The sequence below is a fragment of the Mesoplodon bidens genome, assembly GCF_964165515.1.
Source record: "Mesoplodon bidens genome assembly, chromosome: 9".
NCBI classification, from domain to species: Eukaryota; Metazoa; Chordata; class Mammalia; order Artiodactyla; family Ziphiidae; genus Mesoplodon; species Mesoplodon bidens.
This window is the reverse complement of record NC_138166.1, coordinates 100,266,491-100,385,751: the sequence shown is the minus strand read 5'-3', so window position 1 is coordinate 100,385,751 and position 119,261 is coordinate 100,266,491. Positions and strand designations below refer to the sequence as shown.

Sequence of the window (119,261 nt, the reverse complement as noted above, 5' to 3'; positions counted from 1 at the left end):
AAAATAAAAAAATACAAAAGGGATTAGGAGATAAGGAAGCTAGAGTGAGAGGGTCTAACAAGCATCTGATCAAAATTTCAGAAGGAAATATTAGGAAGAATGTGAGAAAGGAACTATAAGGAATTATAAGGCATAATTCAGAGAGTATCCCAGGTTTTAAAAACAAGAGTGTGTGGAACTTCCCTGTGGTCCAGTGGTCAAGACTTCGCCTTCCAATGCATGGGGGTGCTGGTTTGATCCTTGGTCAGGGAGCTAAGATCCCATATGCCTCGCGGCCAAAAAAAACAAAACATAAAACAGAAGCAATATTGTAACAAATTCAATAAAGACTTTAAAAAATGGTCCACATCAAAATATAAATAAAATAAATACATAAAAAGAAACAGAAGGGTGTGAACTCAGAATTCTTTAGAGTAATTCTTCAGGCGGAAACCTGGAATTCCCTCCTGATACCCCTCTCCGTGGAGCCCACGTTTGGTCTATCACCAAACCCTTTTACTTCCCAGGCGCTCCTCTTATCTGCCTGCTTTGCTCCATCTTCACCGCCCCCATTTCTGCCACGTTCATTGACAACTGTCTTTGTCTCCTACCGAGGGCGTCCCGCACCTGGACATGTCCCCTCTCATCCACTCTCTACATACTTGCCAGGGTGAGTTTTCAAAAATGCTGTTTTGTGATTTTTAAACTTCTAAAAACGAATTTTACACTTTAAGCAACAAATTACCCAGACGGTATGAAATTGTAAAAATACGAAGGGCAGGCAGTTTCCTCTTTCCCCTTTACCTCAGCCAGACAGTTCCTCTCCTCAGAGGCAACCATTGCTACAAGTTTTTTGTTTTTCCTTCTAGAAATATCCCATGCATTTATGAACATATATAGACACCATGGTTCATAATGAGCCATAATGTGGCCAGTGTGACTGAGGTGCTGGAATTTTCAAACAAGAGACCGATGTTTCCCACATTGCTTCATTCACTGAATATTGAAAATATTTGGGCTCACTTTTCTCAATGGACTCTGTGCAAGTGTCATGGACACAGTTGTTAAAATTGTTCGGTATTTAAGTGCAAATACTATGAAACATCAGCAGTTTAGGGGGCTATTGAAAGAAGTAGGAGACCATGAATTTAAGAAGCTTTTCGTTGCCAACACTTATTGGTTGAGTCATGCAAGGGTTTTACTAAGGTTTACTGCACTGTTAATGCCAAGATTTTCTTTCTTTTTTTTTTTTTTTACTCCAAGATTTTCTTTTTTTAAAAAAAATTTATTTATTTATTTAAGGCTGTGTTGGGACTTCGTTTCTGTGCGAGGGCTTTCTCTAGCTGAGGCGAGCGGGGGCCACTCTTCATCGCGGTGCGCGGCCTCTCACTGTCGTGGCCTCTCTTGTTGCGGAGCACAGGCTCCAGAGCGCAGGCTCAGTAGTTGTGGCGCACGGACCCAGTTGCTCCGCGGCATGTGGGATCTTCCCGGACCGGGGCACGAACCCGTGTCCCCTGCATCGGCAGGCGGACTCTCAACCACTGCGCCACCAGGGAAGCCCCCTCCAAGATTTTCTTGAAACAAAAAAGAATGTTAACCAAATATTCAGCAAAGATTTTAAATGTCAGTGTAAGTTTTCTCACCAATATCACACTACGTATGATCAAGGTACTTCTGAAGCTCCAAAGAAAGGAAAAGTTCATTTGTGACCTGTCCAGACAAATGTAAGAATTTCAAATTAAATCTTTTACTAATAGAGATCAATAATTATGACTTTGCATACTTTTCTCACATGAATCAGTATGTAAAGGATTTTAATTACAGTAGACAGCATGATATAAAGTGGCTGCAAAATTTACAAGAAAAATTTGAAGAATAGTGTGTTGATTTGATACATTTATAGTTGCTTTTGAATTTATGCAATATTCTTTTGAATTTATGTCAATTATACTGAGTTGATACAAAAAGTAGTGAATGTACCTAACTCAGACAGGTGTAGTTTTGAAACTGATATGCTTTTGCTTCAAGGTCGAATTGATTCTCTGAAAAAAACATATACTAGTTTGTCCCTGTGGTAGCAAATATTAAAGGAAAATGTTTTGGGTACTCAGTTCGGTTATTGGAAAACTTTGCTAGAATGACTCGGATATGTGAATCTCCACTTTCAACTGTGATGCCCGGGAAGATCATTAACCACTAAGTAGCTAAGTGTTGTCACCGCTCCCCTGGGTTGGGACGTGTCACCTGGTGCTGAGCTCATGAATGTGCGTTAAGTAGCCCCTTCACCTGTGACAAAGCGAAAGAGAGGCATGGACATATATACACTACCAAACGTAAGGTAGATAGATAGTGGGAAGCAGCCACAGAGCACAGGGAGATCAGCTCGGTGCTCTGTGACCGCCTGGAGGGGTGGGATGGGGAGGGTGGGAGGGAGGGAGATGCATGAGGGAAGGGATGTGGGAACAGATGTATATGTATGACTGATTCACTTTGTTATAAAGCAGAAACTAATTTAAAAAATTAAAAAAAAAAAAGTAGCCCCTTCACATGTCCCCACCCGTGACTGCCCTGCAGTGGGTTGCCCGCCCCTCACGTTCCTTTCTCCCAAAGGGAACTTTGTCTCGCTGTGTGACCTACACTGTATTTGCACCCAGCGCCCAGCCTCCTTCCTTGCCGGCTGCCACCACGCTGCACCAGCCTCCCTGGCTCCCCCAGGCCTCATACAGACCCTACCAAAGGCAGGAGGACTTCTATCCCAGCTTGTCCTCAGCTCAAAGTTTTCTCTGGTCACCCACCCCCAGGACGTCCCCGGCACAAGGCCCTGGGCTGGGAAATGTGTTCTGCATGCGTATTGTCTCTCCAGCCCCCACCCCAGAAGCTCCTGGAGAACAAAGACCCCAGCGCTCATCTCTGCTTAACGATTGTCACTCACAGATGGGACTGAAATGTTGACGGTGGGATTTCAGCTGCCAGAACCGGCTAATTGAAGCCAAGGATCCTTCTGGCGCCCCCAGAGCACATTTCAAAGGAAGCTTTCAGCTCCACGTGGAGAATCCTGGCAGGGGTACATAGGGAAGGGAAGAAAACCTTGGGCCAAACACTGGGTCATCTGTCACTTTCCACTTTCCACTTTGCTCGTTTAATCCTCAAAACAACCCCTAAAGGTAGGGTCTCTGACCCCCCCATACCACCACCACAGAGAAGGGAGAAGAAGTTCCAGGCATCTGGGCAGGTAACTGAGGTCCTCTCTGTGGGAGACCAGCCCTGGTGACGGACACACCAAGTCCCAGAGCTTGTTCTTATTTGCTCAGGACCAGCAGGAGTTGGACCCCTGTCTTCCCTGACCCCCCATCAGCCTTATGAATCCCACCTCACCCTTCACCCACGTGAGACGCTGCAGTCTGTCGCCACCATGGGTGGGACGTGATCCTTCACGACTGTACGTTTGCTGGTGTTGGAGGTGGTCAGACACCAGAGTCACCTCTAAAGGAGACGCCTTCCCTCTCAGAGCGGCTTTAGGGCGCGGGAAGCAGGGGGAGGGATAAATGACTCCTCAAGGTCTCATGTGGTTTTGAGGATGTCTGTGTTTCTGGCAAGAATTTCCTGAAATCAGTGTCTCGGGGACGCTAGGGACTGGTCGCCCGGGAAGGGCCTAAGGAAAGGGCAGCCCTACCTGGGGGGGCAGGGCAGTCCCACATCCCACTGAGAAGAGGCCTGGTCAGCCAAGCCGAACCGAGAAGGCCAACAGCTGGGGCTCCTCTGCTGGGGCAGCGGGAGGAGAGGGGAAGGGAGGGTGGGATGGGGAGGGAAGTCCCGGGAGGGCTGGCAGCCCTGGCGGGTGGGGAGGAGCCTCAGCTGCTGGGAGCTGGAGGGGGCCCAGGAGGTGGGAGGGGGAGGAGATGGGGGCCGACCCGAGAGAGACGCCGGAGGGGGTGCCGGGAAGAGGCTGACAGCCTGGCCAGGAGTGGGCCTCGGCCGTGGCCTCGGGAGGGGAAGCGTAGGAGAGACCCCAAGGCGCAAGAAAGGAGGTGAGGAGGGGAGAATGGCAGGACAGCTGGACGGGAGGATGGGGCGGGCAAAGGGCGCAGCTCCGAAGGGTAAGATTGGGCAACTTGTCTGTGAGCCCTCTCTTCAAGGCAAGACCCTGGTAGCTTTTCACTGCGGGGGTCTCAGTTTCCACATCTGCGGCTTTCTGGTCCCAAGAAGACTGTACAGGCAGAGTTCCCGGGGAGGGTCCAGCCCTCAGGAGACCCCAGTCATGGATTGGGGGGGGGGGCGGGATCAGAGGGCTGGGAGAGGGCTGGTGGCAAAGGCTCTAGAAAAAACAGCCAGGGAGGGAGGGTCTGCTCTGGAAATAAAGCCCTGGTGGGTCCGAGGAGAGGCCCCCATTTCTGGGGTGGGGGGCTCGGAGGGCCAAGCGCACCGGGCCATTTCAGCACAGGGAGGGTTAAGCATCCTCCCACTTCCCACCGGCTCTTGGCCCCTCCCTCGTGTTTACATCCTCTCCAAAATATTCAGCCTCCAGCTGGCCTCCATTCTGGGTCTGCCCCTCCCCACCTCCAGTTGCGGGCCGCATGCTGAGGGTCAGGGCCCAGGACTCCACAGAGCCAGCAGTCTGGGGACTGGGGTCAGAGACAATGGGAGAGAAGATGGGCCAGAAAAGCGGGGGAGGGCTGGAGGGGCCAACAGTGCTGCTCCCCAAGCTGCTGGCCTGAGGACTACAGCCAACTCAGCACCTACCCAGGACAGGGCCAAAGCTGCCCTGAGCTGGACCTGGGAACAGTGGGGTCAGGGGAGGGGGAGGGGAAGGGCTAGGGGAATACCAGGGCAATCTCAGCAAAGCGCCACTCCCTGTCCCTCCACCTTTGCCCAGAGCTCTACCAGATGTGGTCCCCAAGCCACAGGGCCCGGGAGTTAGTGGCTCCGTGGGCTGGCACATGAGCTGAGGATCCACACATACCCTTCGCAGGGTCAGGGTGACTAAGGTGAAGCAATGTGGCAGCTGTTGCTCCCGCTGGCCCTGTGGCCGGGTGCCATGGGCTTGGGCAGGGCGGAGCTCACGGCGGCCCAGCACTGGGGCCTGCAGGTGGCCCTGGAGGAGTTCCACAAGCATCCGCCTGTGCAGTGGGCCTTCCGGGAGACCAGTGTGGACAGTGCCATGGACATGGTGAGCGACACCCCAGGGAGGGGAGGGGGATGGTCGGCACGTTCCCAGGGTTCCCAGGGAGGAGGTACAAGGGCGCTTGGGCCCCGGCGGCACCCAGCTCTCCAGAGAAGGGCCAGCCAGCCCAGCCATCTCCTGGGATGCGCTGTCTCATGGCGGGGAGGAGGGACAGGTCACGTCCAGGAAGGGCGCTGCGTGCTCAGCTGGCTGGCTTTCCTCTGTCTGTGGGTAGCCCTTCCCGGCCGGGACCTTTGTGAGGCTGGAGTTTAAGCTCCAGCAGACGAACTGCAGGAAGAAGGACTGGAAGAAAGCTGAGTGCACGGTCAAGCCCAGCGGGGTGAGTGAAGGCACACCCGTGTGACGGGGCATGTGCTCCGTGCGGGGGTGTGCGACTGGGGTTTAGTAGGAGATCCAGCGAGAAGCCTCAGGCTGGAGACCCCAGGGCGGAGCAGCCTCCCTGGCAGATGACTTGCCTGTCTCGGCTGGTGGTTGTGATGGTTGCAGGTGGGCTGGGGGCCTGGACAGGCAGGAGGAGGGACGGCTGGGCTACCCCGAGGACACATGCTCTTCAGAGTGGGTCCACCTTCCATGCCATCCAAGTTCCTCTCTCAGGTTTCGCATCACCGGTGGAAGAAGGCCATGGTATGGGCTTCGGGTGGTCCCTACCCTAGGCCTGGTGAATTCCCCATTTCCTGTGTTTTCAAGTGGAGATGGCCCAGCCCGGGCTGATTCATAACAGGGCTTGACTGTCATCAGCCACCTTGGGGTCAAAGTCACTGCCATGGGGGCGATCCTGGGGCCGGGAGCGCAACCATCTGGTGTCCAGTCTCAGCTCTGCCAACCACCAGCCCTGTTACTTCCCAGGTTCTTTGAAGGCCTCAGTTTCCTCCATCTGTTAAGGGAGGGACTGGATTATACTAGTGGTTTTCTAGACTTTTATACCAGGACCATTGTGTTCAATTCAAATCTTACAAGAAAATACAAATAAATGTAACAGATGACGGCACAGCGGCTCAGGTGGAAGTCAGGTGGGGAGAACCCACCTGGACGAGGAGTCCCACCTACACACACGCGCACACGCACACACTCACACACTCAGGGTTCCGTTTGAAAACTGCAGGGTGGTTTGACTTCCGGAATTTCCCGGTCTGAGGGTGGGCTGAGCCTGGAACCACCTGGCCTGCCAGGGGAACCCCCGTTGTACACTGCCCCCCAGTTCCCACTCTCACCCTCGGGGCCGCAGGCCTCCCCTCACTCACCCCTTTCCTCTCTGAGCTCTATGCCCCCCTCCCCAGAGAAAGCGGAAATGCCTGGCCTGCATCAAGCTGGACTCTGAAGATAAAGTCCTGGGCCGGATGGTCCACTGCCCCATAGAGACACAGGTTCAACGGGTAAGAGTGGGCGGAGGAGGGACCAGAGGTTGGGGAGGGAGCTGGTGGACAGAAACTGGGCCTGCGGGAGAGGTTGGAGGCGGAAGCCTGCATGGAGGGGCGAGGAGGGCTCTGGGCCTGGGCCTCCTCTGGGCCTGGGGAATGGGGGCGTGGAGGGGGCACGGCCTGAGCAGCTCGGCTGCAGCAGGAGCTACAGGAGCGCCAGGAGGCCCAGTGCAGCAGAGTGGAGCGCGCCGGTGAGGACCCTCACGGCCACTACTTCCCAGGGCAGTTCGCCTTCTTGAAAGCCTTGCCCCCCAGCTGAGGCCTGACTGGTAGGTGGCCGGCCAGGAGGGAGGACGAGGCGGAGGACAGCCAGGTGGGGCAGGGATGGAGAGGAGGCTGGAGCTGCGGCTGGCCTGCCGGAGGCAGGAGGAGAGAGGCTGGGAGCCTGAAGACAGCTGGGACGGGGCCCAAACAGCCTCCGTCATACCCAGTCTTAGTTTCTCTTCCCTTCCCTCTAGAATTTCACCCGGCTTCCTGGAAGCAGCGTGAGGGAAGTAACAAGTGAAAGCCCGCCCTCCCTTCTCTCCGCCCAGGTTGGACTGTCCCACTGTCCCTAATAAAAGTGCTCTAGAGCTGCGTTCTCTCCTCCCCTCGCATTCCCTCCCTCCCTCCTGAGAACAGCAGGAGGAAAAGGCCCCAGTGCTCCGGCCTCACAGGGAGAAAGCAGAGCCGGGAGGGGGAGCAGGACGCCTCCCGTCAGGACGACACCCAGAAAGCTGCGCTCCTCCTTCCCCAGGAGAGGCCAGAGGCAGCGGGGACCCAGGCTTGTTGTCAGGGGCCCACGCGCAACGACAGGCAGCGATGCAAAGGAACACACGCGTATTCAATGAGGAGTGTACGGGTGGGCATGGCAGTGGAGGCTTCAGGGAGACCCGGGACCGGGGGGCACAGCAGAGGGTCACGTGGACAGGCCAACCTGGAAGATGCGGCTTCCACGCTCCGAGCTCTGCCGCGTCCTCTCCCAGGACGGGCTGGGCAGGAGGCTCGCCATCCCTGCCTCTCACCGTTAGCCTTAGGACCAAGCAACTTTATTCCACTAAGCCTCAGGCTCAGGCAGCCAGGAGTGGCAGCAGCTATGGACACGAGGAGGCCGTGCCTCCTCCCAGGAGCACAGCGTAGGTACAGGACAGCCTCACACGGTGCCAGCTGCCTGAGGAGGGTCCAAGGGCGGTGTGTCCCTGATGGATGGGTGGGGAATTTTCCTTGAGGGAGGTGTGAGAGGGAGGGGAGGTGTGAGAGGGAGGGGGGCTGCTCTTAGGCAAGGAGGCCTGTGTGCAGGGCCCATGTGCAGGGCCAGTGGCCAGCATGATGAAGCCATGAAGACAAGCAGGGAGGCCACAGCGTGCCAACCCCAAGGGCCACGGCCACAGGGTGCATTCAAAAGACAAAGGAGGTGGCGCGGGCGGGGCTGAGCGCCTGCTCGGCCTGGGCCAGGCTGTCCCTGGCCTGGCAGTCCAGGTCGTGACACTCCTGCAGCGTGTCCTGGAACTGGCGGCAGGCCTCCTCCAGGATGGAGCTGCTGCGCGTGGGCCAGGACTCCCAGTAGCCGGGCTCCACCCAGGGCTGGGCCTCCACGGCTCGTGGGCCGGAGCCGGAGCTGGGGCGCAAGGAGCTGTCCAGGTCCCGGCACAGCTGGTAGAAGTCACTGCCACGCCCGCTCACGCGCTCGCCGTCGATGACCTTCAGGCCGGGCAGCAGCTCTCGGACTGAGGCCCAGTAGGAGGGGCTGGCGCACAGCGGGTTGCTGAGCCGGGCCAAGGGGTCGCGGAGCCGCAGGCGCTCGAGGCCCCGCAGCGCCACCAGACACTGCAGCTGCCCAGGGCCGGCCAGCAGGTTGCCCGCGGCGTTGAGACTCTGCAGGTTCTCGCAGGCGGCCAGGGGCTCCAGCCCCGTCAGCCGGTTGTTGGCCACGTTGAGCACGGTCAGCTGGCGCAGGGAGGCCAGCGGGCCCAGCTGGGTGAGCGCGTTGCCCGAAAGGTCCAGCCACTCGAGGCCCAAGCACTCCCCCAGGCAGCCCAGGTCCACCAGCCCCAGGCCCTGCAGCTTCAGCAGCAGGATGGACTCCAGGGCAAACTCGCCTGAGCGCGCCTTGAGCAGCTGAGGGGTGACGCGCACCCCGTCGGCCTCCCCCGACTTCTCACCCCGAGACTCCATGAGACGAAGTGGGTCCAAGTGGCCGGGGCCCCGGCAGCTCCGTCACGGTGATGCAGGTGCCACTAGCGGTCAGGGGGCTGCTCACCGCAAAGGACACCCCGTCCACTCGGCCTGGGCTGGATGCCTGTCTCCGACACCCCCGCTCAAGGGCCAGCAGGTCCCTGAGGAGAAACAGTCAAAGAGTAAGCGGGTCTCTGAGCACCTCAGTGACCGCCCAACCTCCACCGCCAGGGCCAGAGACCTAGACAGCCCGGCGGGACCTGAGGACGGGAGTCCAGGGCGCAGGAGGGTGAAAAGCCCCTCCGAGGGAGGTGGGCCAGGCACAGGCCCTTGCCTAAGGAGGTCCTGGCTCGGCCCTGGTGGTTATGGCCATGCTGGGGGGGACTCAGGCCCGCCGTTACCCATTCTTTCCGTCTCCCGAATCTGCTCCGGAGACACGATCTCACTACTTTCCTTTCTTGGTAACTGCTCACGATTGTCTGTATTAATTCTGAGGGGTTTCCTTCTAACCATTTACACTTATTTTTGAAGAGATAACAGGTCACCATCATCGCCAATCTCTTTTGTTTCCTTCCTGGGAGAGCCATGCATTGGCAAACACAAATGAGAGCACCTGGGCCTTCTTGACAATTTTTTTAAAAATCAGCAATGAATTCAAAGTGGTTTCCACGTTCCATGGGCCAACTTGTGACCTCTGGTGGCAGTTGTGGGGCCTGAGGGCTCAGCCTTCAGTCCTTGATGAGGAAACTGAGGTGAGGGAGGGCGGGGACAGCAGAGGCACGGGGAGTAAGTGGCAACACTCCCAGGCCCCTCCCCTTTGCTCCCCCGACCCTTGCCTGTCAAGACCAGCTCTTCACTGTGGCACCAACTGAACAGCGCCCATCGTTGCCAGCCAGACAGCATGGTTCCAGCTGCAAACACGGGCCAAGGCGGGGTGGGGAGGGGAGGCCGGGCAGTCAAGGAAGCCGTCCTGGAAGGAGGGCAGGGTGGCACCTATGTTGTATCCAGAAAAGGGGAGGGAGGGTACTTTCTAGTCGCCAGTGGCCATGGGGTGGCAGAAACCCAGGTGTCAGTGCAAGACAAGAGCACGAGGCAGGAGGCCAGGGGGAGGGACGCCGGCGATGCCGAGCCAGCGCAGAAGGGTCAGGGTCTAAGAAGAGAGGAAAACAAGCAGACCTCTGCTCCGAGTGGCAGCTCCCCAACCCCACAGACTCTGGCCGGGCCCAGGCCAGGCGGGGTGAGGCCTGCAGAGAAACAAGGAGCCGTTCACTCCTGCTGTGTACAAAACCTGGGGCTCCAGAGCCTCCGCCAGGCCCCGAGGCTGCGTTTCCATAGCAACACCACTCCTCAGGCCCCCTCCAAGGAAATCAGACCCAGAGCCCCTCCCACCCGCCCCAGGGAGCTGGGGAGGCTGCTAACACATTCGACCCCCAGCCCACCTCTGAGAAGGGGGCCCTACATCCTTCCCCAGCTCCCTCTTCACTTCTACCAACGTTTCTGCCCAAAAGGCATGGAGGCACCCGCTAAGAAAACTGGTCACTCTACGGAAGCATCTGCTGGGTTTGTAAGCAGCGAGCGATGCAGTCACCGCCACGTTGGTTAAACCTGCTCTGGTCCACAGGGCACCGGGCACCAGAGATGGGCCATCAAAGCACTAGCCAGAGACCAGGACCCCGCCCGAGGGCAAGGAGCGATGCGATGAGAGGAGGGAGGAGATCGTGTGCCCGGAACCTGGCCATGTGACCGGAGGCCGGGCTCCTGTCTCGCACTTGGGGTGTCCTGTGGCATCGGCCTCAGGAGGCAGCGGCGAGTCCAGGATGACGGGGTCCAGGCACCGTCTGAGAGCGAGGCACAACGGGCCAGCCTCGGGGGGACACCACCTCTTCAAGTATCTGCGGGCCTCTCTCCAGGGGTACGCACATCCTCCCAGCCACTATTTTGGGGGTGAAAGCGGTCAGGAAGCCCTGGTGTACAGTCAGGGGCTGAAGTCGGGACAACACCCACATGCCCTGAGGCTGAACGGAGGGTACTGATGAGCAGCTGGGGGTGGGGAAGACAACACGCCAGGCTCCAGGGAAGAGCCACCAGCCCCGTGTTCAAATGCCCCGCCGCCGCCGCCGGGGGGACGGGCTGGGGGGGAAGCGATGCCCTGAGGAACCCCGTCAGCGATGGGGATGGAGGTGGTGCGCAAAGGGAGGGAAAGAACAAGGGGGCGGGCAGAGAACGGTGTGTGCGTGCCCACGTCCTGCGGAAGAGGACGGGGGAGCGGGAAGATCGCACTGGGACTGGACATCAGGCCTCCTGTGCCCCCAAGGTCCCATCTGGCAGGAGCCACGTGCCCCGCCAGCACTTGGCCCTGTGCCCTCGGCCCTGGGTGCCACGCCCTTGTCTGCAGTTAGATGAACAGCACCGCAGTCCCAACCTGATTCTCCAGCGTGTCCATGACCTCTGCTCGGCTCCTGGGCCCCATCTTACCTCAGATCTGCACACTTCAACCAGGCAGGGGCCCACACGCCTGTGCAAACCCAGCCAATGCAGAGGCCAGCAGCGGAGAGCAGGCTCCGCGTGATGCGAGAATGGCTCGTCCACGTGCAACAGCGTTAACGTTCCTCTAAAAAACCAGAATCACCCTGGTCCTCTTAAGGAAATGAGCGAACAGAGGCTGCTGGCCCAACATGTGTCTGTGAAAAGGACTCGGTCACACGGACAAGGCTATGACTGAAACAGGTGACTCCGGATCTCCGGGGCGGGGGGGCCCACCTTCCCTTGTTCAGAGCCAGCAGTTCTGAGTCTCAGTTTACCTATGTAGGGAATGGGCCAGAAGAGGATGCTGTGAGTCGCCAGGGCAGGGCAGAGCTAAGTCTAGGGAAGAAATGGTTCAACTCGGAGCAGCCTCGGGTGGACAGTCACCTGGCCGCTTCGGTGAACTGGGGCCCCTTCCTCCGCCCCATTCCCTTCCGACCACAACCTGGCGCAGGGTGCTTGGACCCGGCACTGCCGCCATCTGGGGCCGGGGTAAGTCTCTGCTGCGGAGGCTCCTCTGTGCGTCGCTGTCTTCCACCCACGAGAGGACAGGAGCAATCCCCCCACAAGCTGTGACAACCAAGACATCTCTAGGCGTTGCCCAATGGCCCCTGGGGGACAAAACTGCCCCCAGTTGAGAACCACCGCTCCAGAGCCCGAGCCCCCAAGCTCGGCTCGGGACCGCCACGCTTCTCAGCTCCTCCCTTCCACTGCCCTCGTCTTCCTCACACGCCCCCACCCTGCTGCAGCACCGGTCCAGGCCTCCCCTCTCCGAGAACAAGGAGAGCCGCTGAGGGGAGGCCACACAGCAAGGGGACAGTGCCTCTCCCAGGAGGAGCTCGAGGGGTGGCAGCACTGACCAATGCATGGCCCCCAGGACAGCTTTCGTTAGGGCACGTGACACCCCTGCCCCCACCTGACCTACTACACCCGAATCTGCGAGAGAGGGACAGGACGCCTCCGGTTTAAGATGCTCTCAGGCAATTCTCATTGAAGTCTGAGACCCACGTGCAATTTAAGGCAGGGAGGCAGGGAGAGGTCCAGGGCCGGGCCCTGATCTCACCACCCAAATGCACCGGATGCAGAGTCCAGACGTTAAGGGGTCGCAGCCCTAGTCTCAGCCTCTCCCCCAGGGGCGCTGGCCTCTCCTCACAGGGAGCCTGTGCAGACATGCCCTCCAGCAGCCGGGGAAGAAGACACGGCCTGAGCAGCGCGGAGGTGAGACTTCACTTCCTATCATGGTGCTCCAACCACTGAACACAAGCTGTATAAAGCCTTATTCAAGAAAACGCCATGTTACACTGAAAATACAGCATACTAACTAGCACAGAGGGTATGATCTCAAAGTAAAAAAGGAAGTATGTCAAAGTATTCACAGAGGCTGAGTGAAAGGATTACGGTGAATTTTCCTGCTTCCTTACATTCTCAGTAACTTCCGAACGTCCTACAGTGAATTAGTCGCAGTGACACAGGGGAAGCGAGGGGACAGGCTCCCGGGCTCAACCGCACGGCCAGGGCCAAAGTGCAAGTTAGGCCTTGGTGCCTCTATGCCCCCCCTCCCCTCTCAAAGTCCCTCTCCCAGCGGCCCAGCACCTCGGCAGAGCTGGACTTGGGTCTCCTGAGTGTGCCGGGCCTCGCCCTTCCTTCTTTTCCCACTGATCCCACCAGAGCCTGGGCCCCATGCCCTCAGGTCCTGCACTCGACCCTAAAGGAACTCAGGCCGGTCTGTCACTGGGATACATGCCCTTTCTTGCTTCCTGAGACTGCTTTCACTGTAGAAAGAAGAAACCCCAAGGCTTCCAGTAGTCTGGAAACAAACTACAGGTGACAACGGCCACGTGATGACTGGGCGTCCCAGCTCTCCTCGATCACACGCCCACAGGAGCTGGGCGGTGCCCTCCAGCAGGGCTCTTGGGAACCCCGGGATCCACGGCAAAGTACAGACCCTAAGAAGACCCGTGTGTGTGTGGGCCCCTCCCTCTTAAAGTGGCTACTCTATCATATTAGGGTTTCTTTCCTGTCCCGGAAGAGCGTCCATGGCTTACCCAGGCCCTAGGTGGCCGAGGATATCCCGCACGGCGCCTGGCTGCTCTGAGAACGCAGACCTTGAGGGCCTGCCGCCCCGACACACACGGACAAGCCGCGTGTAGGGCCCCTTGCCCACCGACACTTTAAAGGAGCACCGCGGTCCATACGCTGCGTGGTACAATTCAGAGTCACCGATGACCAGAGCCCACCCTCCCGCCCACCTACCGCCAGCAGTGACTCCAGCAGTGGGTAGATAGAAGATGACATCTCCGCAAAAACGAAAATGACAATCTGTCAAGAACTGAGAAACTGTCCTCATTCCTTTCAAACAAGTTTTGGAGCCTGGCTGTCCCTGCCTAATGTCCTAGGATGCGACACTGTGCCCCCTCCCGTCATCTATGCAGACTTCCCACAGGCAGCTTTTCAGGGCATCGGACCCTGCAGTCAGACGCACCGGTCTGCCCGCCTCGGCCAGGTCTCTGCTGGGGAAGACAAGGGGCGCGGGTGTAGCTCGGGAAATGCTCCAGGTTGGTCTTCAAGAAGAGAAGACGCTCAGCCGTCTCCACTGGGAGAGGGCAGTCATGCTCCATGATGGCGGGGCCGCCCAGGGAGGCAAAGACACTTGCAGAGAAGGCGCCCGTCAGGGGGTAGGATAGATAGATGGTGGCCAGTCTCGCCAGGTCGGGCTGGACGTCCCGCCACTTTTGCCAGTAAGCAGGGAGTCCTCCTGGGCACCCACTGTCTCGTTCTCACACAGGTACTTCTTGTGGATGATGCTGGCCAGGTGGCTCTCCGTGGAGAGGGAAGCGCCGCTCCGCTCCGAGACCAGCAGCGCTCCCTGCTCTCCACCTGCTCCGGGAGGCTCCGCTCCCTCTGGCCTAGCAGCAAGGACCCAGAGGTCCCGCTTCTCTGCTCGGGTGCTTGCCGGCCCTTCCCTTCGGCCCCAGGGCTCCCGGCTCCTGTGCGGCTCAGGGGCGTCCACACGCACAGCAGTGGGGCCCTGCAGGGAAGGGGAGGGCGGCAGGAGTACTCAGACACCACGAGCTCCTTTACCTCGTACACGAGAACTTGCTTCCAACGGTTGATGTCGGCCCCCTCGGGGAGGGTGGCCTCTATCCTGCCCTTGAAGCGGGGTCCAGCAGGGTCGCCAGCACGAACTGCTCACGGTGGAAGAGCTCAGGGAGCTGGTGGTCTGTGGAGAGCTGCAGGGCCAGGCCCTCGGCCAGCCGCACGGCCGCGCCCATCTCCCAGCTGCTCCGCTCCTCAAAGCACCCGCGAACCTGCGCCGGGAAGACGTGCAGGTAGCGCGGCTGGGGCAGCACCAGGCTTAAGGCGGCCTGCGCGGTGCTCACCTCCCGGACCACCATCCAGAAGGGCTGCGGGAGCTTGACCAGACTGTCCGTCAGGCTCCGCAACACGGCCGACAGGGCCGCCCCTGACTTCCCCAGCTGCTGTTTCTCCAGCCACTCCAGCAAGGGGTAGGCGGACACCCAGGGATGCGAGAGCCCCAGGAAGGGCTGGTGAGCTGGGAGGCCGCAATGCCGCTGCAGCTGGGAGGAGCCGCCGGGCTTCCGCAGAGCCTTGGAAGTGGCTGCAGATGGCCCTAGCCGTGCCCAGCATGATCTGGACACTATGATGGTGACATAGAAGTTTCCCACCAGGGAGTCGAGGCAGTGAGCGAAGCAAGGGGCGTGGGTGTAGCCCCCCATCCTCACGGCCTGCTCCAGGCTCGGGCAGCCGCCCGACACCAGGAAGCCCAGGTGCAGAGAGCTGTGGCCAAGCCACACGCTGAGCTGCCCCTGCAGCTCCTGTGGCCAGTCTCTGCAGCCCTGTCCAGGGGCAGGCGTCGGACCCAGGCATGGCCTGCCTCCTCAGGCTGCCTGACGCCACCTGCCGGCCACCCAGCTGCGTCACCCCACAGTGGGCGGTGACAGCCACGTAGTCCACGTCCGCGACCCGGGCTGCCACAGAAAGTGAGGTGGACGCGGCTGCTCTTGGCCCACTGCATCCCGACGCACCTGCTCGCCCATCGCCCCGTGCAGCAGGGGCAGGGCTTCACGGGAGAAGGCGGCTGGAGATGGCAGGCGGTAGCGATGGTCCACCTGGGCCATAAACCTCCTGAAGAGCGGGGCGAAGACAAAGGAGAGGGGCCGCGCCAGGCTGCAGAGCAACTCGGCAGTGCTCTGGTTCCAGGCCCGTGCTCGGAGCTGGCTGGGGGCACATACGCCACCTCAGTCCTCCCCAGCTGCCGTCGGTGGGAGTAGGCAGGGGAGGCCGAGCCTGTATCAGCTGCTCGGGCCCGCCTATCCGTCACCATCTTCCAGAGGTGAGGCTTCCGGTGGCAGCATGGTGATGGCCGCTCCTCGGGGCACGGCTGGTGGCCCCCGTGGGCAGGCCCTTCTGCTTCTTTTCGGGCACCCCTCCCCGCTCCTCCCCAGGGCCGGCTGCAGCTGGCTTCCTCCCCACCTCCTGCCCGTGCTTAGGTGCCAAGTGACGGACCAGAGCTGAAGGTTGGGACCACCCCTTAATTTTGCCGATGCTCGGTGGCACAGAGTGCACGTGACACGGCAGACATTCCTGCGGTTGATGGTAAAGAAGCATCTCACGTCAGGCACGGGTCTCTGACCCAGGGTGTCCAGGGGGCCCGGGGAGTGCCCGGGACCCCAGCCTTTGGCCTCGGCCTGCGCGGTCCTCATGAGCTTCTTCAGGCAGAGTGGCTTCTGGAGGCTCAGCAGGGGCGGCTGCTCACCCTCACCAGGAAGCAAGTGCCTTCTCTTCCGTGTCTTGAGGTGACGCACCTCTCCGGCCAGATGGGCTATGAGGATGTCGGCTGGCCTCGCCTCTTCATCCTCGCCAGGCTGGCCCGCCTCCAGCCTGTCCGGGCTGGCCACTTGGACCAGCAGCAAGTCAGAGGGGACCTGACTGGAGCTGCGCACCGGGTCCCTCGACTTCCTTCCTGCCAGCTCCCCCTCCTCTCGCTGTCCATGGGCCTTCCACTTGGACACCTTCTTCTCAGGCTGCACGGGGGACTCCTGCCCCAGCACGATTGGAGGCCACAGGGTCCGGAGTCTCCCTCTGGCTTATTCTGCCCAGCACCGGGGTGGCAATTCTCACAGGGGCAGCCAGGCCAAGACCAGGCGTCTCCAGGGAGCAGGCTGCTCTCTTCTCCCCGCAGCCCCGCAGCCCCAGGAGGCCTTCCTCCTGCTCCTCCAGGAAAGCCTGGTCAGGTGCAGGGACCCACAAGCTGCTGCGGAGGCGCAGGGTAGTCTCTTCCCCTGCAGGGATAGGTCCCTCCCACTCCTCTTTTTTTTAAAAATAAATTTATTTATTTATTTTTGGCTGTGTTGAGTCTTCGTTTCTGTGCGAGGGCTTTCTCCAGTTGCGGCGAGCGGGGGCCACTCTTCATCGCGGTGCGCGGGCCTCTCACTGTCACGGCCTCTCCCGTTGCGGAGCACAGGCTCCAGACGCACAGGCTCAGTAGTTGTGGCACACGGGCTTAGTTGCTCCGCGGCATGTGGGATCCTCCCAGACCAGGGCTCGAACCCGTGTCCCCTGCATTGGCAGGCAGACTCCGAACCACTGCGCCACCAGGGAAGCCCCCCCTCCCACTCCTCTTTTGGGAGCCGGGGCTTCTGATTTTCCCGGGGCCACTGCGGCCTCCTCCCCTACGCGTACAAACTCAAGTTTGACCTCAGTCTCTGGCAGGTGCTCCGTGGCGCCCCAGCCAAGTTCAGAAGGGGTGTTGATAGCTCCGGTGTTGAACCTGGAGCCAGGAGAAGCCAGCATGGCAGGCGGGCTCTGATCACGGAGGAGTCAGCACACACAGGGGGCTCTTGCCCCCTGGATCCTGAGAGTGTATGTTTCTTGTGGGGCTTTTTGACTTTTCCGACTTCTGACGTGCTTGGGAGCTTGGGGCAATGAGAAGACAGGCCCAGGCTGTCCTCTGGCAAGATGACAGAAGACACGGCAAGATCTAAGGTAAGATGAAGAGAATGGCTCTCAGCCAGCTGCCTACTCACTTCGAGGCCCGCTGACGGGACAGTGAGGCCGGAGGGGAGAGCAGAGAGCAGAGGACGTAAGGCGTAGTAACCACGTGAAATCAATCCCAGACGCCGACCTCCCGGGTGAAGCCTGATATTCACTCCTCCAGACCCAACGGAGCAGCCCTTGACCGGAGCCCCCAGCCCTCTGCACAGGAGTGGTTTCTGTGTCCATCTTCTTTGCCACGTTAACTCACATCTTTTTTCCTTCAATGCTTATCCAGAGCCTAGTAGGCACTGGCAGTCTTCCTGTGCGATGGATACAGTATAAGGTAGGCCAGGCCCCTGTGTGCACGTGGCCCCCAGGCTGGCAGGGGGCAGATGAGAATAAAATGCTCCCACACACACGGCAGGGGAGATGAGAGCCAAGGTGCAGGGCGTGCAGGGGCGCTGCAGGGCTGGGGGACCCCGGCGGGAAGGACCTCACCAAGACGTCAGGCAGGCTTCCCGGGAAGAGCTGCGGACGCTGGGGCTGTCAGCACAGGCCACGGGGGTGTGGAGGCTGGTCTCTGTGTCCTGGGCACCTGGGCCATGCCTGGCACCCGCAGGGCCTCATAAACAGGCAACGTTGCTCGGTACCGGGGAGCGACGCGGCCCGAGGCTTCCTGAGCCTCTGTCAGAGGACGTGGTACGGGGCAGCTCCTGATGCCAGCGACGCAGGCCCCCCGCGCCCCCTCCCCTCGAAGCCCACTCCTCTCTGGCTCCGGCCCCTGCTGCTCCCTGGCAGTGCCCCCGCCAAGGCCCCAGGGACCCCTGGTGCCCCACCTCAGCGCGAGTCTCCGCACTACAGCACCTGCCCACGCCCCCCACCTCGAATGCTGCTGCCCACAGCTACGGGACAGCACATCTCCTTGGCTTTCCTGTCACCTGCGACTCCTTTTCAGTCTCTGTTCCAGTCCCTCTTCCTCTGCCCGCCCCTTAATGGTGTTTCCCGGGCTTCCTCGTCTCCAGGCCTCGTCTCTCCTCCCACACCCTCTCCCGGACCAGGGCCACCTTCACCGGCTGAGCACCGCCAGCCCCTCTCGGCTCACCACTCCCTCGCAGGCTTCCCCTCACCTGCTCGGCCTACAGTCAACTCGAGCTCAGTAAACAAGACTCCTGTTCACCCAGATGCTCAGACCGCAAACCTCAGCACAACCCTCGACTCCTTTCCCCACCCCCGTTCATTTTCCTGCAGATAAGGTCAAATTCAGGGCTCTCAAAAGAAAAGACACATGAAGAAGTCAGAGAAGAAACATGCAGAAAGAAGAAAAGAAAATGAGAGGGAAGGAAAAGCCCAGTGAGCTAGGCTGTGTCTCCTTGGGAAAGAGAAGATTCAGAGTAAGATGGCATAGATCCTGCCCCAAACAGCTGAGAGTGAGGAGTGTGCGTCTCTTCAGACCAGAGTGAGATGCAGCTTAAATGAGGAGGTTTAAACCAGAACATTCTGACACTGAGTGATGTTAAACATTCAGAAGGATCACCAGGGATGGCAGGACGGCCTTTACTGGGGACGAGCCCGCCGGGCGGCTCAAGCGAGACTCGGCTGTGACCCAGGGTGGACAATGAGACACCGAGGAGCCCCTTCCAGCCACAGGGGCCTCAGAAGAACCGAGAGGCAACCACCAAAGCCCATCACTTGACAACCCAGTCAGCCACCAACGAACCAGGGGTCTGAAGCTCAAGGGAGGTGACGTGGTGGAGGGGCTGGATCAAGGTGTAAATGAAGTACAAGACACTGTCGTGGTCCAGGGGAAGGGCTCTAGATGTCAGAGCCAGAGGGGACTAACCTTCGCTCTTATTTTGATTGAAGAAACAGAAACCCAGAGCAGCAACGTGATGCTCAGTGGCAGAGCGGAGGACCAGAGCAGTCCATAGGCTTCACTGCTCCCGAGAACACAGAACAGGGTACTGAAACCAGGCCTGTGTCCCACCTGCTCTCACTGATGAGGGCAGAGAAAAAGAAAATACCTGTGAGTTAGGCTGCAGCCTGGGCTACACCCCAAAGCCTTCGCCTGAGGACGCACTAATTGAACCCAGGGCACCAACCCTGTGCTGTTCCCTGACCAGCCCTGTCCCACCAGTCCATCTGTATTCTGCAGACACCCCTGAGCCACTTGACCATTTAACAATAATTCGTCAAATATCTACCATGAGCCAACACCGTGCCTTAAACATACAAACACAGGATAGTCACTGCTCGGCTGGCACATGGGGCTCAGGACGAGAAGACAACTTGGAAATGGCTACCGACACCAGGGCAAGGCAAGCAGGGTAAGTGCTGTGGAGCCAGGCCACGGGCTGACCGAGAGGCAAATCGAGTCTATGACACGGGAGTTTAGACTCTGTCTTGGCAGGGTCACTTACCCCACACTACTGCTTGAGGAACCTCATCCCCTGACAGTCCCCGGGGCAGGTCCGGTATCTTGGGCAATGACTGGCACCCCTTGCTCTTCACTGAAGCACACCAGGATGACAGCGGGGTGAACGCTGTGGAGAGCCAGCCTGGAGTCTACACGAATCTAAAATGTAAAATTTAAAAAGAAAATCACCCACAGGCTCCAGGGCTTTTGATTATTAGTAAGAAGTTGTTTGTGACACTTCTCATAACAGCTGATACACGCACCTGATACAGCGACAAGGTGGAGACTCAGGGGCCGCATCGGGTGGGACCACACGAGGCAGGTGCAGCCCTGGGAAGCAGGCGGGGAGGAGGGCAGGAGCAGGTAACGGAGGCGGGACTGGAGGGGAAGGGACACTCTGGAGAGCCATGCAGGGGGCAGATGATACTTGGGTTGCAGTGTGGAGGAGGAGGGGATACAGAGGGACATCCCAGTCCCTGCTAAATACAGTTCAGTTACAGATATAGTGATTTTGAGGTTCTTCTGGAACAAATCTTCAGGAGTAGATGTGACAGGTACAGGGTCAGGGGATAGAAGTCTGAGCTAAAGATACAGATCCGTGTAAAAGTCTCCGTAGAAACTGAGGGGAAACACCGGTGGGAGAAGAGAGTGGAGGGTGGTTGCCCAGGCAACACTGACACTGTGGGGAGGGTAGAGGATGAGCAGACTCCAAAGATGCCTGACAGGCAGAGGACAGAGACACAGAAAAACCTAAGTGATGTTAGGGAAGCCAAGGGAAGACTTTCCAGAAAGGACAGACAGGGTCCCTTCAGCAGATGAAGCAAGTGGAGCCCCGGGGCTATGCAATGAGAAAGCAGGGGACACAGGCACTTGCAATGTCAAAGGGTCACGCTTTGGGGTGGGAGGGAAAAGGCTTGGCTCTCTCTCAAACGAGAGAAAAGGTACAGTGGGAAAAAAGGGAGGACGGATGGCAGGAGTTCCTGAGGGAGAGGGACTCAAGGCACAGGTGGGTGGGTTTATCCTTGCAGATGAGAAAGAAGCCTTTTTTTTTTTTTCCCCTGACACAGCAAAGAAGGACGGCTATGGTGGCAGGCAGGTCCGTGAGTGTGGGCAGGGGGAGGGCCCAAGGCAGTTACGCCCAAGAGCCTATAGATTCCTGAGGGGTTAGCAACCGGCTGGCTGAGCCTGAGACAGGAAGTGCCTCAGCACTTACACGTGTGCTGGCTCCATGGATTAGAGATTTCCTCCTCACTACACTCACCAGGCCTTTTCCCACACGCATGCCCAGAAGCGCAGTGGTCACTTTTCGGTTTCTCCTGGGCCTGCGTCACCCTGGGGCCTCATGCAGAGCTCAGTCCACCCTGGGCATGCGATACCTATGCCAGACCTTTCTCCGAGTTTTCCCTCTGCCCAGTGCCACCAGCCCCCTCTTCTCTCAGCCCCTGCACTGGGGGAAGAGGAGGTGGTGCCTGTCTGTCCATCAGACCCCAGGAGACTTCAAAGCACTTGGTGAGCTTGCAAGTCCTCGGCTTCTCATTCCCCAACCCGCACACCTATGAGGAGATGGAAGATGAAGAAAAGCATGGGACCAGAGGAATGTGTGGAAGGAAAAGAGTACAGCAAACCACTACACGTTTTGGGGTTTTGTCCCACATGCAAATTTGGCTACTTTTAAACCCTAAGGGAGAGATTTTAAATAACCAAGCTTCGTTTAGATTTCACAATATGCAAAAGTGACATAAAATGAGATGTTTTAAACTACACACCAGCAGAACCCTTTGCTCTTTTCTGCGAGGCTGCTCTCCACAATGGATTGAGACCATGAATTCCAGAGCCGGTCTATGGGGTTTAAATTCTGGCTGCTACCCACCAGCTGTGTTCGTCTGCTACGTGTCTCGGTTTTCGAGCCTATACAACAGGGATAAAAGCATCCACCTCGCTGGCTTGTGAAAGATTAACGGAGTTAATGTACGCATATAGCAGTGTTTAAGGGCACTTCTTGGCACAGAGTGAGTGAAGGATACGAACCGCTGTCCAGTTCTGGCCTCACCGGGTGTTTCACGTGCGGGGCACTGGGAAGGGGAGGGAAGCTGGGAGGGGGACACCTGGGCCGCCCGATGGGCAGGGCAGGTCAGGGAAAGCCGCCTCGCCCCCAAGTCTACGTCTGTGACCACAACGCCCCCTCCCCGGCTTACCTACGGCCAAAGGTCTGGCTGGCTAGTGGGGCTAGCGAAGCTGTGAAGCCGGCGCAGCTCCCACGCCGGCCGACCGCGCCCCCGCGGCGGGTAGTAAGGACACGCCATCCGCCGTCCCGCTTGCTCCCACCCCCGCGCCGCAGCGGGACCTACCATGAGGCGCCAAGGGCCCTACAGAGCTTGGTGGCCGGTCCAGGTTCCGGAGCGACCTCCGGGAGCGACAGTCAGCGGGTCCTCCGCGCCCACGCCTCTCCAGCGGTTGGTATGTTCCTCCAGCAGGCAGGGAGCGCCGAGTGCGCAGGCGCAGTGCGCAGTGCGCAGCAGCCGGAAGCAGTGGTGTTACACCGCCTCCTCCGCCGGAAGTTGTGCGCTTTTCTCACCGGACCGGGACTAGTTCATGCACGTTTAACAGCGCTGGGTTTTTTTTTGTTTTTTGGGGGTGCGTGGGTGTGGGACTTTGTTTCTTTGTGTTTAATAGTGCTAGTTTAGCTGTGTGGCCTGGGAGGAAGCACTCGCAGGCGCTCCGGGCCGACGGTGGCCTAGTCTTCCTAGAAAGCCCCTTCTATCCCCGGCTCTGCGCTGCAGCAGTCTGACCGCCCGAGTGCAGCCCGGGGCTTGTGCGCACGTGCGGACGGAAGGGACCACGGTAATGCTAATGATCCGTGTGTCGAAGTCTCTTCCCGCCTTGAGGGCTCACCCAACATTTCATGACACCCACCCAGGGTATCTCCTGGGGCAAATTCCCGGTGACACCGCGAAGGCCTCGCCGACAACCCAGGGGTCGCCCTTGTGCGCCTCCACCGAGGTGCTCTGCCAACTCCCCAAACTGAATTGTCCCGGGGCCAAAAAGGCCGCGTTTCCCGGGCTGAGCGGAGAATGCCTCTCCTCACCTGGTCCCACCTGGACACCAAAGTACCCAACTCTTGTTTCATAGGCTACCTTGAGCTGCTTTCCACCGCCAGAGTCAGACAAATCCAAGGGCCTGGGCTTGGGCACCAGCGGGCCTTGGGCAGTCCTCCCTGCTCACCTTCCCAGGGCTGATCTCAGTTCTCTCCATCTTCCAGCACCCGCGCTCTGGGCCCATCAACTCCAGGCTGGTGCAGTCTTCCAGCTTGAGCTAAAACTAGGGCCCCTGCAATGAGAGTATATATCTTTGCCCTTTATCAAAGTTATTTTTAATCTTATTTGATTCTCTCCATGCCTCAGAGATGGAGGTATTGGTTTCTCCATTATACAGATGAGGAAACGAGACTCAAGTCACACGGAGAGTTAAAGTAAGAGATGGAGGGAGCCACAGATGATTTCACAGTTGTACTGTCGCATGAGGGTCCATATAAAATGGGCTCAGCTGGTCCCTTTGCAGTGTTAACCCAGAGGCACTCTAGAACCAAGGATGACTTGATTGCAAAACTGGGAGATACAAATAATAAACTGAAAAAACTGTTGTGAAGTGTGGGTTCAAATTATTTGCCCACTTTTAAAAGCTGGGTTTTATTGTTGAATTTTTTATATTCTCTATATACTTATATTTTGTTCAGTCCTTTATATATATTCAGGATACAAGTCCTTTGACAAATAGGTGCATTGCAAATATTTTTTCTTAATTTGTGATTAGCTTTTCATTTTTTAAACGATGGTTTCAAAGAGCAGTAGAAAAGATGGGGCTGTCTGATCTCACCACCATCCCCTCCAAACACACCGTCTTCTTCCCTCTCTCTTCCTGGCACTAGATTCTCTAGGATTAGGGGGACTTGTAGCTAAAATACATAAAGAAATTCTATAAACCAATAGGAAAAGTACCCCCCCAAAAAAAAATAATAGAAAAGCAATCAAACAATATGAACAGGCACATTAGAGAACTGGAAACCCAAATGGTCAACAAACAGATGAAAAGAGAGTCAGGCTCACCAGTGATTATTAGGGAAATGCAAGTTAAAACAAGATACCATTTCACACATATTATCTGACTGAAAAAATAAAAAAGGCTGAATAACAGATGAAGTCCAGGAGTTCATATAATGTTAGTAGGAGTGTAAACAATCACTTTGGAAGGCCATTGGGCAATATCTTGTGATGTTGAAAGTAAACATCACCCAGAACTGCGCTCTTTACATGGAGACATACATCCTAAAGACGTTCCAGCACATTTGCACAGACATATATAGGGATGCTGTTTATAACAGGAAGACCTGGAGTAATGCAAGTATCAACAAGGGAGTAGAAACGTAACATGTATATCACCCTGGGCTAGATCCATCTGTCATAACACTGCATCAGTCAGCTACATCACCATAATCCTGCATAATAAACACCTGAAAACCCTGACTTGGAACAACAAGCATTTATTTTTTTGCTCATTTGACTCTGCTTCTGCTGAGGTTTGGCCAGACTTGGCTCCAGGTCATTTTGTGATTAGTCTGCTCCCCATGTTTCTTCTCTGGGTAGGCTGCCCAGGGCACGCATTTCTCATGGTGAAGGCAGAAGTGCAAGCCATCTGCTCTATGGGCGCCTGGAGCTGGAGAAACCCTGGGAGCACGTACATACAAGTCCCATCAGTCATTGGTTGAGGAGTGTGCTGATGGCAATAATTTCCTGACAGCACTTCCAGCCTTCGGCACAGGACATGAAGACAGTGCTGGCAGTTGGAAGTTGGCTGGTATGCATGGAAGTATTCAGAGCATGGGGAGATGCAGGGGACGTTGACTATGGCTACTAATATATGTATCTACTCTAGTCTATTACCAGTTTTGATCTTTGCTAATATAATAGGTACTGCTGGGGTTACATTGTTGTTTCAATTTGCTTTCCTTGATTATAAATGATGGGAAGCATCTTTTCATGCTCAAAAGTCATTTCTACCACTTCTTTTGTGATCTGTCTGCTTGACTCCTTTTCTATGTACCTACTCTGTCCTTTCTATCTTGTTGATGACCTCTGTGTCTGTCATGAGTTGTAAATCGTTTCCCGTTTGTCATTTATCTTTTTTATTTAATTTTTTTCTTTTTGCCTTGCAGAAAATCTAAATTTTAATTTAAGTTTATCAAACTTCATCTTCATCACTGCAGGATTTCTTGTTTCCCCTTCTTAGTTAGATCTTCCCCATTACAAGATAATTTCTTTTCTTTTTCTTTCTTTTTTTAAGCAAAGGAGGAACAGGTTCAGAGCAGTTATTGAACTGGGACCCAAAGTCGCAGTTAGCAAGTTGGAGGGTCTGGATTGAAGATTTTACCCGACTCCAAAGCGCATGTATCCTATTCAGTTTATATGATTAAAAATTCAGGGGTCCAATCTGTCACGGTATCTTCGACTCAAACAACAAACAAACAAAATGCAAACTTTAACATACTTGTTAATCACATTAGTGTACATGGTCGCCTTGCTCTCACCGTAATTTTCACCCTTTCGTCCACCCTCACCACCATAAATCATTCAGCGTCTAAGGGTTAGCAGTTATGCTAACAGTTGATCAGGAGAACAGGCTGGCTTCTAAATAAAAATAAACAGTTAAAATCTGCGGTGTGGGACTAACTCCGAACACCTCAAGAAAAAAAATGAGCTCTTTGGGATGGTAATCCCTCATTCACGTCTGGGCGGGAGGGAAGCTCCCCACACGCTGGTCCCGAGGATTCCCAGCGGGCGCGTCCCTCCGTCCCTCCGAGCAGCCCGCGGGTTGGCGCAGACCGCGCAGGCGCGAGCCCCAAGATAATTTCTTTTTAATTCCCCTGTGTTTTCTTCTGGTACATTTATAGTTTCATTTACATTTGTTAAATCTCTGATCCAGCTGGCATTTATTTTGTTGCCGGGAGGGAGAGAGTCCCGACACTGTTCACTGCCTTTATTCATCTTTTCCTCACGGATTTGCTTTGCCATTTTTATCAATTTGAATTTATTTCTGGACTCGTTTTCTTCCATTGATGTGTCTATTCATGTCCCAGCACCACTGTCTTCATTTCTGTAGCCTTTCATATTGTGACTTTATAATACTTTTAAATATCTGGGAGGGCTAATGTCCCTGTAAATACTCTGCTTTTTTCAGAAATTTCCTGTTTCTTTCTTTCTTTCTTTTTCTTCCTTTCTTCTTCTTCTTCTTTTTTTTTTTTTTTTTGGCCGTGCAGTGAGGTTTGCGGGATCTTCGTTCCCCAACCAGGGATCGAACCTAGGCCCTCGGCAGTGAAAGCTTGGAGTCCTAACCACTGGACCGCCAGGGAAGTCCACCTGGTTCTTTCTTACATGTTTATTTTCCCTGAGAAGTTTAGAATTCAGCAGATCTAATCTAGTACCCATTCTCTCTTCTCCCCTCACTCCCCCAAAGCATGTTTTCATCAAGAGATCACTACATTTATGGATTACATTAAGGACATTTGACATGAAGCGTAGAAATACAGATGCATACACAGGCCCCATATATTTTTCATGGCACTTATTTCCCAGGTCCTATCGCACGTCAAAGTACTCAGGGGGCTTGCCACTTCCTTTTCCACAGGGTGGATCAGTGTGGTGTCCATGGTGGCAACAAGAAAGGGTGAAGGAAGCTGAGATCCTGGCAGAATGAAGGGTGCCACAGAAGTAAAGAGTTACTATGTAAAAGTCGTGTGATTTATTGATGGCATTTTTTTTGACAAGGCAGGCACTTTAATCCATTCCCTCAGCTCACAGTGAAAACCTCTACGAAGCAGGCACTAGTGCTCTTATAAAACTGAAGCTCAGAAAGACTAACTTTCACTCAACTAATAAGCAGAAGGAGCTGGACTTTGAACCCAGGGAGCCCAGGGCTCGATTCTCTATCTCAACCTCGAATCTGAGCTGAGGCTGTTCAGTCAACAGCTCCTGGAAGGCCGGGCAGAAAGAAAAAAGAGAAAAATATGTTTGCCAAATCAATTGCTGCAGACCAAGGGCACGGCCGTTGCACCTAGGATCACGACGGATCAAGGCTGCAGCCTCTGCAGTAACCCTTCCGGCCTCCCGTATTCCTGCTTATGAGACGGAGAGTGGGTGGGCACAGAGAATCATCTCCCTAATGTCTGCGGGGCTTTGTCAGGGGAAGAAAGGCTGACCTTTGCAGCAGGGGGGAAGCCATGCTACAATCCCGGCCCTTAATCCTGAGGTTAGGAAGCTGAGGTGGGGCTTCTGCGGGTTTCTGAGAATATCTGTCCCAGCCCCTTTCCGGGCAGATGCTTGCAGGGTGAGCCAAAGTTCTACTGGGCTTGCGCTATGCTTCCCCCGCCCCCCCCCCGCCGAGCCCCCCCCCCCACCATCTGGCCTCTGCTGGACCACATGGTGCTGGGATTAGAGTCCGCTCAGGCACTCAATAATCCTCTAAAGCTTTGGTGTTTCCTTCTCCCCAGGGCATGGTCTCCAGGTCAGAAGCTCCAGGTCCTGCTGGGAATGGCTCACAGGGAAACCTGGTGCTCAGGATACCAGCTTCCCTCAAGGTTCCCCAACCTCCTGTCTGGGTTGATAAACTGATTAAATTTTTATCAATCACTTGAGGGGTTGAGATTCTAGAGTAGTGATTCCCAACGTAGGGGTGGGGGAGAGGGACTTGGACCCCCAGAGAACATTTCAAAATGGCTGGAGACATGTGTGACTGTCAGAGCCAAGGGCAGGGAGAGTGGTTCTGCTGGCATCCACTGGGCAGAGGTCGGGGTGCTGCTCAACATCCTACAGTGCACAGGACAGCCCCGCCCCCAATGGTGCCCAACAGAGAACTACCCAGCCCGAACTGTCAGCAGTGCCGAGGTAGGGAACCCCTGTCCTAACAGACGTGGCTTTGGTCCCAGCATTCTATGGGTTTGTTTGCTCCGAGTGATTCTTACGCAGGTTCGTTACATGGGGTGTGGCCTGAATGAGCACAGACTTTGGTCACCTGCCCTCACTCTTCTGGTTCCAAGTCAAGCAAAACGGTGGTGGCTGCCAAGTGACTTTATTCCTGGAAACCCCAAGGTTTATAAACAGACGTCACGTCCAGCACATGGCCAACCCCCCTTTATTTCTCTGCTTCTCGTATTTCCAATGTTATCAACGAACCAACTTCTGTACAAAGCAACCCAAAGGTCCTCATCAAGGGCGTTGCTTTAGGTGCTTTATCAGGGAGGGGTGACCTGCGGTCTGCAGTAACAGCCATCTTCTGTATGTAACTTTTCCTCTCCATTGAGAATCTGGGCTGATGGGTGTCCCTATTATAGACTGGAATGTACCAGATCTCAGGATGTTGAGGTGGGAAAAGGTCATGGAAGATTGTTGGGAAGCCTGGCCTCAGAGCAGCATCCAGTTGGCAAGGCCCCTTAGTTCTTCGCCCTTTGGATTCCCCGAGCAATACCTGGCCCCTTGCTGTTGTCATTACACATCCTTCAAGGAGGTTTCATCCAGGCTCTGGTACCACCTGGAAAACCATCCCTGTTCCCAATAAGGGCCACCCTCTAAGGCCACAACCTCTCACATCAGTGCAGTGCGTTGCCCTCCCAGTGGCGGCACCACCTGGTCTGGAGGTCTCCGTCCCTTGGGCGGCACTGCCCTCTGTCGGCCACCTTCTGTACGTGCAGCTGAGCTAACCTCACCTGCCTCGTCTTCAGTCTTGTCCGGTCAGTCCCAGGATGGTCTCCCAGGCTGCTTCCCGCTCTGCCACTAGGGGTGGTGCAGGGGTATCCCACCCCCAGCCACTGCCCATCTTCAGGGATCTTTTGCTACTTGTAGTTGCTCTGAGCATCTATGTCAGAGGCTGACATTTACTGATGTGCCTCCCACTTGGCAGGGGAAGTGGGGGTGGGAGGTACTTCTTGCCTGAAACAAACAATGAGTCCGTCCACACCAGGCACTAGGAGACTTGACCAGCCTGGCCTGGCTTCTGGCCGCCTAAGGCCGTAACCCTGGGACGACCTGGCCCCATCGAGTTCCTGTCTGACCAAGCTCTGGGCTGTCAGAATTTACTGTTTGTTCTAGCCAATACCTGACCATAGGCCTCTGACGCCTAGCCCCTCCACCCTTTCCGAGCGCATTTACGACTGTGAATCTTTCCTCTGTCCCTCTGGGATGTAGATGTATCTCCTGCAATCCAGGAGCGGCTCCCAAGGACCCTTCCTCTGATATGAAATCAGGAAGGCTAGGGTCTCTATCCCCCAGTCTCTGTGGCCTACTCACACTTATGCCAACCCATCCTTTGTGACTTCTCACTCTCCTGGCTCTACTTGGCCCCGCTCACCCCTCCCCTCCACTCTCATTCTCCTGTTAAAGTGCCCAGTCACCCTGCAGGGGCACGGACCCCACGGAGCTCACATTTCCCTACTGTCAGTCGTTTCGGAAGAAAACCTGATTTCCCCTCTGTAACTAATGTCTGGCTGTGTTCATTTCTGACAAAACCTGCTCACCCTGCAGTCCCCCTCGGGGTGGGGTGAGAGCTTTGAGAGGAGCACCATCCACGCAAAGCGGGTGGGCACAGATCCTCGGAGGGCGTCCCAAGCTCCGCCTCCCTGAACGGCTGCACAGGCAGAAAGGGAGGATGGGAGATAGTGTGCTGGGAGGGGGTCTGCCAGCCCTGAGCTGCAGCAGCTGCCCAGAGAGCAGGGGGCGCGCCCCAGGACCCGGGGAACAGAGGCCGCCACCAGTGGTTCCATGAGAACTCAGGGACAGACATACACCACGTGTCTTCAGGCCACATCTTCCTCCTGAAGACCCAACCCACGTATCCGACCACTAGCTGGGTGTCTCCATGGGGATGCCCCGGACACAACCAGCTTACCAGGACACACAGGAAACCCCAGGTCATCACGTGCCCTCTGTGACCTGTCACTGAGAGGTTCCAGCCACCAGGTACTGGGCACCGCATCTGCCCACTGCTCACCACAGGGTCCACCCCGCCTCACCCTCCCCCGACGACCAAGGCACTGGCCCCCTTCAGCTCCTAACTAGACCTTCCATGCGCCCACTCGTCCCCATTCTCACCACCACTCTCATCTGAGGCCCATTATGCACCCTGTAGAGATCATCCTGGAAACCAAGTTGGGTCACATCACTCCCCTGCTTCAATCCTTCTGTGGCTCCGCATTCTCTCTGGATGCACTCCTCAGGGCTCAGGGTCTCTCCTCCAAGCACCTTCCACCCCCAGCTTCCTGCAGCTCCTCCCAGGAGCTCTCCCCTCCGCTCACTCCATCCCCCTGCCCCAGGCAGGAAGCTGATCCCCGCCCAGGCCAGGCACCAGCCTGTAGGAAGGATGCAGGCCACGCTCTGGAATGTTGGGGGCCGGCTTTATTGCAGAGCCCCGGGGGCCACGCACTCTGTAATCTGGGGCACAGATGGGTGGTGGGCAAAGTTCCACTTGAACGAGTCCTCCGTCTTCCTCCTCCTGCCTGGCCTGGTTCTGGGCAAAATCCAGGACAGCGGTCTTCTCGCTCAGGTCTCAGGATAATGCAGTCTCAGGGTCCACATCCCAGAGCTGCAGCTCCAAGCAGCTGCCAGTCCCCTTTCCTGGGCCCCAAATCCACCCACCGAGGAAATGGGAATCGGGTGGGCAGGGGAGTGGAAGCCAGCAAACTTGGCCTCGGCCAAGACTTCGCCACCAAACGGGAATTTCCTCACCGCTCATTAATCACGAGACACGGGTCAGGCTTCTAGCCGCCAATCGAGACTCAACAGCCCCACTCCGGGGGTGCCCCAGAGGTCAGCACAGGAAGGGAGTTGGAAAGGGGGTGGGTGGGATGTTAAAGGGAGGCCCCGATCTGAGCAACAGGCCAAGCCCAGAACCAAGAAATCCAGGTGAGACATAGCACGTTCTGCCACCGCTCCCAAAACGATGCCAACTAAACAGAATGCAATCAACTCAACAGGCAATAAATACAAGCGACTGGCTTCTGCCCCAGGGAGGCAACACGGCACAGCAGACGGGGGGACTCCAATTAGCTCTGGGGCTGCGGGCAAGTGTCTGAGGTCTCCACCCCCACTCTCCTAGGAGAAGTGAGGCACGGCTGGGGCCCCAGGTTCCCTGCGCTCCGAGGCCTGCAGGCTCTCCAGGCGTCACCAGGCCGGGGGCTCCCCCGCCCTGCAGCGTCTCAGCGGAGCCCAGCCCACACCTGGCCCTCCTCGCCCTCCCTCGCTCCAGATGACCTACGTGCTGCTGTGAGGGGCTCTGAAATCCACCCTCACCGCTGCCAGAGTCTAGGCCTGGCCTCAGCAGGAGCTGCCTTCAGTTTCTTCAGCTCCTGCAGTGCTCAGGCTGAGCCTCTGGGAAGGGAGGGAGGTGATCCAGGTGTGGAGGAAGGGGGAAGAGGGTATTCTGAGGAGATACCACTTCCTGAGCAAGCCAGTGTAAGTGACTTCGTGACTAGAAAGGGTGCGACACATACATGTTTCGATCCTGATCCAAATTACTGTGATGCTTTGGATCGTAATGTTTTGTGGGACTGGTTTTCCATTTCGCCAACAACTCCAGAAATTTCACATCGAAACATGTCAAAAATTAAAGGAGAACTCCAAGAAAGGCCTTTGCCACACCTGACCGAGCCCCTCCGTCTCACAGGTGAGCAGGCCCACACGGGCAGACGCTTCCTGGGTCACACAGGAGGACAGTGGCAGGGCCCTGCCTCTGCCCCAGGGCTTCCTCCCTGGCCTGGCCCACCCGAGGCTCGGAGCATCCTGGGCTGAACGGCCTTCTCCCGTTGTCAGCTCCACCCTTGTCAGCTCCTGGCCTGGACCTACTCGGGAGCGGGCAGTGGGAACTTGAGGGCTGGACATCTGCTCCAGCCTGGCTCTGAGCTCGGGGCTTCCTGAGGCCCAGACTGGCTGGGGAGGGCGGTACTTTCCAGAACCAGGCAGGTCTTGGGGGAGGGAGCACGGAGGGACTGGGACACAGTTGTAGGGGTGACAAAAGGGTCATCAGGGACAGTGGAGCCAAGGTCATCCAGAGAGCTGGGGCACCTGAAAAGCACATCACAGAACAAGTCACGGCCTCGCTGTGGAGGCCCTTCTCCCCCAGCCCCGCCCTGGAGAGCCTGTGCCCGTCACCCAGCTCACCTCAGACAGCCCCCTACCCAGTCGGCGTCTCACCACTCCCTGCCCCCGCCCTCCCCTCACTCAGAACAGATTCTGCAGCCGGCCGCCTCCTCTGGGGCCTGCAAACCCACAAACAAGGCTGGGCCCACATGCTCCCCCCAGGACCCCAGGTCTTCCGTCCATCCCTGCCGCCCAGCGCAGCACTGCGCAGGAAGGGATCAGGTGCTCAGTATTTTTTTTTTTTCATAATAAATGAATGCCTGAATCCACATGCAACGTCTTACAACCCTGCCTGACCTCGTCCTCCCCCAGCCCCGGGCCCTGCCCCACCCCTGCCCGCCGCCCAGCAGTACCTGGGGCCGAGGAGGCGGCAGTGGTCACTCCCACAGGAAGTGCACATACCAGATGGTCTCATTCTTCAGCTGGGGCCCGAACAGGGGGTTCAGCTGAGCCAGGATGGCGATGAGCCAGCTGCCGGGGACAGCACCGTGAGGGTGAGCCCAGACACAGGGAACTCTGCCCTGCACACCTCACCCCACGCCTTTGGTCACATGACTGACCCAGCAGCAGGGTCTGGGTCCTGGAGGGAAGGGTCTCACGGAGCCATCCACGCTGCGGCCGGCACGGGGGCTCAGTCTGGGGCGTGTGGGTTTGGGTTTCGGTTTGGTTTGATCTGATGTTTTGTAGATTTATAAGATCCCTGTGCTGGGGCTGGACCCTGGGATTAGGGAAGAGGTAAGACGGTCTCCAGGGGCACAAAGGGAAGCCATACCAGCTTAACTGAGCATGAGAGAGGCCTCCCTCAAAACCAGAGCTTGGAATTATTCCTCAGTTTGGCAGCCAGGGTGATTTACCATGGAGCAACCTAACATAGGAGGACTGGGGAGGGATGGCAGAGTGCCTTTCTTGTAAAAGGGGAGGGGCGACCACGAATGGCAGTTTTAGAAAGAGAACATCTAGACACGACGGACCTGGAAATTGATTCCCTCACACTGTCCAGGCACTCGCATCTCTTGGAATGTTTTCTATATCCCAGGGACCTTTTCCAAGTTTGAAGACTACTGCTCATCCAGTGGTTCTAAACTGGCTGCATCACAATCACCCAGGGGCATGCATTAAAAATATGGATTCCCAAGTGCAGATCATGAGAATTGTGATCTAGTGGGTCCAGGGTGGAGCCCTAAAAGCTGTGTTTTTACAATCTCTCCAGGCGATTCTGATGTCCCATCAGGTACAAAAGGCACTGAGCTGGCCCAGCTCACTCATTTTGTAGATGAGAAAACTGTAGCCTATGAACATGACAGAGCTTGTCCAGGTGCTACATTCAGAACCAGAACCCAGAGTTCATGACTTCCAGCCCATCGCTCTCTTTGCCTCTCCAACTGCCTCCTCTTCTGTGCTTTACAGCCTCAGCCTTTCAAGAGCTGAATGTGCCAGTACCAGGACAGAGGGGAGAGCAGGGCAGGGAAAGGAAGAAAGGAGGGAGCACAAAGGCCCCAGCTGACGTTGAGCTGGGAGAGCAGTACTTACAAGAGGTAACAGCAGACAGCGGTGGCCACCAGCATGGTGATGGTCACTCTGCAATGGAAGAGGACGTCAGGTCAGGACGGATGGAAGCACGCCCTCAGGAGGCCTGGCCGAGGCCAGAGAAAGAGCTCCTGGTGCCAGCCCCTTTCCCGTCTGATGCCACCTGAACACAGGGAGGCTGAGTTCTACTCAGGGTAAGAATTGCTAGATGGAAAATAAAAACGCCAAGTGTCACCTCTTGGGGAGGCCAACCTTGATCACATCCAAGTTACATTATGAATCTTTCCCTTCACCTATCTGCCTTCTCAGTCACCCACTGTTTCTCCATCTTAATGCAAACATGTTGGGAAAAGACACTGCGCAGAGCTGCATTTGCAGCCACCCACCATGGAGTGGCCTCTGGAATCCAAAGTTCATCGGGCAAAGGGAAGGAAGACAGAAGACCAGAAGACAGGGCAAGAGGCAAGGAGACCGTGAGCCATCTCTGAGGCCCAATGAGCAGTTATAATGAGAACAGCAACTGGCTACCTTGGATCTACTCAAACGCTGGAGACAGAGACTTTAAATGCAGGAGGAAAACTTCAGAAGGAAGAACTCACCAAGGTTTGCAGGAGAGGCGCAGCATGCAGGATCTTAGTCCCCCAAGCAGGGATCGAACCCGTGCCCCCTGCAATGGAAGCCTGGAGTACTAACCACTGGACCACCAGGGAAGTCCATAGCCCTGCAGATCTTTAAGAACAGAGGCAACACCCAAATGCAGCCTCCAGCCAAAGCTAAATCTAACCCAGACCAGGCCCTAGGACCTCTGATCTAAAGTACTTGAAGTTGGTGCCAGAGCAATTAGCATTTGATCCATTCTTTCAACATGACCAAGCACCGTGGGCCAGTCCTGTACTGGGCAATGGGGTCTACAGTAGTGAACAAGACAATCTTCCACCTCGAGGAACTTGTAATCAAGGGGAGAGAGCGCTTTACAGCTGAAGATGATACGAAGCAGAAACTGGTAAATGGTGCAAGAGGTAGAGAAGCCTGTTAGGGAACCTTCAAAAAATAATGATACTGGCTAAAAATTATTCAATACAATATGTGCCATGCACTAAGAGTCTTATATACATTATTTCGTGTAATCCTCAAAGCAGCCTTAAAAGGCAGGTATCATCATCACCCCCAATTACCTAAGAAGAAATGAGGCTTGAAGGTGTGACAGACGCTCAAGGTCACAGCTGGGCAGGAGTGGACAAACTGCATCAGTGTCTAGCCATAGCCTTTACCTTTACAGGCTGGAGGGGGTGACCCGTTAACTGTCTCCACCTTTCTAAAGCACGACCATCTCTGCCCTTTGGCCCCGACAGCCTGCCTGTTCCCTGCTGAACGCGGCCCAGCACAGACCGGGAAGGAGGAGTGGGGCGCCGTGCGCGCGCCTGGACAGTGCTCGCTGCACCGCCGGCCACCGCCGCCGCCCGCGCAGCCGCCGGGGGAGGGGGCGGGCGCGGCCGCGAAGGTGTCCACAGGGAGGCCGGGCCGCGCGCGATCCCTTACCCGCGGTTGGGTCCTTTCGGCACGAACCAGGGCCCGGCGATGCCGATGAGGCCCCAGAACGTGGTGAAGATGATGACCGGGAGGGCGAAGGAGTGCGCCGTCATGGCCCGGCGCGGGATGCCCAAGCCAGGATGCGAGTCAGAATTGCAGATGCTCCGGTGCGCGTTGGTCCGGCCGGGGCAGTGAGCGCCGAGCATGCGCAAAAGGACCCGGCCGCCTAAGAGAGCCCTTTCAGCGAGGCCGACCCGCGCAGGCGCTCCAGCGCGTCACTCGGGGTGGGGGCGTGGGCGGGCTTTGCTCTGACCCAGAGATAAATTAGCTTTGCGCAGCTCCTCCAGTTTGCTACTTTTGTCTACGGGATTAACAGGACAGAGGCATGTGTCGAAATAAACTCTGCTTTATTCAAATAGCAAAAGGCTGAGAATCAGACATGTTTTTTTTTTTCTTCTTTTTTTTTGCGGTATGAGGGCGTCTCACTGTTGTGGCCTCTCCCGTTGCGGAGCACCGGCTCCGGACGCGCAGGCTCACCGGCCATGGCTCACGGGCCTAGCCGCTCCGCGGCATGTGGGATCTTCTCGGACCGGGGCACGAACCCGTGTCCCCTGCATCGGCAGGCAGACTCTCAACCACTGCGCCACCAGAGAAGCCCCAGACATGGTTTTTTAAACCATGTTTTGAACATCTTTGAAACCAGAGGAGGAGAGAACATCCCTGGGCCAATCACCTGGGGTGACCTCGGCTGACAGACACTTGGATGAGAGAAATGGCCCATCTTCACACTGTCCTGCTAAATGCTTAGCGCCCTAGTAACTGAACATGGGCTTCGAGGGAAGCAAAGGGTCTGGAGTAGATTACACTCCAATGTGTCTGGCTAGAACAGGGGGTCAGGGGTCCCTCCTTCCCGCCTGGTCTCTATGGTTACTGAACTCAAACTGTCAGTTAAAATGCTGGTCACTCAGAATGTCAGCCCTGTGGGCAGCAGTCTATGGAGATCACAGGTAGGGAACGAGGGTGGAGGCACGGCTAGGACTCTGGCCAAAGGCAGAGAGCTTGCTCCTTCCATCCCCAATGCCCTTCAGCTTGTTTTTTTGTGAGGCAAAAATAGGAAGGCTATCCAACAACAGGGTCTCCAGGCCCTGGGGTCTGAAATGCTGCAAGTCTCTTGAAACAAAACAAGATGTCAGCTTGGGCAAGGGGTCTCACCACAATTCAGCCTGGGGTCCTGCACAAAAATGGTTAGCGTCCTCTCTGCCATTAGTGAACAGAGGGGACCCAGGGCATGCCTGTGCCCCTCGAGAAAGTGGATAGTGCAAATCCCTGTGATAAATAGCATTTTCAGTCGCCCCCCCAACAAGGGGCCCAAGTTTCTCACGAGCTGGCATCAGAGGCTTCCTCAGAGCACAGATGTGGAGAGGCAGGGGCGTCCCTAGCTGGCCTCCACCTCCACGCCTAGACTCGCACAGGGAATTGTGCGTGTGGCACTGAGGCATGGCGCTGCTCACAGGACTAGCCTCTTGCTCTGAGGATTCTTAAAGGATGGAAGGTGCCATGGGGAGGATGCCTGCGAGAAAGTCACCTCAATTTGAATCGCTACGGATAGGGTGGGGACTATAACCCCCACTTTAAAGGGCCCTCCTCTCTTCCATCCCACCAACTCACACCCGCGGCGCCTGGCCTAGTGCAGATTCCTGAACTCCCCACGGTGACCTATGCGAATGGGGGAGGGAGGCCTGGGCTCCATCTTGGCCACATGGACAGTAACACCGCCAGGGTTCAAGCTCCAAGGGCCCGTGGTACACCTCAGCCCCCAGAACACGGGGCTGTCAGGGAGACAGTGCCACAGGTGAAAAGACAGAAAGCGAAAACGGAATTCCTGGCTCGAAGCTGAAGAAACGAGGAAAGCGATGGCGCTAAGGCTAAGTGCTAAGGGTGGGGTGCTGGGAAGGGAGAGTCAGAGACACTGGGAACCAGGGGTTCTGCCAGACAGTGAGACACTCGGTACCAGCATCTCAGGGGCTCTCGGCACCTTCTAGGAGTGGGAAGTGGACAGATGGCTGCTTGAGGGTCAGGCCGGAGCACTACTTCCTGCCCGTCTAAAACAAGAGAAAGGCAGCGGCAAAGAAGCCCGTCCCTCTAACCTCCCCTCGTTTCCCACCTGTGGTTAGGAAGGCGGGACCCAGACACTACATCATCCTCAGCCAGATGAGCAGCCTAGGAGCCTGCCCAAAGCAGCTGCCCTGGAAGGAAAAGTGCTTTACTTCAGGGTGGAAGAGGAGATGGGGTGATGGGGAAAGGGCAACGGGAACCAAACAGTGTGGGACACCCTTCTGTGCCGCCAGGGTGGTGGTTCTCATGCTTGAGTGAGACCACGAAGTTCCTGGGGGGCCCTGCTGGAAACAATCCCGGGGATCTGATCAGGTGGGTCTGGGGTGAAACAGATTTAAACAGACAACCCTAGTGATCCCCAAGCTGGTCCCCAGAGCAACTCTGGGAAGAGTGGACTGGACCATTATGCTGAGGGCATGTCGAGAGAGCACCTCTTCCCATAATAAGGACTCTGGTGGCAAGGGACAAGGACAAGGGCTGAAGGCAGCCTGAGGGTCGTCTTTCAGAGCTGGAGGCGCTGTCATCCATCAGTCCTGTGGCAGCTGGGGTACCAGCAGGCACTTGGATTCTCTCCTGCCACTTCATGGAGAGGGACACCAAGGCACAGAAAAGAGGAAGGGATTAATCATGGTTGAACCACTGCCTGCAGCAGAGTTGGGACAGGATCCCAAGCCCCCCAAGTGCAAACTTGTCCTGTCCGCTCTGCTCTGTAGAAGACCCAGGCTCAGCACAGCACAAGGGCTGCGACTGGTGGAAAACGCCAGGCCCCCTCCAGGGAAACACTCCTCCCCTGTCTGGGAGCTGCAGGAGGATAACCTTTCTTGATTGCTCTGTGCCAAGGGGTTCTGCTTGCCTCATCCTAAAGGAAGGCCCTGGGAGGAGATAGAGAAAGTCTCTGATGCGAGTCTCCCATTTGACGTTGAGGCTCCCCTGCTTCTGCCATGGAGCCCGGGGATAGATCCCAGAGCCAGGCCAGCTGTTCCTAGACCTGCTCATCCCATGTCCCTCACCATGTGTCTACCCCACGCCACTCAGGCTGTGGGCAGCCCGCTGGGACGCTCCCCAGCTACCCAGGGGCTGGAGTGCTCCTTTAAGCCCCTTACCCCCAACCGTCTCTCCCACTTCAGAAAAGTCCTCCTGCCACCAAAACATGGGGCAAAATCTTTCATGATGGAATTATCTCCTGAAGCACCTTAAAATGAGCTTGAGATGCGAACCCTTCTGCATACTTAAGTGCTGTGAGGTCGGGCCCAGCCTAGGGGGAGCCTCGGTAAGCAGGCTGTGCGCCTCCTGATCCCCCTGATCCCCCGCCTCCCTGGGATGTGGGCTGAATTATCTTGTCACTGCCGCTTCCCAGTGCTTAGAGAGTCCCCACCAAGCGAAGACTCTAGGGCAGCCTAGAATCCCAGGGCCTGTCACCATGATCACGAGGGCCAGGGCATCAGGGGGTCTCCAAGGCAACCCCTCAGAGTCCTGCTCTTACAGGAGCGCTTTATCAGGACAGCCCAGGGCCTCTTGGCTGGGGTGGGGACACAGGAGTCCGTGGCGCGGCTCTAGGACGCAGTCCGTCAGGACCTCCACGGGTTCCCTGTAGGACGGGATGGGTGGCTTCTGGGTCACGGCCTCCTCCACGCAGAGCGCTCCCAACTTCTCCTTCCTGAGTCCCGCCCCTCGTGCGGGAGGAAATGGAGGGTACAGTCAGACAGAGGAAACAGATCAGGTGATAATCCCCTCCCCACAACCAACTGCACCCCAAGGTATGTTCGGTGAAGAACCCCTGGCAGAACAGACTGGAGACGGACAGGGACTGCTCTCTGTAGGCCTGAAGGAGTCCCACTCTGCTGACTCTCACCCTGGGGCAGCGGAGCTCATGGGGTGGGGTGGGGGGCAATTTTGCTCCCAGGGGACATTTGGCAGAGTCGGAGACCTTTTTGATCGCTACAACGGGGAGCGTGCTACTGGTACCCAGTGTGTGTGTAGTGGGAAAGGCCAGGGGTGGCCAGGCGCAGGACAGGCACCCACAGCGAAGAACTACCTGGCCCCAAACGTCAGCAGTGCTGAGGCTGAGAAACTGCCTGGGAAAGAAGGCTTTATCATATACAGTCTGGCCGTGTTCTCTGTTTGCTTCAGACGTACTAGTCCCATCGCCCTGTGATTACAACTTGCAGAAGCGCACAGTTGATGGTGTCTTCTTCCACCCTCACAGGTCGGGCGCTGAGAGCAACGCACTCACCAAATGCGCGGGTGAAGGACTCCCGCGTTGGAATCACCCTCGTTCCTTCTCTCCACTTCTACTGCCCCCGCCCTGCACCCACCCCCCAGCTGCAGGTCCAGGGCCACCATGCTTCCTACAGAGCGTCTGTCGACCCTGAGGCCAGTCCACTGCTGATGATCACAGACCCTGGGGTAAGATGAAAGCAGAAGCAAGAGGACAGAGACCCGCTATAGGAAGACGCCAAGAGAGAAAAACCAGGGCTCTGTCACTGTTCAGTGACACAGGGGCAGCCTGGAGAAGCTCTGGTTTTCTGTGGTGTTCAGTGACGACTTGAAAAGAGGAACATTTCTTACTTAAGATTTCCAGTAACTTGGCCTCCGGGATAATGTCACTTCCCCCTCAAGCCCAGTCCCCACCTGGCCTTCCAGGCTAGGCGGGAGGCTTTCCGCATGGACCCCTCTTCCCTGCCTGACACCCCCAGCCTTCTCCTCCACACAGCACCGTCCTCACAGCCCCTGTGACCTGCACCGACCTCTTCCCTCTGCAAACAGGGTCCGCACAGCCCCACGGGAATGTGGCGTCTCTGCCCTCGCTGGTCCAGTCCCCGAGTGGTTTCTGGTGGTCGTCTGAACCTTTAAAGAGCCATGGGCACTACTCGCCAGACGCTGTTCTAAGCCCTTCACATCTGTTAATTCGCCTTACAGGTGAAAAACCACAGCACAGAGAGATTAAGTTGCCCAAGGTCACGTGCTAGACAGCGGCAGGACGAGAATTTGAACCTTGGCAGCCTTGCTCTGGAAATTCCTGCTCTTAGCTCTATGCCCTGTGCCCTGCAGCGTGGGCGTCCTGCCTTCTAGCTGGATCATAATCTCCTGGAGGGTAGGTGTCCCGTCTTGAGCACCCACTGGTCTAGCAAATGGTTGGGCACGTAACACCCTAGAGCAAGCCCACTGTGACAGCTGACCAGAGCAGACTCTACCAGGCTGTGAGCTCAGCATGGGGCTGGGAAGCTAAGATTCTCTTCCTTTGCTTCCCCATGTCCGGGAACTCTGCCACGCATACTTACTTGTGTGGGAGCGGGGTGGCACTTGGGCACAGGTGTAGACGTGGCTGAAACGCCGACCTGAGGAGGTCAGGTACCAGTGCTGGATGGCGGGCTGGGGGTTGTACTCTGTGACCGCCACACCATTCACCGCTGTCATCATGAGCATGTTGATCACCTCGTTGGAGAGCTTGGTCCTCTCATCGGTCCTGATCCGGTTCATGGCACTGAATCCGCGCTCACAGCAGGAGGTGGAGACGGGCACACAGACCACCACTGCCACGAGCCTGCTGAGCAAGGGGAAGCGGCAGCCCTGGGCCAGGGCGTTCCTGCACAGCATGGAGAATGGCATGTTCTTGGCGATGGCTTTCAGGCCCAGCCACTCCTCCAGCAGTGCTTCCTCGCTGTATCCTGGGGGCAGTGAGAGTTCAAAATATCTGGCCAGGGCAAGAATATCATCATTCCCAAAGCCGGCCAGTTCCACCCCACTTGGCCAGGCCACGGCGTCAAACACCTCCATGTTCTTGAGCTGCGGGGGGCGGTCCACGTCAAACCTCTGCTGGAGGTATTGAGTCCCAGTCAGGATCATCCTCTCCCTGTCCGCCTGTTCTGTCCCAAGAACCCAGCAATGCCGTGGAGCCGCCCCCATCCTGAAGCGGCATTGAACTCTTCCTTTTGACGCGTGCCTGGCCGAGTGGGTGGAAGGCTGGCAGGGTCTCCAGTGCTACTTAGGCCCGTCCAGCGTGGAGTTCACTTCCGTAATCAGCAGAACACTGCTGGAGGAGTGGCTCTGGGACAAAGGCCTGTAGACGCTCAGGAAGTCCAAGAGGAAGTGGCAGAACTTGACGAAATGGAAGCCCTTCATCAGCTTCAGCATGCCTCTGGCCCTGTGCCCGACCTGGCCACCTGCTTCCGCCACGCTCTGGAGGTGCCTGGCCAGGGCGGGCCAGCTCACGATGAGCGCGTGCAGCGTGCGCCTCTTGCTGGCCACCCACCTGACAGCGTTCAGGTCCTTCAGGCGGATGATTTCCTGCTCCAGGGGGGCCGCGCCTTCCTGCAGCTCATTCAGCCTTTTGTTCGAGGACTGATAGAACTTGAAGACAGTTCGGATGTGCCGGTCACACTTCTTGACCAGGTCGATGCCTCCACAGGCGTCAACCACGGCCAGGTGCAGCCGGTGGGCCACACAATGCACCGGCAGCAGCTGGGGGATGATCTCCTGCAGCTTCTCCACCAGACCTCCTCTGCAGCTCAGCATGGTTGAGCCGTCGGTTCCCAGGCCCACCACCCAGCCAGGCTTCCGGAAGGGGATGTCCAGTTCGTCCAGGGCAGAGATGATGGTCTCAAAGTATCCATCCACCGTCTCGCTGTAGAGTGGGGCCAGAGTGATGTAGGACTCCTTCACCTCCATCCCCTTAAAGTAGCGGATGTAAATACCCACACAGGACTGGTCGGAGGTGTCTGTGGCGCTGTCCAGCAACACGCTCACACACGGGGAGTTCCGGACGTCCTCAAGGATCTCCTTCTTCAGAGTCTCAGAGATGTATTTGATGAACTGAGTGCAGGCGGTGCGATTTCGGTACTTGCCCAAAATCATGGTCCCAGTGCTTTGGAGGAGTTGCAGGATCTTCTCAAAGTCGTTCAGGGGCCTCGAGTGGTACGCGATGGAATAGGCGGCATTGAAAAAGTGCTCCATGTCGGCCATCAGGTCACTGGAGATCTCGGGGACGAGGGCGGCCTGCGGGGTGTCTTCCTTGACTTCCAGGGTGTTGACACAGAGCTTGTGTGCTTTGCTGACTTCATGGTACTTTAAAGTCTCCACTTTAAAAGGACCCGTGTAACCTCGGACTAACCGGGATGATCTATCGTGGAGACTAGGTCTTTCTTTGCAAGCTGAGCAGAAGAGCTTGGTCTCTTTGGGGTCAATTACTAACCATGGGAACTGCCCAAACCATGACCTCTGAATTGAGCGGGGTCTGTAAGTCCTCTTGATTTTCCTCCATCCATCTGCTTCTACTTCACGAAGTCTGGGATTGCAGGAGGAGGTGCACGTCTCCATGGCAGGAGCTGGGAGCAGTGCAGATTCTACAGCCGAGGCCTGTGTGTGTGCCTCTCTAACGGCCACCGTCGTCTTCTTCCCTTTGGAGCAAATCAAACTGTTCGGTTTTGCTGCCCAAAACTCTGCAGCCTCCTCTCAGCTAAGACACCCCAATGCAATAAGTACCCCTTATGCAAAGCAGAGAAGATGAATGTGACCCACCTTTCTAGAAGTCAGTAGTGGCTTCTATTTAAACCCTTTCCCATTAGTTTCTCTGAAAGCCAGTCTGTCTCGCCAAGGGTTGTCTGCTAATCCCCGTGGCTTCTTCAGCCAGCCTCCCCATCCCTATCCACATAGCTACCCTGAGATCATGTGACATCAGGTGCTAGTAAGCTTAATTAGCACCTTGGCCACAGATGCTATTGGATGGTTTTTATCCTCTTTCGAGGCACCACAAAGAAATGAGGCTAAACATCCAAAAGTCTTCTCATGAGCCTTGGAAACAAGGGAGGCACAGAAGTGTACACAGTAGCTACTAGCCAGTAAGTTACTGACAGAGTTCCACGAACTGCTAACTCTCACAGACCAACAGTCCTGTCACTCAACACCAGAGGAGCGGGGAGAAGGCAGCAGAGGCTCCAGCCGTGGGTCACGGGGCTCCTCACGGCCAGCGTCCACTACGCGCCTCCCCCGTCAGCTCTACCAGTCTCCCCATTTCACTTCTGCTCATCAAAGCTCCTTGTTTTTCCCAAACGGTCCCAGTTTCTCAGATCCTTCTACACTGTGAAGGCACAGTTAGTTTCTTATTCACGTTTTTCTACCAATACAGGGCCTGGTGCACAACAGCTCCAGCACGAGGATGGCGGAACGAGCACTGTGTGACTTGCCACAGCTGCCTGGGCCCCCGGACATACCCTTCAGAACCCAGCAGGTCAAGACCCACCTGGAGGACGGCCTTTCCCCCACTTCGGCCCGTCTGGGTCCTTGATCCAGGGTGCAGCTCTCCGCTCCAGTTTTGAGATCCAGTCTGGTTTGGCAGCAGCAGGCCCTGTTGCAGGGATGAAGAGTCACAGCGACATCACAGCTCTGCACTGTCCAGTCAAGCAGCCCATCTGAGAGGTCCAGGGAGGCCTCCGGGTGCATTTCCTCATAAAACCTTTCCAACCAGGGGCGCGATGAAAGCATACCCATCTAGGGTGCCAATTTAGTCTTAAAACCCAAAGAGGCGCCGAATTAGGGTGTATCCCTTAGCTCCATGGCTCATCTATGGGAGCATGAGTCAGCTAAATGAACCTAGAGGGGAAAGGGTGAAAACAGGAAGAAATACAGAGGACAAAACAGAAGGAGAGAGGACAGGGATGATAAAGAAAGCCACACGAGGAGTGGGAGAGGGCCACCACCAACTGTCCCATGCATGTGCCCCTCAGCAACACCCACAGCTGGCCTTGGTGCAGGTGGCTAACGACACGGGGCACCTGAAAAGCCCCTTAACGCTGTCTGCCACCTGCAGTGGAACCTGAAATCCGACTAGAAGAGATTCGTGTCTTTGGGTTAAGCACTGCCCTTTACTGAAAATATGAATAGTCTTCAGGGCTATGCGAAGAAATTGCTTTCTTGATTTAAAGTAAAATCCATTCATCTCTACTTACATGCTTTGTATGTATCTATGTGAATGGGTGCATAACCTTTCTTTGGAAAGACATATACAAGCCACTGGTAACTGTGGGCACTTCTGTGGAGGAGCTGAAGGACAAGGTAAAAGGGAGATTATTTTCACTATTCATCTTTGGATCATTCAAATATATTTATACGTTCATGTGTGTGTATGTATCCACATATTTACTACTAATAAAAACATAATACATTATCAATCTGTGGTAGATTGAACACTTATTCATCTTCAAACATCTCTAAAATGAGGGCAAAGGGATAATAATAAAAAGAAGCGTAAGCCCAAGAGAAACATTGTACTAGAAATGTTAACACATTTTTACAAGAAGGAAAGGAGATAAAAGAGAAGAACTAACAGAGCTGGACACCAAATGCCAGCAGAGCGGGTAATAAGGAGAAAGAAGTGAACCTGACCCCAGAATCCCCAAAAGAGCCAGGACCTGGAGGCACCAGGTGCAGCAGAAGGCGGTGGGTAAGGAGAGACCGGTTCAAGGCCAGGTCCGCTCACCTATTCCAGGAAGCCAGAAAATACCACCACCCTCCCCCAAGGAGGAGAGAGAGGTTGGTCTACAGAAAAACTTAACCAGAAAGGTTCTGGGCCCTGGGATGGTGGGGTGAGTGAAAGATGAAGGAGAAGAGCTGCCATGCAAACAGATGAAGACAGTCTACAGACCAGAAGCTGTGTTACCCAGCTCCAAGAACACCAGCTTGGTGTACAGCCAAGCAGGAGACTGGAAGTTTTCTTTGGAGAAATGGAATTGCCCCTCCCCAACCCTCCTCCCCAAAAGACCTACGGATCCAGACTTTGCCGGGCTCTTCAATGAAACATCCAGGTTCACAGGATGTAACCTACCCCTTGAGTCCCAGGCATGCACACAGAGCTTCCAGCCAGTTTTTAAGGCTTTACTCTTAAATGTGAATGAACCTAAAGATATTTATTTAAGACAAACTGCTAACAAGTAGGAAAAAGGATTGAAGGAACTAGAGATACTGCAGGAAGCAAAACAAAATTTCAACCCCCTCCCCTCAAAACTAGAACATTCCCACAGAGAAAAGTCATGATAGTTATCCATGAAAAGAGCAATAAGAGCTCTTAGTTTAAAATATGACAGAAAAAAATGTTTTAAATTAAATAGGATTGTTAGAAAATAAAATGGAGGAAATCTCCAGGAAAGTAGAACAGAAAAGACAGAAGCAGGAAATAGGAGAAAAAGAAAAAAATAAAACAAAACCAGAGGCTTAATTTAAGAAGTCTAACATCTAACTAATAGGACTTTTTGGAAGAAAGAAAAGAGAAAATATAAAGGAAGAAATAATACAAGAATGTTTCCCCAAAATGGAAACTGTGAATTTCCACGTGGAAGGGAAGCACCAGATATCCAGAACAAAAGATGAAAAAAACATCCGTATCATTAAGCACTGAATACTTCAAAACACTGGAATAGGTCTTAAAACTTTTCAGAGTGGAAAAACAGGCTGCGTTCAAAGATTTAGGAATAAAAATGTATTTAGACTTCCCAACAGCCCCTGTAAAACCTAAAAGCAATGCTTTCAAAATGCTGAGGAAAGTCATTTCCAACCTGGAATTCTATACCCAAACCAAATTATCAATTATCAATTCTGAGAGCAGAATAAGGGCATTTTCAGATATACAGAGTCTTTAAAAAACTTCCTCCTATGAACCGTTTCTTAGGAAGTTACTGAAGGATGTGCTCCAACAAAATGAAGATATAAACCTAAAAGAACCAATAGATCCAGGAAATAGGAGAGAGACGAAGGAAAGTCTAAGCCCACAGCTGTGCAGCAGGCCTAAAGTAGAACTAGTTTAGATAGAGCAGAGGAATGGAAGACCCAGTGAACAGAAGTTTCCAGAAAAAAAAGTGAAACCGATAGGTCACAGGATGTTTGATCATGTGGAAAAGACTCTTCAAAGGAGTTATATAATAAATACCATGGAGAGTTTGAGAAGAATTGGTTGATAGTACAGAAAACTAGCAAAGTAAAAAAATAAGAAAAAATTTCAATTCCTGGGGGGAAAAAATCCTACAACGAAGGAAACATCATCATAATATGTCACTTTGATTAGAAGTAAATAATACATAATCATAATTAGGCAAATAATTTACATTGAATTAACCAAAAAAGTATGATATACCTGTTCTGACAGGATGGAGGGAAGAGAAGTGGGGGCCTGGGGTGATGTAAGAGGGCCATATCTTCATCCTCCACAGTAGGAATCAATAGATAATATCTAAAATCAATAAATCAGGAATAGCAATAAACATATGCAACAGGATATTAAAATGTGATTCTGTCTGCCTGTTTTGGCTGAAGGCCCCCCAAAATAGGAGCCAACTCTCCCCCATTCCAAAGCTAGACCACCGAAGCCAACTTGGAAAGAGTGGCTGACACACTGGGCTGTAACCCAAGCACTTGCCACTAAGAGGGAGTCAAAGCACTGGGAGTGAGGAGGTCAGGAAGCTGGATATTAGAGATGCTTTGCAAAGAGCTGTCAAGTGTACTGTGAGCCATCCACACCACCATGGGGAGGGGTGGGGTGGACTGGGCTACTTTCCTCTGACCTTAAGCCTAATGGGAATGACATCCTGACCTGTATTTCCTGGAGCTGTGGGGCTGCTCAGGAATCCAGGCCTGGAAAATACTAAAGGCATAAACTGACCGATGGTTCCTTGGTGGTGGCCATGTTGGGAAGAGCCTACATTCACAGGGCTTGTCAGAGCAAAGGATATATAAGTGTTTTCCATGGTCCAGATGTGAGCCCTGGAGGGAAAGAGAAGAGGCCCAGAGCCACTTAAAGGGACCGCCCCTGTCTGCCTATTGGTGATGCTCCCCTAAGGAGCCCCTATGGGGCAGACTGCCAAAGCAGACACTACCCACTGTAGTGAGAGATCTCCAGTAACGGGGGTTTGGGGGAGTGCAGAACCCACAGACACACTTGGAGAATCAGCTTTCAATTATCCCAGCTACATGTAACTGGTATCAGATTACATGGATGTAATTCTTGTACCTCTCCTCCCCACCTACACACCACCATTCCCAGCCAGGATGGAGGAGAAATCCTGGGACAAGCTGGGAGGTAGGAGGAGAACTTCTTTCTTCCTATCACAAGATTCCAGATTCTAGACCTAAAGCAGGTTGAGGTGGGAGAGGCAAGAAACTTCCGCTTTAAATGAAGTCCAGATTTTTAACCACGACACAAGGACTGGACTTCTGTTTCCTAATTTTTTTTTTTTTTGGTCAATTTTTGATATCATTTAAAACCTATAGAAAAGTTTTAATAATAAAACAAGGAACTCCAATCATTTGCATTTTGTTCCACTTTTGCTTTATCATGCCCATGTGCCCTCTCTCCCTCCCTCCTTTTCCTCTCTATATATGTATAATATATAAATACATATATATGTATATGTGCAGGCTGCACACTGGAGTTACCTGGGAAGCTTTAAAATATATAAGGAATATATATATATATATATATATATATATATATATATATATATATATATAATATTTTTGGACCATTTGAGGCTAAATTGTTTTCATTCCTCCCTTTATCCCTAAATACTTCTGTGTGTATTACTCAAGAAAAAAGACATTCTCTTAACCGGGTTTGCAAAATTCTAACACGAGCTCCATGACCCCAACCCTTGCCTAATCCCTGCCCCTTGGAGTGTGACTGAAATGTGTGAACTGATATCACACCCATAATTACATTACATAGCAAAAGAGATGTTGTCTGGGTGATTACTTAATGTAATCACACTAGCCGCTTAAAAGCAGAGGAAGTCAGAGAATCAAAACACCAAAAAAATTCAATGTATTATTGCTGGCCTAAGGATGGAGAAGGCCATGTGGAAAGGACCTGGGAGCAGGCCCTAGGAGCTGAGAATGGTCGGCAGCCAGAAAGAAAATGGGGACCTCAGTCCTACAACCACAAGGAACTTGATTCTGCCAACAACTCAACAACCCAGTGATTCAATCCAGAGCCTCCTGATAAGAGGCCAGTCTGGCACACTTAATTTCAGCCATGTTAGACCCTAAGCAAAGAACCCAGCTAAGCCCACCTGGACTTCTGAACTTCAGAACTGTGAGATAATAAATGGGTGTTTTTTAGCCACTAAATTTGTGATAATTTGTTATGTGGCAACTGAAAACTAATATGTCTTATATAGTCAAAGTATAATGATCAAAATCAGAAGATTTAACATTGATATAACACTATAATTTAATCCACCATACTGTTTTCCACAGTGACTTACCATTTTATATTCCCACCAACAGGGCATAAAGGTTCTATCCTCAGCAATAGTTGCTGTTTTCTATTTTTTTGATAGTAGGCATCCTTATGGGTGTGAGGTGGTATCTTACTGTAGTATTGATTTACGTATCCCTAATGATTGTGATAGAGTATCTTTTCATATGCTTATTGGCCATTTGTACATCTTCTTTGAAGAAATGCCTATTCAAGTCCTTTGTACATTTTTAAATCAGGTCTTTTGTTGTTGCTGAGTTTTAGGAGTTCTTTATATATTCTGGATAGTAAACCCTTATCTGATATATGATTTGCAAATACTTTCTCCCATTCTGTATGTTGCCTTTTAATTATATTTATATGTATGTCTTTTTTTTTTTTTTTTTTTTGCTGTACGCGGGCCTCTCAGTGTTGTGGCCTCTCCTGTTGTGGAGCACAGGCTCTGGACGCGCAGGCTCAGCGGCCATGGCTCACGGGCCCAGCCACTCCATGGCATGTGGGATCTTCCCGGACCGGGGCACGAACCCGTGTCCCCTGCATCGGCAGGCGGACTCTCAACCACTGCGCCACCAGGGAAGCCCCTCGTACGTCTTTTGATGCACAAAATTTTACAATTTTCATGAAGCCCAACTTGTCTATTTTTGCCTTTCTTGTCTGTGCCCCTTAGTCCATCTAGCTAAAGGTTTGTCAATTTTGTTGATCTTTTCAAAGAACCAACTTTTTTTTTTTTTTTTTTTTTTTTTTTGCGGTACGCAGGCCTCTCACTGTTGTGGCCTCTCCCGTTGCGGAGCACAGGCTCCGGACGCACAGGCTCAGCGGCCATGGCTCACGGGCCCAGCCGCTCCGCGGCATGTGGGATCCTCCCGGACCGGGGCACGAACCCATGTCCCCTGCATCGGCAGGCGGACTCTCAACCACTGCGCCACCAGGGAAGCCCCTCAAAGAACCAACTTTTGGTTCCACTGATTTTTCTCTAGTTTTTCTATTCTCTATTTATCTCTGCTCTCATCTTTATCATTTCCTTCCTTCTGCTAGCTTTGGGTTTAGTTTATTCTTCTTTTTCTAGTTCCTTAAGTTGTAAAGTTAAGTTGTTGATTTTAGATCTTGTTTTTTTTTTAGTAAATTTATTTATTTTTATTTATTTATTATTTTTGGCTGTGTTGGGTCTTCATTGCTGTGTGCAGGCTTTCTCTAGTTGATTCACTTCTCTCTTGCTGCTTCCAAGATTCCGTCTTTGTTTTTGAAATTCTGATTATAGTGTGTCTCAGTGTGGGTGTCTGAATTCATCTTACCTGGAGTTTGTTGAGCTTCTTGGATGTCTATATTCATGTCTTTGATCAAATTTGTAGAGATTTTAGCCATTATGTCTTTCCCTTTCTCTCTCTCTTTTCCCTCTGGGACTCCCACAATGTGTATGCTGGTCCACTTGATGGGTTCCCACATGTCCCTTGGGCTCTGTTCACTTTTCTTTGACCTTTTTTGTTTCTGTTTTACAGGCTCCATAATTTCCATTGTCCTATCTTCAAGCTTGCTGATTCTTTATTCTGCCTGCTCAAATGTTTTTGTATTCCTCTAGTTAATTTTTCATTTCAGTTATTGTAGTTTTCAGCTCTCAGTCTTCTTTCTAGATCCTTCTTAGGTTTTCTCTCTTTATTTATATTTCCATTTTATTCATGCATTGCTGTCTTGGCTTTCTCCACATCTTCCTAAATTTCTTTGAGCATTTTTAAGACAGTTGTTTTAAAGTATTTATCTAGTATACCTGCCATCAGGTCTTCTTCAGGGACAGTTTTTATTGATTTAGTTTCTTCCTTTGAATGGGTCATACTCTCCTATTTCTTTGTATGCCTTGTGATTTTTTGTTGAACACTGGATATCTGAATCTAATAATGTGGTAACTCTGGAAATCAGATTCTCCCCGATCCCCAAGGTTTGCTGTTTTTATTGTTTTCGATTATTGTTATTATTTTAACATTTTTAATCATTATAGGCTATCTCTGTGCCAAGGATCAGCCTGGGGTGTAAGCTTAAAGTCTTCTCAGATCTTTTGGAGTCTTTCCTTGGGTATGCAAAATCACTTTCTAATTTTCCTCCTATATGTTTTTGAATGTCCTAGTCTTTAATGTCTGGTTTTCAAAAGAGGGAAAAGAGAAAAATTAAGAGGAGGGGGAGGAACTTGCAAAAATGGGGGAGGTGCAATAACACTGGCTGCTTACTTCTTTGTCTGCACCTCTGTGATGAGAAGCAGAGATCGGTGATCAGAGCACTGATCCCTGATACTTAGAGGACAGCATCCTTTTTGCCCACCCTAATTCCTGCAATCTGTGTGCAAGCCGCTCCAGGAACATGGCACAGCATGGTACAGCTGCCTGCACCATTGTAGGGGTGGGAGATGGGCAGCTGCTAATGTGTTAAGAGCTGAAATTGACCAAACTTAACCACAACTTACTTTCCAACTCTTCTCCTGTAAGTTGCAAGCCTTTGACAGATTTCAGAGTTCCAAAATAGTTACATCAGACAGATTCTACCAGTGCAATTGTTGTCTAGGTGAGGAGACAGATGCCTGGTGCTCCACCATCTTCCCAGAGTCCTCCTCCTAATCAGGAAATTTTTGAAGAGTACTGTACTGGACATTTTATTAATTGAAATTAGATCACTAATGTGACTAAAAAGTGACTGGAGGACTTTCTGTTTACCTGAGTGTGACAAGTCAGGCGCCCTGCCCCAGGTTTCACCCTGTAAAGAGAAACCAGAATGGAGGCCACAATTTGAACAGACCCCTGGACAAACACTCATAATCACATAACCAAATCTTAATCTGTCCTGATTTCCTCAAAATGCTGACTCTGGTCTTAAGCAAAATTTAAGTTTCCTTCATGTCAGTGTGACCTTACAGCTTCCAAGCCAATCAGCTACACACAAGAAAAGGTACACAGTGCTACGACCCTAAAGAGAATATAATCACAATTAAAAAACAATGTACTTCTTCATTCATGCTTTACAAATTGAGCTTTAATTGCTGAGAGCCAAGTTTTTAACCACTTTGGGTTTGAAGTCTCCCAGTTCATGAACAGTTTGTTTCTTGCTCAATAAAATATTCATATCAAGTAAAGCTCTTTGAATTTTCTTTTGGCAACCCAAAGGGTGAGAAAGAAAGAAAATCCCCAAAGAGTTGCTCCAAACAAGTGGTGATGGAAAAGAATGAAGCTGTTTTATGACTAAATACTACTGAAGTTCATGCTTTTAAAAATAATGTATACATGTGTTACTCAGAAATAATGAAACAAGTTACTGGAAGAAACAGCTCAAAAATTTTGGGGAGGAGGACTTGGCAACAGAGAATGGTAGGACAGGGAACTGTCATTTTTTGTTATATGTCTTATGAGAACTACTTTGATTAAAGAAACATAATTATGAAGAAATATTTTTAAAGATTTACTGAAAACATACATGATACTGAGTATCTCTGGATGTGTTTGCCTAAGTTATATTACCCTGGGGATTGGTCACCTTTGATTGCCCCTAGCACCACCACACTGGCCCCAGAAGTGCTGTACCCCAATCACACCTCTCTGAAGCTATGGCTGAAATGTTGCCAGAAACCTTTTCTTCTTGTTCTCTTCAGAACAAGTGAAACAGAAGGGAATTTTCAAACAGATTTTCCTATGTCTTAGTAATGGAAAAGTGACTAAGAAGACATAACTATAGCACGGCCATACACACACACACACACACTCTCTCTCTCTCTCTCTCTCTCTCTCTCTCCATAAAAGCCCATAAAGATGGCTTGGCCTACAAAGACAGATTCTGATCCTTCCAGGCTAAATTCAGCCCAAGGCTGGCAGGCCTGCCAATGAATCAGTTTGGAGACGGCCACTCTGGCACCTTGCCTGGGTTCTTCTCTCTCTAGCTCAGCATGGCCCCCACTTGGAGGCCGTATATGGCTCACCATATAGCAGCTGGCCTCCTAGACATCATATGAGCCATTCTAACTCCTGCTCATCTCACTGAGGGCTCTCCCGCTTAGTTTTGCTTTCCACTTAGTGACATGACTTCTTCCCCCAGCTATGTGAGGTCTAGCTGTAGTTGATGACCTCACATGGAGAAAAGACACTGCCCACCTGAAGTGAGTGACCTGCCACTCAGCATATGATGACACCTTTCCTAGTAAAAACGAGGGTTACCACATAGTCCCTATATTGGCTTTTCTGTTTCTGACAAATATTAGTTTCTTAACAGTGGAATGTAACTGAGTTTTCTTTTTTTGCAGGGGAAGAAAGAGACATCACCAAATATGGCCAAAGTTTGAAACCAGAATTTAAAGTACAGAAATAAAAGAACAGTTGGAACTCTACAGAGTGATAAATAGTTCTGAGCAAAAGCAAGTCCACAAAAGTAGAGGTTGACACAGGAAAGCATTAAAAACAACATAAACCTCTTCTTTTCTCCATAATCAAAATGACTGTCCTCTGCAAGTTCAGTCCTATTGATAAGAGAGCTGGTGAGGCCAAGGAGGCTGTTGACAGGTAAGTGGACCTAACCTGGAAACTACCATCAGTTGAAAAGCTTTAGTCGACGCAATTTAACTGCCACACAACCGACAAATTAATATTAAATTTGACTGCATCAAATTGAGACTGTCATTTTAAAAGCAGGTACAATAATTATAAAACCTAAAAGAACAAATCTACTAGTTGTAAATCCTAATAAGAGCAACAGAAGAATTAGCTGGGTTTCCTCAAATGATAAGAGCAAAAGGAAATCAACAGCATGAATGTGCTGCAATGTAGCGTGATGACCACCAGACCACAAAGACCCATGACCTGACCTGAGCTGGGCTGAAGCAACCACAGCCTCTCACCCCAGGGCATCAGCCCCTTTCTGCATCTCAGTTCTCATGGAGGCAGAGGCAAGAGCACTAACAGTGACCTACAGGGACAGTCTGAGACAGCCAGACCAACTACTAACCCTCTTGCTAGGGGGACTGGGGATAGGAGTGGAGACTTCTAAAAAATTCTAATACTGCTTGAATTTTTAAATAATCTTATATTATCCTTGGTGCCATTGTTATTTTAATATTAACAATGATTAGCACAAATCTTGAAACTAAAAGAACTGGAGTCCAATTGGTAATAAACATATACAAAGCAGGAATTTTAGCCGAGTCCAATGCACATGCAATGGGTGGAATAGTAAGAATTTCAGTTTAGCCATTTTCCAGCTAAATGGGTTGGATTCTCAAAGCTGTTGGGCTGTTTTCTCACCTGAAAATACTACTACTACCTGCTTTACAGGTTTCGTTTAAGGATTAGAGAGCAGATATGCAAGACACTCAACATAGCCTTTGGTAGGTGTTCAGTCAACAGCAAAAGCGCCTATTATTATTTCCAGACATAAGAATAAAAGAAAACATAAAGGCTTCCTGTAACACCCAATATAAGCAGATCACAGTACTTCAATTAAAAGATAATAAATGTTAAAAATGGATGCGAGTGGACTTCCCTGGTGTTCCAGTGGTTAAGAATCCGCCTTCCAATGCAGGGGATGCAGGTTTGATCCCTGGTCAGGGAACTAAGATCCCACGTACCGTGGGGCAACTAAGCCCGCGCACCTCAACTACTGAGCCCACGCACTCTGGAGCCCGTGTGACACAACTAGAGAGTCCACACACTGCAACTACTGAGCCCGTGTGCTCTGGAGCCTGTGCACCACAACTAGAGAGCCTGTGAGCTGCAACTACTGAGCCCATGCGCCACAACTAGAAAGCCCACGTGCCGCGACTACAGAGCCCACGCACTTTGGAGCCCGCAGCCACGACTAAAGAGCCCACACACTGCAACTACTGAGCCCGCATGCTCTGGAGCCCCTGCGCCACAACTAGAGAGCCTGTGTACTGCAACTACTGAGCTTGCGCCGCCCCAATTAGAGAGAAGCCTGTGTGCTGCAACAAAGAGCTCGCCTGCCACAATGAAAGACCCATGTGCCGCAACTAAGACACAACGCAGCCCAAATAAATAAATAGGAAGGAAGGAAATTAAATTTAAAAAAACAAACCAAACAAACAAAAAGAGATATAAAAAACTGGATGGGAGATTTTTTTAAAAAGGCTAATAGAACTTTTCTTGGCTGCAAGAATTATGATGAGGTTTTCTTTTCCAAAAATTGAGGTCACTCCAAGGAGAAGTTCTATTTACAAAAAATAATTAAAAGATAATGCCAAATAATATTAGATTTTCAATTTTTAAAATACTTGTCACAGGAGGATAAAGTATTGGAGGAAAAAAACCTTGTCAAAGCAAAAATAATAATTAGGTCCACTATATTTCAACACTGTTTTACATCCCAATTATCAGCTTGAGGCCCTTTAAAAGGTTATTTTTAAACATACAAATCATTTACGTTTGGCCCCAGTTATATCCTCAAGGCTCCTTAAAACGCTTTTATATCTCAAGCATGAAAAATCATCTCAACTGGAGGACAGTTAAAGGATAAAAGCTGGAGACCTAATTAAAGTAGCGAGGACTCACACACATGCAATTCTGTTCCTAGACCCCTGTACCCATTTTAGTTCCACGGACAACTGAAGAGGACAGCCCCATCCTCTGTAAAGCCTTCCCTGATTCCTGCCCTCAACGCTCAAGCAAAATTAGTTACCCCTCCCGTGATTATACTTATTGTTCATCCAAACAACACTTAACTGAGGCTGAACTGTCCCTCAATTTCCCCAGTTAGTTAAGATTTCCCCACTTCCTAACATACAGAAGTTAAAAAGAAAATGCTGCTGTCTGGCTGAACAGTCCAAGTCAGGCCCAGGATGTGGGAGACACACTGTTACACCACTAGTCACCCACCACTTTCCCCATGACTTCCCACAGGGGTCCAAAGGGCAAAGGGCATCACTGCTGCTCACTCCTTCAAAGGAAAACCAACCTCTTGTAAGTGGGTATGTATTTCTTAAAAACAAATTTCCCTCTCGCTCTTTCTCTATTTTTATTTATTTTTATTTATTTATTTATTTTTGGCCGTGCCACATGGCATGTGTGATCCTAGTCCCCCAACCAGGGATCAAAGCCGGGCCCCCTGTATTGGAAGTGTGGAGTCTTAACCACTGGACCACCAGGGAGGTCCCTCTCTCTCTTTTAAACACTGTCAGTGGTAGTGATGCCCTCTGAAGGTGCACTTGGTAAAAGTGCCCCGGCCCAGAACACGATTACAGCACCTCTCTCTCCTCATAAAAGAAACAATTTTTCACAGGCTTTCTGAATGTTTGGGGAGCCATTTAAAAATTGTGAACGGTGATAAAAACAAGTAGTATATAGGTCAAGTATGTTCAGAAAATAATCCATATCTCAGCTGCACATGAAAGGGCAGTGTGTAAGCTGGGGATATGACATCAGGTAAGCCACAAATACCCCAATTTCCTATTCCGTAGAAGTCACAATATAGGTCGCTGTGGGAATTCCTAAGTTATGTACAGCAGCCTGTTCTGCAAGGTTTCTGTTACAATATATGCTAGTAAAAAATAATAAATAACAGCTGTATAAGATGAAAAGTTGTCTTTTTGGTGCCACATGAAAATCCTGGGTGTCTGATAGAAAAAGGAGGCAAAGAGAAGAACAAGAAGCAGATGCAGGAGAGGAGCCTCTTCTGGGAAGGTAATGAACAGCACATGCTGTTCTTCATTCTCCAGCGCCTATAACCTAGCGACACCCAGGCCGAGACCGCCCACCATGCTGGACCCTGATGAAGCAGCCGTGGCACAAAGTAGAGGGCGGAATCCAGGAGTCCTCCCGGAGGGCCCTTCTCGCCTCCCTGCCTTTGCTCACGCTGTCCCCACCTCTGACACGTCCAGATGCCTGTCCCTGTGCACCTGGTTTCCAACTCAGTTAAAATATTTCATACTCTGTAAAGACTGTCCGTATCCCTCCCTCGGATGCCTGGCCAAATTAAGTCACTCTTTTCAGCAGCCCCAGGACACTTTTCCTGAATCTCTAATGGAGCTGGCGTTACTGCATAGTTTCTTGTTAAAGTGTCTGTCTCTCCCACAAACCTGCCAGCCCCTTGAAAGCAGGGACCGTGACTCGTTCACGTCCATCCAGCACGTAGTAGGTACTCCATAATGTTTGGTGGAAGATGGATGATGGATGGGTGGATGAAGAGGAGATAAAGCACAGTATCCCAAAGCAGGGAGAGTTCTGAGACACAAAGATATAAGCACTCTCTGCCTAGGCACAGTGAGAGGGCAGAAATGGGAAGACGACTACAAGCCACAGCTGCCCTCGTGGGTCCCCATGTCAAGTGACGGTGGCGAACAAAGGTCGACACGGATCTTTACCCAGGGATGCCGACAGCTCATAATTCATCCGCATCACGTCTCTGTACAGCTCCTTCTGCTGCTTGTCTAGTGTGTCCCACTCCTCCCGGGTGAAATACACCGCCACATCCTCAAACACCACGGGGACCTCCTCAAACAGCCCCTCTTCAGAAGGATCCTGCAACAAAGAGTAGCAGTCACTCAATACTCCTCTCACGTCAGACACCCAGCGGGATACTTCCGGGGTCCTGCTCAAGGCCTTTTTCTCCTGGGAAGCCTGCCAAGAGGTCCCGATGCACTCTGAGGAATTCATTTATCCACCAAAAGTCAAAGAAGCGAATGTGTGTGGCCCAGAATGAGCAGGTAAAAACCAAATGAACCTCAGGGTTATTCCAGAAGGAAGGAATGATCCTCCCTCTTCTTTCCTGGAAGGAAAGGAAAACGCACTGAGGAACAGGCGTCTTGCAGAGCCTCATGGCTGCACCCTGTCCTTTACAGCCCCAAGGGGCGCCTTCTACTCATCCACGACGGCAAAGGTGGCCAGCTGCCTCTAGAAGCCCCTGCTAAGGTTCCCCACCAGGATGGGAAGGAAGAAGCAGTGAAAAAGAACTAAAGATGCTCATATTCAGTGACTAGGTTAACACACACCTTACTGCTAAAGGAATTCAGATTATAAAAGGTTAGACCTGTTTATTAGCTTCTGATACTAAAAACTAGAAGGAACATGAACATGCAGGGAAATGAGCTTTGTCACTTTTCTGGATTCCATAAGAATTCGAGCTTACTAACTTTACGCATGATGGTTAGGCACGCGGAACGTCTGAGCTCTTCTCAGCGGAATACTGGAGGGGCTGCTCAAAATGATTTGTAGCAAAATCCTGCTTACATGCAAGAGTTGAGAAAAGGGGCCAGATCTGGTTACTCAAAGATTCCAATTAATACAGTTTCTTTGCAGGCCAATTTTCCAAAGAATTAGAAAACAAACCTATTTTATTTTACAAATTAAACCTGAGGTGAGAACTAGAGTCTGTGAGGGTCCACCAGTGCTGCAGGGAGTAGAAGGAAAGCACTGGGCTGGCGGTCAAGGGCTCTGGGGGGAGGTCACTGCCACAAGAGCCCTTGTTCTCTGGCTGCGTCACTCCCCCCTAAGTCTTAGTTGTTCCCCAACAAGATGAGTTTAACTAGGTTTGCTCCACCCACCTCAGAGCAGCATTAAAAACATTACATAAAAGAACATGTCTGAAGAAACTGCAATGTTTAAAAGTGCTACATGATTTTGAAGTTAACGTTGAAAAAAAATTTTACATTGATTATTTAAGAGCTCTGTGGCTGTTTTGTGGCTGTGGATTATTTCTTGAGTTCTGTGGTCATTCTGGATTCTGGATAAAGATTATCGTTCTGGATTTAGGTGTTCTCTTTATATTAGAAGTTAGAATATTCTGGTCCACTAATTATGCTTTGTTATCTGCCAAAAGGAGATGATGATAGTAGGGCTGTTGTCATAAATAGAGGAGATAACACACGTAAGGCACTTCAAACAACACCTAGCACGTTATGAGCATGTCAGCTTATGGTAACATTATACCGAATCCTTCCCCTTGGGCAATCATTATAAACATATTACCTGGCCACGGGGTTCAGCAGAGTCGTGACACAAAATGGTAACGTCTGGGGAGCTGCAGATGTCATCAGCAATTTCTTTTTGCCTGAAATCAGGAATGCAGTCTAGGTACAATGCAGGCATTGCTCCACTCCCTCCAGGGGCCTCCAGTGCAGCTCTTGAGCGGGGCAGGAGCTGGGCCATGTTATCGTAGACCCCCAGAGGCCCCTGGGGGTAAAATATGGGATAATCTGCAGTGAAGAGGTGCCCCGGACTGGCCAGTACCTCTCTAGACACATCGCAGATGCTCCGGAAACGGGCTGCCCAGCTGGGGTCCCGAGCTGCCAGGGCCTTGACACAGAGCACGTGGGCCTTGCTCTTGGCGTGGTATTTGAGAGTCTCCACCTTGAATGGTCCTGTGTAACCTTCTATTAACCTTGACCGCTTGTCTCTGACGGACGGGTACTCCCGGCAAGCAGAGCAAAAGAGAGCCGTCCGCTCCTCATTCACGACCAACCACGGGAACTGCGCAAACCATGACTTCTGGATGGACCGGGGCCTCAACGGTTTTCTGCTTCTTCCTGTGCAGTCTCCCTGGATGCTGCCAACCTCTGAGCTGAAATGGGAAGGACAAGCTTTCTTCTGAGGAGGCAGGTAGAGTCCAGCTTCTCTGGCAGGACCTTGCATGTCCATTTCTTCTATGAAGCCCATCTTGCTTTTTCCTTTAGAAAAAAGAAACAAATGGAATTTTCTCTGAAATCCTATAGGTCCAGTCACTGCAACTCACAGAGGTGCTTAGATCCATGGACCGTGAAAGCTGGAACCACACCCACAAAGTGACAGCCTGCACCCGTGTTCTCTTCTCTCCAGCCCCCAACCCGCAGGCCCACCTTGCCTAACACAGAAGAAACCAAACGGGCTTTAAGAAAACAGTTTTTTTTTTTAATATAAAGGACAGATATACCTGGCCAAAAAGAGATCTCTGTAATTTGATCTCTGCAACCTAAAACAGTGGCACAATCTTCCAGAGAGCAGACTTATTTATGGATAAGAACACTGAACTAAGAGAAGGTAGGGTTAAAAAGGTAATTAAAGCAAACACTGCAGCTGCACACTTGGCAGGAATCCCCCTCCTTGGTACCCCTGCCAGACAGGCATCTGCACTTTGCTCATGTACCTTTAGAGCAAGAGAGCAACCTACCTTCCGGGCAGACAGTTTGGTCCCCAGAGTTTTCCTTGAGCTGCAATCCACCTCTGAGTACCTTCCCCTCAGGAGTGCTACTTCAGCCCTCTCCCACACCACAACCCTTCCAGGAAGTGAAAAATCCCATGACGTCACTAAGACTTTTCTTCTTTAAGCTAAACCAGCAGTTTCTTTATTCACTCCTTGGTTGAAATGCAGCTTAGACAACTCTAACTCCTCTGGAGCCATTTATTATGCACCAACAAGTTCAGATGCCCAGTGGGCAAGGACTCAACAGTATTTGCTCCGGGCCAATGGACCAGTCAGTCTACGAAACTGCAGCCAACCACGGAAGCACAAAGCTATGAGTAAAGAGTCAACAAGCTCAAAGTTAAGAGCCAAGCACAGGAAGAACCAACCAAAACAAATTCGTATCTGTGAAGTCTAGGGCTCCTTGTGGTCCATCTGAGATAAATCACAAGGGAGAACAAACATCCGCAATTCGATTCATGGGGAAACCTGTTCCACCTCCCTTTTCTCCTGTAGAAGGGGCTGGGTTAATGCGGTCATCTTACACAGTGACAGAGGCCATCTGGCCTGGCTCTGGGCAAGCCAATCCCTGAATAGGACATGCTTATCAAAGGAGGAAAGCAAACATCAGTCCCTAGGATTCAGCAGCCATCTGTTTATTCACCCATTCATTGCATGATTGTCTACGACACAACTACGTGCCAGGCATTGTTCTTGGTACTGGACTACAGTAGTAAGTAAGACCAAGTCATGCCTTCATGGAACTTAGAATATATAATTATATATAAACGTCTACTCTCAGGTAGAAATAAAATAAAGGGAGATGAGAGTTTGGAGAACGACATTGGGGGAGGTGTGTATATCATAGACGGGGTGACAGGTGGGGGAAGAACAGCATTCGTGTGTAATTGCTGGGGAACAGGGAGAGGCAGAGGATGAGACTGGAGCCTTGGGACCCAGCTTCCTGCTCCCTACCGCCAGCTAAGGACCCCTCCTCCCGGGCGCAGGTCTGCACTCACCTTGGTGGAGGCTCAAGAGGCTTCTCTGGCCCTGGACATTGGCTAGCCACTGCTCTGGCCCTCACTCAAATTTATAGAACAGCTCTGGGTTGGCAATAGTTGGTCCTGAGTCAGGAACAGAGAGATGCACTATGAGGTCGGATCCAGGTCACGCAGGCTAAAAAGGTATGAAAACTATTGGTCCAGAACAGAGGCTCAAACTCAAATGCTGAGGGGGACCAGACAATAATCTGAGGAAACCAGGCAGGGGTGGGAGGCTGTGGATCTGAACCCAGGTGTGGGGTGGCTACTCAACTCCAGGAGGGGCCGCCAGCTGAATACAGGGTCAGCATGGCCAGACCATCCCAGTTTCCAACAGAGGCCAGAAATCATATTTCTATGTGAAAACCCCCCCATGGCGAAATATTGACAACTTATTTAAATATTTTAAAGAAGCCAAAGAAAAGAGATGAAAGAAAGAAAAAAAAAAGGTGTAGGCCAAATCTGGCCCACAGCTGCTACTTTGCAACTTCTGGTTTAAAAGAATCATTGGTTTTCAAACCATTTTTAGTAGATGGTAAGAGCACAACCCCTCCATCCACACAGAGCTGAGACTGTTGCCCCCAGAACCCTGAGGGGTCAAGATGAAAAGAAGCAAAGAAAGGCATGGCGGATGGTCATCAAATTGAAATCCGAAAAGAGTACATATGCACGTACACACGATGAAATACAATCCTCTCTGTCCATGGTCTAGGAAGTCTACCCACAGAAGCAGAGAAAGGACATTCAGAAAATAGAAAAGATGAAAACTACCTACATGGGCACAAAGTTTCAAGTTGTTTTATTTCATTGAACCTCTGTGACAAGCCTGTGAAGAAAGAAACCAAGGCTTGAAAAGGATAATGGGCTTGGTCCGTGCCACATGGCAGAGCTGGGACTGAGACCAGATTTCCAGGCTGCAGATCTGATGCTCGTTCCACCACCACCCACCACCTCCAATGTCCTCTGGGCACTGAAACAAAATCCACCCTGCAGTGCCACAGTCCACAGGTGGGGCTGCCCTTCTGGCACGCTGGGATATTCTGAAGCATCCAGGTCTAGCCTTGGCACGCCCAATTTCCCCACTTCTCTTGGCTAATTTAAGTGGAAAAGAGAAAGGGTGATGTGAGAATCCGTGTGCAGTTAAGTCAGATATGGGACTAAGTGGATAAATAGTATAAAGATGCCTGGAAAAAAATGGTCAGATTCCAGAAAATTCTCAAGTATGTCATAGTCAGACACGGTTGGGAATGCTGACCTAGATTCAGGCAGTGGGGAAGTGAACAGGAGTCCATACCCAGTGGTGCCACCAGCTCGCCAGAACCACAGATCTCCTTCTGTTGCTGACTCAGCAGCATCCACTCCTCCTGAAGCAAATACACTGTGATGTCATCAAACGTCACAGGAGCCTGCAAGGAAAAATGACACCAGCTAAGCACCAACTTCTTCCTTAGTCTTCCACACCTCAGCTCACAACCACCTGAGGACACCCCTACTCTGGGAACAGATCAGACTGGGGGAGGGGGCATTATCAATCTATGTACAAGACCTACACCGCATTACTCTCACCCCCTGGGTGCAAGTCACAGTGGGAATGAGACCCATTCTTCTAGGAACAGCCACACACTGAAACAGAAGTGTCATAAGGAAGGCCAGCTCTGGACTCTCACACTCCTCTCCCTGCACGTTCCTCACCAGCCTTCCCACGGGATCCATTACTTCTCAGCCAGTGCGTCAGCAACAACCAACAGCACTTCTTTTGCAAAATCTTCAACGTGGTAAATCCTCACTTAGGAAGATGTATCTGATTTCTGGAAGTAGTCAACCGTCACTGAGAACTATGTCTGTGGATGTGGTCAATTATCAAGACAGGCAAAGCTTTAGAGCTGAGAACTATATTCCACGGGGCTTATAAAGGAGCTCTCTCTGTTCCACCAAAAAAGGGCGAGGAAATTCAGAAAATGTTTCGGGGAGTTCTGGATTAAGATGGCAGATTGAACACGTACACTGAATTTTGCTTCCTCCTGTGAGTTTAAAAAGACACTCTCCCCCCGAAAAATACTCCAAACAAAGCACCCTCTAAGGACTTCCCTGGTGGTCCACTGGTTGAGAATCCGTCTTGCAATGCAGGGGACGCCGGTTCGATCCCTGATCGGGGAGCTAAGGCCCCACATGCCGCGCAGCAACTAAGCCCAGGAGCTACAACTACTGAGCCTGCACACCACAACTGCGCACCGCAACAAAGAGCCCACACACCACAGCGAAAGATCCTGTGTGCCGCAACTAAGATCCGATGCAGCCAACAAATAAATAAATAAATGTTTTTAAAAATTGTTAAAAAAAAAAAAACACCCTCTAGGATGGACAACACAACAAGGGGACAATAGCAATACAATTTTGTTAACTGAAAAGCAGATGAAAAAGTAATAACTGAGCAGATCCAAGAAAATCATACCCTCACCCAGCAGTGGGCAAATGGAGAAATAACCCCATTTACATTGCTAAATCCTCAAAAGACTCAGGATCTGGCAGCCCCAGGAACCTCTGGCCTGGGAGTGAACGCAGTGAGGCTAAAATAATAAGAATTTGGGGGAAGCTGTTCGGAACAAGTGCCTGCCCAGATCCCCTACACAGGCTCCAAGTTGGCAAGTCCCTCCCTTCCACACGCTCAGAGATTCCAGTTAGAATTCTGGTTTTCCACTGTTAAGCGTCAGCAAACAACTGGACTACCAGACATCTGAGGAAAGGCTCTAACAGGTCTGATAGAGATCAAAACAGATAGGAGGTGAGCGAGGGTGAGGAGGAACTGAGGAAATGGAAGTGGGGCATGGAGAAAAAAACCTTTAAAACACAAAACTATCATCAATAGCCTCAGAGAGGTAAGACATTGCAGCCATGAAAAAAGCGGTTATAAAAGAAATAATCGGAAAACAGAATCTGTTGCTGTTTACCCTTTTAAATTTCATACCACCACCATTTATCAGCTAGTCAAAGAAATAAAAAAACAAATAAAACTATCAACAAAAAGGAAATCCCTGGGTTTCCCTGGTGGCACAGTGGTTAAGAGTCTGCCTGCCGATGCAGGGGACACGGGTTCGTACCCCAGTCCGGGAGGATCCCACATGCCACGGAGCGGCTGGGCCCGTGAGCCACGGCCGCTGAGCCTGCGCGTCTGGAGTCTGTGCTCTGCAACGGGAGAGGCCACAGCAGTGAGAGGCCTGCGTACTGCCAAAAAAAAAAAAAAGGAAATCCCCGAACCCCCCAAAAAACAACATTTTGGGAAATAGCATCCTTGGAGTAAGTATAAGTCCTTCCAAAGTGACAACTCTGAAGGGGACACAGTCATTTCCATTTGTAACAAGTTCTAGTACATTTGTTTAAAATTGCCTGTAATTTTATACTCAAACTTAAAGCACATGAAATATCTACTTTAACTTCAACATAGAAGCTTCCTGAGAAAAACAATACAGATAATTCTTATCAGTCACTATTGATTTGTATATTTTAAAATAAGTTGAGTATTTTTCTTATGAGTCAATATATGTTTACTGCAGAAAATTTAGACAATAAGCAGAAAAGATGTTTTAAGATCACCCACAATCTCCTTACTGAAAAACAACTACTATTGACATTTGGTATGTAACCTTCCAGTTTTTTGTCTATGAATATGTATAAATGAACAGTCTTAAAAACAAACATGGGGGCTTCCCTGGTGGCGCAGTGGTTGAGAGTCCGCCTGCCGATGCAGGGGACATGGGTTCGTGCCCCGGTCCGGGAAGATCCCACATGCCGCGGAGTGGCTGGGCCTGTGAGCCATGGCCGCTGAGCCTGTGCGTCCGGAGCCTGTGCTCCGCAACGGGAGAGGCCACAACAGTGAGAGGCCCGCGTACCACAAAAAAAAAAACAAAAAAACAAAAAAAAAACATGGAATTGTACTGCCAACGTGTATGTGCCAATTGTATGCCAATGTGTATTTTAAATAACTATTTGCTCTCAGAGTGTCTTCCAAAGCAAAATGTGATTATAATTCCAGAAACCTGCTGCAGGATGGGCTCCCCTGAGAGCGGGCGGGTGGACAGGAAAGAGGCACACACAGAGCTTCCCTGGTGGCGCAGTGGTTGAGAGTCCGCCTGCCGATGCAGGGGACACGGGTTCGTGCCCCGGTCCGGGAAGATCCCACATGCCGTGGAGCGGCTGGGCCCGTGAGCCATGGCCGCTGAGCCTGCACGTCCGGAGCCTGTGCTCCGCAACGGGAGAGGCCACAACAGTGAGAGGCCCGCATACCGCAAAAAAAAAAAAAAAAAAGAAAGAAAGAAAAAAGAGGTGCACACAACATATGGCCTAAGGAGAGCCAATGTGGGGAGGGGGCAAGAAAACCCTCACGATTATACTGAAGGCAGATCCTAGCAGGATGACTGTATACCAGGACTACAGGGCAAGCTGTTCCGATCAGGGCAGGTTAGAGTTTGTGACCAAGGGCAAGCAGGGTTCCCTATTCATTCCCACCCACACTGTCTTCCTGAGGGAACAGGTGGGCATAATGAAAGCCAACAGACCCATCACTTTATGAGTGCCACAAGGATGAAGAGTATGGCCAGGGCTGAATGTTTAGATAATGAAGAACTGTCTCCCCAATGAGTAACTACGCTAAGCCTTGCACCTCTCTTTTAACCAGTATTATGGCAAGAGCCTTCAGATGACTGCAATGTAAAGAAAACACAAATCTGCTTGAATAAGAGGAATTTCTTACCTACACAGAAAGCAAGGAATATCTCTGGATGTTCTATTTTACTGATTCCCACTGTCTATAAGGTAGAGCTCCGAGTTCTCAGCCCAGCACCAAGTCCCCTGGATCTGAACCTAACTTACCTTCCTAACCTCTGCTCTGGGTATTGCCCCACCTGGAATCTCTACTACAGCCAGATTAGTATAACTGCAAACACTCGGGGACTTCCCTGGTGGTCCAGTGGTAAAGAATCCGCTTTCCAATGCCGGGGACGCGGGTTCGATCACTGGTCTGCACGTTAAGATTCCACATGCCAAGGGGCAACTAAGATAGCGTGCCACCACTACTGAGCTGGCGCGCCTCAACCAGAGATGCCGTGTGCCAAAAACTAGAGCGCACAGGCTCTGGAGCCCACGTGCCACAACTAGAGAGAGAAAACCCCCACGCCACAACTAGAGAGAAGCCGGTGCACCGCAACGAAAGATCCCATATGCCTCGATGAAGATCCTCCGTGTGCTGCAACACCCGACGCGGCCAAAAATAAAATTAAAAAAATTTAAAATTAAATTGCAGCCACTCAACGTATCTTGTACCTTTCCTCCCTCTTCATACCCAGTCTTTACATTCCCTGACTCTGCCGACTTCCTCCCACTCACCCATCAAGTTCCTACTCACATTCCATCTTTTTCTCGCAAGGGACTTGCTGCCCACCTAGCCCAAGCACTTCTACTTCTCCTGAGCAAGGAAGGCTTTATACCCCTCACGGTGCCTGGCCCACAGGAAGCCTATGCTGATCATCTTATTTTATAACCCCCTTCACCATCACCACCCCTTTCCCCACCACTACATTATACAGAAAATATTTCATAGGCATTTAATTCATTTTTTCATTCAACATATTCTATTTGTTTCTGTGTGCTTGGAGATCCTAAGATATAAAAGACACTATCACTATTTGTCAAGGAGAAAAACCCATCAGGAGCTGAAAGACAACTGTGATATAAGTGCAATAATAAAATTGGGTCAGGGCTTCTCTGGTGGCGCAGTGGTTGAGAGTCCGCCTGCCGATGCAGGGGACACGGGTTCGTGCTCCAGTCTGGGAAGATCCCACATGCTGCGGAGCGGCTGGGCCAGTGAGCCATGGCCGCTGTGCCTGCGTGTCCGGAGCCTGTGCTCCGCAATGGGAGAGGCCACAACAGTGAGAGGCCCGCATACCCCCCCCCAAAAAAAACTGGGTCAAGAGACAAACGAGAAGGGAACGATCGCTTCTAAGGGGGGTGGGGTGCCAGCGGTGGCTAGGAACCAGAGATGTTGAGGCAATAAATACATACACAGTAAATACTCCTATTTGGCAGCAATGACAATAGCCTCCCAGAGGGCACATGAGGTGTCAGACTGGTGTTCTTCACAGAACCCACACCTATAGCAAAAGGGCTCCTGTAGAGAAGCTATTTAGAGTCATTCATTCAGAAAATACTGAGAACCTATTACATGCCAGATACTGCTCCACTAGCCTAGCTGGGGATAGAGCAGAGAGTGAAGTCAGCAAACGAATAAATGTGAGAATTTTATATAGTGACAGGGCTGGGAAGAAAGTAAAACAGGATAATGGGTTAGAGTGATGGGGAAAGGTCTTTGTCCTCTATCCATTATTCTGCCAATGGCAAGCAAGATACCCCACACTTAATCCAATAGGCTAAGACCGCTTTTAGTTAATAAATATCACAAAATAGCATCAAAGGAAGATTCTAATAATACACCAAGCTACTACCTCAGGTGGACCCCCAGTCTTCCAGCTTTGAGAGAAAAAAGTGACATTCAGAATGGAACTTTAGAATAGCACAGCTATTCCACCCAGGCCTTAGTTACTGTCACTCATCTGCAATACCTCTTACACCGCTAGTTTGTTTTGCAATTACTTTATTTCATCTTTGGATAATATTCTCATTCCCTAGGTTAAAAAACTGATGTACCTGGGAAGGGTGTCCTTCTGAGACACCTTACAATCGTGATTAGAATCAAGGGTGAAATTTCCAGTCCCCAGTGTTTTCAATTAATGATTGGGCCTGAAATGGACATAAAATTTTTCCTCTACCTCCCAAAATATTTGTATTTCACTCTTCTCACACCAAAGGCTAAGAAAGCCTACAACTGAACAGAATACCTTGAAATCAACCTCAAATCACTAATTCCAATTTTCAGTGCCAATTGTTTTTTTTGTTTGTTTTGTTTTTGTTTTTGCGGTACGCGGGCTTCTCACTGCTGTGGCCTCTCCCGTTGCGGAGCACAGGCTCCGGACACGCAGGCTCAGCGGCCATGGCTCACGGGCCCAGCCGCTCCGCAGCATGTGGGATCTTCCCGGGCCGGGGCACGAACCTGTGTCCCCTGCATCGGCAGGCAGACTCTCAACCACTGCGCCACCAGGGAAGCCCAGTGCCCATTGTTTATAGCCCTTCTTCTACTGCATTTTGCTCCCCCTCTGTCCAAATTCAGGTTCAGTCTAAACTAAACCTCAGGATATTACCTGAGGGTGTGAGCCATTTCCTTTACTTTTTTGGTATCCCCTAAAGTGCTTAGCATGAGGCTGGCATGCAGTTCACCTTCAATCTTTCTCTGGTTAGGTTCTGTTGAGCTTTATTGTCTTGGACTGTTTATAGGTTGTTTCATCTGGAAAATGCATCACTGTAGCTTGTGGATAGGATGGAGTACGGAAGAGATGATTAAGCAAGGAGTAACTTCTTTTGTAATTCAGAGTCCTTCCCAGTCTTTCCAGGAAAAAGTACAGCATCAAAATAACCTCACTATCCTTTCTGTCTTTTGTCTGTTGGACAACCCTTCCAGGCTTGTCCATGTTATTGAAGTGAAAACTGCAGGAAAGCTCCTGGAGGAAAGTAGTCATTTCATATTTATCCTTGTACTCCCGGCGTCTCCATCAACTTAAGTCACAGATCACAAATGTTTATTAAATGAGCAATTTTTTTTAAAGGAGAGACTCAGTATGCACTCGAAAACGTTTGTTGAGGAGATTCCCCTTGTGCCAAAGAAGAAACAATCCTCAAGAACTGGTATCAAATATATCCAGAAAGATCTCGGTCCCCAAAGGCTGCCAGTGTCTCCGAATCAAGTGCCTGCGACCACGCTCGTCTTTGCTGACACTGACTCCGAGCTCTAGCAATCCTGTCAAACCCATTTAACTCTAAGTTCAAGCACTTTCCCCCACCTTTTCTTCCAATTCACAGCCTCTTGCTCAAAGCCTGAAGCAAGTTTATGAAATGTGCTTCTAAGCAATACTCAGAAACTCCACGAAGTAGAGAAGCTAGAAACAGAAATCGGCAAGAAATATGCCAGATGCCTTGTCTTTTTCTTCTCAGCCCTTTCCTGGGAAGGGGGATCCAGGCAGGGCCAAGCCCTCATCCTGCCTCTCGGTGACCCCTATGCCTGGCTCCCAGTGGGGTCCGATCCAGCCTCAAAGCCTTAAAACACGCTGGGCCTCTCCCAAACGCCAGTGGTGGTGTGGGAAAACAGGAAGCACTTTCGCACTACTACACTGAGCGGGTCACCCACCCAGCGTCAACCGGGCGGCGGCTCGGCGGAGGGCTGCTAGGCCAGCCGCGTGGGGAGGGAGCGGAAGGCTGCGCGGGACTCGCCCGGTGTCGGCCGCCCAAGTGCAGAGCAAGAAGCGGGCGAGCGGGCGAGTCCCTCCCTGCAAGGCTGGCTCATCGACGAGGACTCCGCCAGTACCGCCCGCCTCGCCCAGATCAGGGATCTACGGGAGGGGAGTGGGCGGCCCCAGGGCCCTTCCAGGCCTACCTTCCCCGACTCCCTGGGCTCCATGGCCCTGCTTTCGGTGGCCCGTGCTGACCCCGCCACGGCCTCCAGGCCGCCCCCTCCCCCCGCGACCTGGCCTGAGGATGCCGTAGCCGCGACCACCTTGGGGGCCGGGACCCCCGGAAAGGAAGGCGCCCCGGCGGGGAGGGAGCGCGGCCCGGAACCGGCTGTCCCTGGTCAGAAGGGGCGGTGGCGCTCGCGGAGCCAGGAGAGGAGCGCAGCTGGTACTTGCGTCGCGCCGAGCGAGCCGCTTTACGGCAGCAGCCTAGCCCTAGGCGGCGGGGCATCATGGGAAGCGCGGTCCAGGCTCGGTATGCGGCTCCCAAAGCTGCTATTGCTCCGGGAATACGGGGTCCCGATTGGACGAAGCAGCTAGCTCTCCGCCCTTCCCGCCTCCCTCCCCCGGCGATGGTTACTAGGTAGCGTACCCACGACGCTCTCCCAGGCCCTATAGGAAGGGCAAAGTACTCTGATTGGGCTATAAGATTGCTCGTGCTTGCGTCTATTCCCTCGCATTTTTAGGGCGAATGTCGACCTTGAAGATTCCAGACTGTATCTAATCAAGGAGGTAAATACTTTTTGTAACATTCATTCACAAAACATCATTGGTTGCCTGTCATGTTGCCAGGCACTGTGCAAAGGTTTGGGAATGCTCAGTTGAGTCAAACAGAAACTTGGCCTCCAAGGAATTCATAGTCTATTGAGGAAACAGACCATAAACATAACTACAAAATGAAGAGTCAGTGCAACGAAAGAGGTAAACACAAGACTCGATTAAAGCACACTTTGTCACCTTAGGTTGCGGTCGTGGGACGATATGGGGTAGTTAGTCGAGGATTGCCTGAGTTGAATTAAAACAAGAGGTAGGAGTTAGCCATGTAAAGAAGGTGCTATGGTGTCCCCTCCAAATTCATGTGTTAACTCCTATGTGATGGTGTTTAGATGTGGAGCCTTTGGCAGGTAATTAGGTTTAGATGAGATCATGGGGGTGGGGCTCTCATGATGGGATCAGCGTCCTTATAAGACGAGACACCACAGAGCTTGCCCTCTCTCTCTGCCATGTAAGGACGCAGAGAGAAGGCAGCTGTCTGTAAGCCAGGAAGAAAGTTCTCACCAGAACCTGACCATACTGGCACCTTGATCTTGGACTTCCAGCCTCCAGAACAGTGAGAAAATAAATTTCTGTTGTTTAAGTCACCTGGTCTATGGTATTTTGTTATGGCAACCTGAGCCAACTAAAACGGGAGGAGGAGTGTTGCTAGGAAGGGCAATTGGGCATGAGAAACAGCCTCAGCAAAGTCAGGGAGGTGAGCAAACAGTGTGTGTAGGGAAGGTGTGTAAGACAGGAAGTGGTGGGAAATGATGCTGGAGAGACACGAGGGATGGATGTGGAAGGCATTGTGTGCTTCCTTTAAGGGCTGGAAGTAAGTTTTTAGCTGGTGACTGGTGTGGGCAAATTGCACTTTAGTTATTGCAGAGGAGAAGGTGAATATAAAGGGGAAAAGATAGAAGAGAGAAAACCAAACTCTAAATACATATATTTACTCTCCATTCTCTCATCTTTAAAAGTTGTAAAATTATATAAAGTAATAGTAACAATGTGTTGTTTTGCTTATAATATATATGGATGTAATATGTATAATAATAATACAAATAATGGATAGTAAACTGCAGAAACCTTAAATGTACAGCTCAATGTATTTTTACATGTGTACCATATAGTCAACACCCAGAGCAAATATAAAAAATTTCCAGTACTCCAGAAAGTTTCCTTGCGGCCCTCCCACTATGTATACATAGGGGTAAAACTGCAGAAAGTAAGGAAATGACTATCATAAAAGTGTTGTCCCACTTTTGCACAGCAAAGGAAGTCATAAACAAGATGAAAAGACAACCCTCAGAATGGGAGAAAATATTTGCAAACGAAGCAACTGACAAAGGATTAATCTCCAAAATATACAAGAAGCTCATGCAGCTCAATATCAAAAAAACAACCCAATCCAAAAATGGGTAGAAGACCTAAATAGACATTTCTCCAAAGAAGATATACAGATTGCCAACAAACACATGAAAGGATGCTCAACATCACTTATCATTAGAGAAATGCAGATCAAAACCACAATGAGGTATCACCTCACACAGGTCAGAATGGCCATCATCAAAAAATCTACAAACAATAAATGCTGGAGAGGGTGTGGAGAAAAGGGAACCCTCTTGCACTGTTGGTGGGAATGTAAATTGATACAGCCACTATGGAGAACAGTATGGAGGTTCCTTAAAAAACTAAAATTAGGGGCTTCCCTGGTGGTGCAGTGGTTGAGAGTCCGCCTGCCGATGCAGGGGACACAGGTTCGTGCCCCAGTCCGGGAGGATCCCACATGCCGCGGAGCGGCTGGGCCCATGAGCCATGGCCGCTGAGCCTGTTCGTCCGGAGCCTGTGCTCCGCAACAGGAGAGGCCACAACAGTGAGAGGCCCGCGTACCGCAAAAAAAAAAAAAAAAAATCCAGAAGTGATTTGGAAGGCATTCCCAGGAGGTTCCAGGAGCGCCCAGAACGGAGCCAGAACCACAGCTCTCCAGGCTCAGGGCTGGGGGAGTCAGGGTGGGCACAGGGCCCCCGAGGAGGTCCGCACCAGGAGAGCGAGCGAGGAAGGGAGTGCCATCAGTCTTCTGGGACAAGGCTACGTTTAAAATGTGGAAAACCTCCATCCCTCGAGCCTTCACTCGCTGAACGGTGGGTTAACTTAGCTCTTCCGCGCCTTTCTTTGTCGTCCTGGCTTGCCTGCCTTGAGGGGCGCAATGCGCCGAGGGGCAGGCACCAGGAGCCGTGTGGAGCCACAGCAGGGAGAAGCAGGACCAGGGCCCCGTGGCAGGGGCGGAGGCAGGCCGCAGGCTCCGGAGCCCAAGCCCCTCTGCCGTCACCGGACCAGATGGCAGGTGTGCCACCACCTTGGTGAAAACTCACCCCTGGCTCTGATCAGCTGTATGCCGGTGAGATGGGCTTTGTCCCTTGTGTCCTCTGGGCCTTGGCTGGGTTCTAGGCTCACAGCCACAGGCCATCACGCACCACCGCTCGACCTGACTCCCCCAGGCCGGCAGCCCCCCTCTCTGCTCACCTCGGGCAGGACGTTGATGCTGGACGAGCAGTGCCCACTGCAGTAGCTCACTTCCACCTGGTCCAGGTAGCAGGGGCCCTTGGTGAGGTTGTGGAGCTCGGTGAGGCACCAGCAGGAGGGCTGCTCCTCTGTGGGGAGGGGCACGTGAGTGGCAGGAGGTGAGGGAAGGGCACGGAGAAGGCCGTGATGAGGGGATTCTGTGAGGGCAACAAGAGTGTGGCCTGAGCAGAGCAGGTCGGGGAGGGGGTGGCCAGGTTTCGATGCAGCACTGGGGGGTCTTCACTCTGCTGATCCCCATGGTGGGCAGGATTGGAGAAGGTGGGCCTCCCCGGGCAGGCATGGGAGTGGTTTGGGAGAAGGGCCCAGAGCAGGGAGAGGCGCGGCAGGAGGTGCCCGAGGTCCCCTGCATACCCAGAGTCTCCTGGCGGCAAGTGGAACAGCAGCTCCCCGGAACAGCAGCTCCCCGGCTCCTGCACGGCCACTCGCCCTGCAGAGGGAGTGGTCCCCAGTGCTCTCAGGAGGATGGCCCAAGGCCCCACACCACCTGCTTGAGGCTCCGAGACCAGCCTCTGGGGAAGGACCCGGGCAGGAGCCCGGGGAGCCCTCTGAGAGGGCAGCAGGGCTGCAGGTGGGCACCTAGGCACAGGTGAGCAGGGGGCAGTGCTGGGGGCAGACGCTCCTCCTGCGGATGCAGCAGCAGCTCTCACAGGCCTCCTGCCTCTCGGATCCGGGCTGGGGAGAGTGGGGAGAGCCTCTTCTCCGTCCCTCCCCTTGCAGACTTTTCTGTTATCCCACCCCAGCCCTGAGCCCAGCCTGGGGGCCTGGCCAGGGCAGTGGCCTGAGACTGGCGTCGGCAACAAGAGTTTCCAGAGGGGAGGTGGGCCTCCGGGGGCCAGAGACTGTCCCAGTGTGATGGCTGATGGCCAAGCTGCCCACTGCCGCGCACCCGGGTATAGGGGAGGAGCCAGTGGGGGTAAAGGGACAAATCGGTGGACCAGAGGCCTGGGTCAAGAAGGGCTAGGGGGCATGGAGGGCCGTGATGTCTCACCGGGTGGGGACGCCCCTGGTGCCAGCACTCGCAGTGGTCTGCAGGCACGCAGGGGCCCTCCTGGCTGCGGAAGTGCCCGCGCCGGCACACACAGCCCGGGGCCTGCCCCGCACTGCAGCTGCCCTGAGTCTCCGTGGCGTTGGGCTCCCAGCACGTCTGCTCACAGGGCCCCAGCTCCCCGGGGGCCACCTGCTGCCACATTTCTCCGGGGGGGCCTCTGCCAGGGAAGACCACCGAGCCCACCACTCGGGTCAGCCCCGGGTGCAGCCTCAATTCTCCCCCCTCCCACACTGGGCACCCTTGGGTCCCTGCTCCTGTCCCCAGCGCTGCCCACTCGGCTCCAGCAGCCTCAAAACTTCTGGATTTCCGAATATACCTCTCTGCTCTTATCCACCCTCCCAAATACTAGTGGGGCCCAGCTTGGTAAGTGGAGGTAGCACCGCCTAGGACATGCAGGCCCCTCTCCCCTTATCAGGGCCAGCCTGGCCTTGGCTTTGGAGGGACCAGCAGGGATCTGGGCAGCCCACATCTCACCCCGACAGTCAGCGAGGCGGCAGCTGAAGGCTCCACCTTGGCAGACACTGGGAAGACAGATGCTCTTGTTCAGATGCCTGCCGTGCCTTCCTCCCCACGCCCGTTCTCAGCAACCCCTCCCTCCATCCCCACCCACGCTCCCAGCCCTCACCAGCGGGTGCAGTTCTGGGTGAGCAGAGTCCCTGGGGGCAGCTCCCAGCCCTGCTCTTCAGGAGTCAAGCTGAGGTCCCAGGGCAGAGAGAGCTGGGTGCAGGGGCACTGGGTGGGGCGTACACACGTGCCATTGCGCAGAAGTTGCCGGGTGGGGCAGGCTCCGGTTACACTTGGACCATCCCCCCTTCCCCCCACCTGCCTGCTCCCTCACAGGAGAGTCAGGGCATGGTTCCCGCACCCACCTGCCCTCCAGGGCAGTCACAGCCAAGCTGGCAGGGTTCCTGCATGCAGAGGGTGCCAGGCTGCAGATGCGAGCAGAGGCGCGGGCACGAGGTCGCACAGGGGCTGAGCACCTGGCCAGGTGGGCGCTCTGGGGGGAGCGCAGAGAGTGAGGTGGTGTCCCAGGGAGGGGGCTGCCTCGGGACCTGCCGCCGGCCGTGGCGATCAGCTGGGACGGGCCCCCGGGCTCGGCAGCACGGCAGGGAACAGCAGGCACCCAGCGCCCTGGGTGCTCACCGGGGCAGGGCTGCAGGTTACATTCCTGCCGTTGCTCCGTGTCCTGGGCCTGGCACGGTGCCCCCCCAGGGCCTTCCTTGCAGCTCCGATGTCTCTGGGTGGTGCCTCAGCACAGCGAGCAGAGCAGCTGCTCCAGGCTGACCAGGGCCCGAGGGTTGGACACTCATGGGGGCGGCACACCAGGGACCCGTTACCACAGGTGCTGTGGCCGCGGAGTGCAGGAAGGGCTCAGACCCTTGAGAGTCCAGGTGAACAGAGTCTCTGCTCCCCAGCAAGGCCCATAACCCTGACCTGGCCCGAGCCTCCCACCCAGAGGCCGCTGGGGGGCAGCCACACCAGTTTTTGCTGTCCAGCCACCCGCCTCGGCCGGGGCCAGCACCCATGAAGCACTGGGGCTGGGGAGGCCACAGCGGCAAGACTTGGGCACGCAGTGCCCATCCTGTACCAGCTGGCCAGGGGGACAGCGGCAGCCTGGGAGAGCAGGTGGGGAGGACGAGCAGGGTTCGGGGCTGGGGCAGGCGCACGTGACAGATCCCTCTATTAGCCAGTTGGAGTCCAAAGCCTCAGGCAGCCCTGGAGCACCCTTCCTCCCACCCCTCCCCCCACGTGACCTGTTCTCCACCTGCCCTGGGTGTGGGCACCAACCTGGGAAACTTTGAGGCTTCCTGAGAGCATCCTTAGGACGCAGCCTGTCTTGACTAAGGCTCACTCGGGCAGGACCCCCAGCCGGTTGCTGAAAGTGACCCAGAGATCCACTCTGCTGCCCTATAACTCATGACCCAGCCGTCTGCCCGCCCCAGGTCACAAGCTCTCTGGGAGCAGGAGGCAGCGAAGCAGGCGCGGGCTCCCCAGCGTTCCCGGGCTGGGCTGGGGGCGTGGCCTGGCTACCTGGGTGGCACCGTCCCTGCAGACACTGCACGGGGACCCAGAGGTCGGCACAGCTTCTTGGGCAGTGGTCGGCACAGCCCAGGGTGGGCACGGGGTCCCGGGCCTCGCAGCCCTCTCCTGCGGACCAGAAGGTAGGAGTCTGTGTCGGAACTTCGTGAGTCCCGAGCCTTCCCTGGGCACCTCCAGGGCCAGAGGCAGCACTCCCCTCAGGAGCCATAGCCCTGGCCCCTCCTCCGATGCTGGAGCCGGCTACCCGGGCAAGGCCCCGTGTTGCAGCTCTCAGTCTGAGCCCATGGCCCCTGGCAGCCTCCTCCAGAGGGGCCCCCAGCCTCTCTCCAGCGCAGCTGGAACCCCCCACTGCAGGGTACCTGGCAGCGGCTCCAGGCCCCCCAGGGACTCCACTGGCATCAATCTGGGGAGAAGAAACGGAAGTCAGTCCCCAGGCCCGGCTCCTGCCTCCAGCTGAGCCCCCTTCCTCCCCTTCCAGCTGCTGACCCTCCGGCCTCAAATCCAGCAGGCCCTGGGGACTAGCCGGAGGGCGAGCGGGCCAGCTAACTGCTGGGACGCTGAAGTGAACAGCGCGGCCCAGCCCTACCTGGCCAGGCCCGAATCCACCTCATTCCAGGCCCTTCACCCTGTGGCCTCCGCCCCTCCCATCATCTTGGCAGGCTCCAGGGTCTGGGCAGAGACGCTGCTGGCTGAGTGGCACAGTGCAGAGGTCTGGATCCCCGGCCCGTGGCCTCCCCGTCTCGGGGTCCAAACAGAGGTGGCGGCGGTGCTGCTCTGACGCCAGCGTGGGGACCGAGGTGGAGGAGGGGCCAGCTGGGTCCCCGGGCCAGCGCTCCTCTAGGGCAGTCCTGGAGGCAGAGGCCAGCATGCCGGGGAGCAGGCAGGGCCCACAGGGTGACCACTCGGACCAGCAGCTCAGAGGCAGAAGACCTAGAAGACCTAGGCACGTGAGCAGCCTTCCCAGGGACCCTCCCCCAGACCCAGAGACCACAGTAGATAGGGAGAGAGGGGCTCAGGTTGTGACCAGGAAGGTCCAGAAACAGGAGAGGCTGGGGGAGGTGTAGGGGGCCAGGGCAGGGTGACCAACCATCCTGGTTTGCCTGGGACCGTCCTGGTCCTAGAAATGAAAGTTTCAAGTCCCGGAAACCCACCTCTCCACCCTGGGCAAATGGAGTCAGTTGGTCCCCCTGGTCCTGAGTTACCTTGACAGCCTGGTGTGCTGCAGCTCCCCACGCTGGCATTCACTGTGGGAGGGGGCAGTCAGGGTGGGCTCGGGAGGCAGGACCCAGCCCAGCACGGCGGGCAGGGGGCTCATGGAGGGGTAACCTGGGCTCTGGGCTCATTTGGAGCAGGAGGAAGCTGGGACCGGGCCCGTGGGGCTTAGCTTGGCCTTCTCTGCGCGGGGCAGGCTGCCCTGGGGAACCCCTCCCCCTCCCGTTCCACTCTCTGGTCCCAGCGCTCCGGTGCCACCTTCCCCGCCCCCAACACTCACCACTCTTTGCAGCCCAGCTGCAGGTGGTCCCCGGGGGCCAGGGTCACCCCAGCTCCTTCTCCTGAGATGTGTGCTGGCAGTTACACTGCTCTGGGGGTGCAGCCGCCAGCCTGCTCCAGCAGCCCCCGTGCAGAAGGGGACACAAGGACAGGGCTGTGTGGCAATCATTTCGTCACCCTAGTGCCAGCACCGTGCCGGGCCCACAGCAGCTGCACGTGTGTGGTGTGGAGCCAAGGCATGGCTGAGCGGCCACGAGGCAGAGTGTGAGAGCTGTCAAGGCCCCGAGTACCGCAGGTTTGCAGGAGAGGGGTTCATCTTGGACGTCACGGAGGGAAGGAGGCGTGGGGGTGGACAGGGAACCCCTCCTCCTGGGGCGTCTCCTCTAGCTCCACGCCTCACCTCGGGGCAGTAGCAGCCAGGCTGGCAGGGTGGCAGGTCCTGGCAGAGCCGACGGCTCAGATGTGTGGCACAGAGCCCAGGCGGGGAGAGCTGCAGGCCTGGAACTTAGAAGGAGGTGCGCAGCTGTCCTCGGCGGGGAGAGGCAGGCAGGCTGGTGGGGGGCAGCCCGGAGACACCCTCCGCTCCCCAAGCCCAGAGAGCACAGCGCATAGTCCCATCACATCCCCTTGAGGTGACCCAGTAAGAGTGCAAGATTGTCCCCCTGCTACATGTAAGGACAGACCAGTGTCGCCCCGTCCAGCACCCACTCAGCCCCTGTGGGTGCCTCCAGGGATGGGTGAGGACGGTTTGGACCGTAGGGAGCCAGGGAGCTGCACGGGGTTCAGGGCCTGGCACTAGCAGGTGCTCCAGGGGTTGGCAGATGGGAGGCAGAGGGGCAGAGACGAAGGGCAGCTAGAGCAGGAGGTGGGCAAGATCCACTGTGCCTGGGGGCAGCTACAGGCGGACCTGCGGCTGCAAAGTGGGAGAACTGTGACGGCTTGGGGGCGGGGGGCCGGGGAGGAGCAGCTGTGAGGGGAGGGCTGCTGAGGGCCAGGCCGGGGGTAGCTGGGCTGCCGAGGGCAGGCTCAGTGCAGGCGCGGGCAACCGCTCTGGGGTCCTGGGGACGCTGAGAGCATCACTCTAAGGCGGCCCAGTGGGGAGCCCGGGAGGGCCCTGTCAGCGTTCAGCTCCCTGGCTTCTTGCTCCTGGGGCCTCACCAGAGCAGTTGCTGATGAGGCAAGGCCGGAAGTGGCCATCCAGTCATGTGTGGGGGGCCCTCCGGGCGCTGGGCCCTGGTGTTGGTAGCACTGCTGGACCAGCACCTGGCATGAGCATCGCGTCCAGTGCGGAGCGAGGGAGGAGGAAAGGGCCTCAGCCCAGAACCAGGACACCTGAGTCTGAGTCTAACTCTGCCGGTAACTGTCTCCTGACTTGGAGTGTCCCTTCCTCTCCCTGGGGTTCAGTGTCTCCAGCTCTAAGTCAGGAGGCTTAGAGGATGCCAGAGGCCACAGGGTCTGCGGAGGTGAGAGCTGACAGGGAAGGGGAGGGGCATGGGCTCCAGGTAGGGTGAGTTCTAACCTGGACATGGTGCAGGAAGGTGCCCTCGGGGCAGTGACAGCCCTCCTCGCAGTCAGCGGAGAAGCAGCCCACCTGCCGAGTGATGTGGGCGCAGGAGGAGGGGCAGCCCTCGCCGGGCTGGCACTCCCGGTACGGACGCCCGGCCAGGCAGCCTGCCTCTGAGGCAGCACCTGAGTCAGTGCCCAGCTCCAGCCCCGCTGCCCTCGCTACCTCCTGTGCCCACCCTGCGGCCTGCCTCTACTCACCCCGGCGCCCACCCCCAGACAGGCCAACACCACCCTCCCGGGCCTGCCCCTCAGGGCCCGTGCCACGCCCGCTCCTGCGGTCTCCCCACACCTCACGCAGCCCGAGTCTGCTTCCTTCCTCCTTCACTTGTCCATCACTGGCCTGGGTAAGGGGCAGCCTGTGGGGATGGCATGGGAGAGGTCAAAAGGCACCTGTGAGTCAGGGTCAAAGGCCAAAGTGGGAATCAGCTCAGTCAGAGTGTCCAGGGCAGAGCCTGGGCTGGGGCTCACCTCTGCAGACCTGGGTGCAGCAGATGCGGCTCAGGTGGGCGGGCCTGGGGCAGGGCGGCCGGGCGCAGCGCCGGGAGTACAGCTGCTCCCCTCCTCCGCACAAAACACTGCCGTCCTCCCAGGGGCCCCAGGAGCCCTGCACCTCCGAGCACTGGAGGATGCCCACCACACAGGTGCTGGGGACAAGGAAAGCGGCTTCAGAAGACAGGGCCCTGCCCACTTCCCCGAGGACCCTACTGCTCAGCTGGCAGTCCACCCCCTACCTGGCTCACCCTCCTGGCTCACCAGTTGTCACACGGTCCAGTCGCCACCTCCCCGGGCTCCAGGCTCTCCCAGGAGCTGAGCACAGACCCTGCGGACCAACCGGCTCTGGTTCTCAGGGATCCCTGAGGACACAGGAGTGGGGGCGGGCACTTCAGACGGCTCAGCCCCATCAATCCCTCCTCGTACCCTACTGCCTTCTCCCTCCCTCCCTCCCTACCAGACTCCACCCCATGGGGACCTGGATCCTGGACACAGGAGATGGAAGCCCCAACCTGGACCAGCCCAAGGATGCAGGAGTTGCCCATTCCCATCCCACAGCCCCAGGTTGGCCCCTGTGGGCAGAGCGGCAGGGGTCAGGTAGGCGGGTGGTGCCATGCTCGGGGGGGCCGTTGGGAGGGGGAGGGGAGGCACTGACCCATGGCTCCGGGGTGCTACTGGCAGCGGCATTGGGCTGGGGACACACAAAGGCCGTCCCGGGACAGCTGGCCAAGGGGCACCCACAGCTGGGCTGGCAGCCTGTTGAGCCTGGCTGGCACACGACCCCGGGGGACAGGTCCCGGCAGGAGCGGGGGCAGGGCCTCCCACAGGGGAGAAGACCCTAGCCACCTGCACAGTCTACAGCAGGAGGGAAGCAGAGAGGGTGGGTGCCGAGGGGGTCCACCCTGGGGGATCCTGACTGTCGGGCAATAAGCCCTCCTGCTATGCCCACCACCCGCTCGGACCTTCATCCTGCCCCAGTTCCACGGGGTGAGTGACCTAAGGGCTGTCCCTCAAAGAAAGTGACATGCAAGTGTGTATGTGGGTGGGTCAAAGGTCAGAGGCAGCATCTCCTAGCCTTACAAGGGACCCCCCCAGAGCTCCACAGAAGCCCTCACCTGTGCATTGAGTAGAATTGTCCTGGCAGGGGCGACTCTGCCTGTGGCCCCCAGGGCACGGCCGGCCTCCCTCAGAAGTGGGGGGTCAGCTACATGCTCGGCTCCGATGGGACTGCCCCAGGCAAACGTCACAGGGAGACCACGGTCCCCATGGGCCCCAGGCTCCATCCACTGTGCCAGGAAGACAAAATCATCCAGCTGCCTTAGGAGGCCCAAGAGGTCCCAGCCTATTGGGATTGGAGCAACCTAGTGGGACATCTCACCTGGGCACTCAGGGGGGCTGGCGCAGGTCTCCCTCTGATGCTGGGCCCCCACCTCCCCCGCCTCCCTGGGGCACGGGACCCCTCCATGCTGAAGAGCCGGGCAGGTGCAGGCCCTGGAGCGGGTCCTCGTCTGGCCCCAGCAGGGCTGGGAGCATGCCATCCTCTCTGACCACGGGCACCAGCCTCCAGGCACTGTGGAGGCGAATGGCGGGCATTGGGGTGCAGCCATCCCTCCCCCGGACCCAACCCTCTCTGCGCCCCCGGGCTGCTTCTCCTCATCCCCCGGAGCGGGGTGCATACCTGGGCAAGGCAGGTCTGTGCAGGTCAGCCTGCCCTCCGAGCAGGTGCTGGGCGGGGCCCGCAGGCACAGGAGGGAGAGGGCAGTTCAGTCCCGCCGGGTCCTCCGCACACACCCCTCCTAATCGGCCTTCCCTTCCCTCTGCCCGGCCCCATTTCCCTCTGAGGTCTCAGTCACCCTCCCCGTTCTCTAGCGCCTCCAGCCCCTGCTCCCTGTCCCACTCAGGGCCCTCTCAGGTGTCCAACGGACTCTGTCCTATGGGGAAATGATCACAGGTCGCTGCTGCTGACAGGGGCCAGACAGTGGGAGGAAACACCACACCGCCGCCCCCTTCCCCCTCACAGCACATGCCCAGTCCTCCAAAGTCTCCCAGAACTGCGGAGCTGGCTGCCTCAGTTTCCCCACCTATCAGACAAGGGGTTAGGGGGCCTGCCACATCTCCTCAGGGCTTGTGGGAGCCTAGCGTGCATCCGCTGAGACCGGGAGAGCTCAGGTGCACGAGACACAAAGTGGACTAGTCCTGTCCTCACCCCTGCACCTATCCCTGCATCCCGCATCCTACCCACATGGTGCCTTCACCCCTGCGTCTGCATCCTGCCCACATGGTGCCCTCACCCCTGCATCCTGCCCACGCGCCCGCCTCACCAGCAGTTGCAGCCATCAGGCCTGGCCAGTTGAGCGCCGGGACGGTGCCGCTCCCCAGTCAGCAGGCCCAGGCAGCTGCAGTGACCGAGCTGCACGCAGACAGCGCCGTCGGCACTCAGCACCTGGCCCGGTGGGCAGTAACCACCTGGCTGGCAAACGCAGTGCTGGGGGACAGCAAGGGAGGGCCCCGGTCAGCGGAAAGCAGGGCCGAGGGGACCGGGAAGGGGCGCCCGGGAGGGAAGATGAAGTGGAGGGGGAGGGGGGCAGAGGGGAGAAGGTGCGAGGCTCCAGTTCAGAACTGCTACGTTCTACACTCAGTTTGTCCACCGGAGTTTCTCCTCCAGGGGAGGAGGGGAGGAAGAGGAGAGCCTGAGAGGAGCTTCCCTGGGCGGAGTGGCCTCCAAACGTGAACCCCATGGAGGGCTGAGTGGGGACCGAGGCATCTCCCAGACCTCCTAGAACGTACGGAGCAGGCGACTGGAAAGCTGGGGGGAGGGGAGCGTTTGGGAAGGCGCTGGGGCTCCCTGGGGGAGGCCGGGATCCCGCACCGCCTCCCCGTCCTGGGAGCCTCCCGACCTCCCCGGACTGGTCGAGCAGGGCCTCCAAGCGCTTCCCTTCTCCCCAGCCCTTCTCTCAGCATTTTTGATTCGGGTCGGCTTCCTCACCACCGCGCAGGCGCCGTAGGACACAGACCCCGGCGGTCCCTCTCCATGGTCCTGGGCGGGCGCTCAGAGGATAGCCCCACACCCCGCAGGCGCATGCGCACACGCGCGCGCACGGAGGCAAGGCCCGTGAGCCGATACGCCCCTGGGGTTTACGATGATATAACGGGATGATTGCCCTTTCCGATGTGTTTATGCTGCTTCTGTCATAAAACGTTTAAACTGAGAAACGTATGCGGTAAGGAAGGCAAGGGCTGCTGGGTGAGGCTCGCTCCCACTTCTCTCTGGAGCAAGTGGGACCCTGATGGGCGCTGACCCCGCCCCTTCCCACCACTGCGGGGCAACCCCAGGTCAGAGGGGCCACACCCCAAAGCCACACCCTGCCATCCCGCAAAGTGACCCTCAGGAACCCAGACTTACCACAAGGTTGTCACAGGAGCGAGGACAGGGAGGGCCACAGGGGCTGTACTCGGCCCCTTGGATGGCGGTGCAGTTGGTCACTGGGGGTAGGGGACGGGATAGGCAGAGAGCTGGGTGGGTCGCCCACCCCGGCCCACCCCGGCCCACCCCGGCCCGTCTCCCCGTCATGCTCCCTGCAGCTTTCCCGCCTCTGCTCCTTGACCCAGCCCCGTCGCCGGCAGGTACCTGGGCATGGCAGAGCCTGGCAGGAGGGCCCCTGGGCCGGAGGCCCCTCGCAGTAATCCCCCAGGCCCCCCGGGTGGGGTCCGGCTCCGGAGGCCGCCCACACAGGAGTGGCGAGGGCTTGGCTGGTGCAAGGCGGCAGGCATCCACGGGGCGCAGAGGCCACATCTGGGCTCCACGGGACTCACGGTGACACCCCAGCTGGAGGCAGGGCTCCTCCTCTGCCTCAGGGCCTGGGCAAGGAGGTGGGGCTGAAGCCAGTGGGGGCAGCGGTGCCAAGCAGGATGGTGTAACGCTGGGGGGCCTGGTGCAGAAGCGGTGCCGGTGGCGTCCGGCAGGGCCACGGGAGGCCGAGCACTGGCTACATGGGGTCCAGGGTGACCACGTGGGCTGACCTGGGGGTGCACAGCAGAGAGAGGCAGAAAGAGAACAGAGCAAGCGGAGGCTGGAGGGACCCAAAGGGCTGGGGGCAGAGTGTGATGCACAGGACAACAGCATCCCTCCTCCCTGTGCCCACCTCTCCCCAGGGCTTTCCTCCCCAGCCCCCAGCCCCGGCCCCATGCAGACCCACTGCGGCAAGCAGGGGGTGCAGAGGGAGCTTGCAGGGGCGAAGTCAGGAGAGACCCCCTTCTCACCCTCCTCACAAGGCCAGGAGGTGCAGGTGGTGATGAGCCCAGAGTCACAGGAGCTGGAGGAGGAGAAGCAGAGGGTCAGGGCGCTGTTAGAGGCTGAATGTGTCCCCTCAGATTCATATGTCGGAGGCCTAACATGTGAATGTGACCGCAGAGTGTGACCTGACTTGGAGAGGGGGTCTTTACAGAGGTAATCAAGTTAAAATGGGGCCATTAGGGTGACCCTAATCCAATATGACTGGTGTCCTTATACAAAGGGGAAATTAGGACATAGTTGCACACAGAAGAGATGGTGTGAAAACACAAGGAGGAGAAGGCAGATTGGAGGGATGCAGCTGCAAGCTGAGGAACACCAGAAATTGCCCACAAACTCCAGAAGAGGAAGGGGGCTGGAACAGACGCTTGCTCACAGCCCCGAGGAGGAAGCAGCCCTGCCGGCTCTGGGATCTTAGATTTCTAGACTCCAGAACTGTGATAGGACAAACTCTGTGTTCAAGCCACCCCGTCTTCGGTGTAGCTGAGGCAGCCTCAGCAGATAGAGACGGGAGGGAAGAGGGGGACTGGAGGGGAGGGCACGGGCGAGGGGCACAAGCAGGCTTGGCCCCGGAGAGCTGGTCGCTGTGCCTGCAGGAAGGGGTGTCTCTGAGGCCCATGGAGGCCAACACCCCCTGCCGCTCAGGAGAGACAGAGGGGTCCTTGGGGTCTTGGGGCCGTTGCAGGGGGAGGTGGTCTCACCAGTTCTCACATGGACGAATCACAGCACTGCCTGGGGGGTGGAAGCGTCCCCCGCGGGCAGAGGGGCAGTCCTGGGTGGGCACACACACGTTGTTCTGAAACCAAAAGCCCTCCATCACCTTCCGGTTTCCAGCCTGGCCTGCTCTCTCCCCACCTGCCCCCCACCATCAGAGCTCAGCGCCCACTTGGCAGGCGCCCTCCCTCAAACACCACGGACCCTCCTTCCAAACATCAGTCTCTCCCCACTTCCCAGCATCGGGGAAACACACACCATCAGGTGCAGGGGCCGTGGGGAAGGGCACAGACCCCCGATTTCTGGGAGAAAAGACCGTCTCCACTTGCAGGACACAAGACTGAACTGTCAAACCCATGAAATCAACTAACAAAGTATGAAAAGTGCAGTTCATACAAAACGAGGTAAAAAGAAACAAAACAAAATCAGATGAAACTACATGCACGCGGGGTTTGAACAGAAGTTGCTAGGGTCTCAAATTTAAAACCGCAGCCATCCGCCAGCACACGATTCGAAGTCAGATGTCCTGAAAGTAGCAGCCCTGGGAAGCAGTTTACCATCTCACAGACTCCCATGACCAGGGACACTATTACCCCAGTTTTACAAGTAGAGAAACTGAGGCATGAGACTACTCAGCCCGAGGTCATAGAGCTGCTAGTGGAACAGCCTGAGCCCTCACTGGAGTCCGTCCCTACCAGGCCCCATGCTTCAGCAGCATCTCTGGAAGCCCTCCCCACTGCCCCGTGAGCTTTTGTCCAAACTCCACCATCCCCCGCTGCATTTGCCAGCCCTGGTTCCCACCACCCTCCAACTGGAGTGGCTACCTCCCTGCTCTCTGACAGTCTAGTTGGACCACCTCCTCCGGGAAGCCCACCATCCTGGACCCCATCCCCACCAGTCTGCATCACGTGCTCTGCAACATGCAGAGCTCACTTCCTCTGTATCACGTGGGTCTGTCTTCACTGTAGGGGCTCTGGGTCTGCTTTCCCCAGACTGGAGTCTCCTTGGGGGCAGAGCCTGCTCTTCCCCACAGCGTAGCCCAGCCCAGGACTGAGCTTACAGTACGTGCTCGATAAATAACTGGTGATAACGTAGGAGGACAGAGCACGCAAGCAGGCACGAATCTTAAAGAATTTCCACCAGGCTTCCCTGGTGGCGCAGTGGTTGAGAGTCCGCCTGCCGATGCAGGGGACGCGGGTTCGTGCCCCGGTCCAGGAAGATCCCACATGCCGCGGAGCGACTAGGCCCGTGAGCCACAACTACTGAGCCTGCACGTCTGGAGCCTGTGCTTCGCAACAAGAGAGGCCGCGATAGTGAGAGGCCCGCGCACCGCGATGAGGAGGGGCCCCCACTTGCCGCAACTGGAGAAAGCCCTCGCACAGAAACAAAGACGCAACACAGCCATACATACATACATACATACGTAAGTAAATAAATAAATAAGTAAACAAATAAACAAGTAAACAAACAAATAAATAAGAAAGAAAGAAAGAATTTCCAGACCAATCACCATTTTACAAACAGGAAAACAGAGGCTCATACCCGAATGCCACTCGCCCGGGGTCACGTGCTGGTCACAGGGCTGGCGGAGCCAAGCCACGCGCCCTGAGTTCTGTCCTCAACCCTGCAAGGCTTCCCCCGTCTCCAGACCCCCACCCTTGGCTCCACCCCTACCCAAGCCCCAAGGAGGTCAGGCAGAGAACACTCACCAGAAAGAGCGTCCGGATGGGCAGCAGCAGCCAGGGTGGCAGAGCTGGTCAGTCCCTCTCGGGGCACTGAGCTCTGCACAGGAAGCAGGGCCCTGTGCACAGTCCACCCACTGCTTGCCTGGGGGACACACACCAGGCACTGGCCCTTGGGACACAGAGATGGACAGCTCAGCCTAGGCACATTCACTTCTCCCCCGGGGTCCCACCTGGGAGAGGCATCAGCTTCGGGCGCGGCTGGGAAGGTCGCGGGGCTGCATGGGAGCTCAGGGAGCAGGGTCCCCGGGGTGACAGGGAGGGGTTGACAGGGCCGTGGGTGGTGTGGGGATGAGAAGTGAGGGCAGGGCGTGGAGGAAGAGGTGGGTGCCTCATCTGTTCAGAAGGAGTGGACACTAGCTTGAGTCTCCTGGATCCTTCTCTTGAGTATTTCCTCCTTGTTAGTTTTCTCCAATAAAAATGTTTTAAAACCCACTTGTCAAATGTGTGGACATACCAGAAAAAAAAATCGAAGAGAGAAAAGGCAAAAGAGAAAGGGGCAGGGGGAGAGGAAGAATGAAGGAGGGAATTGGGGGAGGACCAGGGGACAGAAAATAAAACGAAAGAGCTGAAAGGAAAGAAAAAAGAACGGAAAATTGAAAAAAAAAACAGAGGGAACGGGGTTAGCGCGCCCTCTACTGGCAGATCCTGGTATCAGTTTTGAATGTTGGGTGCTTCAAGGTTTCTGAGCAGAAAGCAAGTGCACCCCAGGAAGTGAATTACACTCAGGAAAGAGAAACAGAGGCAACTGGAAGGAGAACGTAGAACGCTCCCACTCCAGGCTCTAGTTCCATCATAAATCACCTGTCCCAGCTGAGCCACAGTCTCCCCATCAGTCAAATGAGCACGAAGGTCCCTACAGACGCCTGCCCCTCCAGGCCTGGCAGCATCCAGTTCACTTCAGCATTCCCAGGGCCCAGGCCTGGCCACACAGAGGCATGCTGAGCTCCCTGGTGTGTGGGAGTCCACATCCGTCCACCTCTGGAGCCACCAAGCCCCACCCCCATCCCGACGCTGGTACCCACCAGTAATTGCAGGAGTCCAGCCGGGCCACTGCTCCAGGTGCATAGAGCTGCCCGGCGCAGCTGGCAGGGGCACTGACTCAGGGACAGGCAGCTGGCGTCATGCAGGAAGAGGCCAGGGGGACAGGCGCAGCCAGGGGTGCAGACGCTGGTGCACTCCACCCCAGGGCCCTGCACCAGGCACAGCCGAGGGCGTGGGCCCCCCTCCTGGTGGCACTGCTCAGCTGAGCAGAACACCATGTCGCCTGGGCACTGGGCTGGACGGGAAGACAGAGCGGGTCTCGGCAGGGGCAGGTGGGAAGGGCAGGGAGGTGGAGGGCGGAGGGGCACCTGCACGCAGGGGACAGGTGGCGGTCAGTCAGAGGGACTGAGAGTCGGTGAAGCCTCCTCCCTCAGGGCATAGCCCTGCCTGGTCCACGGTGGCTGGAGGCTGGAGGAGACCCAGGAAATCGGGCAAAGTCTCTCTTAGCTCAAGGCGTGGCCTGTCCTGGAGGCAGGGCTCGGTGCCTTGCACAGGTAGGTGGCGAAAGGTCAAACCCCCAGGGGCCGGCGGGACGTGCCTGGTGGGAGGATGGGAGGGGACCGGCACCTGTGCAGGGCTGCGTGCTGCAGTCCCTGGTCTGGCTGTGGGGTCCCTGGCACCCGGGGTCCCCAGGAGCCGAGGCAGAGCAGCTGTGCCCGCGTGTCTGGACGCCTGCACCGCAGGGCGCTGAGCAGGTGGACCAGGCGGCCCACAGACCCCAGACGCCGGGTGCTGCCAGGAAGAGTGGAGTCGGCCGTGAGGGACGCAGGGAAGAGGGGGCCGAGGATGGCCGTGCGAGGGTCTGGCGCTGTGTGGGCTGGCACCGTGCAGGGTCCTGACTGCAGCTTCGGCCCCACCAACGTCCACTCCTCCAGCGAGGCCCCCAGCACTCCCTCAGGCCAGGCCCACCCTGTTCATCTCCTGCTGGGCTTCCTGGGGCTGTGACAGGGCGCCGGGAGAAGCTTCTGGACAATAGCTAGGCTTGCCCCCGCCCCTCCCGAAGGGTCATTCTCTTCAGTGGCTGCTCACTCCACCCGAGGGCCCCAGACACACCAGGGACAGAGGGAGCCACATCTGGGCGCACAGCGGGGCTGCAGGGCTCCTCCTGGGTGGCCTCTCCTGGGCAGGACGTGTCCCCAGGGTTGGGGCAGAGCCAGGAATGGCTGCGCCAGCCTGGGCCCCCCTCCAGGGACGAGGGAGCTCCGGGAGCAGATGGACCGGGGACCCCAGGGTGTCCAGTCCAGCGCCCCTGCAGGGAGAAGGGAAGGACACTGCATGGGGCCCTGCAGGGCGGGGCGGCTCGGGGGACCTGGGTGAGCTCCGAGAAGCTATGGGGGCGACAGAAGGGCTCATGAGGATGAGTGTGGCCTCTGCCCCTCGGGAACCTCCACCGTCAGCCCAGATCTCTCTCTTGGAGCAGAGCCTTCGCTGAATCTGGTTCACTGGGGCCCCACCTCTGTCAGTGGACCTGGCTGGCACCTTGACATGTCCACTACCCATCCTCACATTTTCTCCCAGATCAAAACTTCCAGAGCCTTCTAAACAACTGGCCTTCGTTCAGCCTCAGTGTGGAAACCCAAGAGTCCCCTCAGACACCCAGCCGCCCTTCTCCACCGGCCCCTTCTTCCTTCTCCTGCTGCAAGAGCCTGGCCCAGACCCCCCGTGGACCCACGCCTGCACCCCAACTCCCCTGCTCTGCCCGCTGCCCCGTCGCCCTGCGCACCAGTGGGACGCAGAGACCTCTGCTGGGACGGCTCTGCCTGAGCGGCCCCAGCAGCGGAAAGAGAACAACAGTCCTGGCCCCTAAGAGCTTCTGACCGGCCCCCTCCAGGCCCCCGCTTAGCCTCATGCCCACACCTTGCTCTCAGACACCCTGCGCCCCCCAGGCCAGCCTGGGTCCAGGCCCTCGAGTCTTCCCCCCACAAAGCTCCACACGTCGAGGCCAGCTCCAGGGCCACCTCCCGGATGGGCTTTGCTGACCACCCAGGCAGAGAGATCAGCAGGCCATGCTCAGGGTGGGGGTCTGGAGGAGGGAGGTGGGCGCCGGCAGGGCTGGTGGGCTGCTGCGTGCACACCTGCCCTGCACGCTGGCAGCTCCTGCCTCTCGCCTTCACACGGGTCCCCAGAAGCGGCCGGAGGGCTGGAGGGAGACCTGAGGAGAGCGGCAGCCTGGGCACCTGCCCTGCTCTCCCTACTCCTCAGCCCCGCCTCCATCAGCCTGCATCCTCCAGCCACCACCCTCTCCCCTCAGCTCTCCCCCCTCCACACCCGTCCCCTTCCCTCTCCCATTTCCCTTCCTCTCCCTCGCTGGCTCTGTCCTGCACGCCTGAACCTGGCCCTCAGGCCAGAGCCACAGGAGTGGTCGCAGGGACCCCAGGAGGGCCAGGCTGACCAGCTGCAGGCCACGGGGCAGCCCCCTGGTTCACACAGCAGAGCCTCCTTCCCACACACACTGCAGGCGGGGAGAAGCCTAGGCAAGGGGTCAGGACTGGGGAGGGACGGGGAGGGGAAGGGGAGCGTCCCCTGACCCGGGCCCTCCCCACGGGGCGGAGGCCCTGACCATCGGCTGCAGTCGTCCAGGAGGAAGGGCACCCCCCGCTGCTTCGCCCAGCCAGCCCGAGTCCTGGAGGAGGAGCCCGGGGGGCAGCGGCATCCGGGGTCGGGGAGTTGGAAGGGGAGGCGGACGCCCCACACTCCCCCGAGTGCTCTGCCCACAGCACCCCTGCTTGCTGGGCCCGCCGCAGCTTCTGTTGGCCTCGGGATCCAGGCAGGAAGGTGGGCACGGGGGCACCAGCCCCATCTGGCACAGCTCAGCACTCGCACGCACACGGCCCAGCCCGGAGTCTGTGGGGGGGGGATGGGCACCCGGTAGGGTGGGCAGTGGGAGGCCAGCCTCACCCCTACAGGGCTTCCCCCTTGGATGCGCCCACCCCAGCCCAGCTCCCTTACCTGTGCCACCTGTGCAGGGCTGCAAGCCACAGGGTGCCCTCTCTTGGGAGGCCCCAGGGCAGGGGGCACCACCATTCTCGGGCGGGGGGTCCACACAGCTCCTCCGGCGACTCCGATGGCCTCCCCCACCAGAGACGCTGCAGGGCCCCCAGGCCTCCCACACGGCCCACGCCCCGGCCACCGCGGGGGACCAGGTGAGCCCAAGGAGGTGCGACCGTGCTAGAGGGAGCAGGGCCAAGGGGCAGAGAGGAGCCTGGGCAGTGGCCAGCGGGGTGGCTTAGGGCAGCACCCGGGGACTCCACAGCTTCCCTTCCTGTCCCAGGAAACCTCCCCTAGGTGGCGGTGACCTGTGGAAAGATCTCTAGGGCTCTGGTCCCTGGAAAGGGTCTAGGATGGCGGGAATCCTGGGGCAGGGCGGCCGCGTAGCAGCAGATAGAAGGCCAGCTGTGGGGCGGAAGAGACCCTGGGTGGGAAACCCTGGATGGAAGGAGAGGCAGGGTGGGGGCCCCCGCCTCAGATCCACAGAACGAAAGCGCTGCAGGGCCTCCAGCTCAGAGCCCAGGACCAGGGGCGCAGCCTGTTTACACCCTCGCTCTGAGGAGGACCGGCCGCTGCTCCAGTTCCCACACTCAGGCAGGAAGAGGGCAGGGCTGGGGCTTCAGACAAGGCCTTCGGGAGGTGCGAGGCTGGGACGTCATGGGGGGCTGTCCTCCTAGAGTCCCGGAGCCTGGACACGGGTCTCAAAGGACAGCAAGGGCACTTCCCCGGTGCAGGTGTCTCACCTGGGGGGCTGGGGAGGCTTGGGAGGGGATACCTGTTACCTGGGCAGGCAGCTGCCCCGAGGCAGGGGAGGCCACAGCAACTCCCGGCGCTGGAAGGCGAGGCCCAGGCCACAGCTACGGCTGCAGCTGCTCCAGCCAGACCAGGGCGCCAGCCCACAGTCCACTGCAAGGACGGGTGGGCCGGGTTCAGAGGGTGCTCACCCGGGAGCAGGGTCCTCGGGGTGTCCCCCGCAGCCCGGCACATACCACAGCCGTCCTCGTCCGAGCCGTCCTGGCAGTCGGGCCGCAGGTCACAGCACTGCTTGGCTGGCAGACACTCCCGGCTGCTGCAGCTCAGCTGACTCTGTGAGCAGAGGCCTCTGGAGGCCGGCAGCCCAGGCAGGGCCGTGGTGGGCACCGGGAAGGGCACAGTGCTCGGTGCCCGTGCCAGGGGTGGGGAAGGGAAGAGAGCCACACAAGTGATTCTGGCTGATAAACCGAGGATGATAAACCGAGCCCCCTCAACCCCAAGCCAAGCGCAGAACAGAACTTGCTGAGCAAGGCTCTGGCCTCCCCTTCCTCCTGATGCCTCCTGCACCCAGCGCAGGCTTCCCTCTACTATATGCAGGTGAGATCACGGGGTCTTTGGTCCACACGCGATCTCACACAGTCTCTCTCTTTGACAACAGCTCTTGGAGTGTCCAGAGAGAAGTCAGAGTGTCTAGAAGAACAGTTCACTCCCCCAGGTATCCCTTCCTGATGGGTACCCTCTGGAGTGCCCCTTCCTATGACTGGTTAATGCTTGATCTCTCTCCTCTTGATTGGAAGACTAGGCTTTGAGCACAGTGATCTACCTTTTTTTTTTTTTTAGAAGATGTTGGGGGTAGGAGTTTACTAACTTATTTATTTATTTTTGCTGTGTTGGGTCTTCGTTTCTGTGCCAGTTGTGGCAAGCGGGGGCCACTCTTCATTGCAGTGTGCGGGCCTCTCACTATCGAGGCCTCTCTTTTTGCGGAGCACAGGCTCCAGACGTGCAGGCTCAGTAGTTGTGGCTCACGGGCCTAGTTGCTCCGCGGCATGTGGGATCCTCCCAGACCAGGGCTCGAACCCGTGTCCCCTGCATTAGCAGGCAGATTCTCAACCACTGCGCCACCAGGGAAGCCCCGTGATCTACTTTTGAGATATGCCGCTGCCGGGTCATGGTGCCCCTGCATGGCTCAGAGCACGGGGACCAGGGAGACCAGGAGGTCCATTCACCATCCACTGTGAGGAGGAAGGGCCGACCAGTGGGGCGGCAGGCCGTGAGGTTGGGCCGGGGACCAGTGCCTTCCTCCCGCCGGCTCTCTGTAGGCCCCGCCCACCCCACTGGCCTCCTGGTGCCCGGGACCCCTCACCTGGGCAGGCGGCCGTGAAGCAGGCCTGAGTCTGGTGCTCGGGGCCCGGGCAGTGCCGCAGCACTGGGAGACTGGGTGGGGAGCGGCGGCGGCTGCAGCCCTGCACCCCGGGCCCACACATCTGGCTGCACGGCGCCCATGGGCTCCAGGGGCCCCAGGCCTCACAGCGCTGCTCTTCCCGGGAGGGCCCTGCCTCCCCCGCCAATTCAGTCAGGCTGCCCATCGCACACCTGGGGAGGGAATGGGGTCAGGGTGACTTTCGCTTTGGGGGCACAGTGGCTCTGCCTTCTGCACCAACCATTCCCCACCCTCACCAGCTGGAAACCGAGGCAGAGGCCATCCGGGTAGGAGTATTCTGGGCCGGGAAGCCCTGTCCTGTTGGGGCCTCCTGGGACTGGCAGCCCCTCTGAGGGGAAGAGGAGAGAAAACAGGTGGGAGTGAGGGTCACCTCCCAGGCCCCTGCCAGCCGTGGCCTCCATCAGGGGAACAGTGTGCCTACCAGAGCCCAGCTCATCCTCGCCCTGCGGGCAGTCGGGGAGCCCATCGCAGAGCCGCTCAGGGTTCAGGCACAGCTGGGGAGCCAAGCCACAGGGGAAGAGGCTGCCGCAGGGGGGCAGGAGCCTGCAGAGGAGGGCGGGGGAGCCGAAGGCACGGGCTGGGGGTATGAGGTAAAACCCTCAGGGGACACAGCCTGGCTCAGACACCTTTGTGAGGGGTCCAGGAGGGGCAGGCCACGGGGGAGGAGAGGGGGCCTGTGGACAGCGCCCAGCCGCCACCAGGTGGCCAGGCCGTGAAGGTGTGACTTGCGGGGACACAGAGGGGACCCCCAGGCCTCGTAGGGGGAAGCTGGGGGGAGCCCCGCAAACTGCTCCCCCCCCCGCGGCAGAGCCACTCACTGCCCACCCTCTAATGCATCCAGTCCAAATGTGGGCAAAGACAAAAGCCCTTTCTTCTCTCCGCCGGGTTGGGCGGCCGCGCAAGTGTGTTCAAAGAGAGTTTCCGGGAAAAGATTCAAGGCGGACAAAACTCGCTCATACTCGGCGGCCCCCAGACCCAAGTCGCTCGCTAGCGAGCGCCACCCCGAACCGCAGGGGGCGGAGGCCCGTCGGGTGGGGGCGGGAGGAGAGGGCGCCCCGCCCGCTGGGCGCGCGGCCGAGCCGGCCGGGCGCTCACCGCAGGCGCTGGGGTCCCCGTCCGAGCCGTGGGGACAGTATGCGGCGCCGTCGCACAGCTGCGCGGGGGCCACACATAGCGGGCCGCGGGCGCAGGGAGGGAGGTGCGGCGCGCAGGACCGGTCGCGGCCGTCCTCGTGGTCCTCCTCGCCGTCGCAGCGCCAGCCCCGCGGGGCGCACACGCCGCTGCCGCCGCTCGCGAAGAGGCCGCAGGGCGGCGCTGCGGGGGCTTCCGCGCTCCACCCCGGCGGGGCGCCCGGGGATGGATGCCTGCAGGCCGCCGGGCCCTTCCACCGCCTCCGGCTCCGCTCCCCCTCCAGGCCCTTCCGGCCCCCTACCTGCGCCCGGCCCTCCCCAAGTCCAGCCGCTCCCGCTTTTTGCTGCCCTACTGGTTTTCCAAAAGCTCTCCCGCCGCATCCAAGAATTCCCGTTAGACGCCAGTCGGTTTAGAGGGGGGCCTTGAACTTCTGGGAATAAAGTCTGGACCTTTTCAGTCCCCCGCAAACGCTCTTCACTTCCGGTGTCTCCAGGAGGCTGAGCCTGGGACCTGCTCCTTCCCACCCCCAGCATCTGCCCCAAGGCCTCCCTCCGAGGCGCTGTCCCCTCCCTTCCAGGCCTCCGACCCCATTTTCTCACCCCCTTCCCTCCAGGAGACTCACCGGGGCTGACGCTGGCCCGGGGAGTAGGTGCAGTCTCCCTGGAGACAGCGGAGGGGCCAGGCAAGGCACCAGCCGGGGGAGTGGGCAGTGCCCAGGCCCCTCGTCGGCTCCCTCTGGGCAGTCCCAGATTCCATCACACAGGTGGATGGTCCCCACGCAGGCACCATCGATGCAGGACACCTCCCCAGGGGTGCAGTTCACTTGCCCTGTAGCCAGAGAAAGGCGCTGGTCCCAGGGCACTGCCCCTTCTCCTCACTGTTTGGGGTGCCCTCACTCACACACCCACAGGTGCCCATTTCTCAGCTGGAAGCTGGACTGGTGAAGGAGGGGAGGCAGGCAGCTGGGGACCCACAAGATGGGTCTCTCGGAAGGGGACGCCTGGTGGGCTGGAGTCCGGGGTAGGGACCGCTCACCCCAACAGGAATCCTCGTCAGCAGCATCCGGACAGTCAGGGTGCCCATCGCAGAGCAGGGCAGGGGGCAGGCAGTGCCCGTTAGCGCAGGCCAGTGAGTCCTGGGGGCACGGGCAGCCAGCCCTGCTCATCCGTCCGGTCTCCACAGTCGTCCTGCCCATCACAGATCAGGGCCAGGGGCAGGCAGTGGCCGGAGCTGCAAGACATCTGCCCCTCCCCACGGCCTGGGGTGGCACAGCCTGGTGTGGGGAGGGCAGGCAGGCTGAGGAAGCCGACAAAGGGTCCCAGAAAGCCTCCAAACCCAGAAACCAGAATAGCCCTGCCCACAAATCGCAGCTGCTGCTAACAGGAGCAGCAGCTTAGGAAGCCACCCTAGGACGCATGCTTCCGTTACACTTTCAAGGACTAACCCGCCACTCGGCCACTGCCACCCGGGACACTCACCCTGCTCGTCTGAGCCATCACCACAGTCATCCTGGTAGTCACAAAGCCACCCGTGGGGCACAGAGTGCCCGCCCTCCTGGCATGGGGCCTCTCCCTCCGCACAGCCAGGCACCGGCTCCTCACCGCGGCTACCGTCATCCCCACAAAGCCACTGACTTTCCTGGCACGTGCTGAGGACACAGTGTCCTGGGATCAGCTGCAGCACTGGGCTCAGCCAGCCCAGGGTACAGAGCTCCCTCCGAGGCGTGCCACTCACCAGTTGCCACAGTCTTTCTGCAGTACGGTGCCCGGGAGGAAGAAGCTGCCTCGCCACTCGCAGGGGCAGGAAGCCGGCTTGAGGCAGACTCCTCCTGAGATCACAGAGGGCAGGGCTCCGACAAAAGGGGCGCGGGAGCCCTCTGTGCCAGCCCTGTCACCATGCCTTGTGGGCCCCTCCCCTCTGCCCACTCTGACCCTACACACAGTGCAGCAGAGTCCCGTCAGGACAGAAGCAGCCCTCCACACGGGCAACGGCCTGGCGGTGCCACCCAGGCTCAGGACCGTGGTCATGGCAGGTGGCGGGAGGATGCTGGGGCCACAGGCCTCATACCCCTGGCCCCCTTCACACTGCAGAGCTGGGTGGAGAGGAGAGAGGCTTGGGTCCCTGAGGTGCAAGGGCACCAGGATGCAATAGTAGCAGGCGAGCCAGCCTGAGGCGACGCTCAGGGAGGGCACGGGGGGGGGGGCGTGGCGTAGACTCTTGCCAAGCCTCTCCAAGGCCATTTGCAACGTGCACGCTCCACAGAGCCGCAATTTCATCGTGTTTTGTTCATCTAGGGAAGTGTCTGGCGCACAGTAGGCACTCCACACGTATTCGCCCTTGAATGAATGAATGGCTGGCTCTCAGGCTAGGAGAAGTATCCTAGGAGCTGAACGCGTGGTGGGATTGGGCATCCGGGACCCAGGGCGGGGCACACTCACGGCAGAGCTCCTGGCTGCACCAGTGCACATGGATCCCGTGCCAGGAACACTCGGCTGCTTAGGTGGCGATGGCCGAGCAGAGACACTCACAGTCGCCCCCTGAATCACATCTGAGGGAGGGAGCGCTCGGGCCCAGCCCTCCCCCAGGCCTGCTCCTCTCACCCGCGGGTGTCATGCACACACCACTCGCAGTGCTGCTCTGGGGGCACCTCCGCATGGCACCGGGCAAAGAGCGGCTGCAGCATCACCCCGCAGCGGGCGCGGGCCCGGCTGGCCCAGTGGGCATTCACACCACGGTGGACCAGCCAGACTCCTCCGCAGCACCCAGCCTCTCGAACCGCCCCCACCCCGGGTTTCCGCAGCTGCCCCTCCTCCCTTCCCCCTTTCCTGCCCATCCTCACAGCGCAGGGGTGCCGCAGGTCCCCTGGCTCGGGGCAGAGAGGACTGAGGCACCAGGAGTGGGCAGCCAGTTCAGCTGTGGGCTCCAGGCAGGACTCCCTGGTGGCTCTGAAGGTCATTACTGGTGTCTCCATCAAAGTCTCCACACAGCCCGGCCGCGGAACTCGGGGGACAGCTGCACCAGGACCCGGGTGCCTGGACGGAGAGGGCAGCAGGGGGAAGGATTGTGGAGACAGGATCCCGGAAGCCTTCTTTAGGGCAGGGGTCTGGGAGAAGACCTAGGCGCCTGTTATGTGGGCCTGCTTGACCTTCCCAGGTAAGTACCACCACCCACCAGGGGGCGCTGGCTCCCTCTTTCGGGGGTGATGGTTGGTGGGGATAGAAGAGACCTACATTTGGGGGGCTAAGGGCAAGAAGTGAGAGCCTACTTTCCTAACTAAACCCAGGTTGGTGGGGGGTGTAGGGAAATTCTCCAAAGGGCAGGATTCCAGACTCCAGGACGGCCTGTGACACCCACCAGCCCCAGAGGCCTCAGTGCAGGCGACTTTTTCCCACAATGGGGGTTATTTTGATTTCCTTTGATTTCTCAGTAACGGTTATTTCTAAATCGCCAACTGCTTGGGTTTGGGTGGTGGGATGTTAGGAAATTTATTTTTATTTCTTCTAAAACTTGGTATTTTTAAACTGTTTCTTTGGTGAGGAAGTATTGCTTTCATAATGAAGAAAAATGTAATTATGAAAACATAATTTGGAGACTCTGACCACACATGAGAAGGAGGAAGAGTTTGTGGGGGGCTTCAGGGTGGGGGTCAGATGGCTGGGGGCGGGGGCTGCCCTCCATCCCAGAGCAAGGTGAGGCCCAGGCAGGTGGTGAGCTGCAGGAAGAGGCCAGCACGGCGCAGGCTCAGCCCGGAGCCCGTACAGACCTTGGGGGGCATTACACTCACCCCATTCACTGTCACTGCCTGGTCTGTGGAGGAAGAGAGACATTCAGGCTCAGCCTTGGGATAAAGGGGCTCCAAGATCCCCACGAGGCCCTCCTAGCCTCCCCTCCAACCTTTCCTTTGCTTCTCTAGCTGTGTGACCTGGGGCTAGTCATTAGACCTCTCTGGGCTTTAATTTCATGGAGCCTTCCAGAATTATGATTCCCAGCCAAGAGAAGAGGCGCCAGCCCTACTGCACCGATGGCTAGCAGTGGGGAGACACGGGGAACCCCAGACCTCAGCTACCCATGCAGAGCTGTGATGCCACCTGGGGCGCCCCTCCCTGGCAACGTCTCCCTTCGATGTCACAGCCACCTCTCAGCACGTGCACAACGGTGCTCTGCAGCCGCACGGTCAGCACCTTGGTGCAGGTGAGGCCGCTGGCCCCGCAGGGCAGGTCCTGGGCAGAGACTGTGAAACGGCCGCTGGCCTCTCGCACCAGCAAATACTTGCAGGCCCCGGGGAAGGTGAGGGCCAGCCCATCAAATGTCACATAGTGGGGGGCACCTGATGCCTGGCACCGTCCATCGCACCTCTGGCCCATGCAGCGCCACTGCCGACCCTGGCACACCCTGTGGGCAACGGGGAGAGGGGAGACAGATTCACGAAGACAGAGACCTGGAACTGTATCCAGGGGAGGCAGCCGGTCCAGATTCCAAGCAACTCCAGACAGACCCTCAGTTTGGAGGGATGCTGAGGACTCCCGTTGTCCAGGCCCGTCTGGATATCCCACCCACCATCACCCCAGCCCCTAGCCAGGGGTCACTAGGTCACAGGGTTACAGGTCACAGGCTGGGCATACCAAATGTTGTAGCCCTCCTGGATTGCAGCGTTGGGCGGGTACCACTGCCCACGGTGACGGCAGGGACAGAGCTCGGGAGGTATGCAGCCCTTATCCTGAGCAGAGGCCGGGGACAAAGGGCTCCTTGGAGGACTGCCTGATCCCCCCACCCCACCACCAGTTACACACAGGCAGGGGGCAGGGCAGGGCTCTGGTTAGGGTAGCCCCCTCCAGGACTTACCAGCAGCACGGTTCCTGGGGGACAGACAGCCCCCCATGCTGCCGGGGGGGCAGGCGCCATGGGCACTGGGGCTGTCACAGGTGAGGAGGGAGGCACCAGGGACGGAGACGAGCCCACGGGGGCAGAATGCCTGCAGTGGGGTGCAGCGTTGAGCAGTGCAATTCCATAGGCCCCTCTCCTGGCAGATGCTGCCAGAGGTGGGGAGGCAGGTAAGGGCCAGGCCCAAACCCAGACTCACTTCCAGGCCCCTGACCCGCCCTGGGAGAGCCTCAGGATCCCAGAGGTCTGGAGCCCCTAACGTTGAGGGAAAATCCAGCTCTGACACTGGAGACCTGAGCGTCTCACCCCCAACCCCAGGTGTCACAAGCACAGGAAGTGGGACTGTTTCCAGCACCTGGCCATACCTGGGATAGACACTGTCACCCTTTCCTGCTCCAACTCCAAGAGAGGCCATTCTCTGGGCTCTGGGGAGGGGCAGAGATATTGAACAACCCTACTCCCAGCACAGGTAGGAAAAGGACTTCACTGAAGTCTCACTCTCACCCACCAAAGCCTGGATCTGGCACAGCCCCTGTAAGTCTGTAACTTGCCTTTATTTCCTAACCCATTGAAGAGCCTCTGGACCACACTCAACTGGAATTCAGAGATCGGGGTTCTAGTCCTTCATCATTAACAAGCTATGTGACTCTGCAGGCTATTTAGCCTATCCAAGCCTCAGTTTCCTCATCTGCAAAATGGGAACAATTCTTCCTCTTCATACTTTACTAGGTTATTGTAAGACTTAAGTAAGATTAAATAAGGTAATATACGGAAAATGCTTTATAGGTCCTAAAGTGCTCCACAACTGAGGGGAAGTTAGCAGCATTTTGTCATTCTGACGTGCATGCCATCGGCCCGGAACCCACAGAGCTACATCCCCGGCCCTTTTCTCTAAGCTCCACCTCTTCACCCCCAAGCTTTTTGCCTCCCCCCACAGGTGTGTGCTCTTACCAGCGGTTGCAGTCCTTCATGGTAGCACTGCGAGGGGCATAGCGATGAGCCCCAAGCTGGCAGGGGCATGAGCCAGGGGGCACACACTGGCCCTCAGGGTCCCAAAGCAGCCCCAGGGGGCAATTACAACCGGGCACACAGCTGCCCAGCTCCCCACAGCCTTCAGTCTCCCCACAGTTCCGACCGCACACTGGGGCACACTCCTGGTACTCCTGGCCACCAGGACACAGGACAGCTGGGCACAGAGATGCATGCAGGTCAGGGGCATTGCCACTGCTGCTCTGCCCACCCCTCCGGGCCCGACAGTCCCTACGTCTCTGAAAGAAGGCGAACCCAGCAAACTGCCGAGGTCAGAGGTCCTTCTGGGGACCCTCCCCTGCTGCAAAGCTGTTGGATCCCACTGAGCCATTCTTAGAAGGTGCTGGAAGAAAGAGCCTGGGGATGGGGCTGGCCGGCTGAGCAGACTCATGGCAGAGGGTCTGGTCTCTCCAGGAAAGCAGCGCACCCTCCTGGGCACAGTGCCGAGCATAGGCAGCGAGCACGGGGCACAGGCAGTCCCTGCCGGGGGTTCAGCTGCACACAGCTGTCAAGCAGCGCAGGTGGAACCGCTCCCTGTCCACCAGACCGTGGCACTCCTTGGAGGGAGATGAGGAAGGGGGTCGGCTCCTCCCCCACGGATTCCCCTGTCTTCTCTGGTCCCCACTGCCACCTCCCAGTTCTCAGCAGCCCTGGCACGGCACCAGGGCCCTCCCAGTAGCCCTGGAGGAGGGCAGGGCAGGTATTGACCCCATTTTACAGGTGCAAACAGGAGGAGTGCCCCCAACCTGGCTACCTGGAAGACTGGGCCATGCAAGATGGCACAGGCTGCCCCCGTGAAAATGTGACGCTGAGTGTGGGTGCTGCAGTGGGAAAGTGGGGCGCTGTCCTCTGAGGGGCACCTTCCCTCGCCTGCCACTTGGAACTTGCTAGCAAAGGGGGCAATGCTGGTCTCCACGTCGCCAGCAGGAGTCAGGAAGTCATCCTGCTGGTTCCAGGCCCTCTGTGGCTTTGCCCAGCCACTCACCCGCCCTCTGGCACACCTGGAGGGCATGGCGGGCGTCCAGGGTGATGTAGGCTGCAGGGTCAGACGCTCCCCAGAGGACGCAGGCCCCAGGCCAGCGCAGCAACGCTGAGGCCCCCAGGGCCGCTCCAGGGCAAGACCACATCCTGCCCGTCCACCAGTACTGCTCCTGCAATAGGGGGGTCTGTGAGGGGGCCACCCCCAAAGGGCTGGGCTGGGCTGATGACAGTGGGGGGAGGGCACATTGCAGGATGGGGCTGTGAGAAGGGGAAGAACCTGGGGTAGGAGGGAGGAGGGCCTGTGTCATGGTGGGCTGCCCACCCTGAGCAAGGGGAACTGGAGTGACCCCTGGGAGGTCACGCATCCCACCTACAACCCCCACGTGACCCTTAGCACCCACTTTGCCTTTGCCCTTGGAGTCAGTGTGCAGGAGGGGCTGGGACTGGGCCCTGGCTGTCCAGAGCTGGGAGGGGCCTGCCTGCCTTGCTCACCCCAAGAGGCCTTTCATATCCCCCAGAACTATATGAATTGTATTTTCCCCTCAGGACGGGGCAGAAGATGCCTTGGAAGATTCCCACAGGACTTTACGTCTGCTTCAGAGATGGCAGAGTGAGGGGGAAGTTGAGGCAGTGATTTTGGCTGAGGGAGTCTGGCGGGAGAGTTGGGCTCAGGAACCACAGGGTGGTGTGGATGGGAGGTGCTGGACAGAGCCCAAGTCCACAGGGAGAGGAGAGATGACAGGAGGCCCCTGGGGCCTGAGCCACACTCCAGAGGGCTGCTGGGAGCAGAGGGCCTGGTAGGTAGGTACCCTGAGAGCCGAGGCTACCTGAGTCCCTGAGCTGGACGTGGGTGTCCCCCAGGGAGACCGAGATGGCGTGGAGGCAGCTCCCAGCGTTGCAGTCCCCGTGCTCCAGTACAGTCGGTAGCGGCCTCTTTACGAAGTCCTGGGGCCGATGGTGAGGAACATGGTGGCGGTGGGGCAGACCCTGAGAGCAGCTCCTGTTCTACTGGTCACGTACGGCACACACTGGGGGCAGCTTCCACGCAGCACGTACGCTGACCTCCTGCCAGCCAGCCAGACTCTGTGAGGTAAGGGGCTTAACCCTCACCAAGGGCTGGCATATGTGACGTGTGTGTGTGTGTGTGCATGCTCGCGTGCACCCGCATGTGGAGGTGTGTGTGTGTGCATGTTTGGGCAACATGTCCCCTCTCCCTCCTCCCTGTGGGTATGTATGCTCATCTCTATGTGTGCCTGTGCACACACACATGCTAAATCTATGTGCACACGTGTAAGCATGTCATGTGCGAGCTCCTGTTTCTGTCTATGTGTGTAAGAAGGTGGCCTGGGCCTGGAGCTGGGAAGTCACCTAACTTTATTGGGGGAGGGCCGGGAGGAAGGAGGGCCCTTATTTCCCCTGGGGTTGTTTTACAGGAAGTAGCCTGTGACAAGCCCAGCTGTCCTGTGTGTGAGAAAGGACCGTGAGGTTGGGTTTTGTTTTGTGCCCCTGGGCTGGGGTGGCGATGACAGCGGGACTTTCACAGGAACCTAAGGAGGAGGCGAGAACCCAAAGGGCAGGCTTGGGGGTCTGCGGCTGCCATCTTCCCTCCAGAATCGTTTCTCTCTCAGCTTTTCCGTGGACGACTGTGTGTTCTGTTTATTTAGTGGTTTGCTTACCGTCCCTTCTCCCCCATAGCACCACTACGAGGGCCCCGCTCTGGCACGACACCCCGCACCCGGAGTTGGTCCTCTCCACACCTGCACCAGGCTGAAGCGGCGACGCGCGCGGCCGCGGAAGGAGAAGCTCCGCCCATCGAAGGTGAGGTAATGCCCGTCCCCGCCCACCGCGCCCCCGGCGGGGCACGGCGCCTGCGCGCAGAGCCAGCGGCCGACCCGGCCATCGCTGTGGGCGCGAGGGACGGGAGAGCGCGCTCCGGATCGGCCCCACGGCGGAGTGGGGGGGTGGGGGGTGGAGTGGAGGGGGGGGTGGGGGGTGGAGTGGAGGGGGGGTGGGGGGTGGAGTGGAGGGGGGGTGGGGGGTGGAGTGGAGGGGGGTGGGGGGTGGAGTGGAGGGGCTGGAGGGGGAGGGACCGAGCTGGAGACGCCCTCTCACCCCCCCAAAACCCTGGTCCCTCCCTCCCCGACACCCCCTTCTCCCCGTTAGCACTAGAAGTCAGCTGATGGAGGTCACTGGCTAGGTTTTTAAGCAGGGCCGTCACTTATGCCTTGAGAGGTCACAGGTCTCTTGTGAGGGAGGCCCCAGAAGGGAGGCAGGTTGAGGAGATAACATAAGGGAGGGATCAGAGGGGACCAGGGAGCCTCCAACCCCAGTGAAAAGGCCAGCAAGGCCCGCGGACCCACCGCGGGCTGCACAGCTGGCGCACGGTGTCACCGGGGTCGCAGCGCCGGCGTCGGTGGTAGCAGGGCCGGCGGGCGGCAGGCACGCAGAGGGCGCGGTCCCAGAAGAGGCCGGGCGGGCACTCGCAGCCGCTCACGCACTCTTCCCCGCAGGACCCCTCGCCCCACCCCCTCGCCCACAGCCGAGCAGCTGGGCGGGCAGGCCGAGGCGCAGTCCGAGCACAGCCGGCCCCACAGGCACAGGCGCTCTGCGGACACAGGCGTGGGTTGTGAGGCCCAAGGAGCTCCCCTCCTCCCGCCGGATCCGGCTGCCGCTGGAGAGCCAGCAGGCCTTGGCAGCCCCCCGAGAGGGGCGCTCAGGGGTTGGCGGACCCCTCAGGAAACAGGAGCCACGTGAGGGCCCTCGGTCAGTTCCCAGTTCCACAGGGTGGGGAGGCCAGAGGCTGTGCACCGAGGGACAGGCGGGAGCCCTACTGCAGAAGCCGGGCGGGCTTCCTCCAGCGCACGTGGATGCGCCGCGCCGCACGATCCTGGGCATAGCTGGCCAAGGTGGGGCAGGCGGCCTCCAGCCGCTCCTCCCGCCCACTGCCCGCTGGGGCCGCAGCACAGTAGGCAAAGACGCAGGCCTCGTGGTACTCAGCAGGGGGCACCTGCCGAACCGGGGCAGCCCCTCAGCCAACCAGCCTTCTCCAGTACTCACCAGCGCCTCCCTACTCTTGCTTCCAAAACGCCCTGGTTTATAACCAAACAGGTGAACACTGCAAGGGACCTTAGAGATAATGTATAGGAGCCTCCCAGAGGGGGCGCCCTGACCGACGGCCCAAAGCAATTTGGTGGCTGGACCAGGTGCCTCGTTTGGCACCTCCCCAGCACTCCCCCTTCCCACCCCTCCAGTGCCTGATGCCATCTCCACCCTCACCCGTACCTGGGCATGGCATTGTCTGCATGGACCATCCAGCAGCTGATGGCACACATCCTGGGCTGCAGCCTGGTGGCACAGTGGTTAGGAATCCGCCTGCCAATGCAGGGGACACGGGTTCAAGTCCTGGTCCGGGAAGATCCCACATGCCACAGAGCAACTAAGCCCGTGTGCCACAACTACTGAGCCTGCACTCTAGAGCCCGCGAGCCACAACTACTGAGCCCACGTGCCACAACTACTGAAGCCCACGTGCCTAGAGCCCGTGCTCTGCAACAAGAGAAGCCACCTCAGTGAGAGGCCTGCGCACCACAACGAAAAGTAGCCCCCGCTCGCTGCAACTAAAAACAAAGCCCACGTGCAGCAACGAAGACCCAACGCAGCCATAAATAAATAAATAAATAAATAAAAATTTTTAAAAAAGAATTCTAACTGCCTGTCGGGGGAGCAGGTGACGGCCAGGGCTGTGTCTTTCCCGCAGGCTGAGGTCTGTGGACCCACCGGGGAGTTTGTGGCTGGAGCAGCTGTGCCAGGGCTGGGAGCGGCCATCCCGCCAGCTGTGTCCCCAAGGCCAGGCACAGCACTCCTCCAGGTTTCCCACAGAAGCGTTAGCTGAGCCTGCCCTTGGCTGGCACAGCCATGTGGCAAAGCAGTGGCCCTCAAGGCTGGCTTCAGCAAGGGCTGTGCTGGGTAGAAAGAGAGAACGGGCAGAGCCAGCCAGTCAGCCTGGACCGGACTTCCCCCCCGCAGGCAGCCTGGACCGGACTTCCCCCCCAGGCAGCCTGGACCGGACTCCCCCCCCCTAGGCAGCCTGGACCGGACTACCCCCCCCCCCCAGGCAGCCTGGACTGGACTTCCCTCCCCAGGCAGCCTGGACCGGACTTCCCTCCACAGGCAGCCTGCCACCTCCAGGAAACCCCGGATCTGGGCTAATCTCAGGCGCTTACCCAGGGTGCAGTGGGTGCCACCCCCCCCACCGCAGCCTGGGCAGCAAGCCCTCATCGTCAGGTTCCATGCAGCAGGCCTGTTTTCCGGGGGCCTGGGTCCACCAGGTAGGGGGAGGGAAGAAGATGTTAGTGTTCAGCCCCATCCCTGGGAATGGCCTGGGACATTCAATCTGGTCACCTACTCTCTGAGAGGCTTTATCATGTAATTTTCCCTTCTTGGTCTCCATTTCCAAAGCGAGAATGATCTCGGAAAGGCGGACTGAAGGGTGGGCACGCGGAGCAGGCATCTTGTCTCTCCCTGCGCTGCCCACGGAAGTGCCCACTCATCCCCCACCCCCAGCCTCCGCCCCTCTGGAGCCCATCCACGACCTGCTTCCCAAATGACCACTTCTCCAGGTCACCGCTCAGTCCTCCCCTACTCTAAGGATGTCACCCCACGGCTCTCTCCTGCTCGGCAGCTAGCCCAGGCTCCATGTCACTCACTTGTAGATGGGGCATAGCCCCGCACGGCCACTCCAGGTCAAGTCCAGTCGCCAGCCCCAGCGCTGGTAATGATGGAGGCTGGTGCAGGGCACCAGGTCCTCCTGACGGGGGGTTACTTCCTCCTCCACCAGGATGGTCTCTGTCCGCTCACACCACCGCCTGCCCATAGATGGGGACCGACAGCTGAGGCCACTGTCCCCATCTGTCCGAGAGGCCCTATCCTGTGACCCCACTCCCAGTGGAGAGTTAATTAGCTGAGGAGGAGGCTAAGTTAAGGAGGCTGAGAGAAGGAGGGTGCGGGAAGGAGTCTGGCTGCCCCAGAGGGTCTGGGGCCTGGGGCAGGAGGGGAAGGATCTTAGTCCGAGGAGCCCCAGGGTGGGCTGCTTACCCATTAGCCAGTGCCCATGCCGTCCCAGAGAGGAGGGCAGGGAGCAGCATGGCGACCCCCAGGTCACCTTTGGGGGCTGTGAGGCTTTGGGGAGCCAATGCTGTGGCAGGTGAGCAGAGGCTGGGGCTGGCCTCCCCAGCCCCACACTGCTGCTACTGCAGCCTGGGGTCAGTGTGTCCAAGGCAGCCTGAGACAGCCAGCGTGAGGCCCGTGGCACTGGGGAGGTGTTATCTCAGCCCCATGCCCTGGAGCACCAGCTGCCCAGAACCAGATTGGACCTGCCTACACATCATGCAATCCCCTCAGAGGCCAGCTCTCCCTGGAAACAATCCCCTTCCGTGTGTGTGTGTGTGTGTGTGTGTGTGAGTGTGTGTGTGTGTGTGAGTGTGTGTGTGTGATGGGGGGTCCGTGTGTCCCAGGTCACAGCCAGACAAACTGGGCCTCTGATAGTGCGCTCTCAGGCCCTACCACCAATTAACGTGGACAGGGGCAAGCCACACTCTCTTTCTGGGGCTCAATTTCCTTACCAGTAAAAACCTCAGGGGCCTCCCAGGGAATCACAGGTGGGACAGGGGCTCCACGAATACTTTGAAATTGTGTGTGTGCATGTTTTTCTGATGACAGTTCCATCACTTTTATTAGATTCTCAAGGGGGGCCGTGACCCCACAATAGTGTTGAGTCACAGGGCCACGGCCTTCCCGCCCTCAAATCCTGAGTGCACAATCCTCTCCTCTGTCCCTTTCCTGCTTCTCCTGCCCCCTCTCCTACCAAGCACTCGAGAAAAGAGAAACGAGGGTCAGTGAGCAGAAGGAATGGGGTTTCCAGGGCGATTGCACTGTTTGCGGACGGGGGGATGACGTGGGCCCTTCCCTCTGCGCGGTCTGACTTCTTACTGAGGGTGAGCATCTGTGGCTGGTGGGGTCCACCTGCTCTCCTAGGGTCCCTGGGATCCAGAACCAGGAAGCCCGGACAGGGGAACGAGAGCCAGCCTCAGGGAGGAGTGTCTGGGCTAGCAAGTGCGGGGGCAGGGGGCAGAGGGGCCCGCAGCCAGCTCCCCCAGCCCTGCAGGCACGGCAACCGGATGGGATAATCCGAGCAGAGTATCCTGTTGGAAGAGGGTTGGGCAGCAGCTCGCTCCCCAGGGGAATCCTGGTTACATCCTGGTTACCAGTTACCAGCTCCGAGGACACCCAGGCTGGAGTGTGGCCTGGGCCTCAGATCCCGTAACCCTCCAACCCCTAAACCTGACGTGCCTCCAAGCATCCCACACAGTCACCCCACCTGTGGTGGGCAGGGTCGGGGGGAGGCTGCTGGGAACCAGAGTCCTGCCAGGCATTCTTCTGGGCCGACCCTTGGTCCTGGGCCAGGAGAAGGTGCAGTGAATCCCTCAGGGAGCTCTCGGAGGGGGTCCTCAGAAAGGTCCAGGGTCAGGCCATGGACACCCAGCTGTTCCCAGCCTCTCACACATGCACACCTGGACACTCTCCCTCTGGCACCTAACACACACTCGCACTGCAGGTCTTACAAGGACAGACCGAGGTGCTCGTGCCCCATCCTGGCACACAGTGATGTGTTCTGCTCCCAGGGCCGTCCTGCAGCCTGGTGAGCAGGCCAGACACTGAGCGGCTGAAGCAGCCCATACAGAAGGTAGAAGAGCCCTCCACAGCTGATTCCCAGGCACCCTGTGCTCTTCCAGGCACCACCTGTTCCAGTCCCCCTCATCCTAAGCATCAACAAATGCTGATGTGCCCCTGCTGCATGCCGTGCTTCTCTGTGCCCTGGTACCTCCTCCAGGTGATGGGGTGTGGAAGCCAGAGGAGGCTGCTCTTCACACCCAGTCATCCCCACCCCTCCCGGAAAAGCCACACGTGGATTGGGGAGAAATACAAGTCACATCCTTCCCTCTAAAGAGGCCAGGAGGGAGGAAGCTGGAACCCAGAGGAGATTGGAGAAAGAGATTAGAGAGGGAGGCCTGGAATACCCAGCCCACATTTTAGATGGAGGAGGACGGGATATGGGGAGCTTTCAGGGGTTGGGGTGCCCAAGTGGCAAAGCTGAAGAGAAACATCACACACAACCAGGGGCAGGGATTTCTGAGGGCTGAGGGCACCCCTCCACACCCGACTGGCAGAGGTTTCCAGCCGGGTGGGAGGATCCGCTCCCCACCACGCCCAGGGGACTCTCCCCTCTCGTCAGCAGCGGCTCCCCTGGATGCCGCCCTGAGGAGTCTTCACCCCATCCGACTCCGGCCTCACCCCCGACGCCTCCTCGCCAGTCCTGCCTTTTCCCAGATGACCTGGCTCAAAGCCCCCACCCCAATTTCTACCTCAAAGATCACGTTCTTAGCAGGCACTGGGGCCCAGCCTGCTCTCCTTCGGGCTCTCCTCATGCCCCCAAGGGACCCGGCTCCCGAGGTGGGTCTAAGATCGGTGGGGGGCGGGGTGGGGTACGGGTCTGGGTGGCTCCGAGTGGGATCAGGGTGGAGAGCGGGGGCAGGGCCGCAGTTTCCCAGGCCCACCCCACCGACCGACAGTCAGGGGACTCGAGCGCGGCGCAGACACATTCCGGCGGGCACTTGCAATTCAAAGACAGCAGCGCAGACACTAGCTCCCTTCCCCTTAACAGGCCCCCTCCTTTTCCCCCCAACTCCACACCGCCCCCCGAAGCCCCGCGCTCCACCTTTCCCCTGGCTCCTCCCTCCGCGCCTGCCGGCACCCTCCCTCGCAGCCCGAGTGCCCTTCCTCCCTGCCTCCTCTCCCTCCTCCACCCCTTCCCCCCGCACGCCTCTCCCCCCACCCCTCCCCCTCCCCCGTCCTTAGCTCCCACTTTCCATCACCTACTGCGGGCCGTCGTTCCTCCAGACCCTCACCTGCCCGCCTAACCCGCTGGGCACCCTCTCCACCCCGGGGCACCCTGTCCCCGACCTCCCCCACTGGCTGCCCCGCTGCCCCCTCCCACCTCCTCGCTCCCCTCCCCCTCCCGGGCGCCGCTTCCCCGCTCCCGCTCCCTCCGCGTCTTTTCCTCTCCCCTCCCCGCGAAGTTTCGGGGCTGTCAGTCTGTCAGTCTCCGGGCAGTCCGCACCCGGACTGCAGGCGGCGGGCGCCATCGCGAGCCGAGCCCGCGGGGGCAGGAGGCCGGGGCGCCGGGGTCCGGGCGGCAGCGGGGAGACCGTGGAGGCGCCCAGGGCGGGCGCTCCGCCGCTTCCCCGCCACACCCGCACTCGCAGCCACCGCCCGTGCGGCGCAGGTGACAGCCCCGGGGGTGCGGGCGCCCGGAGCGCAGGAGGGGTGGGGTGGGGCTGGAGGGGAGCGAGGGCAGAGGAGCGGCGAGGGCCGGAGAAGGGAGGGGTGGGACCGGGAAGAAGGGCCGGCTGGGGGGGTCGGGGCTTCGAGGAGAGCGGAGAGGCGGCATCCGGAGGGATGGGCGGGGGCTGGGGAGAGGGGGCCGGGTGGGAGGCAGGTGGGAAAGGGTGGGGGGCCCCCGAGGGCGGGGATTGGGGCGTCTCCGGAGGGGGGGCAGGAGTGTGGGAGGGGGCCGAGGTGCGGGGATCGGGCGTTTGGGAGGGGCGCGAGAGGGCGCTGACAGGTGAGCCCGGGAGCCGGGAGGGGGTCGGGACGTGGAGTGAGCTCCAGGCGGAGGGGCTCCGGGGGACAGACGGAGGCGGGGAGGGGGGTGGGAGGGGTCTGGGCGACTGGAGAACTTGGGAGGGGTGAGAAGTCAGTGGGGAGCAGAAATGGGGAACGGAGCCCCGGAGAGGGAGGGGAGGGACGCGGAGGTGGGTTGGGAGGCAGGGGCGGGGAGGGGCAGGGCCGGCGAGGCAGTCGGAGGGAGCGCTGAGCCTGAGATCCGAGGCTCGCTGGGGGCCGGGCGACTAGGCGGGAGCTCCGGGGGCCGCGGACTGGAAGGGGGAGGGGAAGAGCAGTTCTGGGGAGTGGGGACCAGGAAGGAAGGGAAGCGAGAGCCCGCTGGGGAGGCAGAGGGGGAAGGGAGACGGGGCCTCGGAGGGGAAGGAGAGCTGCAGGAGGGAAGGAGGGAGGGAGGGAGAGGGTGGTGTGGGGAGAGGAGGAGGAGGGCTGGGGAGCGGGGGGGGGAGGGAACTGAGGTGAAGAGAGGAAAGGAAACCAGAGTGGGGGAGGAGAGGGAGAGGGGAGGGAGAGCCGGGAGGAGGAGGGCGGTGTTGGGGAGGAAGGAAAAGAGGAGGGGGAAAGGAAGGGAGAGGGTGTGCGGCCGGGGAGGAGGAAGGAGCCGGGGGAGAACCGGGAGGGGAGGGAAAGGCGGCCCCGAGCCTGGGGAGGGGGAGGGGAGCTCTGCCGCGGAGGCTGCCCCAGCGGAGGGTCAGGGGGGCGGTGGCTGCGGAGGGCAGACCCGAGGGGGCCGAGAGGGGTTGGCGAGCAGGCTGTGGGCAGGGGGAGGAGCCGGAGGGGCGGGGCAGGGGGCGGGGCTGGAGAGCCAGCCAGCTTCCGTGGGGAGAGAGGGAGGAAGGCGGAGGGAGCGGGAGAGGGGAGGGGTGGAGGGAAGGCTGCCAGAGAGACTGGTGGGGAGGGGAGTCTGCTGGGGGAGGGGCAGGGGACCCGCTGGAGGAGGAGCCGCGAAGGCGGCTCGAGGGCTGGGTGTCCAAGCCTGGGAAAGCCCCGCGGGGGAGGGGCGATGGTTTTGAGGTAGGGTTTTGGGGAGGTGAAGCCAGAGTTACTCCTGCCTCCGGTGAGGACCCTCCTCCGAGGGCCTGCCCAGTAGTGATACTCACCTCCGCCCCTAGGCTGGCTCCTATTTCACCGGCTCCTGCAATGACAGCTGGAGGGCCTAGGAGACGAAGTTCCCCGCTCTCCCCTCTGGTCTCCCACCCTCCACCCTCTCCCCAGAGAATCGGTTGATTCCTGACACCCCCAGGCAAGGGCCCTGGGGGGTGGGGAGCGCTGAAGGGCTGGTGCTGGCTCTGAGAGACCTGCAGGTGAGGGTGGCAGGCTGATTTCCAGAGCTGACCTGAGCTTAGCTTGCAGAAATGGCTTCAAGGCCTTCGCCTTGGTCCACCTTCAAAGGTCTCTGCTTTCTGAAATCCACGTTCCCTCATTTCCCTCACCTGTACCTGAGGACATCACCTTTGGAGCTCCTGGAGATAGCTGACGGGAAGAGGTTGGGCAGAGCCAGCACCCAGGTGGAAGCTGACTGAGAAGAATCTGAAGAAGGTTGTATTTCTCCTTAGGGTCTGTGGCCGGATCCCCAGGAGGAGTTATCCTGGGTTGCCATGAGAGAGACCTTCGAGGCCCTCAGGTCCCTGGGTGAGCCAGCAGAACTGAAGGAACTTGGATGGGGGCAGGGGAGTAGGAGGATTCAAGAGTATGTACGCCTGCTGCTTCCCTAATTCAGACAGCAGAGCATCCTCAGGAGGTTGCAGCCCTGATACCCCGGAGACCCTGGGAGCCTTTCTTTAGGGCAGCATCCTTTTCGGTTTCATCAGGAAGAATGCCTGGTCCATGTTGGAGGTTGTGCTAGTACTCACAGAACACCAGGATATTTCAGTCTATTCTCTCTCTTCCTTCTGTCGCCTGTCCTTGACGCGGTGCAAGGGGGCTGAGGTCGATACCTGGCCAAGCCACTGCAGGGCCTGGCTGTCCCTTGTCCATGCTAGTTAGAGACCCTTCCTTCCTGAGCACATGGGGAAAACCCATTGGGTGGGCTGGGAAGGGGAAGACCCCCCCATCTTTGATCACCTCTTCTGTACTTTGTGCTCTACTTGGACCCATCCTTTTGCCTGTAACAGGACTCTCTGTGGGACAGCCGGAGATGGCCCCCCAAAGTGAGCCTGGGGAAGAGTCCCATAATGCCCAGGAACAGATGTCCCCTCCCCGGGAAGAGAGAGCATTGGGCAAATGCTCAGGTAAGTAAGTGGGGACCAGGGAAGGTGGCTCAGGGCGGAGTCCTCCTTCCTTTGTTCGTCAGGTATTTATTGAGCACCTACTAAGTGCCCCATGCTATTCTAGATATTCAGGATACCTCAGTGACCAAGGAGACAAAGATCCCTACCTTCCAGGAGCTTAATCCTAGTGAGGGCAGAGGGTCAACAGACAACAAATGTAGAAATAAGTGTACTTATAACCCGTGTTAGAAGAGGCTATGTGCTTTGGGGGCGTAAAGCAGGGTGAAGGAGCCTCAGACCACTGCAGGTAGGGGTGGGGCAGGCTGGAGGATTAAATAGTGGGGTGAAAGTAGGCCTCATTGGGAAAGTAAGATTGGAAAGAGGTGAGGGAGGCAGCTAACAGATACGGGGAGAAGATGCCTAAGGCAGGCGTGGACCTGGCTTTCTGACACCCCGATCTCCTCTAATGATTTGCCTTGGAACTGGAGTCCATCTGGTGGCTGGGAGGTTCCCCATCTCCCCTCCTAGGAGCCTCATGTAAGCCTCAGGGCAGGGACCCTTCCTTGCTTCCACTATCTTACACACACATATTCCAGAAACTCCTCACAGCTGTGGCTCTTGCAACCTGCACGGCCTTAGCAGCTGCCCTGCTTGAAGGAGCCTGAGGCTGCCCTGGGGCAGCTGGGAATTCAGCCCCTGCAGGTATGATGTGGGATGCAATCCTGCCGGTGGGGCTGGGACCGGGGTGTCAAAAGCCCCTGCTTCCTAGCGCCAGTGGGGAGCTCTGTCCATCTCTGATGTCTGCGGTGTCCTTGAGGTAGCCTGTTCTCTGCCAGGGCGTGAGGCCCCCAGACCAGAGGAAGGTCCCCCCACTGAACAAGCTGAAGCTCCCTGCAGAGGAGGCCGGGCATGTGCACCACGGAAGGCTGAGCCCATGGGCTCCTGCCCAGGTGAGTCTTCCCAGCTCTCCATCCCACCAGGGGGCCAGGCGGAGGGAGCAGGGGCCTGCCAGCTCCCGAGCTGCTATCTGAGGAGGCAGCCGCCCCAGGCCCTACCAACCCAAGATGAATCAGGCCCTGGCACCTTTCTGCTGTAGAGCTTCAGCACGCAGAGGGAATTCTACATCCACAGACAACAGGAATCAGAGAGGCTGGCCACCAAAGAGAAACACACTCTCACCTCAACATCCTCCAGAAGTCTTAACTTCCCAGCCTGTCTCCCCCAGTCAAAGTTCATTCCTGTTGACAACTTGAAATATGATTCCCAGGAAGACATATGGCGTTGATCAACCTTTTCATTGTCTCTCCCCAGACATGCTCCTTCCCCCACATCTCCACTGATCTCGGTGCTACGCACATGCTCCAAATCTGTTGTATTTGACGCATCTCCCCCATACACAAGGCGATCAAACAGTTCGTACTCTCCACAGTCCTACCCATCGCTTCCTTCCACTACCACCAGCTTTATCACCTTCTGCCTGAGTGATGTCACTTATCCACAAGGGCTTATTTAGTGCCCACTAGGTCCAGGCTGTGTTAGGTAGAGCGGGAAGAGAGGGGCTCTAGAGTGACACAGTCCTGGTTTGAATCCTTGCTCCACATTTTTTGGCTGAGTGACCTTGGATAGGCTAGAGGAGCCTCAGTTTGTTCACGAGAAATAAGAGTAACTTCTGCACAGGGGTTTTTGTGAGGTTTGTGAGAGTGTATATACAGTGCTTCATCTGCAGTTGGCACCCAGTACATGGTGGCAATCCTCATTTTTATTAGACGCATAAAGAAACAGAACACAAGATGTCTGCCCTCCAGAAACTGAAATCTGATACCAATATGAGCTAGAATAAAGAATTAAAAGAACAAATAACAATAAAGGCATGTCACAAGGAAGTGTAAAAGTGTCAACAGTTAAGTGTTTATATGAGATCATCGTGCGTTTGGATTTGTCAAAGATTTTGTTGATTTGTGCTTCATGTTGAGAGAGGTGTAGACTTCAGCTTGGATGAGGGTGAGGGTGGAGGATGGGAAAACATTCTAGGCTGAGAAGAGACTTCGAACTAGGGAAGCTGACATGTGACTGGGGTTACAGAAGACCAGCTTGCCAGAAGTGAGGGGTTTATGCCTGGGAGTATTAAGAGAGTTGGACTAGGTTGGCGTGAGCCTCAGATGCAGCCAGAACTTACTTTATTCTCTAAATAATGGGGAGCTATTGATGGTTCTTCAGTAGAAGAGTGGCACAATGAAAATGAAAGCGATATCACAGTATGATAAATAGTTGTTTGGAACTGATGGATGGGTAAAAGAAACTAGGAGTAAATCTAACTGTGATAGTCCATGTGTCATGTAACCAAGGCTCAGACTATTACAGACTTTTAGAGCCAGACAGGACCTCCGATCAGCTGGTACAAAGGTTCTCAAACAAGAATCACTTTGGGAGCTTGAAAGAAAGAGAACAGATTCACGGGCCCGGCTCCCCTAGATGCATTTTGTGAAAGTTGCCCAGGAGATTATGACATAGCACCAGATTTAGGAACCGTGAACTGGTCCAACCTTTACGCCTAAGCAAGCTAACAAACTTAGTTCAGAGAGATTAAGTGACTCAACCATGGTCACACTGCTGCTTAGTGGCAGAGGAGAACCCAAGGGGACACTCCCGGTCTGGGTCCTGAGCTCCTTCCTCTTGGCTGGGCCATTGCAGTGCCCAAGAGTGGGCAAAGCTCCAGGGGAACCCATCTCCAACCTGCTCCCTTAAGAGGGCCCTCCCTGCTTCTCCAGTGGTGGCACCATCCATGGGTCCCCCAAGTCCTGTAAACTCAATCCTCTTCTTAAACTGGGATTTCCCACCCGGCCCTAGAAGCAGCAATGAAGGGCGTATGAGCAGGGGGAGCCTTTGAGAAACCACAAGAAGGAAGGCAGAGGTTCTCAGTGGCCACAGGGAGGCATCAAAGGTGAAAGTCAAGGTTCCAAGTCCAGCCCGCTGGGAGAAGGAGGCTGTAGACCTACTGTTGACACCAGCGGGGTAGATCTGGGAAGGTGGGGTGTCTGGCGGTAAGCCTGCTGAGCTGTAGCCAATTCGCAGGACACGCAGGGGAGTTGCTCAACTGGAGATGAGAGGTTGAGGTTCCAGAACAGACAGACCTGGGGGGCCACGTGGACATATGAGCCAGGACAGGAACCTGAGGACTGAACCTTGAGGGAGAGTAAGGGGAGGCTACTCCACAGGCAGGGAGGCAGGCAAACCGGGGCGAAAGCGTCCCCGCAGCAGAGAGCCCGGGAGGAGGACTTGCAGTGATCTTTGGGTTTGGTCATTCCCAGGAATTTCCCAGTGGAAAGAGCAGAAGCCAGACTTCAGGGCTCCAGGAAGTGGTGGTCGTATGGGCAAATAAACGGCGCATAAATAAATGTGGGGCTTAACAGACTCGCCTTGTTTTGATCTTTCAGGGGAGGAGTGGATGATTCGGCAGGTGAAGGTGGAGGCGGAGGATCACGAGGCAGGAGAGGAGGTGGAATGGCCCCAGCATCTGTCATTACTCCCCAGCCCCTTTCCCGCACCTGACCTGGGGCCTCTGGCCGCCGCCTATAAGCTGGAGCCGGGGGCCCCAGGGGCACTGGGCGGGCTCGCGCTGGCGGGGTGGGTCCCGACCTCCTCGGAGAAGCCCTATGGCTGCGGGGAGTGTGAGCGCCGCTTCCGGGACCAGCTGACCCTGCGGCTGCACCAGAGGCTGCACCGCGGCGAGGGCCCTTGCGCCTGCCCGGACTGCGGCCGCAGCTTCACGCAGCGCGCGCACATGCTGCTGCACCAGCGCAGCCACCGCGGCGAGCGGCCCTTCCCGTGCTCCGAGTGCGGCAAGCGCTTCAGCAAGAAGGCCCACCTGACCCGCCACCTGCGCACGCACACGGGCGAGCGGCCCTTCCCGTGCGCAGAGTGCGGCAAGCGCTTCAGCCAGAAGATACACCTGGGCTCGCACCAGAAGACGCACACGGGCGAGCGGCCCTTCCCCTGCCCCGAGTGCGAGAAGCGCTTTCGCAAGAAGACGCACCTGATCCGCCACCAGCGCATCCACACGGGCGAGAGGCCCTACCAGTGCGCGCAGTGCGCGCGCAGCTTCACGCACAAGCAACACCTGGTGCGGCACCAGAGGGTCCACGAGGCGGCCAGCCGCGCCCCGTCCTCCCCCGACGCGCCCGCCTCGCCCACGTCCCCTGCCCCGTCCCCCACTCCGTCCCCTCCCGGGCCTAAGCCTTTCTCCTGCTCCGACTGCGGCCTGAGCTTCGGCTGGAAGAAGAACCTCGCCATGCACCAGCGTCTGCACCGTGGCGAGGGGCGCCCTTTCGCGTGCGACGAGTGCGCACTGGGCGCCACCGTGGACCCCGCCGCTGCCACCGAGCCCTCGGCCTGCGCGCCCCGAAGCACACCGGCGCCCCCGGGCGCTCCCGCGAGCCAGCGGTCCTTCCTCTGCCCGGACTGCGGGCGCGGCTTCGCCCACGGGCAGCACCTGGCGCGGCACCGGCGGGTGCACACGGGCGAACGGCCCTTCGCCTGCGCGCAGTGCGGCCGCCGCTTCGGCTCGCGGCCCAACCTGGTGGCCCACTCCAGGGCCCACAGCGGCGCCAGGCCCTTCGCCTGCGCGCAGTGCGGCCGCCGCTTCAGCCGCAAGTCGCACCTGGGCCGCCACCAGGCGGTGCACACAGGCAGTCGGCCCCACGCCTGTGCCGTGTGCGCCCGCAGCTTCAGCTCCAAAACCAACCTGGTCCGCCACCAGGCCGTCCACACGGGTTCCCGCCCCTTCTCCTGCCCTCTGTGCGGCAAGAGCTTCAGCCGCAAGACCCACCTGGCGCGACACCAGCGCATCCACGGCGGCGCCGCCCACCCGACCTCCGAATCCGACCTCCTGGCTCCCGCCTGGCCCACTCCCACCGAGGTGGCGGCGTCCCCGCTCTTTTTCTGAGCCTCGTTCTAGGCCGGACCCTGCCTTTGCCTCCTTTTGTTCCCTGGTTCCAGAGACCCATGCCGGACGACATCTCCTGGGCGGAGGAGCACGACGGCCTGGACAGCCTCTGGCCATTTTCCTTCCCTCTCTGTCTTGCTGGGGAGAAGTCTGGAAAGTAGAACCGGCTTTGACATTCTGGGACAAAAAGTGCTGAGAGTTCAGTTCAGGCCTGAGTTCCTGGAAATCTCCCACCCAGAGACCCCGTCGGAAAGCAGACATTTCCCGGACCACGCCTGACCAAAGACTGAGTCAGGAGCCTCTACGAGGGAGGGAAAGAATGGTGATCTGTGTACTGAAAGTTTCATTAAAATTACAATCTGAAGGTTCTGGGGCTGTGAAATGAGTTGGGGGCATGGAACCCCAGACCTTTCTCATCCACTCACCCACCTTAATCCACACACAGACACCCCTTGCCTTCCTATCCTGCGTGAGTTAAATTTAGCCAGCTGCTGGTAATGGGCTTTATCAAATCAAAATATGATCCAGCTAATTGCTAAATCACCATCTTGCTCCCGGCCTTTAGCTCAAATGGACAAGGAAGAAACATCAGTATACGTTTCTCATGCCAGGTGTCAAAGGCTAGAACTGTAGGGAATGCAAAGAGAGGGGACAGGGTGCCCCTGGCCATTCCTATGGGGACAGTGTGCCCCCAAGGGCTCTGGAGCTCCAGGGCTCTGCCTCTGTTTGCAGCTCTCCCAAGGGGATCTCAGAACAGCGGCCCCACCTGCCACCCTGCCTGGCAGCAGGAGGAGGGACGTTAGTGACAGATGAAGGTTGCTTTCGCCTCCCACTTTCCCTTTATCATGGGTGCAGACGTTTCTGTAGCCGTGCTTCCCCTGCCTAGACTGGCAGGAGAGCTGGGCTGGCTGGCAGTGACTGGGAGGGGTAGGATGATGGGGGAGCGGGTTGGACTTGGAGTGAGAAGTCTTACCTTTGACCTTTCCTCAGTCTCTTGTAGGACTTGCGGCAGAGTCCTCATTTTCCTGGGCCTCTGCTTTCTCATTAGAATAAGATTGCTGATGTTGATGAGGGCTGAGGCTTTTTTTTTCCAATTCTAATGGCACTATCACCAAAAATAACCCTAGCAAATATTTATTGGGTGCCTACTATGTGCCAAGCCCTGCACTAGGCACTGGGAAACAATAGTAAGCAAGACAGACAGGACCCTGCCCTCACAGAGCCTGCAGGAAACGTGAGGAGTGCGGCACAGAGGGCCTTGGGAGTGGCGTCCCAAATTCAGGAAAAGTCAAAGGAGGTTCCCAGGATGAGGACACCTGTAAAGTGAGCCCTGAAGGATGGGAGCAAAGAGCAAGTGGGTAGCCCCTCCTCCTGGTCCTTTTCCTGGGTTCCCACCTCCTTCCTATCCCAGTCTTATAAGTCCAACTGGTCTGAATATGCAAGACCTGGGAAATCTTAGGTGGGACCCAGCCCCTCAGCCATTCTGGTGATGACCATCGTGCGGGGGAGGTGGAGAAAGACGAAGAGCCAGGCGGCCCTTCTGAGTCAGAGCACAGTAGTGAACAGAGGACAGTGCCTCTTGCCTGCTTGGGGCTTCAAGACCGTCCCCACGGCTTAGCTGGCTCCTTCAAGCACCCACACCAATGAACTGGCACCCAAAGCACACACGCGCTCCATTCCTAAGTTGTTGCCTTTCCACTTTGAGAAGGAGGGGAAATGGTCAGCGAAGGAGCCAGCCTGGTGCGTTTTAAATACAGGTTTCCCCAGCTATCCTAAAGTAGGGCGTCCCTATGAAACCTTCCATAAGCTGAAACATGGTAAAGTGGAGAAGCAATCACTTTAGGACACATTTTGCTAATGGATGCACAGAACAGATAGAGAAGAAGCATAGATGCTCACAGACATAGTTCAAAGCTATGGTGGCTTGATGATGGCATGCTGAGTGTGGTTCCCAGGAAGGAGCTTTGCAGGGTCTCTCTCACTGCTTGGGGTACGCTGCCTCTATAAGAGCAAAACAAATGCTGGACGCTATTTTCACTTTTCATAAAAGCAAAAATCCTCTTCAGATTCCTTGCAGTTAGCGAAAGCAGGGACTAATGTAGGTCTTTCGTAAAAGTGAAGTGGCGTAATTCGAACTTTCAAAAAGCAGGAGATCCCTGTAAGCCCCGCAGCCGGTGCGCTTTGTATCAGAAAATACTCAGATGCTCCAAATGTTCCTATTTTTCATCTAGGTAACACTATGCTTGGGAAACTAAGTTAGTGATAAAGAGGCTGTTGGGCAGCGATGGAATCAGAGCAAAATGAAGTAAGTAGACGTAGAGCCTTAATCCAGGCTTTAGTGAAGTCTGCCTATCACGTAATTAGTAAGACAAAGAACTTTCCGAGTGGCCTCCTCCTGTATCTCCTTCCTCTCTGTCTGCAGGGTTGGACAAGAACTGCCAGTTAGAGTGACCTGCCGGACATCCTTGCGAATCTTTTTTTTTTTTTTGTGGTACGCGGGCCTCTCACTGTTGTGGCCTCTCCCGCTGCGGAGCACAGGCTCCAGACGCGCAGGCTCAGCGGCCACGGCTCACGGGCCCAGCCCCTCCGCGGCATGTGGGATCTTCCCGAACCAGGGCATGAACCCATGTCCCCTGCATCGGCAGGCAGACTCTCAACCACTGCGCCACCAGGGAAGCCCTCCCTGCGAATCTTGAGTCAGAAAGCTTCCAGATGTTCCCCTGGCTCAGCCGGCTGGCTCAGAAGGCAGGGAGACAGGCACTGCAATCCTCCACCCAGAAGGACTGGTGAGCTTTGGAGTCCACCCAGCCTTGCGTAAACGTTGTAGGGAATTGATCAGAAGATCTTGTCCTTGTGGCATTTACAGTCCAGATATAAGACAAGCAGCTGGTTGCTTTGGGGCCCAGAACGCTGGGTGCTCTGGGATACTCCGAAGAAGAAAAAGCCAAGATCCCTGACTCACAAACCTAAACCTTAGATGGGAGAGAGGCTTGAGTTTCATAAAACACCTGGACCATTATATGTGGTGGTCTGGGCCCAGGTGTTCTATTCTATTCTTCAGGATACAGGTATTGGAGGAGTTCAGAGAAGGAGGAGGGCCTGAGCTGGAACAGTCAGGGATGGCTTTGCCAGGAGGAGGGTCCTGGTGAGTCTGGAAGGTGGCTACAACCGGAAGAGACCACGAGGAGGTGGGAGGGACCAGGAGGCACTGGGAACCATTAAGTGCTAAACCTTATGTTGAGGCGCTGGGCTGCAGGGGATCAGGTATTTGCATAGTTTGAGATGAGAACAGGTCATCCAGCTCAGGGCCTGTGCAGAGGGAACTCACATCTCCAGGGCGCCCTGTTCCAGGTCCTCTACCAGCGATGCATCAAACAATCAGGACGCTCTTCTCCCATAGCCCTTCACCGAGCCAATCCCAGCACTACACCTCCCTGTGTCAGCCACCCCAAAAGAAACTATCGAGGGACGAGGGACAGGGCAGGCAGTATGAAAAGGGGTTGTTGTGATTACCGCTAATCATAATGGTAGCTAATATTTACCTAATACTTGCTATGTGCCGGGGCCTGACCTGAGTTCTTTACATATATATT

At 56.4% G+C, this 119,261-nt stretch overlaps 6 protein-coding genes across 20 annotated transcripts; 2 read left to right on the top strand and 4 right to left on the bottom strand.

Moving 5' to 3' along the window:
- The first annotated feature begins 3,892 nt into the window (after positions 1-3,892).
- Positions 3,893-7,166, top strand: RARRES2 (retinoic acid receptor responder 2). 2 transcript variants are annotated; one of them, XM_081244048.1, is made up of 6 exons: positions 3,893-4,007; positions 4,949-5,146; positions 5,376-5,480; positions 6,439-6,534; positions 6,722-6,848; positions 7,038-7,166. In XM_081244048.1, the coding sequence occupies exons 2-5, from the start codon at positions 4,973-4,975 to the stop codon at positions 6,836-6,838; spliced, it is 492 nt and encodes a 163-aa protein (XP_081100174.1). In that variant the 5' UTR covers positions 3,893-4,007; positions 4,949-4,972; the 3' UTR covers positions 6,839-6,848; positions 7,038-7,166. The 2 variants fall into 2 exon arrangements, with proteins under 2 accessions (XP_081100174.1, XP_081100173.1); XM_081244047.1 differs by having other exon boundaries at positions 6,719-6,848; positions 7,038-7,165.
- A 219-nt stretch (positions 7,167-7,385) lies between these two features.
- On the bottom strand, positions 7,386-22,174 carry LRRC61 (leucine rich repeat containing 61). 10 transcript variants are annotated; one of them, XM_081244043.1, is made up of 7 exons: positions 22,015-22,174; positions 21,433-21,574; positions 19,930-21,219; positions 19,671-19,825; positions 19,094-19,246; positions 13,739-17,257; positions 7,386-8,894 (listed from the first exon to the last, which is right to left on the bottom strand). In XM_081244043.1, the coding sequence occupies exon 7, from the start codon at positions 8,731-8,733 to the stop codon at positions 7,957-7,959; it is 777 nt and encodes a 258-aa protein (XP_081100169.1). In that variant the 5' UTR covers positions 8,734-8,894; positions 13,739-17,257; positions 19,094-19,246; positions 19,671-19,825; positions 19,930-21,219; positions 21,433-21,574; positions 22,015-22,174; the 3' UTR covers positions 7,386-7,956. The 10 variants fall into 10 exon arrangements, with proteins under 10 accessions (XP_081100169.1, XP_081100170.1, XP_081100168.1 ...); XM_081244044.1 differs by having other exon boundaries at positions 13,739-14,564; XM_081244042.1 differs by lacking the exon at positions 13,739-17,257.
- Positions 22,175-30,087: 7,913 nt separating this feature from the next.
- Positions 30,088-35,112, bottom strand: ATP6V0E2 (ATPase H+ transporting V0 subunit e2). Its single transcript, XM_081244792.1, has 4 exons — positions 34,909-35,112; positions 33,373-33,420; positions 32,196-32,313; positions 30,088-31,767 (listed from the first exon to the last, which is right to left on the bottom strand). Exons 1-3 carry the CDS (start codon positions 35,103-35,105, stop codon positions 32,220-32,222), a joined length of 339 nt encoding a protein of 112 aa, XP_081100918.1. The 5' UTR covers positions 35,106-35,112; the 3' UTR covers positions 30,088-31,767; positions 32,196-32,219.
- A 48-nt stretch (positions 35,113-35,160) lies between these two features.
- Positions 35,161-40,872, bottom strand: LOC308622953 (zinc finger protein 862-like). Of its 2 annotated transcripts, XM_081244718.1 has the most exons (3): positions 40,296-40,872; positions 38,498-38,684; positions 35,161-37,593 (listed from the first exon to the last, which is right to left on the bottom strand). In XM_081244718.1, the coding sequence occupies exons 1-3, from the start codon at positions 40,858-40,860 to the stop codon at positions 37,542-37,544; spliced, it is 804 nt and encodes a 267-aa protein (XP_081100844.1). In that variant the 5' UTR covers positions 40,861-40,872; the 3' UTR covers positions 35,161-37,541. The 2 variants fall into 2 exon arrangements, with proteins under 2 accessions (XP_081100844.1, XP_081100845.1); XM_081244719.1 differs by lacking the exons at positions 35,161-37,593; positions 38,498-38,684 and adding an exon at positions 38,698-39,861.
- A 123-nt stretch (positions 40,873-40,995) lies between these two features.
- On the bottom strand, positions 40,996-104,701 carry LOC308622334 (SCO-spondin-like; the record flags this gene model as incomplete). Its single annotated transcript, XM_081243682.1, is given in 98 exon segments — positions 40,996-42,410; positions 43,253-43,357; positions 56,589-56,745; positions 58,192-58,889; positions 61,676-61,826; positions 72,087-72,283; positions 72,498-72,573; positions 72,762-72,818; positions 73,135-73,539; positions 73,622-73,715; positions 73,820-73,962; positions 74,064-74,191; positions 74,338-74,445; positions 74,448-74,539; positions 74,634-74,808; positions 75,226-75,342; positions 75,479-75,626; positions 75,845-76,164; positions 76,437-76,478; positions 76,532-76,593; positions 76,727-76,797; positions 76,800-76,821; positions 76,823-76,851; positions 77,126-77,208; positions 77,211-77,432; positions 77,633-77,783; positions 77,884-77,988; positions 78,245-78,402; positions 78,490-78,647; positions 78,760-78,774; positions 78,777-78,935; positions 79,045-79,145; positions 79,296-79,355; positions 79,485-79,513; positions 79,516-79,621; positions 79,864-79,983; positions 79,987-80,069; positions 80,162-80,353; positions 80,462-80,508; positions 81,105-81,296; positions 81,923-81,969; positions 82,187-82,266; positions 82,412-82,485; positions 82,487-82,575; positions 82,577-82,803; positions 83,044-83,096; positions 83,776-83,929; positions 84,849-84,868; positions 85,498-85,642; positions 85,704-85,866; positions 86,552-86,608; positions 86,610-86,809; positions 87,142-87,513; positions 87,628-87,757; positions 87,759-87,823; positions 88,508-88,726; positions 88,824-89,318; positions 89,320-89,418; positions 89,524-89,799; positions 90,052-90,179; positions 90,345-90,468; positions 90,552-90,903; positions 91,360-91,547; positions 91,679-91,887; positions 91,889-91,908; positions 91,993-92,084; positions 92,178-92,299; positions 92,575-93,188; positions 93,510-93,715; positions 93,923-94,043; positions 94,045-94,160; positions 94,366-94,535; positions 94,622-94,713; positions 94,829-94,927; positions 94,930-94,979; positions 95,326-95,383; positions 95,387-95,435; positions 95,488-95,816; positions 95,818-95,881; positions 95,883-95,919; positions 96,560-96,694; positions 97,023-97,279; positions 97,510-97,604; positions 97,730-97,754; positions 97,756-97,917; positions 98,720-98,954; positions 99,189-99,288; positions 99,292-99,354; positions 99,552-99,758; positions 99,760-100,055; positions 100,606-100,723; positions 101,536-101,680; positions 102,139-102,311; positions 102,313-102,383; positions 102,662-102,785; positions 103,061-103,123; positions 103,487-103,739; positions 104,484-104,701. Coding segments are annotated over 98 exon segments (15,687 nt in total). The 5' UTR covers positions 104,651-104,701.
- Positions 104,702-107,660: 2,959 nt separating this feature from the next.
- On the top strand, positions 107,661-116,032 carry ZNF467 (zinc finger protein 467). Of its 4 annotated transcripts, none has more exons than XM_081244160.1 (4): positions 107,661-108,118; positions 110,073-110,148; positions 110,631-110,747; positions 114,161-116,032. In XM_081244160.1, the coding sequence occupies exons 2-4, from the start codon at positions 110,115-110,117 to the stop codon at positions 115,666-115,668; spliced, it is 1,659 nt and encodes a 552-aa protein (XP_081100286.1). In that variant the 5' UTR covers positions 107,661-108,118; positions 110,073-110,114; the 3' UTR covers positions 115,669-116,032. The 4 variants fall into 4 exon arrangements, with proteins under 4 accessions (XP_081100286.1, XP_081100285.1, XP_081100287.1 ...); XM_081244159.1 differs by lacking the exon at positions 107,661-108,118 and adding an exon at positions 109,452-109,759; XM_081244161.1 differs by lacking the exon at positions 107,661-108,118 and adding an exon at positions 109,452-109,820.
- Positions 116,033-119,261: the final 3,229 nt, after the last annotated feature.

Excerpts from the sequence above, each read along its gene's own strand:
- RARRES2 (XM_081244047.1), top strand. The coding sequence starts at position 4,973 with ATGTGGCAGCTGTTGCTCCCGCTGGCCCTGTGGCCGGGTGCCATGGGC. Across the intron at positions 5,481-6,438 it reads GCACGGTCAAGCCCAGCGGG|AGAAAGCGGAAATGCCTGGC; the intron begins GTGAGTGAAGGC and ends CCCCCTCCCCAG. Across the intron at positions 6,535-6,718 it reads TAGAGACACAGGTTCAACGG|CAGGAGCTACAGGAGCGCCA; the intron begins GTAAGAGTGGGC and ends GCTCGGCTGCAG.
- LRRC61 (XM_081244041.1), bottom strand. The coding sequence starts at position 8,733 with ATGGAGTCTCGGGGTGAGAAGTCGGGGGAGGCCGACGGGGTGCGCGTC.
- ATP6V0E2 (XM_081244792.1), bottom strand. The coding sequence starts at position 35,105 with ATGCTCGGCGCTCACTGCCCCGGCCGGACCAACGCGCACCGGAGCATC. Across the intron at positions 33,421-34,908 it reads CCGAAAGGACCCAACCGCGG|AGTGACCATCACCATGCTGG; the intron begins GTAAGGGATCGC and ends CTTCCATTGCAG. Across the intron at positions 32,314-33,372 it reads GCTGTCTGCTGTTACCTCTT|CTGGCTCATCGCCATCCTGG; the intron begins GTAAGTACTGCT and ends TGTCCCCGGCAG.
- LOC308622953 (XM_081244718.1), bottom strand. The coding sequence starts at position 40,860 with ATGATCCTGACTGGGACTCAATACCTCCAGCAGAGGTTTGACGTGGAC. Across the intron at positions 38,685-40,295 it reads GCCACCCCGCTCCCACACAA|GGGCGGGACTCAGGAAGGAG; the intron begins GTAAGTATGCGT and ends CTCCCGCACGAG. Across the intron at positions 37,594-38,497 it reads TGTCCTGATAAAGCGCTCCT|TGGCAGGAGAGAATCCAAGT; the intron begins GTAAGAGCAGGA and ends CTCTCCATGAAG.
- ZNF467 (XM_081244160.1), top strand. The coding sequence starts at position 110,115 with ATGAGAGAGACCTTCGAGGCCCTCAGGTCCCTGG. Across the intron at positions 110,149-110,630 it reads CGAGGCCCTCAGGTCCCTGG|GACTCTCTGTGGGACAGCCG; the intron begins GTGAGCCAGCAG and ends TGCCTGTAACAG. Across the intron at positions 110,748-114,160 it reads AGCATTGGGCAAATGCTCAG|GGGAGGAGTGGATGATTCGG; the intron begins GTAAGTAAGTGG and ends TTGATCTTTCAG.